Source organism: Dendrobates tinctorius, unplaced genomic scaffold, assembly GCF_039654945.1.
Source record: "Dendrobates tinctorius isolate UK_male_01 unplaced genomic scaffold, ASM3965494v1 ptg000054l, whole genome shotgun sequence".
Classification (NCBI taxonomy): domain Eukaryota; kingdom Metazoa; phylum Chordata; class Amphibia; order Anura; family Dendrobatidae; genus Dendrobates; species Dendrobates tinctorius.
The window spans coordinates 6,712,501-6,840,714 of NW_027361722.1; the positions used below are offsets into that span (position 1 = coordinate 6,712,501).

The window sequence follows — 128,214 nt, forward strand, 5'->3', positions numbered from 1 at the left end:
TTATTATTATTCTAAAAAGTAGATAAACAAATAAGTAAATAGTTTCAATATAATTGAAAGAAAATTGTACATGAGAGCATCATTTGGCATCTTTATGATTGAGTTTATATTCTTAAAATAATACCTATTGATAATTAGAAGTAGGTAATTTAGTACCTATGTATGATTACTATTCTGCTAAAACGACAAGTTTTTATAGTCTTTTTTTTCTCTTTCTTTTGTTGCTTCTTAGAGACGGATGATGAAGACAAGCTCGAAGAAGGAAAAGAAGAAGAAGATACTGAAGAGGACAGCATCTACCAGGAACTTGAGAGCTTGGAGGAAATGGACATCCCTGAAGAAGCTGCAGAAGATCCAGGACCATCTGAGAGCAAGAGGATAAAAGTTTCATTTGCAAGGGGCGTTAAAGAGATTTTAAACATGAAATTATCCATTGTGTTAGATCGATATAAGGTATCCGACAGAAATGCCACGAGAATTTTAATAGCTACTCTAGAAGCACTAAACCTTGACCCTCTTGAGTACAAAGTCTCGAAAACTTTATTACATTCTAGAAGGCAAATGTTCAGAGAACAATATACTAAAAAATTTTTAGATAAAGTAAACATTCCTGAAAAAGAGCCCGTGGTTGTCCATTGGGATGGTAAACTTTTACCGGGTATTTTAAAACATGAGCAATGTGAGCGAATAGCTATTGCTATTTCATATGGCGAAAAGGAACAGCCGCTGGGAGTTCCTGTAACAGCAAGCAGCTCTGGAGAAGAGCAAGCCGTAGCCGTATATGAATGCCTACAGGAATGGGGTCTTCCCAACACCGTCAAGGCGATGTGCTTCGACACTGCAGCATCGAACACGGGAAGACTCAAAGGAGCATGCGTCCTATTGGAGCAAATGTTAGGAAGAGAATTGCTACACCTAGCTTGCCGTCACCATATCTTGGAAATTGTGTTAAGAGGCGTATTCGACACAAATATGGGATCAACCACTGGACCTCATCGAGACATTTTCAAAAGATTCCTCACTGCATGGCCCAAGATAGACAAAGGAAAATACGACACAGGTATCAGTGACAATCTAATACAAAAGCAGCTAACTCCAGATTGCAAATGTTACTGCTGAATTCGAGACCAAATTAACTGAGAGCCACCCCAGAGATGACTACAAGGAACTGTTGCAGTTGGTTATCATATTTGTTGGATCACTAGACGGCAATGTTGTGGGTTTTAGAACTCCAGGAGCCATTCATCACACTAGGTGGATGGCAAAGGCTATTTACTGCTTAAAAATGTTCATTTTTCGTCGTCAATTTAAGATGTCTAAAGAAGAAGAAAGTTCTGTGCGTGCCATTTCTGTTTTCCTAGTTAAAATTTATTGTAAAGCTTGGTTCAATGCTCCAAAAGCTCATCTTGCGCCAAAGCAAGATTTAGGTATTTTGCATAGTCTGTTAGACTATAAAGAATGTGACAACGACATTGCAGAAATAGCCCTGACCAAATTTTCGAACCATTTGTGGTATTTGAATGCAGAGTTGGTGGGATTATCGTTTTTTGATCCCACCATTACAGACAATGAAAAGTAGTTAATGGCTAATAAATTGCTCAGTAGCACAGATGAACCATCAGAGCCCGCTAGGGTTGTAAATCCAAAAGTTAGGAAAGAAAAATTAAAATAGGTAGTTGATAGAGGATTGGTAAATTTACTTACCAAAGAAACATTTACATTCTTTGACCGATTTAATATAAAAACAGATTTCCTAAGACAAAATCCAAACACCTGGCCTCAAAATAATGACTTCCAAGAAGGATTGAAAATTGTCAAAACATTAAAAGTAGTTAATGATATGGCTGAGTGTGGTGTTAAATTAATAACCGACTTTAACGACCTTCTGACAAAAGATGAAGAACAAAAGCAATATGTCCTGCAAGTTGTAAGCAAATGCCGAACATTATATTCTGACGTTTCAAAAACTACTTTAACCCCTTCACCCCCAAGGGTGGTTTGCACGTTCATGACCGGGCCAATTTTTACAATTCTGACCACTGTACCTTTATGAGGTCATAACTCTGGAATGCTTTTATGGATCCCGGTGATTCTGACATTGTTTTCTCGTGACATATTGTACTTCATGTTAGTGGTAAAATTTCATTCAAATAACTTGCGTTTATTTGTGAAAAAAATGAAAATTTGGCAAAAATTTTGAAAATTTTGCAATTTTCCAACTTTGAATTTTTATGCCCTTAAATCACAGAGATACGGCACACAAAAAACTTGATAACTAACATTTCCCACATGTTTACATCAGCACAATTTTGGAACCAAAATTTTTTTTTGTTAGGAAGTTATAAGGGTTAAAAGTTGACCAGCGATTTCTCATTTTTACAACACCATTTTATTTTTAGGACCATATCACATTTGAAGCCACTTTGAGGGGTCTATATGATAGAAAATACCCAAAAGTGACACCATTCTAAAAATTGCACCCCTTAAGGTGCTCAAAACCACATTCAAGAAGTTTATTAACCCTTTAGGTGCGTCACAGGAATTTTTTTGAATATTTAAAAAAAAATGAACATCTAACTTTTTTCACAAAAAAAATACTTCAGGTTCAATTTTTTTTATTTTACCAAGGGTAACAGGAGAAATTGGACTGCAAAAGTTATTGTGCAATTTGTCCTGAGTACGCTGATACCTGATTTGTGGGGGGGAACGACTGTTTCGGCGCATGGCAGAGCTCAGAATGGAAGGAGCGCCGTTTGACTTTTTCAATGCAAAATTGGCTGGAATTCAGATCAGACGCCATGTCACGTTTGGAGAGTCCCTGATGTACCTAAACAGTGGAAACCCCCTACAAGTGACCCCATTTTGGAAACTAGACCCCCCAAGGAACTTATCTAGATATGTGGTGAGAACTTTGAACCCACAAGGGCTTTACAGAAGTTTATAACGTACAGCGGTACAGTTAAAAAATCATATTTTTTCCACAAAAATGATCTTTTCACCCCAATTTTTATTTTCCCAAGGGTAACAGGACCCTAAAAGTTATTGTGCAATTTGTCCTGAGTATGCTGATACCCCACATGTGGGGGTAAACCACTATTTGGGCGCATGGCAGAGCTCGGAAGGGAAGCAGCGCCATTTTACGGTTTTGGCTGGAATTGAGATCGGACATCATGTCGCGATTGGGAAAACCCCGATGTACCAAAACAGTGGAAACCCCCCACAAATGACACCATTTTGGAAACTAGACCCCCTAAGGAACTTATCTAGATGTGTGGTGAGAACTTTGAACCCCCAAGGGCTTCACAGAAGTTTATAACATAAAGCCGTACAATTAAAAAATCATATTTTTTCCACAAAAATGATCTTTTCACCCTCAATTCTTATTTTTCCAAGGGTAACAGCACCCTAAAAGTTATTGTGCAATTTGTCATGAGTACGCTGATACCCCACATGTGGGGGTAAACCACTATTTGGGCGCATGGCAGAGCTCGGAAGGGAAGCAGCGCCATTTGACGTTTTTGGCTGGAATTGAGATCGGACACCATGTCGCGATTGGAAAACCCCTGATGTACCTAAACAGTGGAAACCCCCCACAAATGACACTATTTTGTAAACTAGACCCCCCAAGGAACTTATCTAGATGTGTGGTGAGCACTTTGAACCCCCCAGTGCTTCACAGAAGTTTATAACGCCCGGGCGTGAAAATAAAAAATTCGTATTTTTTCCACAAACATGATCTTTTAGTCACCATTTTTTTTATTTTCCCAAGGGTAACAGGAGAAATTGTACCCCAAAAGTTGTTGTCCAATTTGTCCTGAGTATGCTGATACCCCATATGTGGGAGAAAACTACTGTATGGGCACACGTCGGGGATCGGAAGGGAAGTAGTAACGTTTTGGAATGCAGACATTGATGGAATGGTCTGCGGGTGTCATGTTGCCTTTGGAGAGCCCCTAATGTACCTAAACAGTGGAAACCCCCCACAAATGACCCCATTTTGGAAACGAGACCCCCTAAGGAACTTATCTAGATGTGTGGTGAGCACTTTGAACCCCCAAGTGCTTCACAGAAGTTTATAACGCTCGGACGTGAAAATAAAAAAATCATTTTTTTTCCACAAAAATGATATTTTTGCCTCCAATTTTTTATTTTCCTAAGGGTAACAGGAGAAATTGGACCCCAAAAGTTGTTTTGCAATTTGTCCTGAGTAGGCTGATACCCTACATGTGGGGGTAAAACACTGTTTGGGCGCATGGCAGAGCTTGGAAGGGAAGGAGCACCATATGACTTTTTCAACTCAGAATTGGCTGGAATTGAGATCAGACGCCATGTTGCATTTGGAGAGCCCCTGATGTGCCCAAACAGTGGAAATCCCCAATTCTAACTCCAACCCGAACCCCAACACACCCCTAACCCTAATCTCAGTCCTAACCCTAGCCCTAACCCAAGCCCTAACCCTAGCCCTAACCCTAACCCTAGCCCTAACCCTAGCCCTAACCCTAACCCTAATGGAACAATGGAAATAAATACATTTTTTTATTTTATTTTTTTTCCCTAACTAAGGGGGTGATAACGGGGGGTTTGATTTACTATTTATGGCGGTTTTTATATTTGGCAGCTGTCGCACGCTAAAAGATGCTTTTTATTGTAAAAATAGTTTTTGCATCACCACATTTTGAGAGCTATAATTTTTCCGTATTTTGACCCACCGAGGCATGTGAGGTCTTATTCTTTGCGGGACGAGTTGACGTTTTTATTGGTTCCATTTTCAGGCATGTGACATTTTTTGATCGCTTTTTATTCTGATTTTTGGGACGCAGAATGAACAAAAACCAGCGTTTCATGAATTTCTTTTGGGGGAGTGCGTTTACACCGTTTTGCGTGCGGTAAAATTGATAAAGCGCTTTTATTCTTCGGGTCAGTACGGTTACAGCGATACCTCATTTAGGTCGTTTTTTTATGTTTTTGTCGGTTTTATGCAATGAAAACTAATTTATATAAAAAATAATTATTTTTGCATCGCTTTATTCTGCGAGCTATAACTTTTTTATTTTTTCGCTGATGATGCTGTGTGGCGGCTTGTTTTTTGCGGGACAAGATGACGTTTTCAGCGGTACCATGGATATTTATATGCGTCTTTTTGATCGCGCGTTATTACACTTTTTGTTTGGCGGTATGATAATAAATCATTATTTTTTGCTTCGTATTTTTATTTTTTAAGGGATTCGCTAAAGGGGTTAACTAATGGGACAGTTTTATAGGGCGGGTCGTTACGGACGCGGCGATACCTAATATGTGTACTTTTATTGTTTTGGTTTTTTTATTTTCAAAAAATGAATTTATTGGTGGAATTTTTTTTTTTTTTACTAATTTATTTGGCGATTTTTTTAAAAATTATTTTTACACTTTTTTTTAATTTTTTTTACTTTATTACATAGTCCCAGGTGGGACATCACTGTCCTGTGACAGATCGCTGATCTGTCACATCACAGATCACTGTGACAGATCAACAATCTGTCACAGGCAGTGCACAAGGCTTCCTCATGCCTGCGCTTTGCAGGCACTGAGGAAGCCAGCTTCCTCCAGGCCCCCGAAGGCCCCCGTCGCCATCTTGGATTCGGGGGCCTGGAGGAAAGGAGCCCCCTGCAGCAGCGCTGCACATTGCGCTGCCGTGGGGGGCTCAGGGAAGCACGGAGGGAGCCCCCTCCCTGCCGATGCTTCCCTTTAACTCCCGGTATACCGCGATCATGTTTGATCGTGGTGTGCAAGGGGTTAACGTGTCGGGTGCGGTCCGTGACCGCCCCTGACACATTGTGCCGGGTGTCAGCTGTGATAATCAGCTGACACCCGGCCGCGATCAGCGGCGCTCACCACGTGGGCGCCGCTGATTGCGGTACACGTACTATCCCGTCCATGGGCATAGGGGCCCAGGTCCCATGGACGGGATATACCGTCGGATGTCAGGAAGGGGTTAACAAAAGCTCTAGAATAGATTAGATAACTATGTAAAATTATCAACTCATGTAGGTACTACATCTGTATCTTTTCTGTGTCTGTTTTGTATGTATTATATACCTCATTTTTTTATTTTAAAATAAAAAATGTCATTAGACTTATCAGTATTACTTGTTTTTTTGTTATATTTCTACTTTAAACTCAAAAATATACCAATAAAAAACAAAATTTATCACTTAATAACAAAATATACGAAGTATGCTCCATTGCTCCTAGTGGTACCAGGTCACGTTCTTGGGGCTAAAAGCTGTTGTAACTCAGTTTGACTTAAAATAACAACAATTATGTATCAAATATAAATTTTGAAGAACAACATTAGCTTTCTTTTGAGATATTAAGCGTGTTTTTATTATTTACCATTCTGGAGTTATGGCTCCATATGTCAGCTTTTTGGTCAAAAATTTGGATTTTTTCAAACTTTGAGCGACGAGCGGCACGGGTTAACGTCAATCTCAATATCTGGAAAGGGGAATCGTTTTGTGGGGTCCAGACGAACAAGATTCCGACATCGATTTTTTGCGGTCACCCTAATATACACACATTGCACACACACATGCATATACACACACTGCACACACACATGTATATACCCACACTGCACACACACATGTATATACCCACACTGCACACACACATGTATATACCCACACTGCACACACACATGTATATACCCACACTGCACACACACATGTATATACACACACTGCACACACACATGTATATACACACACTGCACACACACATGTATATACACACACTGCACACACACATGTATATACCCACACTGCACACACACATGTATATACCCACACTGCACACACACATGTATATACCCACACTGCACACACACATGTATATACACACACTGCACACACACATGTATATACACACACTGCACACACACATGTATATACCCACACTGCACACACACATGTATATACACACACTGCACACACACATGTATATACACACACTGCACACACACATGCATATACACACACTGCACACACACATGTATATACCCACACTGCACACACACATGTATATACACACACTGCACACACACATGTATATACCCACACTGCACACACACATGTATATACCCACACTGCACACACACATGTATATACACACACTGCACACACACATGTATATACACACACTGCACACACACATGTATATACCCACACTGCACACACACATGTATATACACACACTGCACACACACGTATATACACACACTGCACACACACATGTATATACACACACTGCACACACACATGTATATATACACACCACACACACATGTATATACCCACACTGCACACACACATGTATATACACACACTGCACACACACACGTATATACACACACTGCACACACACATGTATATACACACACTGCACACACACATGTATATACACACACTGCACACACATGTATATACCCACACTGCACACACACGTATATACACACACTGCACACACACGTATATACACACACTGCACACACACATGTATATACACACACTGCACACACACGTATATACACACACTGCACACACACGTATATACACACACTGCACACACACATGTATATACACACACTGCACACACATATATATACACACACTGCACACACACATGTATATACACATACTGCACACACACATGTATATACACACACTGCACACACACATGTATATACACACACATGTATATACACACACTGCACACACACATGTATATACACACACTGCACACACACATGTATATACACACACTGCACACATGTATATACACACACTGCACACACACATGTATATACCCACACTGCACACACATGTGTATATATACACACTGCACACACATGTATATATACACACTGCACACACACATGTGTATATACACACTGCACACACATGTATATATACACACTGCACACACACATGTATATACACACACTGCACACACACATGTATATATACACACTGCACACACATGTATATACACACACTGCACACACATGTATATATACACACTGCACACACACATGTATATACACACACTGCACACACACACATGTATATACACACACTGCACACACATGTATATATACACACTGCACACACACATGTATATACACACACTGCACACACATGTATATACACACACTGCACACACACATGTATATACCCACACTGCACACACACATGTGTATATATACACACTGCACACACACATGTGTATATACACACTGCACACACATGTATATACACACACTGCACACACACATGTATATACACACACTGCACACACACATGTATATACACACTGCACACACACATGTATATACCCACACTGCACACACACGTATATACACACACTGCACACACACATGTATATACACACACTGCACACACACATGTATATACACACACTGCACACACACATGTATATACCCACACTGCACACACACATGTATATACCCACACTGCACACACACATGTATATAAACACACTGCACACACACATGTATATACCCACACTGCACACACATGTATATACACACTGCACACACACACATGTATATACACACACTGCACACGCACATGTATATACCCACACTGCACACACACATGTATATACACACACTGCACACACACATGTATATACCCACACTGCACACACATGTATATACACACTGCACACACACACATGTATATACACACACTGCACACACACATGTATATACACACACTGCACACACACATGTATATACACACACTGCACACACACGTATATACACACACTGCACACACACATGTATATACACACACTGCACACACACATGTATATACACACACTGCACACACACATGTATATACCCACACTGCACACACACGTATATACACACACTGCACACACACGTATATACACACACTGCACACACACATGTATATACACACACTGCACACACACGTATATACACACACGTATATACACACACTGCACACACACATGTATATACACACACTGCACACACATGTATATACACACACTGCACACACACATGTATATACACATACTGCACACACACATGTATATACACACACTGCACACACACATGTATATACACACACATGTATATACACACACTGCACACACACATGTATATACACACACTGCACACACACATGTATATATACACACACTGCACACACATGTATATACACACACTGCACACACACATGTATATACCCACACTGCACACACACATGTGTATATATACACACTGCACACACACATGTGTATATACACACTGCACACACATGTATATATACACACTGCACACACACATGTATATACACACACTGCACACACATGTATATATACACACTGCACACACATGTATATACACACACTGCACACACATGTATATATACACACTGCACACACACATGTATATACACACACTGCACACACACATGTATATACACACACTGCACACACATGTATATATACACACTGCACACACACATGTATATACACACACTGCACACACATGTATATACACACACTGCACACACACATGTATATACCCACACTGCACACACACATGTGTATATATACACACTGCACACACACATGTATATACACACACTGCACACACACATGTATATACCCACACTGCACACACACATGTATATACCCACACTGCACACACACATGTATATACACACACTGCACACACACATGTATATACACACACTGCACACACACATGTATATACCCACACTGCACACACACATGTATATACCCACACTGCACACACACATGTATATACACACACTGCACACACACATGTATATACCCACACTGCACACACATGTATATACACACTGCACACACACACATGTATATACACACACTGCACATGCACATGTATATACCCACACTGCACACACACATGTATATACCCACACTGCACACACACATGTATATACACACACTGCACACACACATGTATATACACACACTGCACACACACACATGTATATATACACACTGCACACACACATGTATATATACACACTGCACACACACATGTATATACACACACTGCACACACACATGTATATACCCACACTGCACACACACATGTATATACCCACACTGCACACACACATGTATATACACACACTGCACACACACATGTATATATACACACTGCACACACACATGTATATATACACACTGCACATACACATGTATATACACACACTGCACACACATGTATATACCCACACTGCACACACACATGTATATACCCACACTGCACACACACATGTATATACACACACTGCACACACACATGTATATACCCACACTGCACACACATGTATATACACACACTGCACACACACACATGTATATACACACACTGCACACACACACATGTATATACCCACACTGCACACACACATGTATATGCAGATACTTCTCAGAAAATTAGACTATCATCAAAAAGTTCATTTATTTCAGTTCTTCAATACAAAAATAGGGCTTATTTTTGGAATAGGGTTTATATTTCAAACATACTTCAAAATTCCTGTAAAATCATGCCAGGGTATATTTTCGGGGCAGGTCCTGTTTTGGGGGAAACACGGTATTATAAATGACACATGGCAAGTGGGGGCTATGATATAGATTATGTCATGTCATTGGTTCTGCACCTGAAACCCTCATCTGTTACCTGCAATCCTCAAATCAGTCAACTCTACTGGGACTCTACTGGGACGTGACAAAATACAGCAAGCTTATCTTGCTCTAACAATTTACCGCAGGGGGGTATTTTGGATGCCCCAACACTGCTAACAACCTTCCAAGAACTGCGGGGATTTATGTATATCCCACTTTCTCAGTTCCACTTTGGAATTCGCAGCTCTCCAGCGCCCCCTTACCCTCAGGTCAGTCAGGGAACTGCACCTAGGATAATTAGTCGCCGAACAGGCTGCTAGTTGTGCACGGGCCACTAGACTACTGCAGTAAGGGAATTATCAATGCTGTGGTTGCAGCCCCTCATTCAACATGTAAGACCCGTCTGTACTGCCAGCTAGCCTAGCCAGCCGTGCACACCACGCTGCCACCAGCCACGCTTTACTTAATCAAATAGTTAATTAAAAGGGTCTGTGACAAACCCCAAATTAGTAGCGATTATCTAAAAAAGGCGCATAGTTCGTTTCTTAGAGCATGGAGGTAAACTAATAGATTTTTACCCTTTATTCCCAAAAGGGCAGTGTTTACATTGATAAAGAATTGTTACAAAATTGAGACATTTAATATGTACAAATACAAATATAACATAAAGGGATTAAAAGACAGAAAGCAACACTCACATGTGTTCAGTCGGTATCAGGCAGACCATGTGGGGGGAGAAGGCGGAGCCACACATTTCCACTCATCTGCATGTCTTGTCAGCACGGACTCTGTAGCTCCAACTCACTGGAATTTGGTAGGGAATACCTATAGCCTAGGGTCTGTGACCTCACGAAATGGGCGGTCTGGTGAGGTCCAACCCCCTTCTCTCTCAGTTATAACTAAACTTAAAAAGTTATGATAACCATATCTTAATGGGGGAAGCTCGTATGAACTCACCAAGGGTATCGTGTTTCCCAGTGTAACGAACCCAACAAGAAAACATCAAGAATGCACTAGATAGGACACTCCATTTGGGAGCATTCCATATCTCAATTTCTGGAAGTCCGAGAATCGTGAAACTTAGGGGTTTAGAAAGCTGGCTTTGTGCCCTTTGCAGAAATGTGAGTTTCATATCTCTGTCACAAGCGAAGTGCGCGCTAGGCTTCTTTTAATATTTCCTATACCTGTATTCAAGCTTCATGGTTTCAGAACAAAGCAATGCTTTCCCTTGCAAGGGGGTGAAGGCTGCGAGAGGAAATGGACGGTTTCAGGTTACCAGCAAGCACAGAGCTGATAAGGAGGGGGGTTGCAGCTACATGACAGGCTCGTCTCCTCAGTGTGTAGCAATGGGGAATTTCTAGAAGCTTCTAGAAACATCATACTTTACTTTAACATACAGATGTTATAGACATATTACATTACACCCCCGGTACGGTCATTGCCAACTCTACAATAACACAAAGAAGAAGAACCACTACTAACTGCCACCAATCGTTTACACAGGCTGACTGGGCATCCATTACAGGTAGCGTATGCCTTCAGGGGTGCGGTTTATAGAGTAAGAGGAACAGAGTTAATAAATTACATATTTAATCCAGAAAGATAGGCAGTGTTTATAAAAAATATACAAAGATGATACAAAATGGGATCAAAACAATACAGTGTGTCCATTAGACACAGATAGATAAGTGTGATCCATCACTGCACAGAACACATCTCCTCCAGCATCCAGTGGTGGTGGCTTTACACTACTGTATCCGACGCTTGGCATTGAGCTTGGTGATATACGGCTGCATGCAGCTGCTCGGTCATGAAGCTCCTGGTGGGGGGTAATGGGGCTGGATGGTATGAGGCTGGATGTTATACACTAAGGGGTAATGAGGCCAGAACTTATACACCGGGGGTGGGTATGAAGCTGGATGTTATACGCCGAGGCACTATGTATGTTATACACTGGGGGAAGAGCTAATGAGGGCAGATGTTATACATGGGGGCAATGAGGCTGGATGTTATACACCGGGGGAGGCTAGATGTTATATATGGGGAGGGTCAATGAGGCTGGATGTTATACCGCGGTGAGTAACGAGTCCAGTTATTATACACGGGGCAGGGCAATGAGGCCAGGTGTTATACTCGGGGTGGGGCAATGAGACTAGATATTATACCCTGGGGGGGCAATGAGGCCAGATGTTATACACTGGAGGGCAATGAGGCTGGATGTTTTATCCCGGTGGGTAACGAGGCCAGGTGTTATTCACTTTGGACAATGGGGCCGGATGAAAATCCTGAACTCAATGATTATCTCAATGATTGCATTGTGTGTCCCAGTACCTTTCTCCATACAGTGTATACACACAGATACAGCTAGCGCCATGTCAGTCACCTCCATGCCATCCAGCAGCAGGGTGACATGTATAGAAACAGGTTAAGTGGCAGGAGATGACGCGGACACTCATCGTCTTTCCATTTGGGCGGTTTCCATATGACTGATCTGCTAATAGAACTATTGTGGAACATTATTTTTTCCTTTGCAAGAGATTTTAATTATTGATCCTAATTTTTTAGTCCTGGCCCGTGGTTACACCAATGATCCTGGCACAGAGGAATAACCCGGTCTTCAATGCACAGTCTGTATAAAAGACTTTTTGTCCACCATGTGATAGTGGTCTCCTCTCTTGTCTGGGAGGGGCCTGTTGTGAGTTCATTTTCCCCTTCACCATTGAGGTCTGATGAACTCCCTCTTCTGGTGAAGAAAGGTAGTGAGGCTGATTACCAAGCACCTGAGCAGGATGATGATGACTGGGTGACTGGAATTGCTGACTGGATATAAGGCAGCCGACGCCCTTCTGCCTTGCTGGTGATTTCTCAGAGGGATTCTAGGAGACCAGTCTGATTCCTGCTCCTCAAAAGCTAAGTTTTCTGCTCTGCTTTTTGCATTTGTGTTTTGGTTTTGTTTTGCCTTGTTTTTTTGGATTTCTGCCATTTCCTGCTGGGGTGAGCTGAATTCCTTTTTGCTCTGTCTTCAGAAAATACCTGAGTACTGATATAGTCTTTTTGAAGCCTAGCGTCTTCAGGGCTTTTTTCCCTATCAGTCTATTGGCTCTTGTTTTGATAGGGTTTTGGCGGATTGCAGACAGCAGCTTTTCTATCCTGTCCTATTTAGTTAGCTTGGGCCCCATCATTTGCTCAGCCTATCTTTCTATCTGTGTGAGTGTTTTTTCATCTTGCTTCACCGTCATATGTTGGGGGCTGCTTATTGCTTTGGGGTCTGCTCTTGGGCAGTGTAGATTTCCCTTTCTGTCTTTAGGCTATTTAGTTCTCCGGCTGTGATCGAGGGGTCTAGGGCACCGTAGGAACCCCCCACGGCTACAGCTAGTTGTTGTTGATAGGTTCAGGGGTCTGCAATCTGATAGCTGCCAACTTCTCTGGTTTTCTGGACTTAGCTAGTATTTCTGTTTTTGCCTCCTACGGTGACTCATTCATAACAGAATCACCAGCCATACCGCAGATCCTAGGGTACTCAATAGCAGGAAAGAATTGTAAATAAAAAACTCTCTGAGGCCGTAGGGGGAATTTTTTTTCTCTCAATGGAGATAAAGCAATTGTCTGATCGTGTGGAGCAGCTCGCTGCGGAAGTGCGGGGAATTTCCGCCTACCTTGCTCATTCACATGCTGCTGAACCAAAGATCCCTACTCCTGATGTGTTTTTTGGTGATCGGTCTAAATTTTTGAATTTCAAAAATAATTGTAAATTATTTTTTGCCTTAAAGCCTAACTCGTCAGGGAGCTCCGCGCAGCGGGTTACAATTGTCATCTCTTTGCTGCGTGGCGATCCCCAGGATTGGGCGTTTTCTTTGAAACCAGATGATCCTATTCTGACTAATGTGAACGCATTTTTTCAAGCCTCGGGGTTGTTGTATGACGAACCTAATGCTATTGATCAGGCTGAAAAGACCCTGTTGGCATTGAGCCAGGGTCGAGATTCTGCAGAATTGTACTGTCAAAAATTCCGAAAGTGGGCGATCCTTACTACCTGGAATGATAATGCCTTGGCAGCTCTCTTTAGGAAGGGTTTGTCAGAAGCCGTAAAAGATACTATGGTGGGATTTCCTGTTCCCTCTGGTCTTGACGATTCTATGTCATTAGCCATTCAGGTTGATCGGCGTTTATGTGAACGCAGGGCTGCACGAGAGGTGTTGCCACCTGTTGAACAAGTGTCTGAACCTATGCAATGTGATAGAGTTTTGTCTAGGGAGCAACGTCAGGAGTTCAGAAGGCGTAATAAGCTGTGTTTTTTTTGAGGAGATGCCTCGCATATTATTTCTGTCTGTCCTAAACGAGAGAAACGTTTTGCACACACGTTTTCTGTGGGTGGTGTTCAACCTAAGTTTCTTCTGGCAATTACTCTGATCTGCTCCCTGTCCACATTTTCCACCAAGGCTTTTGTGGATTCAGGAGCAACCCTGAACCTAATGGACTTGGATTTTGCTAAACGTTGTGGATTTCCGTTGACACCTCTGCGGACGCCTATCCCTTTGAGGGGATTGATGCTACTCCTTTGGCGAAAAATAAACCTCAGTTTTGGACCCAGTTGGTAATGCGGGTCGCCCCAGACCATCAAGAAAATTGCAGATTTTTGGTGTTGCATAATTTGCATGATACCATTGTTCTGGGGTTTCCCTGGTTGCAAATCCATAATCCAGTTCTGGATTGGAAATCTGTGTCTGTGGTGAGTTGGGGTTGTCGGTGTGCCCTTAGTGAGGCTCCGGTTTTTTCCACCTCTCCTCAGTCGCATGATGTTCCTGACTATTTGGTGGACTTTTATGATGTATTTAGTGAGAATGAGTCTGCGCCTTTGCCTCCTCATAGGAGTTATGACTGCGCAATTGAACTGAGCCCGGGGTGTAAATTTCCCAAGGGTCGGCTCTTCAATTTATCTGTACCCGAGCACGAGGCTATGCGATCCTATATTAAGGAGGCATTGGAGAATGGTCATATTAGACCATCCTCTTCACCCTTAGGTGCCGGTTTTTTTTTCGTGGCCAAAAAGGATTGTTCATTAAGGCCTTGTATTGATTATCGTGCCCTCAACAAAATTACTATTAAATATCAGTATCCATTACCCCTGATTTTGGATCTATTCTCCAGAGTTCAAGGTGCTTGGTGGTTTACCAAGCTTGACCTCAGGGGGGCGTATAATCTTATCCGCATTAAGCATGGGGATGAATGGAAGATGGCGTTTAATACTCCGGAGGGACATTTTGAGTACCTGGTGATGCCTTTTGGGCTCACTAATGCCCCTTCTGTCTTCCAGTGCTTCATGAACGACATTTTCCGGGTCTTTGTGGATAAATTTTTGATTATCTATCTGGATGATATTTTGATCTTCTCCAAGGATTGGGATTCTCATGTGGAACATGTTCGGACTGTGTTCCGGATCTTGAGGGAGAATTCCCTGTATGTCAAGGGATCGAAATGCCTTTTTGGGGTACAGAGGATTTCATTTTTGGGATTTATTTTGTCTCAGTCAACTATTGAAATGGACCCAGCCAAGGTACAGGCCATTTATGATTGGGTTCAGCCCACTTCTTTGAAGGCCCTCCATAAGATTTTGGGTTTTGCTAATTTTTATTGGAAATTTATAGCAAAATTTTCTAGTATTGCTGAGCCATTGACTGATCTGACTAAGAAGGGTGCTGATGTGTTGAATTGGTCTCCGGAGGCTGTTTCTTCCTTTCAGGAGCTGAAGCGAAGATTCACTTCTGCCCCGGTTTTGCGGCAACCTGATGTCTCACTCCCGTTCCAGGTAGAGATGGACGCTTCTGAGATTGGTGCAGGAGCTGTTTTGTCCCAAAAGGATCCTGTAACATCTAAAATGAATCCCTGTGCTTTCTTTTCCCGAAAGTTCTCCCCATCTGAACGTAACTATGATGTGGGGAATCAGGAACTGTTGGCCATGAAATGGGCATTTGAGGAGTGGAGACATTGGTTGGAGGGAGCTAAACAACAAGTCGTGGTCCTCACTGACCACAAGAATTTGATTTACCTGGAGTCGGCCAAACGCTTGAACCCTAGACAGGCTAGGTGGGCCTTGTTTTTTTACACATTTTGATTTTGTGGTCTCTTTTCTTCCTGGCACTAAGAATGTCAAGGCTGACGCTCTCTCTAGAAGCTTCTTTACTGATTTTCCTGTAGTGACCAAACCTGCTACCATCCTAGGCGAAGCGGTAGTTCTTTCTGCCATCTCGCCCGATTTGAGACGTGCTCTGGAAGAGTTCCAGGAGGACAAACCTGAGCGTTGTCCCAGTGGAAAGTTGTATGTTCCTGACCAGTGGAAGAAGAGAGTGATGTCTGAAGTTCATTGCTCTCCATTGGCTGGACATCCAGGTATTTTTGGTACTAGAGATCTGGTGAGTCGGTCTTTTTGGTGGCCCGCCTTGTCTCGTGATGTCAGGAATTTTGTGCAGTCCTGTGGGACTTGCTCCCGGTCTAAACCTTGTTCTCGCTCTAGTGGGTTGTTGATGCCTTTGCCGGTCCCCAGGAGGCCATGGACCCATATTTCAATGGATTTCATCTCTGATATGCCTGTCTCTCAGAGAATGACTGTTATTTGGGTGATTTGTGATAGGTTCTCTAAGATGGTTCATCTTGTACCACTCCCTAAGTTGCCATCTTCCTCTGAGTTGGTGCCCCTGTTTTTGCAACAGGTGGTTCGCTTGCACGGGATTCCTGAGAACATTGTATCTGACAGAGGAGTTCAGTTTGTGTCTAGATTTTGGAGGACTTTCTGTTCCAAGCTGGGAATTCAAGTTGTCCTTCTCCTCTGCTTTTCACCCTCAGACCAATGGGCAGACGGAGAGAACAAACCAGACCTTGGAGTCGTATTTGAGATGTTTTATTTCCACTGATCAGGATGATTGGGTTTCATTTTTGCCCTTGGCCGAATTTGCTTTAAATAATAGAGCTAGTTCTGCCCCTTTGATGTCACCTTTTTTTTGTAACTTTGGGTTTCATCCTCGATTTTCTTCAGGGCAGGTGGAGCCTTCTGCCTGCCCAGGTGTTGACACTGTGGTGGAGAGAATGCACCAGATCTGGGACCAAGTGATGGATAAATTATCTCTCTCCCAGGAAAAGGCCCAGCGGTTTTCCAACCGACATAGGACCATTGGTCCCCAGTTTAAGGTTGGTGATATGGTTTGGTTATCATCAAAAAATATCGCTATGAAGGTGGCTTCTCCTAAGTTTAAGCCTAGATTTATTGGACCTTACAAGATTTTGGAGATTATTAATCCGGTCTCTTTTGGTTTGGCTCTTCCTGTCACATTTAAAATCCATAATGTGTTTCATAAGTCCTTGTTGAAGAGGTTTGTTGAACCAGTTGTTCCTGGGGTGGCACCTCCGGACCCTGTATTGGTTGAAGGTAACATGGAAAACGAGGTAGAGAAGATACTGGATTCCCGTCTGGCTAGATGGAGACTCCAGTATTTGGTTAAGTGGAAGGGTTATGATCAGGAGGATAATTCCTGGGTCTCTGCCTCTGATATTCATGGCAAAAGATTGGTGCGTGCCTTTCATCGGGCTCACCCTGATCGCCCTGGTGGCGTGGATGAGGGTTCGGTGACCCCTCCTCAAGGGGGAGGTACTGTTGTGAGTTAATTTTCCCCTTCACCATTGAGGTCTGATGAACTCCCTCTTCTGGTGAAGAAAGGTAGTGAGGCTGATTACCAAGCACCTGAGCAGGATGATGATGACTGGGTGACTGGAATTGCTGACTGGATATAAGGCAGCCGACGCCCTTCTGCCTTGCTCATGATTTCTCAGAGGGATTCTAGGAGACCAGTCTGATTCCTGCTCCTCAAAAGCTAAGTTTTCTGCTCTGCTTTTTGCATTTGTGTTTTGGTTTTGTTTTGCCTTGTTTTTCTGGATTTCTGCCATTCCCTGCTGGGGTGAGCTGAATTCCTTTTTGCTCTGTCTTCAGAAAATACCTGAGTACTGATATAGTCTTTTTGAAGCCTAGCGTCTTCAGGGCTTTTTTCCCTATCAGTCTGTTGGCTCTTGTTTTGATAGGGTTTTGGCGGATTGCAGACAGCAGCTTTTCTATCCTGTCCTATTTAGTTAGCTTGGGCCCCATCATTTGCTCAGCCTATCTATCTGTGTGAATGTTTTTTCATCTTGCTTCACCGTCATTATATGTTGGGGGCTGCCTATTGCTTTGGGGTCTGCTCTGGGGCAGTGTAGATTTCCCTTTCTGTCTTTAGGCTATTTAGTTCTCCGGCTGTGATCGAGGGGTCTAGGGCACCGTAGGAACCCCCCACGGCTACTGCTAGTTGTTGATAGGTTCAGGGGTCTGCAATCTGATAGCTGCCAACTTCTCTGGTTTTCTGGACTTAGCTAGTATTTCTGTTTTTGCCTCCTACAGTGACTCATTCATAACATGGGCCCCTGCCAGACCCCAGTACCAGGACCTGTGTACCTCTGCACCAAGGGGCGTACCATCAATAGTAGCAGACCACGCAGCTGCTTTGGGGCTCGGACAGGTGAGGGGGCCCAGATAGGTGAGGGGGCCCGCGATGGCCGCTGCGGTTTGGCAGCTGTGCTGTGCTGACACAGTACTTTCTCCTTTAATTAAATGTAAGCGCCGGCCGCTGTATACCCCCTTGAAGCTCCCCTTTCCTTGTTTCCTGGTCAGCAGTTGGCTGAAGTCTCTGGCTGGATTTGCATAAGAACGCCACGCCTCCTGGCAGCCAGAGAGCAGCACACGTGCATTGCAGGAAGCAGAAAGCAGAAAACATTCATGAGCCTCTCTCAAGACGGTGAGCCCGGATGGGGGTGGATTTTTTTGTTAAATGTGTCCCCTTACTGTGCTGGCAGTCTGGCACTTTACATTTACAATGGCTCTGGCTGCACTTTGAACCTTAGGGAGGGGAGCCCGGCTGCACGCACTGTGGAGGGTGGAGGGGGACCTGCATGCAGCAGGTGTGTGTGTATATATATATATACACCACTGAGCCACCAATGATTTATTCTGCCTTGTTAAATGTCTGTGATATATTGACAATCAATCAGCTACTTGTTGGCCAATAGCTGATAGCCCATTTTGGCATTTCTTATGCTCACAGGATGATCAGTATAGATTGTTTTGTGTGCATAGATTATTATTGTTCTCAGCAGCACATACTGGTTACAAAGAAGGATGTGTTACTGAGTGGGATTATTTTTAAGCCAGATTGAAAATCATTTTAGTGCAGTATATATTATTTCCTGGAGAGTATTTGGGCCCCTGTGCAGTATATATGAGCTCCTGGACAGTATTTGGGCCCCTGTGCAGTATATATGGGCTCCTGGACAGTATTTGGCCCCTGTGCAGTATTTATGAGCTCCTGGACAGTATTTGGGCCCCTGTGCAGTATATATGGGCTCCTGGACAGTATTTGGGCCCCTGTGCAGTATATATGGGCTCCTGGACAGTATTTGGGCCCCTGTGCAGTATATATGGGCTCCTGGACAGTATTTGGGCCCCTGTGCAGTATATATGGGCTCCTGGACAGTATTTGGGCCCCTGTGCAGTATATATGAGCTCCTGGACAGTATTTGGGCCCCTGTGCAGTATATATGGGCTCCTGGACAGTATTTGGGCCCCTGTGCAGTATATATGGGCTCCTGGACAGTATTTGGGCCCCTGTGCAGTATATATGAGCTCCTGGACAGTATTTGGGCCCCTGTGCAGTATATGGGCTCCTGGAGAGTATGTGGGCCCCTGTGCAGTATATATGGGCTCCTGGACAGTACTTGGGCCCCTGTGCAGTATATATGAGCTCCTGGACAGTATTTGGGCCCCTGTGCAGTATATATGGGCTCATGGACAGTATTTGGGCCCCTGTGCAGTATATATGAGCTCCTGGACAGTATTTGGGCCCCTGTGCAGTATATATGAGCTCCTGGACAGTATTTGGGCCCCTGTGCAGTATATATGAGCTCCTGGACAGTATTTGGGCCCCTGTGCAGTATATATGGGCTCCTGGACAGTATTTGGGCCCCTGTGCAGTATATATGGGCTCCTGGACAGTACTTGGGCCCCTGTGCAGTATATATGGGCTCCTGGACAGTATTTGGGCCCCTGTGCAGTATATATGAGCTCATTGACAGTATTTGGGCCCCTGTGCAGTATATATGAGCTCCTGGACAGTATTTGGGCACCTGTGCAGTATATATGGGCTCCTGGACAGTATTTGGGCCCCTGTGCAGTATATATGGGCTCCTGGACAGTATTTGGGCCCCTGTGCAGTATATATGAGCTCCTGGACAGTATTTGGATCCCTTTGCAGTATATATGAGTTCCTGGACAGTATTTGGGCCCCTGTGCAGTATATATGAGCTCCTGGACAGTATTTGGGCCCCTGTGCAGTATATATGAGCTCCTGGACAGTATTTGGATCCCTTTGCAGTATATATGAGCTCCTGGACAGTATTTGGACCCCTTTGCAGTATATATGAGTTCCTGGACAGTATTTGGGCCCCTGTGCAGTATATATGAGCTCCTGGACAGTATTTGGGCCCCTGTGCAGTATATATGAGCTCCTGGACAGTATTTGGATCCCTTTGCAGTATATATGAGTTCCTGGACAGTATTTGGGCCCCTGTGCAGTATATATGGGCTCCTGGACAGTATTTGGGCCCCTGTGCAGTATATATGAGCTCCTGGACAATATTTGGGCCCCTGTGCAGTATATATGAGCTCCTGGACAGTATTTGGGCCCCTGTGCAGTATATATGGGCTCCTGGACAGTATTTGGGCCCCTGTGCAAAATATATGGGCTCCTGGACAGTATTTGGGCCCCTGTGCAGTATATATGAGCTCCTGGACAGTATTTGGGCCCCTGTGCAGTATATATGAGTTCCTGGACAGTATTTGGGCCCCTGTGCAGTATATATGGGCTCCTGGACAGTATTTGGGCCCCTGTGCAGTATATATGAGCTCCTGGACAGTATTTGGGCCCCTGTTCAGTATATATGAGGTCCTGGACAGTATTTGGACCCCTGTGCAGTATATATGAGTTCCTGGACAGTATTTGGGCCGCTGTGCAGTATATATGAGCTCCTGGACAGTACTTGGGCCCCTGTGCAGTATATATGAGCTCCTGGACAGTATTTGGGCCGCTGTGCAGTATATATGAGCTCCTGGACAGTACTTGGGCCCCTGTGCAGTATATATGAGTTCCTGGACAGTATTTGGGCCCCTGTGCAGTATATATGAGTTCCTGGACAGTATTTGGGCCCCTGTGCAGTATATATGGGCTCCTAGACAGTACTTGGGCCCCTGTGCAGTATATTTGGGCTCCTGGACAGTACTTGGGCCCCTGCGCAGTATATATGGGCTCCTGGACAGTATTTGGGCCCCTGTGCAGTATATAGGAGTTGATGGACAGTATTTGGGCCCCTGTGCAGTATATATGGGCTCCTGGACAGTATTTGGGCCCCTGTGCAGTATATATGGACTCCTGGACAGTATTTGGGCCCCTGTGCAGTATATATGGGCTCCTGGACAGTATTTGGGCCCCTGTGCAGAATATATGGGCTCCTGGACAGTATTTGGGCCCCTGTGCAGTATATATGGGCTTCTGGACAGTACTTGGGCCCCTGTGCAGTATATAAGGTCTCCTGGACAGTATTTGGGCCCCTGTGCAGTATATATGAGCTCCTGGACAGTATTTGGGCCCCTGTGCAGTATATATGGGCTCCTGGACAGTATTTGGGCCCCTGTGCAGAATATATGGGCTCCTGGACAGTATTTGGGCCCCTGTGCAGTATATATGGGCTCCTGGACAGTACTTGGGCCCCTGTGCAGTATATATGAGCTCCTGGACAGTATTTGGGCCGCTGTGCAGTATATATGGGCTCCTGGACAGTATTTGGGCCCCTGTGCAGTATATAGGAGTTGATGGACAGTACTTGGGCCCCTGTGCAGTATATATGGGCTCCTGGACAGTATTTGGGCCCCTGTGCAGTATATATGAGCTCCTGGACAGTATTTGGGCCCCTGTGCAGTATATATGGGCTCCTGGACAGTATTTGGGCCCCTGTGCAGTATATATGGGCTCCTGGACAGTATTTGGGCCCCTGTGCAGTATATATGAGCTCCTGGACAGTATTTGGGCCCCTGTGCAGTATATATGGGCTCCTGGACAGTATTTGGGCCCCTGTGCAGTATATATGGGCTCCTGGACAGTATTTGGGCCCCTTTGCAGTATATATGGGCTCCTGGACAGTATTTGGGCCCCTGTGCAGTATATATGGGCTCCTGGACAGTATTTGGGCCCCTGTGCAGTATATATGGGCTCCTGGACAGTATTTGGGCCCCTGTGCAGTATATATGGGCTCCTGGACATTATTTGGGCCCCTGTGCAGTATATATGGGCTCCTGGACATTATTTGGGCCCCTGTGCAGTATATATGAGCTCCTGGACAGTATTTGGGCCCCTGTGCAGTATATATGGGCTCCTGGACAGTATTTGGGCCCCTTTGCAGTATATATGGGCTCCTGGACAGTATTTGGGCCCCTGTGCAGTATATATGAGCTCCTGGACAGTATTTGGGCCCCTGTGCAGTATATATGGGCTCCTGGACATTATTTGGGCCCCTGTGCAGTATATATGAGCTCCTTCTCTTTTGACTTTTACAAGGAATATATCAAATTGGATGTAAGTGTTTTACTTTTTCTTTTACTCAAATGAGAAAAAAATCAGAGACTAGCTATAAAATTAAGTGTTTGACCTAAAACATGCATGCCTGGAGTTAAGAGCACCTATTGATTTTTTCTTTTCTTTTTTTTTTTGGGGGGGGGCATTCAGACTTTTGCTATGGGGCCCCATGGTTTCTATGTACGCCCCTGCTCTGCACCCTCTGTAGCTATGACCGTATCATTAGGCATCATGCGGCACTGATAACGGGGGGGACCCAACACATCTGCAGACTTTGTTATATGATGAATTATACTCTAACCATTATTCACAGGCGTTCAGAGACAGAGGAGCCCGTCCGATGCGCTACATCCCGTTTTTACGGTGGGAGACAATCATGGCTCCTTTAAGGGGACTCCTTTCTGTAAGTTTGCTCGTTAGTGGTAAGCGCATTCCTGGCGAGCATCCGAGTTACCAGGCAGCCGCTCGCACTCCGGTTTCCATGGTGATTTTGTCATGATGTAAATTTCAGAGTACGCAGGAGAGGTGAGAACGAGACGGAGGGCGATAAAGCTTTATGTAGGGGGGGGGGAGTCCGGAACCAGGGGGGGGAGACTGTGCCGATCCGGCAGAAAAGGCTCGATGTGCGAACGAAGGCACGTCCCTGGTGATGAAAGGGTCAACGGTGACCTACGGTGATCAGGAGCGGATTAATAGATCACCTGCTGATGTAACAAGGTGGACGTCATACAGTCTGTTCCAGAGGAGTCTGGGGATTGTTTTACTCATAAATCCCCTAACATTGCAGTTACTATACGAGGGGCGGTCAATAAAATGGCAGATCATCCTTACCAGATGTCCAGTGTTTGTGATGTCCAATATGTCCAGACTCTCTCATCCAAATCATTTAACTTTACTCCCCAGAAATATCAATAAACTGCGGCTGCCTACCCCCTGGACACCAGGGATATGAAACCTACTGCTCGGCCTCTACATCACCGAGACACCAGGGACTGTAACAAAGTGTCCCATGTCCTCAGCATCTAGACACAGTCTACTCCCTCCCCTAACTACTAAGAAGATACCAGTGATGTGAAACCTGCTACCTCTCCTCCTTACCCTCTACAGAGCAGGGATTATAACCTCCTCTTCTATCTCCTTACCACCAGAACGCCAGGGACAACAACCTACGGCCGTAATATTTATACACATCTGACACGTGTTTCGCTAAGACTTCTTCAGGGGGTTTAATAGCGTGCCTTTTTTTTACTTTTATTGGTGCATTTAATAAAGGATATGTTTTTTTTGCCTGACATTCAGGTTTTTTGCTTTTTTTCTTTAATATATATGCCCTTAGACTCAACATGTGTCTGTCTTTTGCCTATAGGCTTATTGCCCTAATATATAAGTTACAGCCATCTTTTCGTCCCTATCACCAATGCCACTGAGATGCCAGAGACGATATCTCTCATATCTCTATCTCCAATTCCACGGAGACACCAGGGACAATAGGCAACTTGTCTAACTCCGAGCACTAGTATTGCTTTCTAGTGGTGCATCAGGGTGCCCCAATATATAGTCTACAGCAAACCTTCATTCCCTGCCACTAATTAATTAAACTCATCTCCCTGTCTCCTTTACCACTGACCCACCAGGGCCTATAGGATAATCCAGAATCACAATACAACACCGCAGAGCTCAGAGTTTCCTGTCTGGATTATAGGATCTCGGCTTATATCCTGTTCTGTTATGGGAAAACAGGGGCGACCAGTCACAGGGTCATAAACAGAAAAATCCAAAATCTCATGTATAGCCCAGGATGACACTGTAATCCCTGAATAGAGTAAGATTCTGCTACTTTAAGGCCAATTGTGCCCTAAAGTAAATGATCAGGGTCTGGCGAATAAGGGAGAAGAAAGATGAAGGCCAGACCTTATTATGAGCTCTCAGACTCCATCTCTCACCTCCCTGGTGAGTTCCCGCTGCTCAGTGTGAGAAGCTGAAAGAAGACTTTGCTGGAACAGGAAATCTCTTACTTGGGATTATCAGGGAAAATGCACCGATTAACCCTAATATCACACGCATTATGGAAGGTCTCTGGCTAACAATGGAGACATTTATCAACTGCGATGGTCAAAAAAGGAAAGGTCTCATTTTCCTTCTCAAAAATGTTTTTGTATTGCTGTTTTAAGTCAGGCAGCAAACGAGAACAACAAATGTTACACTTTAATGTATAAAATACATCCAGTCTATCATTTCAGAGGTTAGACACTGATGTTGGAGGAGAGGCCGGGCTCAAAGTCTCTTATAGTTCATCCAAAAAGCAGCAGATGGGGTTGAGATCAAGACTTTATGTGACCGGTCATTTTCTTCAAACTCCGCCATCCATGTCTATGAGGACCTTATTCTCTGGGAAGAGTGATGGAGAACAGAAAAGAACATTGCCCAAAATGTTCCCACAAAGCTGACTTGTCCACAATGTTTGAATATATCACCCTACGCATAAAATAACTACTAAAATACTGGCCCCTATGTACAAGAATATAACTACTATAATACTGCCCCCTATGTACAAGAATATAACTACTATAATACTGCTCCCTATGTACAAGAATATAACTTCTATAATACTTCCCCCTATGTACAAGAATATAACTTCTATAATACTGCCCCTATGTACAAGAATATAACTACTATAATACTGCCTCCTATGTACAAGAATATAACTACTATAATACTGCCCCTATGTAAAGAATATAACTTCTATAATACTGCCCCTATGTACAAGAATATAACTACTATAATACTGCTTCCTATGTACAAGAATATAACTACTATAATACTGCCCCTATGTACAAGAATATAACTTCTATAATACTGCCTCCTATGTACAAGAATATAACTACTATAATACTGGCCCCTATGTACAAGAATATAACTTCTATAATACTGCCCCTATGTACAAGAATATAACTACTATAATACTGCTCCTATGTACAAGAATATAACTACTATAATACTGCCCCTATGTACAAGAATATAACTACTATAATACTGCTCCTATGTACAAGAATATAACTACTATAATACTGCCCCTATGTACAAGAATATAACTACTATAATACTGCTCCTATGGACAAGAATATAACTACTATAATACTGCCCCTATGTACAAGAATATAACTACTATAATACTGCTCCTATGGACAAGAATATAACTACTATAATACTGCCCCTATGTACAAGAATATAACTACTATAATACTGCTCCTATGTACAAGAATATAACTACTATAATACTGCCCCTATGTACAAGAATATAACTTCTATAATACTGCCCCTATGTACAAGAATATAACTACTATAATACTGCCTCCTATGTACAAGAATATAACTACTATAATACTGCCCCTATGTACAAGAATATAACTTCTATAATACTGCCTCCTATGTACAAGAATATAACTACTATAATACTGGCCCCTATGTACAAGAATATAACTTCTATAATACTGCCCCTATGTCCAAGAATATAACTACGATAATACTGCTATGTACAAGAATATAACTACTATAATACTGCCCCTATGTACAAAAATATAACTACTATAATACTGCTCCTATGTACAAGAATATAACTACTATAATACTGCTCCTATGTACAAGAATATAACTACTATAATACTGCCCCTATGTACAAGAATATAACTACTATAATACTGCTCCTATGTACAAGAATATAACTACTATAATACTGCCCCTATGTACAAGAATATAACTACTATAATACTGCTCCTATGGACAAGAATATAACTACTATAATACTGCCCCTATGTACAAGAATATAACTACTATAATACCGCTCCTATGGACAAGAATATAACTACTTTAATACTGCCCCTATGTACAAGAATATAACTACTATAATACTGCTCATATGTACAAGAATATAAGTACTATAATACTGCTCCTATATGCAATAATATAACTACCATAATACTGCCCCTATGTACAAGAATAAAACTACTATAATACTGCCCCTATGTACAAGAATATAACTACTATAATACTGCCCCTATGTACAAGAATATGACTACTATAATACTGCTCCTATGTACAAGAATATAAGTACTATAATACTGCCCCCTATGTACAGTAATATGACTACTATAATACTGCTCCTATGTACAAGAATATAACTACTATAATACTGCTCCTATACACAAGAATATAACTACTATGATACTGTCCCCTATATACAAGAATATAACTACTATAATACTGCCCCTATGTACAAGAATATGACTACTATAATACTACCCCTATGTACAAGAATATAACTACTATAATACTGCCCCTATGTACAAAAATATAATTACTATAATACTGCTCCTATGTAAAAGAATATAACTACTATAACACTGCCCCCTTTGTACAAGAATATAACTACTATAATACTGCCCCATGTGCAAGAATATAACTACTATAATACTGCTCCTATATACAAGAATATAACTACTATAATACTGCTCCTATGTAAAAGAATATAACTACTATAACACTGCCCCCTTTGTACAAGAATATAACTACTATAATACTGCCCCATGTGCAAGAATATAACTACTATAATACTGCTCCTATATACAAGAATATAACTACTATAATACTGCTCCTATGTACAAGAATATAACTACTATAATACTGCTCCTATGTACAAGAATATAACTACTATAATACTGCCCCCTTTGTACAAGAATATAACTACTATAACACTGCCCCCTTTGTACAAGAATATAACTACTATAATACTGCTCCTATGTACGAGAATATAACTACTATAATACTACTCCTATGTACAAGAGTATAACTGCTATAATACTGCTCCTATGTACAAGAATATAACTACTATAATACTGGCCCCTATGTACAAGAATATAACTGCTATAATGCTACCTCAGTGTTCAAGAATATAACTACTATAATACTGCCCCCTATGTACAAGAATATAACTACTATAACACTGCCCCCTATAAAGAAGAATATAACTACTATAATACTGCCCCCTATATACAAGAATATAACTACTATAATACTGACCCTATGTACAAGAATATAACTACTATAATACTACCCCTATGTACAAGAATATAATTACTATAATGCTACCTCTGTTTACAAGAATATAACTACTATAATACTGCCCCCTTTGTACAAGAATATAACTACTATAATACTGCTCCTATGTACGAGAATATAACTGCTATAATACTGCTCCTATGTACAAGAATATAACTACTATAATACTGGCCCCTATGTACAAGAATATAACTACTATAATACTACCCCTATGTACAAGAATATAACTACTATAATGCTACCTCTGTGTACAAGGCTATAACTACTATAATACTGCCCCCTATATACAAGAATATATCTACTATAATACTGTCCCCTATATACTAGAATATATCTACTATAATACTGCCCCTATGTACAGAAATATAACTACTATAATGCTGCCCCTATGTACAAGAATATAACTACTATAATACTGTCCCTATATGCAAGAATATAACTACTATAATACTGCCCCTATGTACAAGAATATAACGACTATAATATTGCCCCATGTGCAAGAATATAACTACTATAATACTGCTCCTATGTACAGTAATATGACTACTATAATACTACTCCTATGTACAAGAATATAACTACTATAATACTGCTCCTATATATAAGAATATAATTACTATAATACTGCCCCTATGTACAAGAATATAACTACTATAATACTACCCCATGTACAAGAATATAATTACTATAATGCTACCTCTGTGTACCAGAATATAACTACTATAATACTGCTCCTATGTACAAGAATATAACTACGATAATACTGCTCCTATGTACAAGAATATAACTACTATATTACTGCCCCTATGTACAAGAATATAACTACTATAATACTGCCCCCTATATGCAAGAATATATCTACTATAATACTGCCCCTATGTGCAAGAATATCACTACTATAATACTGCCCCTATGTACAAGAATATAACTACGATAATACTGCTTATATGTACAAGAATATAACTACTATAATACTGCTCCTATATACAAGAATATAACTACTATAATACTGCCCCTATGTACAAGAATATAGCTACTATAATATTGCCCCTATGTACAAGAATATAACTACTATAATACTGCCCCTGTATACAAGAATATAACTACTATAATACTGCCCCTATGTACAAGATTATAACTACTATAATACTGCCCCTATGTACAAGAATATAACTACTACTAGATTATGGCCCGATGCTATCGCATCGGGAGGATGCGATAGCATCACACCTCTTGCCATGTTAACCCTCAAAACACTCACTCCTCTCACCTTTCACCATCTCCACTCAGTCTTTCACTCCACATACAGTACGACCCCTTCTCTCACTCCGTCTCTCATACTCACGCCGTCACCGCCGCGGCTCCACGATCCCCGACATCTTCTTCCACCGGCACCATCCTGGATCCAGACGTTGTCCACACCGGTGACATGTTCTTGCGGCGACGCCATCTTGAGTATCGTGGAGTTCCGCGATAGTCAAGATGGCGTCGCCGGAAGAACATGTCGCCGGCGTTGGCGACGTCGGGATCCAAAATGGCGTCGGCGAAATCTCGCCGACGCCATTTTGGATCCCGACGTCCTCCACGCCGGCGACATGTTCTTGCGGCGACGCCATCTTGACTATCGCGGGATTTCGCCGATCCAAAATGGCGTCGCCGCAAGAACATGTCGCCGGAGCGGAGGACGTCTGGATCCAGGATGGCACCGGCGGAAGAAGATGTCGGGGATCGTGGATCAGCGGCGATGACGGCGTGAGTATGAGAGACGGAGTGAGAGAAAGGGTCGTATGTGGCGTGAAAGAGTGAGGGGAGATGGTGAAAGGTGAGAGGAGTGTGTGTGTTGAGGGTAAACATGGAAAGAGGTGTGCGGAGACGTCACCGGTTACAACTGGACGGAAGTTGTTACAACCGGAAGTTGCTTAGGGCATTTATTATTATAGATAATACTGCCTCCTAGCTGTGAGGTTGTGTGTCAGTGGTTCTCCTCATGTCTGGAGCAAGCCCAGGGAGGGGCCACCTTGGGCGGGGAAGCTCCCCTGGCAAGGCCCAGGCTTCCCGGCCTACACTGGGACTAGCCTCCCAGGCTTCTAATGGGAATGTTAATCCCAAAGCCGCTGTGAGTCCAGTGAATGCAGCGAGTCAAAGCTGTAGCAGTTCGGTGAAGGAGGAGAAGGTTGTGACTAAAGTTTTGGGAGGAAAACCTGCTCCAGTTCCAGCAAAGAAGCAAGAAGGGAAAGTGTCAGTGAGTGATGGAATCCAGCAGAATGTGAAGTCTTGTAGCTCCCCAGTCAGTAAGCAGCTCCTGCCAGGTGCACAGGTGAGATCGGCCCCAGCTGTGCAGATCACCTCTCCTGCTTCCAGGCAGAGACGGACGTCTTTGGAAAGGCAGACAATGCAGGAGAACCTACAGCAGCATGGCAGTATGGCGCGGTCAGGACGCACACGGTCACAGTCAGGTGGCAGCGATAAACCTGCTGCGGAGCCTGCATCCAGCCAAGGGGCCACAAAACCATCCGTGGTGGACCCGCACATGACTGTCTTCAAAACCCCTGTACCCGTGGTCAAGACTAAACCTGTGGGGCCGGCGCGTGCACCCGAGCTGCAGCTAGCGGATGAGATACCGGGACTTGTCCGAAAACTGGGTGAGTTACAGCAGCAAAAAAAAGCGCTGCAAATGGAGGTAGACTTCATCTATAGCCTAAAGACCACTAATCCTGCCAGTAATGACGCGTATGACCTGAGACTGAACACACTGGGTGTACAGCTGGCGAGTGTTGTGCAGGACACTGAGTCTGTGCTGGAGAGCATGGGGCCCCTGGCAGAGACCTACAGGAACCGGGAGCGGTTCACCTCCTATAAGCAGGACTGTGCTGTAGAGGCCAGGACCCCTGATGTTCAGGGCAGGACCCCCCAGCAGCGGACACGGCCAGTGTTACAGGCTGCCCGCTTCTGCTTCCAGGAGGGTAAACAACTGCAGCAGCAGGCAGCTCAGTGTGAACAGGAGCACACACTTCAGACTCCAGCAGAGGCACCACAGGTCCCAGAATGCCCCACACAGGAGCAGGACAGTGTATGTGAGACTGTTTGTGCTGATGAGGCTGAGACTGAAGCACAGACTGTGGCTGGTGATGCTGTGCCCATGGGGTCGGGGGTTGGAGGGGTTTCACATTCTGTATTGGACGTCGCACTGTCTGATGATAATGATGCTGCTTATGATAATGTCCATGATATGTGTGATTATCCCCCTTTGCCATCCAGTCCACAAGGTGTGACAGCCCCCCCTGCTGCAGGCCCTCTCCCTGTCAGTCAGCCCAGTGTGACCCGGCAGGTGCCCCCCAGGAATGCCTGGAGCCGCGGCGCCTCATCCTTCACTTCCAGCGCCAGGTATACCGGCCAGACATTCAAACGCATTAATGTGGTGCGGTTTAAACACATAGGTGCCAAGGAGGATCTGCCACAACGCAGGTATGTGGTGAGAGAGCTGCTCTGCGGCCAGATGGGGTTTGTGGCAAATGAGATACTGGCAGTGTCTAATCTTCAGGACAGGCAGGGCTACGAGGTCAGCTTCAAGCTCATGTCTGACCTGGACAGATTCTGGGCCAATTACCCCAAGTTCAGAGATGCTGAGGGCTGGAATAAGTTTGTGTTGGTTCCTATCTCCAGGCCGGACACTGTCACAGTAAACATCACGTTCTGGAATGAGGCCGTTCCTCCACAGGACATCGAGGTGTGGCTCCGGAGACACTGTGACCTTGTCTCTGGGCTCACCAAGGTCAGAGATGAGGATGGTATCTGGACAATGGGTTGGAGGGTCTTGGTAAAATTGCGGCAATGTGATAACATCACTGCCCACTTACCCAACTCCTTCTTCATTGGGAGGGAGAAGGGAAGGTGTTATTATCCCGGGCAACCCAGAAAGTGCTTCAAATGTGGTGGGAAAGGTCATCTGGCTAACGCCTGTACTGTAGTGAAGTGCAGTCTGTGTGGGGCAATCGGCCATGTCGCTGCAGACTGCCGGGATGTCAGGTGCAACCTCTGTGGTAGGATGGGCCACCCCCACAGGGACTGTCCAGATGCCTGGCACAACATCTGCAGAGTCTTCCCTGATGAGTTAGTGATGGCAGGGGCAGAGGCTCTGGAGGATGAGGATGTGGTGGCAGGGACACATGAGGAGGAGTGTTTAATGTCAGGAGAGATGTTGACCAGCTCAGATGCCCACCAGGAGTCCACTCAGGCAGCACCAGAGAAGCAGGGTGCAGAGGGGAACATGGAGGTCGTCCATCAGGTCCAGCAGCCTCAGATACCCCCCCTTCAGCATCACTGTCTGTATCTGATGACTGGAACATTAATAATAATAAAAGGAAGAAAAAGAACATATCATCCCGTAAACCTGAGGCAGAATATGACACTGGTCAGACTGCTAGTAAGAAGGTTCAGAATTCTGCAGGAGTGATGGTCGTGTCCAACAAGTATGGAGTTTTATCTGACTCCAATGGTGACGATTATGAGGAAGAGTTGAGGAAAGTTGATGCTGAGTGTGAAAGGGACATAGAGGACCATCCCCCGCCAAAGCGGAAGCCCTTATCTGTGGACCCTCAGGTAGAGTCTGACATGGACACCAGTGGTGGACAGAACATCTCTGACTCATGATGATGGCTGTTACTCTGCTCCTTCTATATTGTGTTGTGATGGCGGAGTTCTCATTGACAGTGACCTCGAGCAATGTGAATAGCATTAAGCTGAGGAGGACTAGACACGTGGTGTATGAACATCTCAAATATCTGGACACAGATGTCATCTTCCTGCAGGAGACACGACTGACATCTCTGGGGCTTATGAGAGAGGCTGAGAGGGAATGGCGGTCTGGTCCTTCTTTCTGGTCACTGGCTGTGGAGCCTTACGCCGGGGTCGCTGTCCTGTTTAACACCAATGATGTGACTGTGCATAGGATGACGGAGGTGGTCATGGGAAGATGTCTGGTCCTGGAAGTCACTATCCATGGGAGGCGACTCCGGCTTATTAACATCTATGGGCCACAGACAGTGACTGACAGGATCCAGCTGTTTAATGACGTCAAGCCTTACCTCTTCACTTCTCTTCCAGTGGTGATGGCGGGGGACTTTAATGCCATAATGACATCAGGTGACAGCTCCTCAGGCAGGGCAGTGACCAGGGACGGTAAGGTCCTACATAACGTCATAATGCAGGCAGGACTGACTGACGTTTTCATACAGGGTGGGCGACAGCCAAAATTCACATATTCATGTTCCAACAGGAGCAGTAGGATAGATTTTGCTTTTGTCAGTCCTACTGAGGCTGTCGGCGCCCTGAGTGAGAAGGTCGTCCCTTACTCTGATCACCTTGCCTTGTGCTTCTCTTTGGGTTCCTCTAACCGTCCGGACATTGGTAGAGGGTTGTGGAAGCTCAATTCCAGTCTCCTGGATGATGCCTATGTTCAGAGCCGTGTTCACTCCCTTATCCAGCTTCATCTAGACAGGGTTGACTTCTATGACAACATGACAGACTGGTGGGAGGACGTCAAGGAGGATATCAGATACCTCTTAAAGAGACTGTCAGTTAATAAAAGGAGGAATAAGTACAGCCAGTACCTAAAGCTGCGCAAAGAATTGGAGTCACTGTATTCGGAGGGCGGGGATGACAAAGTGAAGATCGACCAGCTGAAATCTGAGATAAAGCAGTATCAGTATAGCAGGTATACCTCCCTGGTTCTTGAACGGGATTATGGGTCCTTAGGGGCCCCTGATCCCTTTGAAAATTGCAGGGAGAGGGTGGCCAAAAAAATGGTCACGGGCCTCATTGACTCCCAGGGTATATTGCAGGATTCACGGGAGGGTATCCTGGAGGTGGTGAGATCTTACTATGCTGACTTGTTTCAGAGGAAAGTTTTGGATAAAGATAAGATGGCTCTATTCTTGGAGGCAACTCCAGTGCCTGATACTAATGATCTGGACTTTTCTCCTTTGACAGCAGAATTAACGGTGGAGGAGGTTAAGGAGGCCATTGATAAGTTACATCTGAAGAAGGCACCAGGTCCAGATGGTATAACGGCAGAATTTTATAAGAAATTCAGAGACCTCCTGGCTCCAATTCTCGTGGATGTGTATAGAAATTGTCTAGAAAATCACCTGATGCCTCCATCCATGAGAGTGTCCTCGTTAATTCTGCTGTCTAAAGGTAAAGAGCCGAGCGACATCACGAACTGGAGGCCGATTGCCCTCTTGAATGTGGACAGGAAGATTCTAGCAAAGATCCTATTTTCTAGATTAGTCTGTTTGTCCCCGGCACTGTTGACAGGCTCTCAATTTGGCACAGTAAAAGGGCGGAACATCTCTGGAGCAGTCATCTCGATACGAGAGATGTTTGAGAGATGTAAAGCTCTGCGGTGTGGGAGATATGTTGTTAGTCTGGACCAGGCTAAAGCCTTTGACAGGGTTGATCATGACTATCTGTGGGCCACTTTGTCAAAGTACGGTATTCCGGGACAATTTGTGGATTGGCTGAAAACGTTGTACAGAGAGGCGGTGAGCGTTCCTCTGATTAATGGTTGGCAGGGTGACACTTTTGGAGTTGAGGCGGGGGTGAGACAGGGCTGCCCAATGAGTCCGCTCCTGTATGTTTTTGCCCTAGCCCCGTTTCTGAGGTCACTGCAGGAGTGCGATTTTCAGGGGGTGAATGTTGTTGCCTATGCGGATGATGTGACGCTGGTGATCTCCAATCCTCGTGAGGTGCAGATGTTATCTGCGTCCATCAGAAGCTACTCAGAGGCCTCCGGGTCTCTGGTTAACCTTGAAAAGAGCCAAGCTCTGTGGACATTAGATACTGAGCCCAGCTTTGATCTGCCACAGTTTTCCAAAGCCTCCACCCATATTAAGATCCTAGGGGTCAAATTTGGGAGGGATGATAATGCCATGCTAAATTGGGAGGAGAAATTGGAAACCGGAAATGCAAAGGTTCAGCGATGGAAGAACTGGAGGCTGACCTACAGAGAAAGAGTCACAATGTTGAAGACTTACCTGGTCCCCGTTTTCTTGTATGTCTCTGTCGCTTTCCCTTTGCCAGAATCTTTCTCAGCGAGGCTCTTCAGCCTGTTCTTCCAGCTCTTGTGGGGGAATAAGTTGAACCTAATAAAGAGGGGAATAACGTACCTACGGCGGAGAGAGGGTGGGCTGGATATGTTGAATCCAAGGGTTTTCTTTGACTCCTTGTTTCTAAAGGTGAATTTTGGGAACATGGACTCAAACAGTAGCTCCCTGTGGGTAAATAGTATCAGGTACTGGATATTGCCTTTTGCAGAATCTTGGGTGCGAGGCGGCAGTCTCAAGAGGAGGAGATGGACAGGTGACCACCTCCCCCAGTATCTGGACTATGGTCTGAAGTGTGTTAGGAGGTGGGGACTGAAGAAGTCTTACATTGAGAGCAGTATGAGAAGAGACCTGTATGCTCGTGTATGTAGGACTTTCTTCTACTCTCCACTGGCCCTGAGAGATTGTGTCACCACCACCCTGCACGAAAGCCTTAGTTTCCTAAACGGGAAACGGCTACCTCCTAAACTGTTTGATGTCACTTGGCTTTCACTGCATAGTCGGCTCATTGTCAGAGGGAACCTGAAACATCTGTGTGTCTCTGATCGGAATTGTCCCCTTGGTTGTCAGCAGGAGGAGACTGTGGAGCACTTTATATGTGATTGCTGGGGAGGGAGGAAGATCTGGGAGGAAGTGTCAGATAATCTAAAAATCCCCAGACTGCGGACTCTAAAGTATCCTGACATAATCTATGGTGTCCCCTCCACTGTTAGTAACATCAACAGAGAGACGATGTACATTATAATCAGTGTCATCAAATATTATCACTGGCACATGAGAACCCGGGTGTCACTGCACAATGAGCTGTTCGATCACACCGCTGCCGCCAATCAGGTTATGTCAGAACTCCGGTGGATAAAATCACTGGAAGTTGGAAGGAGTCCAAGAAACATAACGTTATGGAGAAACGTAAAATTCAGTTAGAAAAATATGATTTATTTTTTTTTTTCTCTAACTTTCTTTTTCCATCGCCAGGTGTGGACACTTTAATTTATTTATTAATATGATCTGATTATGTAGTGCTGTGTATATATTACCTAAGTGGTTTGCGTTTTGTAATACTGGATGATTTTTGTTTTATTATAATTGTATTTATGTTTGGTTTATAATAAAAATTGCCCCTATATACAAGAATATAACTACTATAATACTGCCCCTATGTACAAGAATATAACTACTATAATACTGCCCTATGTACAAGAATATAACTACTATAATACTGCTCCTATGTACAAGAATATAACTACTATAATACTGCTCCTATGTACAAGAATATAACTACTATAATACTGCCTCCTATGTACAAGAATATAACTACTATAATACTGCCCTATGTACAAGAATATAACTACTATAATACTGCCCCTATGTACAAGAATATAGCTACTATAATACTGCCCCTATATACACGAATATAACTACTATAATACTGCCTCCTATGTGCAAGAATATAACTACTATAATACTGCCCATATATACAAGAATATACCTACTATCATACTGCCCCTATGTACAAGAATATAACTACTATAATACTGCTCCTATGTACAAGAATATAACTACTATAATACTGCCCCTATGTACAAGAATATAACTACTATAATACTGCTCCTATGTACAAGAATATAACTACTATAATACTGCCTCCTATGTACAAGAATATAACTACTATAATACTGCCTCCTATGTACAAGAATATAACTACTATAATACTGCCCCCATATACAAGAATATACCTACTATCATACTGACCCTATGTACAAGAATATAACTACTATAATACTGCCCCTATATACAAGAATATAACTACTATAATACTGCCCCTATGTACAAGAATATAACTACTATAATACTGCTCCTATGTACAAGAATATAACTACTATAATACTGCCCCTATGTACAAGAATATAACTACTATAATACTGCTCCTATGTACAAGAATATAACTACTATAATACTGCCTCCTATGTACAAGAATATAACTACTATAATACTGCCTCCTATGTACAAGAATATAACTACTATAATACTGCCCCCATATACAAGAATATACCTACTATAATACTGCCCCTATGTACAAGAATATAACTACTATAATACTGCCCCTATATACAAGAATATAACTACTATAATACTGCCCCTATGTACAAGAATATGGCTACTATAATACTGCCCCTATGTACAAGAATATAACTACTATAATACTGCCTCCTATGTACAAGAATATAACTACTATAATACTGCTCTCTGTGTACAAGAATATAACTACTATAATACTTCTCCTATGTGCAAGAATATAACTACTATAATACTGCCCCTATATACAAGAATATAACTACTGTAATACTGCTCCTATATACAAGAATATAACTACTATAATACTGTCTCTATATACAAGAATATAACTACTATAATACTGCTCTCTATGTACAAGAATATAACTACTATAATACTGCCCCTATGTACAAGAATATAACTACTATAATACTGCTCTCTGTGTACAAGAATATAACTACTATAATACTTCTCCTATGTGCAAGAATATAACTACTATAATACTGCCCCTATGTACAAGAATATAACTACTATAATACTGCTCCTATATACAAGAATATAACTACTATAATACTGTCTCTATATACAAGAATATAACTACTATAATACTGCCCCTATGTACAAGAATATAACTACTATAATACTGCCCCTATATACAAGAATATAACTACTATAATACTGCTTCTATGTACAAGAATATAACTACTATAATACTGCTCCTATGTACAAGAATATAACTACTATAAGGCTGTGTGCACACGCTTCGGAAAAGGTGCGGATTCATCCGCGCGGATTTTGTACAATCCGCAGGTGAAACCGCAGGTCAAAAGACCTGCGGTTTTACCTGCGGATTGCTCTGCGGTTTTGCCCTGCGGTTTTTCATCTCTTCAATGGAGGAGATGGCAAACCGCAGGAGAATCCGCAGAAAGAATTGACATGTCAATTCTTTCTGCGGATTGAAAACCGCAGATAATCCGCGCGGAAAATTCCGCACCGTCTGCACTGCGGTTTTGGATTCCCATAGGGAATCATTGTACTGTACACCGCAGCAGAAACTGCTGCGGAACCGCAGCAAAATCCGCAGCGTGTGCACACAGCCTAATACTGTCCCTATATACAAGAATATAACTACTATAATACTGACTCTATATACAAGAATATAACTACTATAATACTGCTCTCTATGTACAAGAATATAACTACTGTAATACTGCCTCTATGTACAAGAATATAACTACTATAATACTGCTCTCTATGTACAAGAATATAACTACTATAATACTGCTCTCTATGTACAAGAATATAACTACTATAATACTGCTCTCTATGTACAAGAATATAACTACTATAATACTGCTCTCTATGTACAAGAATATAACTACTATAATACTGCCCCTATGTACAAGAATATAACTACTATAATACTGCTCCTATGTACAAGAATATAACTACTATAATACTGCCCCTATATACAAGAATATGACTACTATAATACTGCCCCTATGTACAAGAATATAACTACTATAATACTGCCTCTATGTACAAGAATATAACTACTATAATACTGCCTCTATGTACAAGAATATAACTACTATAATACTGCCCCTATGTACAAGAATATAACTACTATAATACTGCCCCTATGTACAAGAATATATCTACTATAATACTGCTCCTATATACAAGAATATAACTACTATAATACTGCCCCTATGTACAAGAATATAACTACTATAATACTGCCTCTATGTACAAGAATATAACTACTATAATACTGCCTCTATGTACAAGAATATAACTACTATAATACTGCCCCTATGTACAAGAATATAACTACTATAATACTGCCCCTATGTACAAGAATATATCTACTATAATACTGCTCCTATATACAAGAATATAACTACTATAATACTGCCTCTATGTACAAGAATATAACTACTATAATACTGCCTCTATGTACAAGAATATAACTACTATAATACTGCCTCTATGTACAAGAATATAACTACTATAATACTGCCTCTATGTACAAGAATATAACTACTATAATACTGCCTCTATGTACAAGAATATAACTACTATAATACTGCCTCTATGTACAAGAATATAACTACTATAATACTGCCCCTATGTACAAGAATATAACTACTATAATACTGCTCCTATGTACAAGAATATAACTACTATAATACTGCCCCTATGTACAAGAATATAACTACTATAATACTGGTCCTATGTACAAGTATATAACTACTATAATACTGCCCCTATGTACAAGAATATAACTACTATAATACTGCCTCTATGTACAAGAATATAACTACTATAATACTGCTCCTATGTACAAGAATATAACTACTATAATACTGCCCCTATGTACAAGAATATAACTACTATAATACTGCAGTTGTACCATGAGATCTGGAGATTGGCAGTAGAGTAATAGTGAGCTTTTGTGGCAGTTTTGTCTTTCTTCCTGGCCTGGATGTCTGTGGTATTAGCTGGGATGTCTATGCACACGCTTTTGGCAGCTATAAATGAGGTAGTAGTGATTCTTCTTATATAGATTTGCCAGTGTGGGTTACTCGGGGTGAGGCTGGCACTGCGCCCACGTCTAATGGAATGTGGGAATTAGGTCACCTGTAACTCAGCTGTTAGACATTCATGAGCCAAAATCGTACACAAAAGGGATTTTGCTGGAGCGTTTTCCTGGTTTTGTTTCATGGTGTGAATTCCTCCCTGAATACTTCTTGTACCCGCTCCAGACCATTGACCAGTATCTGTTTACTTGTCCCATCATTTTCATCCTTGTGCTGCAGACTTTACGTCAATCTTGTACCTCCTTGTCCCCCATGATGACAGTGACACTTTCTACCTCCGGCCACTTTGGTTGGACTTGCTAATGTGTTAAAGCATCAAGATCCGCAAGAGAATGAGGACCTCTTTTTATTTGTCGTAAAAACATTGTATCCTGATTCCTGACAGCAGAGCTGCAGTTAGATCTGTTTTTTTATACAAATTACCACTTCAATGCATGTAGCCATGTGTAAAAAGTCTAAAACAGTCTAAACTCCAGATATTGTAGTTTTATCACTGTGTCTTCAGGTCATGAATTCAGAATTTATCTGCTGTTACCATAAAAACCCCTTTCCTGTATCTGCTCCTTCTTCTTAAATTATACATTGTCACGACTCACGAGCAGCACTCCACTGCCCCAATTGTAAGGAAAATCACAGAATCGACCGGCGATTTACGGAGGCAGTGACAGTTGCTTTCGCTGCTATGCAACTAACAATGACAATACAAAGGTGACATCAACCCCACAAATATTAACCCCTTATGCCACCGTTATATGGCAAATTGGAAGAGCCAGGCAAAGAGCCAGAATAGGCGCATCTAATAGATGCGCCTTTTCTGGGTAGCTGCGGGCTGCTATTTTTAGGCTGGCTGGGGCAATATCCATGGCCCCTTACCAGCCTGAGAATACCAGCTCCCAGCTGTCTGCTTTAGCAAGGCTGGTTGTCAAAAATTGGGGGGACCCCACTGCGTTTCTTTTTAATTTATTTAAACAATTTTTTTTAAAAAACAGCTTGGGGACCTGTCTATTTTTGATAACCAGCCTTGTTGAAGCTGACAGCTGAGGGTTGCAGCTCCCAGCTGTGAGGATTGACTGGCTGGTTATCAAAAATACAGGGAAACCCATGGGTTTTTGTTTAAATTATTTATTTACAGCGCAGGAGCGGTGGATGAATACTCCCATCCACCGCTCCTGCTCTCACTGATATTAGCGGCTGCAGGTGTTGGATGATGGGATCAGTAGTCCCATCAGCTGACACCAGTGACCGGAGGTAAACTTTATACCTCTGATCACAGCTGAGTGGCGGGGATGATTTCACTGCCGATCAGAAGCGGTGTTTGCTGCGCTGTCATGCAAATGACAACACAGCAAACACTGGATGTTTGGGTCCCCAATTCAAGTGAATGGGGTCCGGGTTCGGGTCGGGGTACTGTTCTGGTACCCAAACCCGAACTTTTGTAACTGTTCGGCCAAACTCGCCGGACCCGAACATCCAGGACTCCGCCCATCTCTAGTCATGAGATATGCTCCAAATATTTTTTTTTAAATTCTGATATTGTATTTGCCATCAATCCAGGATTACAAAATTTGATAACTCTTACTCTAAAGAACCTTTTTATACACTCACTGGCCACTTTATTAGGTACACCTGTCCAACTGTGTGTTAAGACTTAATTTCTAATCAGCCAATCACATGGCGGCAACTCAGTGCATTTAGGCATGTAGACATGGTCAAGACAATCTCCTGCAGTTCAAACCGAGCATCAGTATGGGGAAGAAAGGTGATTTGAGTGCCTTTGAACGTGGCATGATTGTTGGTGCCAGAAGGGCTGGTCTGAGAATTTCAGAAACTGCTGATCTACTGGGATTTTCACGCACAACCATCTCTAGGGTTTACAGAGAATGGTCCGAAAAAGAAAAAAAATCCAGTGAGCGGCAGTTCTGTGGCCGGAAATGCCATGTTGATGCCAGAGGTCAGAGGAGAATGGGCAGACTGGTTCGAGCTGATAGAAAGGCAACAGTGACTCAAATTGCCACCCGTTACAACCAAGGTAGGCAGAAGAGCATCTCTGAACGCACAGTGCGTCGAACTTTGAGGCAGATGGGCTACAGCAGCAGAAGACCACACTGGGTACCACTCCTCTCAGCTAAGAACAGGAAACTGAGGCTACAATTTGCACAAGCTCATCGAAAATGGACAGTAGAAGATTGGAAAAACGTTGCCTGGTCTGATGAGTCTCGATTTCTGCTGCGACATTCGGATGGTAGGGTCAGAATTTGGCGTAAACAACATGAAAGCATGGATCCATCCTGCCTTGTATCAACGGTTCAGGCTGGTGGTGGTGGTGTCATGGTGTGGGGAATTTTTTCTGGGCACTCTTTGGGCCCCTTGGTACCAATTGAGCATCGTTGCAACGCCACAGCCTACCTGAGTATTGTTGCTGACCATGTCCATCCCTTTATGACCACAATGTACCCAACATCTGATGGCTACTTTCAGCAGGATAATGTGCCATGTCATAAATCTCGAATCATCTCAGATTGGTTTCTTGAACATGACAATGAGTTCACTGTACTCAAATGGCCTCCTCAGTCACCAGATCTCAATCCAATAGAGCATCTTTGGGATGTGGTGGAACGGGAGATTCGCATCAGGGATGTGCAGCCGACAAATCTGCGGCAACTGTGTGATGCCATCATGTCAATATGGTCCAAAATCTCTGAGGAATGCTTCCAGCACCTTGTTGAATCTCTGCCACGAAGAATTGAGGCAGTTCTGAAGGCAAAAGGGGGTCCAACCCCTTACTAGCATGGTGTACCTAATAAAGTGGCCAGTGAGTGTATATCTACATTTTTCTTATAAAGTATAGATCCTAAAGTCAATAGCCTTTTGATGACGGTGTAAAGTGTTTTTCATTTCTGATATTGAATCTGCCATCACTGCTTCTTGTTGCCTAGATTCCGCAGTCTGACTGCTCTTACATTAAAGATCCCTTTCTCCATTGCAACATTTATGAATTATATTTCTCAATTCCATTCCATTTGTTATACAATAAAGGTCTAAAACTTTTTAAGTTCTGTTACTCTTTTGCCATAACTGCTCCTTACAGTCATGATTTCACTGCTCTTACTGTAAAGAATCCTTTCCAATTATGGCTGTTTTCGTACCACTTGTAAATAATTTAGTGTTGGCTGAAAGACTCAGCCTTGGGGAGCGTGGTGAGTAAACTTACATAGATCAATGGAAATCGTCCTTCTCTCCACTACAATCTAGAAAAGATTTGGTTACAGAGAGTCGAGATGTAAAAAGAAATCATTGCTACAGCTGAAGATTAGTGTTAGCCACACCTCTGTGCTCGAAGGTAATGCAGGGTACTAGAAAAGAGTCCCCCATACTCCTCACTTGCACATAATGAATGGACAGTTTGGGCCCCAATGGGCCCCATGGTCATAGCTGAGGTGAATCATTGTTCCATGGACAGTCTTCGGATTAGGACCCTAAATACTTATGAAAGCATTTAGACATGCATTGGGGGTTTGGAGGGAGGAAAAAAGTGTTCTCCATCCACATAATCCGCTGACTTTCCCGCAGAGTCACCGGGAGAATTTGATATTACAAAACATTCATTTCAATCAATGGATTTCTATTGCGCTGATTGATTTTCCTGATTGCTCCGCGGTTCCCTGCGGCCAGTGGTGATCCACAATGGTCCCCGGTGGATACTGGTCAAGATGCTGCCACTCTGACGGCTCAATAAACCCCAACAAGAGCACAAAGTTTTCAATCCGAATAAACTGTGCAAAATCAAACTGGTGACATCGGCTACAATGAGGGCCAAAATAATATGGATTCATGGGGGCCGTTCACTTTCACATTCATGTGCTACGCACGTGCTCCTCATTTCTGTGCACGTTCCTTTTCTTCCCCTTCGGCTGCTCTGTGGTGTCCTGGACAAGATGTAATACTGGATAATCTGTATTATTTATTGTGCATTCCTTATATAGCGCCATTAATTCCCCAGATCCCCATTGGGGCTCACAATCTACATTATCTATCAGTCTTTGGAGTGTGGGAAGAAACTCACGCATAGATAGGTAATATAGAGATCTTTTTAATTATAGTTTTACACTTACACCTGTGACCGGGAGAAGGGGTCATCCTCTAATTCTAGAGGAAAGAAGGTTTAATCATAATCACAGAGGCAGATTATTTACTGTAAGAGCAGTGAGACTATGGATCCTTTACGGTAAGAGGAGTGAGACTAAGGATTCTTTACAGTAAGAGCAGTGAGACTATGGATTCCTTACGGTAAGAGGAGTGAGACTATGGATTCTTTACTGTACAAGCAGTGAGACTATGGATTCTTTACTATAAGAGCAGTGATACTATGGATTCTTTACAGTAAGAGCAGTGAGATGACGGATTCTTTACTGTAAAAGCAATGAGACTATGGATTCTTTACTGTAAGTGCAGTGAGACTATGGATTCTTTACTGTAAGAGCAGTGAGACTATGGATTCTTTACTGTAAAAGCAATGAGACTAGGGATTCTTTACAGTAAGAGCAGAGAGACTATGGATTCTTTAAGGTAAGAGCAGTGAGACTATGGATTCTTTACTGTAAGAGCAGTGAGACTATAGATTCTTTACTGTAAGTGCAGTGAGACTATGGATTCTTTACTGTAAGATCAGTGAGACTATGGATTCTTTACTGCAAAAGCAATGACACTATGGATTCTTTACAGTAAGAGCAGTGAGACTATGGATTCTTTACTGTAAGAGCAGTGAGAGTACGGATTCTTTACTGTAATCTCTTAATGCCCATGTCGTTCTCTGTCTAAGGGTCAAGGCAGGTTTTAGTTTGGCCCAGGATATATAAGTCGCAGACCCCGTGGGAAAACCCCTTGTTGCTCAACTTATAGAATATCCCTTTGCAAAGTGTAACTACATTCCTAGAGATTCAGTCTGATGATAGCTGATGTAGTAACTTACTCAAAACAAAGCTCAAAGATAACTTTCCACCCCCCCAGTCCCTAGTGAATGTTCGTCATGTCGGCCACACAGGCTGTAACGTATCATCCATCTCTCTGATATTTTGCAGCTGAGATGCAGCAAATAAAGGGGCAGGAGCAGAAGCTGCGACCTCTGTCCTCACATCTACAATTATTTGCAACCTAATCTAATCCCAATCTCAAAAGAGACCTGCACATGGTGAAGAAAGCGGCAGACAAATATCAGGGCAGCTAATTATATTCATTTATTTCCCAAACCAGTGAGAGAATATTATTAAATATCACCACAATTCTGACTAATTAGAAGCAGCCGGCGACAACAGGATCCTGCTTATTTCACAATTATTTGATGTCAAGTAAAACACTGATGACCCAAGAGGATAATTTCCATTCAATGACATTTAGCGATTGTGTTTATGATTGATGACGTGACGCCGCAGCCTCCAAGAGCTCTATATGGAAACTTCTAGATCACGACTCACAGTAGTAGTTACATTCTTGTACATAGGAGCAGTATTATAGTAGTTATATTCCTGTACATAGGGGCAGTATTATAGTAGTTATATTCTTGTACATAGGAGGCAGTATTATAGTAGTTATATTCTTGTACATAGGAGGCAGTATTATAGTAGTTATATTCTTGTACATAGGAGGCAGTATTATAGTAGTTATATTCTTGTACATAGGGGCAGTATTATAGTAGTTATATTCCTGTACATAGGGGCAGTATTATAGTAGTTATATTCCTGTACATAGGGGCAGTATTATAGTAGTTATATTCTTGTACATAGGAGGCAGTATTATAGTAGTTATATTCTTGTACATAGTGGCAGCATTATAGTAGTTATATTCTTGTACATAGGGGCAGTATTATAGTAGTTATATTCCTGTACATAGGGGCAGTATTATAGTAGTTATATTCTTGTACATAGGGGCAGTATTATAGTAGTTATATTCTTGTACATAGGGGTAGTATTATAGTAGTTATATTCTTGTACATAGGGGCAGCATTATAGTAGTTATATTCTTGTACATAGGAGCAGTATTATAGTAGTTATATTCCTGTACATAGGGGCAGTATTATAGTAGTTATATTCTTGTACATAGGGGCAGTATTATAGTAGTTATATTCTTGTAAATAGGGGCAATATTATAGTAGTTATATTCTTGTACATATGGGCAGTATTATAGTAGTTATATTCTTGTACATATGGGCAGCATTATAGTAGTTATATTCTTGTACATATGGGCAGTATTATAGTAGTTATATTCCTGTACATAGGGGCAGTATTATAGTAGTTATATTCCTGTACATAGGGGCAGTATTATAGTAGTTATATTCTTGTACATATGGGCAGCATTATAGTAGTTATATTCTTGTACATAGGGGCAGTATTATAGTAGTTATATTCCTGTACATAGGGGCAGTATTATAGTAGTTATATTCTTGTACATAGGGGCAGTATTATAGTAGTTATATTCTTGTACATAGGGGCAGTATTATAGTAGTTATATTCTTGTACATAGGGGCAGCATTATAGTAGTTATATTCTTGTACATAGGAGCAGTATTATAGTAGTTATATTCCTGTACATAGGGGCAGTATTATAGTAGTTATATTCTTGTACATAGGGGCAGTATTATAGTAGTTATATTCTTGTACATAGGGGCAGTATTATAGTAGTTATATTCTTGTAAATAGGGGCAATATTATAGTAGTTATATTCTTGTACATATGGGCAGTATTATAGTAGTTATATTCTTGTACATATGGGCAGCATTATAGTAGTTATATTCTTGTACATATGAGCAGTATTATAGTAGTTATATTCTTGTACATATGGGCAGTATTATAGTAGTTATATTCTTGTACATAGGGGGCAGTATTATAGTAGTTATATTCTTGTACATAGGCGCAATATTATAGTAGTTATATTCTTGTACATATGGGCAGCATTATAGTAGTTATATTCTTGTACATAGGGGCAGTATTATAGTAGTTATATTCTTGTATATAGGGGCAGTATTATAGTAGTTATATTCTTGTACATATGGGCAGCATTATAGTAGTTATATTCTTGTACATATGGGCAGTATTATAGTAGTTATATTCTTGTACATAGGGGCAGTATTATAGTAGTTATATTCTTGTACATAGGGGCAGTATTATAGTAGTTATATTCTTGTACATATGGGCAGCATTATAGTAGTTATATTCTTGTACATATGGGCAGTATTATAGTAGTTATATTCTTGTACATATGGGCAGCATTATAGTAGTTATATTCTTGTACATAGGGGCAGTATTATAGTAGTTATATTCTTGTACATATGGGCAGTATTATAGTAGTTATATTCTTGTACATATGGGCAGTATTATAGTAGTTATATTCTTGTACATAGGGGCAGTATTATAGTAGTTATATTCTTGTAAATAGGGGCAATATTATAGTAGTTATATTCTTGTACATATGGGCAGTATTATAGTAGTTATATTCTTGTACATATGGGCAGCATTATAGTAGTTATATTCTTGTACATATGGGCAGTATTATAGTAGTTATATTCTTGTACATAGGGGGCAGTATTATAGTAGTTATATTCTTGTACATAGGAGCAGTATTATAGTAGTTATATTCTTGTACATATGGGCAGCATTATAGTAGTTATATTCTTGTACATAGGGGCAGTATTATAGTAGTTATATTCTTGTATATAGGGGCAGTATTATAGTAGTTATATTCTTGTACATATGGGCAGCATTATAGTAGTTATATTCTTGTACATATGGGCAGTATTATAGTAGTTATATTCTTGTACATAGGGGCAGTATTATAGTAGTTATATTCTTGTACATAGGGGCAGTATTATAGTAGTTATATTCTTGTAAATAGGGGCAATATTATAGTAGTTATATTCTTGTACATATGGGCAGTATTATAGTAGTTATATTCTTGTACATATGGGCAGCATTATAGTAGTTATATTCTTGTACATAGGGGGCAGTATTATAGTAGTTATATTCTTGTACATAGGAGCAGTATTATAGTAGTTATATTCTTGTACATAGGGGCAGTATTATAGTAGTTATATTCTTGTACATAGGAGCAGTATTATAGTAGTTATATTCTTGTACATAGGGCAGTATTATAGTAGTTATATTCCTGTACATAGGAGCAGTATTATAGTAGTTATATTCTTGTACATAGGGGCAGTATTATAGTAGTTATATTCTTGTACATAGGGGCAGTATTATAGTAGTTATATTCTTGTAAATAGGGGCAATATTATAGTAGTTATATTCTTGTACATATGGGCAGTATTATAGTAGTTATATTCTTGTACATATGGGCAGCATTATAGTAGTTATATTCTTGTACATAGGGGGCAGTATTATAGTAGTTATATTCTTGTACATAGGGGGCAGTATTATAGTAGTTATATTCTTGTACATAGGAGCAGTATTATAGTAGTTATATTCTTGTACATAGGGGCAGTATTATAGTAGTTATATTCTTGTACATAGGGGCAGTATTATAGTAGTTATATTCTTGTACATAGGAGCAGTATTATAGTAGTTATATTCTTGTACATAGGGCAGTATTATAGTAGTTATATTCTTGTACATAGGGGCAGTATTATAGTAGTTATATTCTTGTACATAGGAGCAGTATTATAGTAGTTATATTCTTGTACATATGGGCAGTATTATAGTAGTTATATTCCTGTACATAGGAGCAGTATTATAGCAAAACGTTTTAGGCTTTTTCAGGTAAGTTTTGGCAAACTCCAGCCTGGCTTTTTTATGTCTCGGGGTAAGAAGTGGGGTCTTCCTGGGTCTCCTACCATACAGTCCCTTTTCATTCAGATGCCGACGGATAGTACGGGTTGACACTGTTGTACCCTCGGACTGCAGGGCAGCTTGAACTTGTTTGGATGTTAGTCGAGGTTCTTTATCCAACATCTGCACAATCTTGCGTTGAAATCTCTTGTCAATTTTTCTTTTCCGTCCACATCTAGGGAGGTTAGCCACAGTGCCATGGGCTTTACACTTCTTGATGACACTGCGCACGGTAGACACAGGAACATTCAGGTCTTTGGAGATGGAGTTGTAGCCTTGAGATTGCTCATGCTTCCTCACAATTTGGTTTCTCAAGTCCTCAGACAGTTCTTTGGTCTTCTTTCTTTTCTCCATGCTCAATATGGTACACACAAGGACACAGGACAGAGGTTGAGTCAACTTTAATCCATGTCACCTGGCTGCAAGTGTGATTTAGTTATTGCCAACACCTGTTAGGTGCCACAGGTAAGTTACAGGTGCTGTTAATTACACAAATTAGAGAAGCATCACATGATTTTTCGAACAGTGCCAATACTTTTGTCCACCCTCTTTTTTATGTTTGGTGTGGAATTATATCCAATTTGGCTTTAGGACAATTCTTTTTGTGTTTTTTCATTTAAGACAAATTAAATGAAGATAATAATAACAAAGACTTTGTGTTTGCAATCATTTTCAGGAAGAAACTGAGTATTTTCTGACAGAATTGCAGGGGTGTCAATACTTTTGGCCACAACTGTATATATTCTTGTACATAGGGGTCAGCAAAATAGTAGTTATATTCTTGTCCATAGGAGAGGATAGACGTGTGTTTGTGAGCTCCCAGCAGGGCGGAGGCATGGCTTCTGACCCAGGTGGAGGGGAGGGAAGCTGGGCTGATGATCCAGGGAAAGCCCCTAGCCTGATGCATGGACCTGATGGTAATGGAAAGCTGGACATGGTGGCTGGTGAGTCTTCTAAACCTGCTTGTTATGTTGCTGGATTGAGTGGTAAAGTTACAAGGCAAAGCATTTTTAAGTTGGAAATGCAAATCAGCAAATTACAAGATGAAATTAAGAATGAGACTGATCCAAAGATAAAACTGATGAAATGTGAGAGCCTGGATGTTTGCAGACGAGAGCTGGACATTCGGAAAGGAAACCTGGACAAAGATGTGAACTCTGTGCCCAGAAAGGAAACTTGGGCTATGGAGAAAAAGAGGAGAGCCAGAGCCCAGAAGGAGAATAGAAAACACTCCATTAGTAATAAGGACATTAAATCTGAAATTGTGCACAGTGTGGGGCAAGGACGTCTGGTAAGAAATGCAGCACTTATATCAGCCGCACAATGTGAGGGGTCTGGGGCAGTAGACAATGCTGTGAGCGCTGCAAAGGAAAGTGTGTCAGCAACCGAGGGGTTAACCGCAGTGGACTCTGTGTGCAGCAATGAAGGGAGCTCAGCTCCCATAAGTGATGAAGTAAGTGTCCCCTGTGCTGTCACTGTGTGCGAGACCCCGCTCAGTGCTGTGAGTGAGACTCCACTTGGTGCTGTGTGTGAGACCCCGCTCACTGGTGCTAGTGAATGTATGTCTCCAACAGATACAAACATTATAATGGACTCTGAACCCTCCATGTCAGTGAATGGAGACCACATTGTGCAACAATCAGTAGTGGATCTGGGCATTTTTTCAGCACAAACACGTGTCAGTGATCATGGGGCTGTTGAGAGTTCCAGCGCTGATCCTCCTGCGGCTGGGGAGAGCTCCAGCACTGCTCCACCTGCGGCTGGGGAGAGCTCCAGCACTGCTCCACCTGCGGCTGGGGAGAGCTCCAGCACTGCTCCACCTGCGGCTGGGGAGAGCTCCAGCACTGATCCTCCTGCGGCTGGGGAGAGCTCCAGCACTGATCCTCCTGCGGCTGGGGAGAGCTCCAGCACTGCTCCACCTGCGGCTGGGGAGAGCTCCAGCACTGCTCCACCTGCGGCTGGGGAGAGCTCCAGCACTGCTCCACCTGCGGCTGGGGAGAGCTCCAGCACTGCTCCACCTGCGGCTGGGGAGAGCTCCAGCACTGCTCCACCTGCGGCTGGGGAGAGCTCCAGCACTGCTCCTCCTGCGGCTGGGGAGAGCTCCAGCACTGCTCCACCTGCGGCTGGGGAGAGCTCCAGCACTGCTCCTCCTGCGGCTGGGGAGAGCTCCAGCACTGCTCCACCTGCGGCTGGGGAGAGCTCCAGCACTGCTCCACCTGCAGCTGGGGAGAGCTCCAGCACTGCTCCACCTGCGGCTGGGGAGAGCTCCAGCACTGCTCCACCTGCGGCTGGGGAGAGCTCCAGCACTGCTCCACCTGCGGCTGGGGAGAGCTCCAGCACTGCTCCTCCTGCGGCTGGGGAGAGCTCCAGCACTGCTCCACCTGCGGCTGGGGAGAGCTCCAGCACTGCTCCACCTGCGGCTGGGGAGAGCTCCAGCACTGCTCCACCTGCGGCTGGGGAGAGCTCCAGCACTGCTCCACCTGCGGCTGGGGAGAGCTCCAGCACTGCTCCACCTGCGGCTGGGGAGACAGTTTGATAATTGGGGCGTTCATAACCCAGATCCTTTCATTGCCTGTAAAAACAGGGTCCGTAAGAAGCTAATCACTGGTTTGTTGGATGAGAATGGGGTGGAGCAGTCAGTCGGAGAAAGTCCACAAGATCATTGCTGATTATTATAGAGATCTCTATAAAGGGGCTCATATTGATAAGGAAGCCATTAATGCCTATCTGAAGGGGGTGTCCCTACCAGCATTAGACCCCACACTGGCAGATAGTATGGCCGGTCCCATAATTGAGGAGGAGGTGAAGAAGAGCATTGACTCCTTAAAGGCCAACAAGAGCCCGGGGCTGGACGGCCTGACCAGCGAGTTTTATAGAGAGTTCAGGGACTTATTAGCTCCAGACCTGGTGCAGGTCTATAATGATTGCCTCTCTGCAGGGAAGCTTCTACCGTCCCAGTATAAATCTGTTCTGGTCCTTTTGGCAAAAAAAGGAAATCTAAAAGATATAAAGAACTGGCGTCCATTGTCTCTGCTGAACACGGATTATAAAATTCTGGCCAAGATCTTGTATTATCGGCTGAGTGAGGTGGTGGGTGAGCTCATCATTGCCAACCAGACGTGTGGTGTGAAGGGTCGGACGATAGAGGACTCGTTGTTGTTGGTGAGAGAAGCCGTGACGTACATGAAGCAGCACCATGTGGGGGCGTATATTGTGGGCTTAGACCAGAGTAAAGCCTTTGATAGAGTCCATCATGATTACCTGTATCAGGTGTTGTTACAGTATGGCCTCCCGATGCGGTTTGTGCAGTGGCTGCGATTTCTGTATGAGGAAGCTATAAGCCTGCCGCTGATTAATGGTCACTTGGTTGAGCCCTTTGCGATCATGTCAGGGGTGAGGCAGGGCTGTCCTCTCAGCCCATTGTTGTATGTTTTCAGTCTGGATCCTTTCCTCAGAAAACTGCAGGATCATAGAGATTTTACAGGGCTGAGGTGCCACCTCCAAAGTATGGTGGAGGAGGTAAAGTTCTGTGCCTATGCGGATGATGTGTCGGTTGTGGTGTCTTCTAGAGATGATTGTGCGACTCTACAGCAGGAGATCACGGCCTTCTCCCAAGTGTCTAACTCCTCTGTGAACATGGAGAAGAGCGAGGCGTTGTGGCTGGGGAGTGACCTTGGTGTCTTCTCTGTGCCCTTCAGAACAGTTCAGGGTCAGATAAAGATTTTGTTAGTTGTGTTTGGTGCTGTACATGATGGGAAGGTGAACTGGGAGGAGAAGCTGGTGGTGTGTGAGCGGAAGGTGCAGAGCTGGAGACACTGGAAGCTGACATATCTGGAGAAGATCCGCCTGCTGAAGACCTTCCTGCTCCCGCTGTTCCTCTATATCAGTGTGGTGTTCCTGGTGCCAGATATGTTGCTCCCCAGACTTACCAATGTCGTCTTTCACTTCTTGTGGGGCAACAGGGTGAATGTGGTCAGGAGAAACATTGTTTATCTCCCTCATAAGGATGGTGGTCTCGCCATGCCTTGTCCGGAGCTCTTCTTTAATCTTTTGTTTCTCATGAAGAATTTTTCGTTTTGTACGAATTCAGAGAAGGTGCCATGGTCGTGTTTGTTTAAGAGCCAGATCCAGCAGTTTGTGTCTGTGTGGTCGGTAGGGGACCCCATCAAGAGAATCTCCGGACGACTAAAGAATAATGTTTCTTGGTATCGTGTCCACATAATAAGTAAGGTCGTCAGATGGAGGATCTTGTATGATGACGTCAAGCAGCTTAGTAGGAAGGAGCTGTATAAGAATGTCCTGTCATCTCACTTCAGTGTCCAGGTACAACTGAGGGGCGCTCCGAGTCTGGATGTAAAATGGGCTGTAAAAAAACGTGGTAGATCCCAGAGTTCCCCCTCATATGAGAGACATAGCGTGGCTGGCACTCCATGGTAAGATGTACGTTAGAGATAATCTAAAGTGCAGGAATGTATCAGACAGATCCTGTCCCAGAGAAGAGTGCCCCCATATACTGGAGACGATGGACCATCTGCTGTTAGTGCCCCTTCAGTATGCAGGTATGGGAGTCTGTGTCCTTGTCCCTAAAGTTACCGCACCTGGTGGGACAGTCGTATGGTCAGCTGCTGTACGGAGACTTCCAGCCTGAGCTCATGATGTATGACAGAAGCTCTCTGTATATAGTAAATGTGGTGACCATCCACCATCTGTGGTGTGCGCGGTGCTGCCTGCTTATCAATAAGGAAGTCCTGTCCTGTGATACTGTCAGGTACAAGATCCTAGAAAGTCTCAAGGCCGTATATAAGAAGGATGTAAAGGGGAACCCAGGGAATGTGAACTGGAGGAACATCCATGTATCGGGATTTGTCAATGTTTGCTAATGCTATTGTTTAAATGATGGAACAGCACAATATTTATCTCCTTTACTATTTATTGCTTTGAGATTTTAATGGAACATTTTTGTAATATATGGTTGCCAGTTTTTAAATAAAAAGATCATTATAGTAGTTATATTCTTGTACATAGGAGCAGTATTATAGTAGTTATATTCTTATACATAGAGGCAGTATATTATAGCAGTTATATTCTTGTACATAGGGGGTCAAAATTATAGTAGTTATATTCTTGCACATAGGGGCAGTATTATAGTAGTTTTATTATTTTACATAGGAGCAGTATTATAGCAGTTATATTCTTGTACATAGGGGGTCAAAATTATAGTAGTTATATTCTTGTACATAGGAGCAGTATTATAGTAGTTATATTCCTGTATATAGGGGCAGTATTATAGTAGTTATATTCTTGTACATAGGAGCAGTATTATAGTAGTTATATTCTTGTACATAGGAGCAGTATTATAGCAGTTATATTCTTATACATAGGAGCAGTATTATAGTAGTTATATTCCTGTATATAGGGGCAGTATTATAGTAGTTATATTCCTGTACATAGGAGCAGTATTATAGTAGTTATATTCTTATACATAGGAGCAGTATTATAGTAGTTATATTCTTGTACATAGGGGCAGTATTATAATAGATATATTCTTGTACATAGGAGCAGTATTATAGTAGTTATATTCTTGTACATAGGGGCAGTATTATAGTAGTTATATTCTTGTACATAGGAGCAGTTATTATAGTAGTTATATTCTTATACATAGGAGCAGTATTATAGTAGTTATATTCCTGTATATAGGGGCAGTATTATAGTAGTTATATTCCTGTACATAGGAGCAGTATTATAGTAGTTATATTCTTATACATAGGAGCAGTATTATAGTAGTTATATTCTTGTACATAGGGGCAGTATTATAATAGATATATTCTTGTACATAGGGGCAGTATTATAGTAGTTATATTCTTGTACATAGGGGGCAGTATTATAGTAGTTATATTCTTGTACATAGGAGCAGTATTATAGTAGTTAGATTCTTGTCCATAGTGGCAGTATTATAGTAGTTATATTCTTGTATACAGGAGCAGTATTATAGTAGATATATTCTTCTGCATAGGGGACAGTATTATAGTAGTTATATTCTTCTACATAGAGGCAGTATTATAGTAGTTATATTCTTGCACATAGGAGCACTATTATAGTAGTTATATTCTCGTACATGGGGACAGTATTATAGTAGTTATATTCTTCTACATAGGGGACAGTATTATAGTAGATATATTCTTGTATATAGGGGCAGTATTATAGTGGTTATATTCTTGTACATAGGGGCAGTATTATAGTAGTTATATTCTTGTACATAGGGGCAGTATTATAGTAGTTATATTCTTGTACATAGGAGCAGTATTATAGTAGATATATTCTCGTACATGTGGACAGTATTATAGTAGTTATATTCTTATACATAGGAGCAGTATTATAGTAGTTATATTCTTGTACATAGGGGCAGTATTATAATAGATATATTCTTGTACATAGGAGCAGTATTATAGTAGTTATATTCTTGTACATAGGGGTCAGTATTATAGTAGTTATATTCTTGTACTTAGTAGCAGTATTTTAGTAGTTATATTCTTGTACATAGTGGCAGTATTATAGTAGTTATATTCTTGTACATAGGAGCAGTATTATAGTAGTTATATTCTTGTACATAGGAGCAGTATTATAGTAGATATATTCTCGTACATGTGGACAGTATTATAGTAGTTATATTCTTATACATAGGAGCAGTATTATAGTAGTTATATTCTTGTACATAGGGGCAGTATTATAATAGATATATTCTTGTACATAGGGGTCAGTATTATAGTAGTTATATTCTTGTACATAGGGGTCAGTATTATAGTAGTTATATTCTTGTATATAGGGGCAGTATTATAGTGGTTATATTCTTGTACATAGGGGCAGTATTATAGTAGTTATATTCTTGTACATAGGGGCAGTATTATAGTAGTTATATTCTTGTACATAGGAGCAGTATTATAGTAGATATATTCTCGTACATGTGGACAGTATTATAGTAGTTATATTCTTATACATAGGAGCAGTATTATAGTAGTTATATTCTTGTACATAGGGGCAGTATTATAATAGATATATTCTTGTACATAGGAGCAGTATTATAGTAGTTATATTCTTGTACATAGGGGTCAGTATTATAGTAGTTATATTCTTGTACTTAGTAGCAGTATTTTAGTAGTTATATTCTTGTACATAGTGGCAGTATTATAGTAGTTATATTCTTGTACATAGGAGCAGTATTAGGCTACTTTCACATGTCAGTTTTTCTGCATCAGGCACGATGCGGCGAAATGTATAAAAACCGGATCCGGCGCCTGTTGCCACCGGGTCTGTTTTTTTCCCATGGAGTTTCATTATCGCCGCATTGCACCGGATGCCTATGCGGCGTGTCCGGTTTTTGCCGGATCCGGTCAAAATTGCCGGACCGGCGTCTGGAAAAAACGTTGCATGCAACGTTTTTTCTAAACGCCGGACCGGTTTTTTGCACTGCGCATGCTCGGAAGACCTTCTCTGCCAGGAATATATCTGGCAGAAAGAAGGATCTGGTGTCTGCATTTGCGGCCGGACCCAGTAGTCCGGTTTTTCGCTGCATCGTGCCAGGACAAAAAAACTGACGTGAAAGTAGCCTTATAGTAGATATATTCTTGTACATAGGAGCAGTATTATAGTAGTTATATTCTTGTACATTCGGGCAGTATTATAGTAGTTATATTCTTGTGCATAGGGGCAGTATTATAGTAGTTGCATTCTTATACATAATGGTCAGTATTATAGTAAATAGTAATTATATGATTGTATAATAGAGCAGTATTATAGTAGTTATATTCTTGTACATAGGAGCAGTATTATAGTAGTTAGATTCTTGTCCATAGTGGCAGTATTATAGTAGTTATATTCTTGTATACAGGAGCAGTATTATAGTAGATATATTCTTCTGCATAGGGGACAGTATTATAGTAGTTATATTCTTCTACATAGAGGCAGTATTATAGTAGTTATATTCTTGCACATAGGAGCACTATTATAGTAGTTATATTCTCGTACATGGGGACAGTATTATAGTAGTTATATTCTTCTACATAGGGGACAGTATTATAGTAGTTATATTCTTGTACATAGGGGCAGTATTATAGTGGTTATATTCTTGTACATAGGGGCAGTATTATAGTAGTTATATTCTTGTACATAGGAGCAGTATTATAGTAGTTATATTCTTGTACATAGGGGCAGTATTATAGTAGTTATATTCTTGTACATAGGGGCAGTATTATAGTAGTTATATTCTTGTACATAGGGGCAGTATTATAGTAGTTATATTCTTGTATATAGGGGTAGTATTATAGTAGTTATATTCTTGTACATAGGGGCAGTATTATAGTAGTTATATTCTTGTACATAGGAACAGTATTATAGTAGTTATATTCTTGTATATAGGGGCAGTATTATAGTAGTTATATTCTTGTACATAGGGGCAGTATTATAGTAGTTATATTCTTGTACATAGGGGCAGTATTATAGTAGTTATATTCTTGTACATAGGAGCAGTATTATAGTAGATATATTCTCGTACATGTGGACAGTATTATAGTAGTTATATTCTTATACATAGGAGCAGTATTATAGTAGTTATATTCTTGTACATAGGGGCAGTATTATAATAGATATATTCTTGTACATAGGGGTCAGTATTATAGTAGTTATATTCTTGTACATAGTGGCAGTATTATAGTAGTTATATTCTTGTACATAGTGGCAGTATTGTAGTAGTTATATTCTTGTACATTGGAGCAGTATTGTAGTAGTTATATTCTTGTACATTGGAGCAGTATTATAGTAGTTATATTCTTGTACATAGTGGCAGTATTATAGTAGTTATATTCTTGTACATAGTGGCAGTATTATAATAGATATATTCTTGTACATAGGAGCAGTATTAGGCTACTTTCACATGTCAGTTTTTCTGCATCAGGCACGATGCGGCGAAATGTATAAAAACCGGATCCGGCGCCTGTTGCCACCGGGTCTGTTTTTTTCCCATGGAGTTTCATTATCGCCGCATTGCACCGGATGCCTATGCGGCGTGTCCGGTTTTTGCCGGATCCGGTCAAAATTGCCGGACCGGCGTCTGGAAAAAACGTTGCATGCAACGTTTTTTCTAAACGCCGGACCGGTTTTTTGCACTGCGCATGCTCGGAAGACCTTCTCTGCCAGGAATATATCTGGCAGAAAGAAGGATCTGGTGTCTGCATTTGCGGCCGGACCCAGTAGTCCGGTTTTTCGCTGCATCGTGCCAGGACAAAAAAACTGACGTGAAAGTAGCCTTATAGTAGATATATTCTTGTACATTCGGGCAGTATTATAGTAGTTATATTCTTGTGCATAGGGGCAGTATTATAGTAGTTGCATTCTTATACATAATGGTCAGTATTATAGTAAATAGTAATTATATGATTGTATAATAGAGCAGTATTATAGTAGTTATATTCTTGTACATAGGAGCAGTATTATAGTAGTTAGATTCTTGTCCATAGTGGCAGTATTATAGTAGTTATATTCTTGTATACAGGAGCAGTATTATAGTAGATATATTCTTCTGCATAGGGGACAGTATTATAGTAGTTATATTCTTCTACATAGAGGCAGTATTATAGTAGTTATATTCTTGCACATAGGAGCACTATTATAGTAGTTATATTCTCGTACATGGGGACAGTATTATAGTAGTTATATTCTTGTACATAGGGGCAGTATTATAGTGGTTATATTCTTGTACATAGGGGCAGTATTATAGTAGTTATATTCTTGTACATAGGGGCAGTATTATAGTAGTTATATTCTTGTACATAGGAGCAGTATTATAGTAGATATATTCTCGTACATGTGGACAGTATTATAGTAGTTATATTCTTGTACTTAGGGGCAGTACTATAGTAGTTATATTCTTGTACATAGGGGCAGTATTATAGTAGTTATATTCTTGTACATAGGGGCAGTATTATAGTAGTTATATTCTTGTACATAGGGGCAGTATTATAGTAGTTATATTCTTGTACATAGGGGCAGTATTATAGTAGTTATATTCTTGTACATAGGAGCAGTATTATAGTAGATATATTCTTGTACATAGGAGCAGTATTATAGTAGTTATATTCTTGTACATTCGGGCAGTATTATAGTAGTTATATTCTTGTGCATAGGGGCAGTATTATAGTAGTTGCATTCTTATACATAATGGTCAGTATTATAGTAAATAGTAATTATATGATTGTATAATAGAGCAGTATTATAGTAGTTATATTCTTGTACATAGGAGCAGTATTATAGTAGTTAGATTCTTGTGCATAGTGGCAGTATTATAGTAGTTATATTCTTGTATACAGGAGCAGTATTATAGTAGATATATTCTTCTGCATAGGGGACAGTATTATAGTAGTTATATTCTTCTACATAGAGGCAGTATTATAGTAGTTATATTCTTGCACATAGGAGCACTATTATAGTAGTTATATTCTCGTACATGGGGACAGTATTATAGTAGTTATATTCTTCTACATAGGGGACAGTATTATAGTAGTTATATTCTTGTACATAGGGGCAGTATTATAGTGGTTATATTCTTGTACATAGGGGCAGTATTATAGTAGTTATATTCTTGTACATAGGGGCAGTATTATAGTAGTTATATTCTTGTACATAGGAGCAGTATTATAGTAGATATATTCTCGTACATGTGGACAGTATTATAGTAGTTATATTCTTGTACATAGGGGCAGTACTATAGTAGTTATATTCTTGTACATAGGGGCAGTATTATAGTAGTTATATTCTTGTACATAGGGGCAGTATTATAGTAGTTATATTCTTGTACATGTGGACAGTATTATAGTAGTTATATTCTTGTACTTAGGGGCAGTACTAAGTACTGTCTTATGAGGAAAGGTTGCAGGATTTGGGAATGTTTAGTTTGCAAAAGAGAAGACTGAGAGGAGACTTAATAGCTGTCTACAAATATCTAAAGGGCTGTCACATTGTAGAAGGATCAACTTTATTCTCATTTGCACAAGGAAAGACTAGAAGCAATGGGATGAAACTGAATGGGAGGAGACACAGATTAGATATTAGAAAAAACTTTTTGACAGTTAGAGTGATCAATGAGTGGAACAGGCTGCCACGAGAAGTGGTGAGTTCTCCTTCAATGGAAGTCTTCAAACAGAGGCTGGACAGACATCTGACTGGGATGATTTAGCGAATCCTGCTTTGAGCAGGGGGTTGGACCAGATGGCCCAGGAGGTCCCTTTCAACTCTATGATTCTATGATTCTACTATAGTAGTTATATTCTTGTACATAGGAGCAGTATTATAGTAGTTATATTCTCGTACATGGGGACAGTATTATAGTAGTTATATTCTTCTACATAGGAGACAGTATTATAGTAGTTATATTCTTTTACATAGGGAGCATTATTGTAGTTATATTCTTGTACATAGGGGGCAGTATTATAGTAGTTATATTCTTGTGCATAGGAGCAGTATTATAGTAGTTATATTCCTGTATGTAGGAGCAGAATTATAGTAGATATATTCTTGCTTCAGAGGACCATTTTACCATCGTCGACTTTGTGCCCCTGAGAAGATGAGTCACGGGGGCAGTTATCATCGTAAATTGCCAATAATTTCCCACAATCCTGAGGAACGCCCTGACCTGCTTTTTGGAGACCAGCTGTGGCCATTGCTGGATTGCCTTCACTTTGTTTACTTGCATCTTTATCTCGCCTCTTCCAATGGTATAGTCAAAGTATTTTGCCTCCTCTTTCCCAAGGGCGCTCTTCTTTGGGTTTATGGTAATCCCCGCTTTCCTTAGGGCATCAAGTACCGCCTGGACCTTCGGCAGGTGTCTTCCCCACTCCAGGCTGAATATCATAATGTCGTCCAAATAAGCGGTGTCATACCTCTTGTGAGGGCCTAGAATCCTGTCCATAGCCCTCTGGAAGGTGGCTGGGGCACCTTGTAGTCCGAATGGCATCTGGGTATATTGAAAGCAACCTTCAGGTGTAGAGAAGGCAGTCTTCTCCTTGGCATTTGGAGACAGGAGAATTTGCCAGTACCCCTTTGTTAGGTACAGGGTGGTGATGTGCCTGGCTGACCCTAGCCTCTCAATAAGCTCATCGACCTGGGGCATCCGATATGCGTCATACTTGAACACCTCATTGAGTTTCCTGTAATCATTACAGAAGCGCCACTCTCCAATTGGCTTCGGCACCAGGACAGTAGGGCTTGACCAGCACTCTTTGACTCCTTAATGACAACCAGGCTCAACATTCTCTTCACCTCCTGGGAGATTACCTCACGCGAGCTTCAAGAATCCAATATGGCCTTTGGTTCACCCTCGCATGTGGTTCAGTCAGGATCTCGTGCTCCACCACCTGCGTACATCCTGGTAATGCCGAAAACAGGTCTCAATTCTGCTGAAGCAGCTCACGGCACTGTTGTTTCTGGGCCGGCGACAGTGTCTCTGCCACTGTGACATCCTTGACCTTGGCTTCAGGAGGGGCCCCTAGGCACGGTGCTTGTACCGGATCCCTGTCTCACCACAGTTTCAGCAGGTTGACGTGGTACACTTGGCATGGCTTCCTTTTCCCTTGTTGGTGGACCTTATAGCTGACATCACTCAACTTTGCAACCACCTCGTATGGCCCTTTTCACTTGGCCAAGAATTTGCTTTCCACGGTGGGGATCAACACGAGCACCCAGGGCTGCCACTAGGAATTTCAGGGCCACATACTGGCAAAATGTTCGGGACCCCCTTGAGACTCCGCCCAGGCTCCACCAGCCCCGCCTCCACCCCTAAAACTGTCCACAGTCCCACCGCTCTCTCTTGGAAAAACTCCACTTCTCACCAATCACACATTAACAGTTCCCATCACCAAATCACACATATAGCAGGCAGCTTTTTCTTTGGACAAAAGATTTATTTAAACCGCCACCATAACAGGGTAGACACTTTTGGCCGGGCTCTACTCTACTGTAACCTATTAAATATTTGTTAAAATATGCAATACAATTTAGGCATATTTTTATTTATTTTTCAATTTTTAAAATGACCAATAATATCACATACAAGGAACAAATACCGCTACACCATGTCCAGATCACATATTACCACCACATAGTGACCTATAATACCACATACAAGGAACAAATACCGCCACACCATGACCAGACCACATATTAATACCATAGTGACTGAATAATATCACATACAAGGAACAAATACCACCGCACCATGCCCAGACCACATACTACCACCTCATGGTGACTGAATACTACAAAACATAAAACTATCACCATACGTGGCATTATACACAGGAGATATGTATTTAGTATGCTGTGTCTGTGTACAGGTAATATAGTGATCAATGACATTATACACAGGAGCTCTGTATATAATGTACAGGTAACAGAGTGATCACTGGTGACATTATACACAGGACCTCTGTATATAGTATACAATGTATAGTGTCAGTGTATAGGTAACGCACTAACTCACCAGTGACGTCTCTAGGTGAAGTCCTTCATCCTTGCTTTTCATTCATCCAGCACAGATCGCCATCACGTCTTCCAACCAGGACTCGTCTCTGCAGGAAATAACACAGGTATCTAGAGCTCCGCTTGCAGAACACATTACTTATTTTTTCCCAACTTCTACATTACATCACATGAAGAAAAAAAGGTGACATAGTGTAACAGGACCACCCCCCCATTTAAAACAGTATCCTCAAAAAATTAAATACATCACTGCAGTAATAATATCCCTTAATTAGCCCCTATGGTAATAATAATAACCTCCATCCTGACCCCCGTGTGTCTCATTCCTGGCATTAGCCATATGTTCTCCCATCCCGCCCTCATGAGTATCCATTCTTCCCCATATGATCTCCATCGTATCCATCCTTCCCCATGATCCTGTGTGATCTGTCTCCAACCCTGCCCCCATCTGTCTCCAATCATGCCCCGTATCTCCATTCTGCCCAGTGTCTCCAATCATGCCCCATGTCCAGCATTCTGCCCCCCGGCGTCCAGCATTCTGCCCCCCGGCGTCCAGCATTCTGCCCCCCGGCGTCCAGCATTCTGCCCCCCGGCGTCCAGCATTCTGCCCCCCGGCGTCCAGCATTCTGCCCCCCGGCGTCCAGCATTCTGCCCCCCGGCGTCCAGCATTCTGCCCCCCGGCGTCCAGCATTCTGCCCCCCGGCGTCCAGCATTCTGCCCCCCGGCGTCCAGCATTCTGCCCCCCGGCGTCCAGCATTCTGCCCCCCGGCGTCCAGCATTCTGCCCCCCGGCGTCCAGCATTCTGCCCCCCGGCGTCCAGCATTCTGTCCCCAGTCTCCAGCATTCTGTCCCCAGTCTCCAGCATTCTGTCCCCAGTCTCCAGCATTCTGTCCCCAGTCTCCAGCATTCTGTCCCCAGTCTCCAGTATTCTGCCCCATGTTCAGCATTCTGCCCCATGTCTAGCATTCTGCCCCAGGTAGTAAAAAAAAAACAAAGAAAAAAACTAGTTCTCCTTACCTGGCTGCACTCCAGTGGTGGACGAGGCTCCGTCCCTCCACGCTGCTGAAGCAGAAGCACGCTCTAGCCGGCGACTGACAGTGACATCAGACGCCGGCGATATGCGCACTGCGGCTGATGTCAGCTGCCAGCCTCCGATTGGCTGGCGGCTGTTAACTATTGATGTGCGGGCTGACGGGCCCGCATGTCAATAGCCGTTTAGCTGCCGCAGCGCCGCGCTAAGGGCCCGGTTTACCTGCCAGTAGGGGCCCGGTGAGCAGAGGAGACCAGGCCCGATGCGGGCCCCCCCTGCCCACCAGGCCCCATACGCCAGCACCCAGTCCCCAAGACTAAACTGTCTCAGCCTCGCGGCCCGGTTGTAGACCCTCGCCAGGACTCCTTATGCTTGAAGGAGACTCTCCTTCACAATTGGCATCACCCTTGCGATTCAGGCTTGCATTTGGACCACATGCTCAATGACGCTCTGGTGGGATGTAACTTCTGCATCCCAAGTCTCCTTTGCAACATCTAGAGGTCCCCAGTGGTGCTGTCCGTATAACAGTATGAACGGTGAGAACCCCATAGATGCTTGGGGAAGTATCCTGATGGACAAGAGTAGGTATGGCAGGAGGCCATGCCAATCTCGTCCATCCTTCTCCACAACCTTCTTCAGCATGGACTTCAGGGTCTTACTGAACCTCTCCACCAGGCCATCTGTCTGCAGATAGTATACCGACATCCTCAGGTGGGTAAACTGGACGGCCTTGCACAACTCCCTCATTACCTTGGACATAAACGGTGTCCCCTCGTCCATCAAGATCTCTTTCGGCAGGCCCATCCGGGATAAAATATGAACTAGCTCTCGTGCTATACTCCAGGCGGAGGAGTTTCTCAGGGGTAGCATTTCCGGGTACCGCGTAGCATAGTCCATTACCACGAGGATGTATTGATGACCCCTGGTGGACTTAACTAATGGCCCTACCAGGTCCATGACAATCTGGTTAAACGGGACTTTGATTATGGGTAACGGAACTAGGGGACTGTGGAAGTAGGATAAGGGGCAGTTGGCTGACAGGTAGGGCAGAAGCGGCAGAAATTAACAATTTCCCTGTGACACCCAGGCCAGGAGAACCTCTGAAGGACTCATTCTTGGGTCTTATCTACACCTAGGTGCCCCCCCCAAGACATGAGCATGGGCCAGATCTAGCACCCTACATCTATAGGGTCCTGGAACTAGCAGCTGCTCTATTACTTCCCCTCTCTGTTTAGTAGCCCGATATAGCAACTCCCCATTGACCGCAAAGGGACCCTGGTGTCAGCCTCTGGCTCTTGGGCAACCCCATTTATCACAGTCGTGTTTTCAAGTCCATTTTTCAAAGTCAAGTCCTGCATTTGTGCTGCCCCAAAATTTCCGCCAGAAACCACCAGATCAGGAATTTCAGTCTCACTGGTAACCATATCGTCCTTGTCACCGGCCAAGATCCACAAGGTGAACTCATCCATCTCCGACTGTGGTGGGGTTTCAACACGGTTGTGCTGGCTACTGTCTGCATCCTTTGATATCTCCACCTTTTCCCACAAGTCAAAGAAAAGGCTGAAGTCCCTCCCAATTATCACGGGGTGCAGCTACCCTTCGACCACCCTGACCTCATGGGACTTCCTACCATGGCTTGTTTTAACCGACACTCTAGCGACAGGATAGTCCTTGGCATCCCCATGGATGCAGTGGATGCAGCGTACACCCACGTTTCCCCAAGATTAACTGATGGGGTAGTGTGGCCATTACCAGGGTCACCAAACTCCCTGAGTCTTAGAGTCCTGTCACCAGCAACCCATTTTTTACTCTTCGCCACGACAGCACCCACTGGAGGTATCGGATCCGCCCATTTGGAACAGGAAACCCTACAGGAAAGATAAAAGGGGCGGTCCGCCTTTCCTCCTCAGTTTTGGTTTCCTGTTCCAAATGGAGCAGGATCCTGCAGGATCTTACCTGGGCCATGCATCCGCCTGTGCGGTCTCCTCGGGAACGGCAGGGGCTGCGGTCTGGAAGCAGCGTCGGGGGAGATTCCGTTTGACGGCTCCCCCCTCGTCTGGTGGCATAACGGTGATGACCGGGTCCGGGGAGGGCCGCCCGGTCTTACCAGGGAGCGGGCCGGTCTGGCATCCGGAGGCAGAACACCCCCCCCCCCCCCATCGTTGGGGATACAGCGTGGGAGGTGAAGCCATGAGCGCGTGAACCGCGCGTGTGAGTAGCGGTGGCGCAGGAGCCGGCCGGCGCCCGACGCTCCTATACCCCGGAAGTAATGGTTGAACTTCCGGGGTAGGATGGCAATGACGCGGCGCATGCGCCCTGACACAGGGCGACTTCCGGGGGCACGACAGGAGTGAAGCTAAAACAGCGCTGCAGTGCTGCAACGATGGAACCATGTCGTCCCCCACGGAGTCGCAGGCCCCAGCAGGGGATTCAGCTGGGGGCAATTCCACCAGGGACCGCAGCGCCAGGACAGAGACTGCCCGCAGGAGCGAGGCAGCAGAAACCAGATCCAGACCGTCTCAGCCATCCGACCCGGTATTAAGCTTCACTGGGTGAGTGTGCAAAGTATATACTCTACCTATTAAGCTAACCTCCTCCCCCCCTCTTTACCTTTGACCTCCCACTTCAGTCAAAGAAAAAAGAAAAAACTAAACATAAAGAATACGCATTATGTTCAGAGCCTCTCCCTGACTCCTACCCCAAAAAACTCTGCAAACAATGCAGATAAAGATATCCGAGCCATAATTAGGGAGGAGAGACAAGCCATCAACCGCGCCAGCACTCCCTCAGAGTCCAGTCATAAGAAACAGGTCATTGTTAGTTCAGAGTCAGAGGAAGAACAGGAGTTAAATTCAGGCTCCGCATTCACGTCCTCATCGTCATCCTCGGAGATGGAAGGACGCGCATGTTTTCCACTGGACAGCGTAGATAACCTAGTAAAAGCGGTTAGAAATACTATGGGGTGTGAAGAGGAAAGGGGATCCCAAACCACGCAGGACATTATGTTTGCGGGATTGGCAGAAAAAAAGAGGAGATCATTTCCGGTGATACCGGCAATTAAGGACCTCATCAAAAGAGAGTTGGAAAAACACGACCAGAGGGGTTTTCTCCCATCAGCCTCAAAACGGAAGTATCCGTTCACTGATGAAGACCTATTGAAATGGACTAAAATACCAAAGGTGGATGCCGTCATAGCCTCCACTTCCAAACAGACCTCGATCCCGGTCGAGGACGCAGGATTGTTAGCAGACCCATTAGACCGAAAGGCAGAATCTTCGCTGAAAAGGTCCTGGGAGTCCACCACCGGGGTATTCAAACCCGCAATAGCCAGCACATGTACTGCTAGATCAATGCTGGTATGGCTAGATCAATTAGATCAGCAGATCGAGCAAAGAGTGTCAAGGGAGAAACTGCGTGCAGCCATCCCGTTGATAAGAGGGGCAGCTGCCTTTATGGCAGACGCTTCAGCGGACACCCTAAGACTGGCAGCGAGGTCGGCAGCCCTGGTGAATAACGCCAGACGCGCGCTGTGGATAAAAAGCTGGAAAAGGGACGCACAATCAAAATCCAAAATTAGTGCAACCCCATGCGAGGGTGAGTTCCTCTTCGGGAAAGCCTTAGACGAAATTCTCGCCAAGGCAAAAGAGAGGAAAAAGGCCTTCAGTGATTCTCCCATTCCATTTTATAGGAAAACCTTTAAGAGACGGCCATTCGGGAGAAGAAGACAGTCGGACAGAACGAATAGATGGGCCACGAAAGACGAAAAGCAGAAGGGTACCATCTTCAGAGGGCCAACATATAGGAGAGATAAAAATTAAGAGTTTAGACCCACCAGTTGGGGGTAGATTAAAATTTTTTGTTACCAAATGGGAACAAATTACGTTAAGCCCATGGATTTTGAACATAATCAAGGAAGGAATAAAGATTGAATTCCTTCAGATCCCTTATGAGTTCTTTGTTATAACTCGCCTTAATTCCTCAGTTCAGCAAAAGGCTCTCGAAGACGAGATTCGAGTCCTACTAGCTAAAAAAGTTTTAGTTGACGTCCCTGAGGAACAAGAGGGTAGAGGCTTTTACTCTCCCCTGTTTTTGGTTTCTAAACCAGACGGTACGTTTAGAACCATTATTAATTTAAAGAAGCTTAATTCATTTATAAAAAATTATAACTTCAAAATGGAATCAATTAGATCCACTATAAGGCTTCTGTTCCCAAATTGCGTAATGGCAGGGATTGATTTAAAAGTTGCTTATTATCATCTCCCTATTCACAATAGATTCCAGAAATACCTAAGAGTCGCAGTGGAAGTCGAGGGCAGGATTCGTCATTTCCAATACGCGGCCAGGCCCTTCGGGCTTTCCACGGCACCAAGAATATTTACCAAGGTGATGGCAGAAGTGATGGCCTACCTTCGCCAAAAGGACACACTGATCGTGCCGTATTTAGACGACTTCCTAATAATTGGGAATTCAGTCAAACAATGTACCGAACGCGTGACTGACGCAATCTCCTCTTTTCAGAGCCTTGGCTGGATCATCAATATCCAAAAGTCCAGACTCGATCCACAATCTCTCCAGACATTTCTAGGATTTCAACTAGATTCCTTTACCCAGAGATGTCTACTACCTCAGGTAAAAATCACCCTCACGAAACAAAAAATATGAGCAGCTATAGATAGACCACGTGTGTCCTTGAGAGGAGCAATGTCACTATTAGGATCACTAAATTCTTGCACCCCGGCAGTCCGGTGGGCCCAGTACCATGTCCGTACACTACAACACCAGATCCTCCAAGAGGATAAGCGACATAGTGGTCATTTACAGAGCAAAATAACCCTGTCACAAGAAGTCTTGACTTCTCTAGAGTGGTGGTTAGATGATGACCATTTATGTTCAGGAGTTCCATGGGTTATAGTTCCATCCTGTATCGTAACCACCGATGCCAGTCCCCAGGGCTGGGGAGCCCACATGGAGAATGGGTTTCATCAGGGAAGGTGGAATAGAGAGGAATGCGAGTACTCATCCAATTTAAAAGAACTGACTGCAGTGTTCTATGCTCTATACAACTTCCTTCCGCCGCTCCAACAGAAGCATGTCAGGATCCTATCGGACAACACCACCACAGTGGCCTATATAAACAGACAAGGAGGGACTCGATCAGAGACTCTGATGTCTTCAGCGGCAAGAATTTTAAACTTAGCAGAAAACTATTTTTTGTCCCTCTCGGCCCTTCATATCAGAGGCGAGAGCAATCAAAAGGCAGACTTCCTAAGCCGACACACTCTACGGCAAGGAGAGTGGTGCCTCAATCAGAAGGTCTTCAGGGACATAGTAGCCCTATGGGGACAACCCGAGGTGGACCTTTTCGCCACAAAGGAGAACAGGCAGATAAAAACATTTGCCTCCCTATCTCCATCAGATCACCCAGACATACTAGACGCCCTTCTAGCTCCATGGAATTTCAACCTGGCGTATGCGTTCCCTCCATTGATCCTCCTACCTCAAGTAATTCGGAAGATCAGAGACGACAAAGCAAGGATAATCTTAATAGCACCGTTCTGGCCAAAAAGACCATGGTTTTCGTGGCTGCAAATTATGTCAATAACAGATCCTTGGGTCCTTCCTTCGACTCCCAACCTACTCTCCCAAGGCCCCTTTTTCCACCCTCAAGTGCTCAGCTTGCACTTGACGGCGTGGAATTTGAGAGGCAGTTATTGAGGACAAGAGGATTCTCTGAGTCTTTAATTACTACACTACTACAAAGTAGAAAACAGTCCACAACCCAAATTTACACTAGAATATGGAAAAAATTTCTTCAATTCCATACAGTACCTCATACAGCAGAAGTTCCGATAATCCCAATCTTGGAATTTCTGCAGAAAGGGAAAGACTTAGGCTTAGCAGTAAATATGCTAAGAGTACAAATATCGGCATTAGGAGCACTATATGGCCATAATATAGCAGGCAACAAGTGGATAACTCGATTCATTACAGCATGTGAACGAATAGCTCCAATCCACATACCCTCCGTCCCTACATGGGATCTAAATCTGGTCTTAGACGCCCTAACGGTAGACCCCTTTGAGCCGATCGACACAATACCCTTCAAATACTTAGCACTTAAAATGGCCCTCTTAGTATCACTGACCTCAGCTAGAAGAGTGGGTGATATCCAGGCCTTGTCAATAGATCCACCTTTTTTTCAAGAATACCAAGACAGATTGGTATTAAAACCAGACCCTGCCTACCTGCCAAAAGTGGCAACAAAATACCATAGATCTCAGGAGATACTCCTCCCAACCTTCTATAAAAATCCCTCTACTCCGGAAGAGCAGAAGTTCCATACTCTGGACGTCAAAAGAACTGTCCTAAAATATATTGAGAGGTCCAACAGTTGGAGGCAGAGTAGGGCCCTATTTGTTTCATTTCAGGGCTGTAAGAAGGGGTATGGAGTCACGAAGAGCACCATTTCCCGGTGGATCAGAGAGGCCATTCGTTTAGCCTACTCCGCAAAAAACGAAGATCCTCCAGGGAACATCAGGGCGCATTCCACCAGGGCAATGGCAACTTCTTGGGCGGAAAAGGGAGATGTTCCGATTGAAACTATATGTAAGGCGGCAGTTTGGTCATCCCCTTCTACCTTCTATAACCACTATAGACTTGATCTTTCATCAACCTCTGACTTAAGCTTTGGCAGGACTGTCCTTGGCACGGTGGTCCCACCCAGGTGATGGTCTCTGGAATCTCTCCAGTGGGTGCTGTCGTGGCGAAGAGTAAAAAGCCGGATTACTTACCGGTAATACTCTTTTAATGAGTCCACGACAGCACCCGCTCACTTCCCTCCCTAAAGATATCAATAGTTAAAGTATATCAACCAAATAATGGATAAGAAAGATGTTAAAATAAGAGAACATTGCCTAATCCTTGGCGGTCCTTCTGGTACTCTGAAACGTAAAACTGAGGAGGAAAGGCGGACCGCCCCTTTTATCTTTCCTGTAGGGTTTCCTGTTCCAAATGGGCGGATCCGATACCTCCAGTGGGTGCTGTCGTGGACTCATTTAAAGAGCATTACCGGTAAGTAATCCGGATTATTGACACCAGACGTTCCTGTGGCCCCTCACCGGGCTGAGAGTCCACACTGCAGGTGGGGTAGGCATAGTAGGAACAGTGCCTCCCTAGGCTACAGTCCATCTCTGCGGAGGACAAGGGGTAACGGGTGGCTATATGTCCAGGACAGCGACATCTCCAGAAAAGCAAGTATTTATCCATGGTCTTTGACAACCCCTCAGTGACCTCATGGGATCTAGGTCTCCCCCAGTGATGGCTTTACTACCCCTCTTTTGGGGCTCAGGTTTTCGCTGGGTACCCCAGTATTAGGATGCACCGCCCCCTGGCTTTCTTAGGGATCTCTCGACCACCTGGAATCGTTCCACTAGGCCCACCAGTTCGTCTGCATTTTGGGGATCTCTCTGGACAACTTTTGGACAAAAACTGAAATGCTTAGCACATAATCTGGCCAATTCATGTATACCCAGTAGCCAATGACAAGACTGTCTCAGAACTGCTGGGTCCTACGCTTCTAGTGTGAATACCACTCTAAGACTGAAGTCTGAATTTCTGGGTAGATGTGAATACCTCTCTTCAAAGCCTGAATTTATGGGTAGTTGGGACCCTGTTGCAATTGAAAACCACCACATGCTGGAGGGTGGAGAGGTAATATACAAATGACAAAAGACTGACTGGCTCTTCCAAGCTAGTGTGAACAGGTGCAAACTAAGAACAGCCATCTCCATATAGAATAATAGTCTTACAGAGGTATTCACACTAGACACGTGGGACCCAGTAGTTCTGAGACCGCGTTATCGTTGGCTCGTGGGCATGCATAAATTGGCCAAATTATATGCTAAGCGTCTCAGTTTTTTCTCAGTATCCAGAAGCAGTATTGCTATTCATATTTCATATATTTCATACTGACATGCTTTAGCACTACAGAGTGCAACTTTTTTTGTATATTTTCTGTACCTTTGGCTGAATATAGAAGTATACCATACTATAAGAAGTATACCTGCCTCACCCAGCCATTGTTACACTGCATCACAGTTTGTTTTGTTCTATTTTCTATGCACAATGTTTTGGGGCCTACCCAAATAAAATAAGAGGGTGTTTTGTAGAGTACACCCACACAGGCTGTTTTTCAGTGTACACCCACACAGACTGTTTTGTAGAGTACACCGACAGAGGCTTTTTTTCAGAGTACTCTCAAAGAGACGGGTGCAGAGTACACACAGGTTTTTCTGGCACATTATTTCCACAGACATGGATATAGAGTAGAAAAATTTGTTTTTACGCACCTTACTCCTATAGACATGGGTGAAGAGCATAACTATTTTTTAGGCCCACAACTCTTACAAGCACAGCGGTAGAGTGTAATTATTTTTAGGCACATTACTCGCACATACACAGCTGCAGAGTACCCAAAAAGGATTTTTGACACAGTACACACATAGACTTTTTGGCACCAGAGGCTTTTCGGCACAGTACACACAGAGGCTTTTTGGAACAGTACACCCAGAGAAAGGGATGCAGAGGCTTAAAAACACAGTTATTTTTTAGGCACAGCTGTAATTCATGTTATGTCTATCTACAGATACAGTGGTAGAGTAGAATTTTTTTCTTTAGACACACTACTCACAAAAAGACAGCTGCAGAGAAGAGTAACTTTGTAGAAACACTACTCGTATAGACACAGCAATAGAATAAAATAATTTTTTTGGCCCACAAATGGGAAAGAGACAGCTGCAGAGTAGAATTTTTTTTTACACACGCTACTCACAAAAAAACACTGCAGAGTTCAATTATTTTTTACACACAATGCTCGTATAGACACATTGGTACAGTAAAATTATTTATTTGCTGTAGAAATGGCAACGAAGATGGCTGTTGCAAATTATTTAATTGCCACACTACTAGAAAACACACAGTGGTCCTAAATCATTATTTCTTTGGTCTACTAATGGCAGTGAGACAGATGATGCCATTTTTTTTATTTATCAGACTACAAGAAATCACACTGCAGCTTAAAGGACACTACTGCCACAGGCAGGGGATGCAGAATACACACAGTGGCTTAAAGGACAGTACTCCCACAGGCGGGGATGCAGAGTACACACAGCGGCTTAAAGCACAGAGCTCCCACAGGAGGAGGGTGCAGAGTACACACAGAGGCTTAACGGACAGTACTCTCACAGGCAGGGGATACAGAGTACATACAGAAGCTTATACGACAGTACTCCCACAGGAGGGGGGTGTAGAGTACACACAGCAGCTTATAGGACCAAGGTCGGACTGAGACACCGGAATACCGGAGCATCCTCCGGTGGGCAATGCCCTCTGCTCCTGCCTCCTTCATTAGTCCCTGCTCTGCATGCCAATAGTGTGCACCGAGTGGTGCACACTTTACATATCTCGCCTGGGCACAACTCTTAGACTAGGTTCAAACTCCCCTCATCCACCTGAGAGCACTGTGCCAGCCTTTTCCACATCATCCTATAAATCCCAGCAATGACGTCGCTGGGCTGCTCTGTGCGCACAGCACCTGTGATGAGGTCACAGGAGGGGAGGAGTCAGGAGTGACATGATCAGGGGCCTCAGTGTATGCAGGACTTTGCTGTGCTGGTTGTCATGGTGCTGGATGAGGAGTAGTTTATGTGTGGGGTCAGGAGGGGTTTACAGGGTGGATGTAGCAGAGCTGTGTGTATGTGGTGTACGGAGCAGAGCCATGTGTGTACGAGGTGTGCAGAGCGGAGCCGCGTGTGTATGGGGTGTGCGGAGCCGTGTGTGTACAAGGTGTACGGAGCAGAGCCATGTGTGTACGAGGTGTACAGAGCGGAGCCGTGTGTGTCCGAGGTGTATGGAGCGGAGCCGCGTGTGTACGAGGTGTATGGAACAGAGCCGCATGTGTACGGAGCGGAGCCGCATGTGTACGAGGTGTACGGAGCAGAGCCACGTGTGTACGGAGCAGAGCCACGTGTGTACGGAGCAGAGCCACGTGTGTACGGAGCAGAGCCACGTGTGTACGGAGCAGAGCCACGTGTGTACGGAGCAGAGCCACGTGTGTACGGAGCAGAGCCACGTGTGTACGGAGCAGAGCCACGTGTGTACGGAGCAGAGCCACGTGTGTACGGAGCAGAGCCACGTGTGTACGGAGCAGAGCCGCGTGTGTACGAGGTGTATGGAGCAGAGCTGCGTGTGTACAAGGTGTACGGAGTGGAGCCACATGTGTATGGGGTGTGCGGAGCGGAGCTGCGTGTGTACAAGGTGTACGGAACGGAGCCGTGTGTGCACTTGGTGTATTGAGCGGAGCTGTGTGTGTATGAGGTGTACGGAGCAGAGCCGTGTGTGAACTTGGTGTACGGAGTGGAGCTGTGTGTGTATGAGGTGTACGGAGTGGAGCCGCATGTGTACAAGGTGTACAGAGCGGAGCCGTGTGTGTATGAGGTGTACAGAGCTGAGCCATGTGTGTGAGGTGTACGGAGCGGAGCCATGTGTCTACGAGGTGTACGGAGCGCAGCCGTGTGTATGAGGTGTACAGAGCGGAGCCGTGTGTGTATGAGGTGTACGGAGCGGAGCCATGTGTGGGCGATGTGTACGGTGCGGAGCCATGTGTGTACGAGGTGTACGGAACAGAGCCCTGTGTATGAAGTGTACGGAGCCGTGTGTGTACGGGGTGTACGGAGCGGGACCGCGTGTGTATGGGGTGTACAAAACGGAGCTCTGTTATACAAAGTGTACGGAGCTGAGCTGTGTGTGTACGGAGCGGAGCAGAGCCATGTGTGTACGAGGTTTATGGAGTGGAGCCATGTGTGTACTGAGTGGAGCCGTGTGCGAGGTGTATGGAGTGGAGCCATGTGTGTACGAGGCATACAAAGTGGAACTGTGTGTGTATGAGGTGTGCGGAGACGTGCGTGTACAAGGTGTATGGTGGGGAGCATTCATACCTCCCACCCATCCCGGATCCAGCGGGACAGTCCAGATTTTGAGAGTCTGCCCCACTGTCCCAACCAGGAGCTTACTTTCACCGCAGACATAGGAGTACACGGCGGAGCCCCGAGGAGCACTTTAAAACTCGCACGTGACGTTCCATCGGAAGTGACGTGCTGGAAGCTGACCGGAAATTAGTTAATTTCGGGAGGAGATGGTGACAGAACCATGGAGGCACTTCAGGGAATGCTTCAGATCCATCTGACAGCGCGGACAGGGGGATCACCTTGAAATCGGGGATGCCGGCCATGTGAGCGGATCATGATATTTTCTGCATCGGGAGGCTCAGGTGTGCATTACAATGGGAGCCGGGCTGGGCTGCTATAGTATCTTTATAGAATCTATCTTTCTCTCTCTGTTTGTTTCTTTCTCTCTCTTTTCTTTCTTTCCCTCTCTAATCTTTCTTTCTTTCTCTCTGTTTTTCTTTCTCTGTTCTTGCTCTCTATTTCTTTCTCTCTCTCTGTTCTTTCTTTCCCTCTCTAATCTTTCTTTCTCTCTCTGTTCTTTCTTTCCCTCTCTAATCTTTAATTCTTCCACTTTCTGTTCTTTCTTTCTCTCTAATCTTTCTTTTTCTTTCTCTTTCTCTATCTCTGTTCTTTCTTTCTCTCTGATCTTTCTTTCTCTCTGTTCTTTCGTTCTCTCTCTCTGTTCTTTCTTTCCCCTTCTTTTTCTTTCTTTCTCTTTCTTTCTCTCTGTTCTCTTTCTTTCTTTCTCTGTTCTTTCATTCTATCTCTCTGTTCTTTCTTTCCTTCTTTTCCTCTTTCTTTCTTTCTGTTCTTTCTTTCCTCTTTCTCTCTGTTCTTTCTTTCTTTCCCCTCTTTCTTTCTCTCTCTGTTCTTCCTTTCTCTCTTTGTTCTTTCTTTCTCTCTCTAATCTTTCTTTTTTTTCTCTTTCTGCTCTCTCTGTTCTTTCTTTCCCCTCTTTCTTTCTCTCTATGTTCTTTGTTTGTTTCTCTCTCTCTTCTTTCTTTCTCCTCTTTCTTTCTCTTCTCTGTTCTTTCTTTCTATGTTTCTTTCTCTCTCTCTCTCTCTCTGTTCTTTCTTTCCCCTCTTTCTTTTTCTCTTTCTGTTCTTTCATTCTCTCTCTTTGTTCCTTCTTTCTTTCTCTCTCTGTTTCGCTCTCTGTTCTTTCTCTCTCTCTATTCTTTCTCTCTCTGTTTTCTTTTTTCTCTCTCTCTGTACTTTTTCTTTTTCTCAGTACCAGTCAGTGTGACCACACTACCAGCCACTGTGCCCATAATGCCAGCCACTATGCCCTCAGTACCACTGTGATCAGCAGTGCTAAATGGGTGTGGTTGGGGCGTGGACATGGGTGTGACTAGTTGTGAAATGGGTGTGTTCAGGGTGTGACCTAAACTTTGCGCAAAGTGCGCAGCAGCCTTTGTCCATCTGTCCCTTCTTCAAAACTTGGAAGGTATGATGGTGGGCCCCAAGAATGATTTTTCTCTGGTGGGCCCAAGGTACTCCAGTCCGACACTATATAGGATAGTACTCCCACAGGTGGGGGTGCAGAGTACACACAGCAGCTTATAGCACAATACTCCCACAGGAGGAGGGTGCAGAGTACACACAGCAGCTTAAAGGACAGTACTCCCACAGGAGGGGGTGCAGAGTACGTACAGCAGCTTAAAGTACTGTACTCCCAAAAGCGAGGGGTGCAGAGTACACACAGCAGCTTATAGCACAATACTCCCACAGGAGGAGGGTGCAGGGTACACACAGCTGATTAAAGGACAGTACTCCCACAAGAGGAGGGTGCAGAGTTCACACAGCAGATTAAAGTACAGCACTCCTGCAGGCAGGGGATAGAGTACATACAGAAGCTTAAAGGACAGTACTCCCACAGGTGGGGGAAGCAGCCTTTCAACAAGCCTGGCAAACCCGAACAGGAAACGGACATATAGTAAAAAATCTGTGTTTGAGGTTCAGTAACAAACACTTGTTCTGTACAGACCCCGAACTTTCCAGGTCGGGCTGGCTCATCCTTAGTTATAATATGATGCGATTATGAATGTTTTAGTACGATTTATTATCCCTGGGTGATGCTTCATCTGTGTGTACTCATTTGGGCTCCTGGAATCTTTCTCGTGGCCCCGGAGCTTCGCTCACTCTACAGACATTACAGTAAATGTGCTGGAGGTCAGTAGAATGTATTTATCTCCATCACTCGTCTCACAAATTGTAACACAAACTATACATTAATTCTTCTATGCTCCATTAGACTCTCACATGGCTTTTAGCTTTCAGTATAAGAACGTAATGTAAATGGACATGACTAAAAGCTGGAGCTTTCTATGTAAAGAAATCCCACATTCTATCCGTAATGGCTTGACATTTCCAGAAGTTTCAGTTCGGGGATAGTGTTCCAATGAAACTTTAGGTATTAATAACCAGAAAATACCTTCCAACAATGCTTATCAATTCTGACGATATTAAATAGCGGGCCCTCTGAGATATTGTTCTATCTATCTATCTATTATCTATCTAGCTATCATCTATCTATCTGTTATATATCTATCTATTATCTATCATCTATCTAGCTATATATGTGTCTATCCAGTATCAGACTGGGGTGCCGAGGGCCCGCCACCAGTTACCAACTCCAGGGCCCCACTTTTTCGCTACATGCAAATGTGATATTATCCTCAATGACAAATTTAATATGGGTGGATTGTTAAATGAATAAGATTCCACCTCTATACATAGTGATTCAAGTATATTGTGCCAATTACTGCTCATATAAGAGGGTGGTGCCCCACTCCTGCACAGGGGCCCCCTGGAGGATTCTCCTGTTCTATCTATCTATTATCCATCTATATATCTATTATCTCTCTATCATCTATCTATTTATCATCTATTATCTATCTACTGTATCGATCTATCTATTTATCTATCATCTATCATTTATCTATCTATTACCTATCTATATATCTATCATCTATCTATCATCTATCTATCTATCTATCTATTTCTCTATCTCTCATGGAGCTTTTCCTGTAGGATCACATCGGCAGGATTGTGTGGAGATGAATGTCAAACAGGATAGAAGTGAATCCAGTGAGATTATTACCAGATTGGAAGCAGACGTGACTGCGGAGCGTCTCCGGATATTCCGTCTAGCACATAATTTACCTTCTATCAAATATCAATTTGTTCCAATGTAAATATCTGCCTCTTTATTCCATTACCATTACCCACAGACCACGGACGCTGGGAGAGATTTCCATATTTTACCTCCCTTTCCCAGAGCTGTGCAAGTACTGACGGCTGTGAACCACCAACCACAGAGGTATCATTGCAAAAAAAGAACTCTGTAACATTTCCAGAAGAAATACATGTATTAGCCATCTCCTCAGGCCGCTAGAGATGTTTATTAGAGGCAAAGCAGACAAGGATGGTACTCTCTGCAAATTTGTGGACTTTTTTCTTTCTCCTGTTTTTTTTTTTGTAGATAGATATAGATTCTCCTCCCATGTTTGCGGAGTATGCAGGCTCTTTCTATAGCCGCTCCCTCTCCCTTCTCATACAGAATAAGAATGCTGCAGCTGCATCCCCCTCCTCCTCCACTTTATTTCCTGCATTATCCTAGATGAGACCTGGGCAAACTGCAGTCTGTGTCCCTCATTCAGCCCTTTTACTGCTCTTTCCAACCTGTGATCCAAGAAAGCCAAAGGGCTGGAAGCAGTGATGTACCAGTTGTGTGTTGGGGTTGCTCCTACACCCCCTCACCCAATGTCTCAATTTTAACAATGGCTGTTAGCTTCCCTGTTCCACCATTCAGCATGGGCCCAAGTGTCTGAGATAATAGCACTAGATCTTAGAGCCCAGACCGCAGGAGCACAGAAGTGCACTGGGGCGAGATAAGTATTAGTTGGGTTTTTTTTCATTCTCAGTCAGTACTTGAGGGAGAGTGAGGATTGCTGGTGGTCATACTTTTTAGGGAGTTGTGGGGTCATCATACTCTGGGAAAAGCTGTGGTGGATTATTCTGTTAGGGAGGCTGTTGAGGATCACAATATTGGTACAGTTGTGAGAGATCATACTGTTTGAAGCTTTTGGGAGCAACAAAACTGTGAGGGGAGCTGTGGGGTGCATCATACCGTGGGGGTATAATGCTCTGTGGGGGACTTTGGGGACTTCATAATTTGTTTGACGGGGTTGTGTGGACATCATACAGTGTGAGTGTCAGTGGGGGCAACATTTTATGTGTCGGAGGTAATGTTTGCATTATTCTTTTTTTTTTTTTTTTTTTTTTTTTTCTTTTTTTTTAAATTCTTTATTTTCAAGTTTAAACCACACCGTAAGACAGAACACCGTTTTACAAATACAGATGGTTAATTATTGCTTAGACGTCGGTCCAAGGTGTTAAAAAAAATAAAAAGAAGGGGGAAAATGAAGGGGGGGGGAGGGAAAAGTGGGTGGGAAAAAGGAAGAAGAAGAAGGGAAAAGAGGGATACATAATAGCAAACAATAACATCAACACAAAGCAGTCGTCGGCATCGACACTAGCAATAAATGAGTTTATTATGAAAATAGAGTAGGTGAACAGTTCTATAAGTGACCTTGGAACCAGCTACCCCAAAATAAAGGCCATCAGGTCTAAGTAAGACTCATGTATTATCCGATCTCTCACCTCGAGAATTATCCCCCAGATATCTAGTCCACGGGGCCCAGGTCAACACATAAGATTTGTGATTGAAGATCTCCCAGCTAGACAGCTCCTCCAGACGAGAAATCTGATTTATCTTACCATGCCACTCCTCCAATATGGGGGGAGCGACATCTTTCCAATGTACAGCTATCAGTTGTTTTGCAGCACTTAGCATCAATGGGAGTAGGCCATGTTTTTTTGGTAAGAAATCCTTTGATGGGCACGAAAGAAGAACCTCCGTAGCCCTGAGATTGGTCTTTATTAATTGCAATTTCTTGAGAACTAGCTCGACACCATCCCAAAAATGTCTCAATTTGGGACAATCCCAGAATATGTGTGTATGATGTCCTCCAGAGTTGAGGCATCTCCAACAAGCATCATTATCAGCAAGACCCCTCTGAAAGAGCTTCGCGGGAGTCCAATGCCACCTGGTCAATATTTTATAAGAATTTTCTTGCAATAGAACACACCTGGAGAATCCCCGTGCACTAGATAGCATTCTAGATACTTGTTTCTCTGTGAACGTAGTATTAAGTTCCATTTCCCAGGAATAAATAAATGAGGGCTTAAAATGTACTCCCGCAGAGATCAGATGTGAGTAAATACGAGACAAGATTTTTAGCCGTGGAAGCGGGAGTTTGATCATGATATCTAACCAGGACCAGTTCGATTTGGTCGGGAATTTCTTCCTAAATTGCAGAAGCGTACGTCGAATGTGCTGGCACTGAAGAAAATTAGTTGGTTGAATCATTGCATTTAATGGCCAAACTCCTCCCTGTAATATTTTATTACCGTAAAAGCTATTCAATGTATCTCTAGGGAGGGTAAACCACAGATTATAGGGATCCTGAAAATCAGAATCCAATAAAAACGGTATTGAGCTAATCGGCGTTAATGTCGAAGGAAAAGTGTCCTCCGGTAATTCCCCCAACATCGATCTTTTGATACGTAATGTAGTAGAAGTTATCTCGTCCAGTCTAAGAGTAACCGGTGGTTTAGCCCTAGTCCAGAGATAAGGCAAACCCCCTTGGGCCCAGTAAAGCCAGGTCGACACAAGCTCCCTCCCCACCCTCAGTGCAAGACACCACCTTTAACCATCTGCCAAGGTGGATAGCTTTATAATATAATAGGGGGTCTGGAACTCCCAATCCACCAGAGGCGACTGGGTAAGTAAGAAGCCTATAAGGCAACCTAGCCGGTTTAGATTTCCAGATAAATGTTCCTATTAGTGACTTTAATGACCCGAAAAAGGTCAGGGGTATCTGAATCGGTACCATATTCATGGCATACAAAATGATAGGCATGATATATGCCTTAAACACATTGATGCGACCCAACCAAGATAAAGTGGGTAGGTTATATTTATGCATCAGATTGGTAACTTTCTTCAATAAGGGCATGAAATTACTTTGAAATAAGTTAGTGGGGTCCCTAGTTATGAATATTCCTAAATATTTAATAGAGCCATTAGCCCAAGAGAAGGGAGTCTGCGTACGAAGAATGGAAAGTTGGGAATGAGGGAGAGTGATATTTAACGCTTCCGATTTGGCTAGGTTAATTTTAAAATTGGAAAGGGAGCCAAACTGTTGAAAAATTCGGAGGATGATCGGGAATGCCTGAGATGGGTTGGATATGAGGAAAAGCAAATCATCTGCGAAAGCTAGCGTTTTAAATGTCCCTGGGCCCACCGACAACCCCTCTATGCGTTGTTCTTGTCTGATGCTTTGTATCAAAGTTTCTATAACTAAAATGAACAAAGATGGGGACAGAGGGCATCCCTGCCTAGTCCCATTGTGAATCTCCAAACTTTTTGATAGGGTGCCATTTATCCTGACCCTGGCCGTCGGTTGGGAGTAGAGAGAGAGGACTGCTGTTATATATTGAGGAGGGAAGCCGAATTTAATCAACACCTGCTCCATGAATCTCCAGCACACTCTGTCAAAAGCCTTCTCGGCATCCGTTGACAAGAGTACCAAGGGGACCTGCCGGGTTTTGGCAAACATTATAGACTGTATGACCCTAGTGGAGTTATCTTTCCCTTCCCTACCCCTCACAAAGCCCGCCTGATCCACATGAATCAATTCGGGTAAAAAGTTGCTTATTCTACCCGCTAGTATTTTAGCCCACAGTTTTATGTCCGCATTAAGTAATGAGATTGGTCTATAGCTGGTGCACAAGTTGGGGTCCTTACCTTCCTTCGGGAGAACCGTAATATATGCCTCCAGGGATTGCTTAGGGGGAAGCTGGCCTTTCAAATAGGAATTAAACAAGGTCACCAATTGAGGTAAGAATGATTTTATAAACTTTTTATAATATATAATGGGGAGACCATCCGGGCCTGGGGCCTTTCCATTTGGAATGGTGGAAAGAGTATCCAAAATTTCTTTAGGGGTAACCGGAGCAGTTAACAAAGTTTGGCCTTCCGGGGTTATTTTAGGTAAAACTAGTGGAGTCAGGAACACTCTAATTTTTTCTATAGCTTTTATTGGATCTTGCATACTATCTGGTATGCTTAGATTATATAAGCTGTCATAAAAGGATCTAAACTCCTCAGCAATGTCAGCGGTCTCGAAAATTGAGGAGCCATCCAGAGCTTTGAGTTGCCTAATAAACGTCCTTTCCTGCTGCTTTTTAAACAATGAAGACATAAGTTTACTGCTTTTGTTGCCATGGAGATAGAACCTCTGTTTACATCTCATATAGGTTTTGGCCGATTGGATATTTAAACGATTTTTTAGCGAATTTCTTAGGTCCGTCAGTTCAGTTAGTATCTTAATTACTTGAGATCTCTTATGCAATCTTTCCAAGGAATTAATTTGGTGTAAAATAGACACAACCTGTTTTGTCCTTTCTTTTTTGAGATGGGAACTCAAAGCTATAAATTCTCCCCTCATTACTGCTTTGTGATTCCCACACCACAGGTATGGGTGGGCCAGAGTGCAAATTTGTCTGAAAAAAGAATTCAAGAGTGTCAGTCAGTCTCGTAATGTGGGAATCTGAATCTAATAATGTCTCACTAAGCGACCATGACCTGGCTGGTCGCGGAAGGGTTTCTATGCCTATGTCGAGAAAAATAGGAGCATGGTCCGATAGTGAGATAGCGTCTATGGTCGCATTTTTGACTAATGAGAGGTTGGTTGTTTGTATCAATATATAGTCAATTCTATGATAGCTACCACACGGATGGGAATAAAAAGTGTAGTCTCTGCCCGAAGGAGAGAGTGTCCTCCAGGGGTCTATCAAGTGTAATTCTTGGAAAGAAAGGGGTAGTTTTCTCAGTGCCTTTTGAGAAAGGGTCGACTTGCCCGTGGAAGTATCCAAAGATGGATTAAGTGGTACATTAAAATCTCCCCCCATCAGCAATAAACCCTCAGTAAATAGTTTTAAGGTATTCATTGTCCTGCACAGCCATCCAATCTGATTCTTGTTTGGGGCATATAAGTTACATAGGGTAACTTTGGTATTGGCAATAAGGCCCTTCAGTATAATATACCTTCCTTCAGAATCCGAAAGGCAATCATGCAAGACAAAAGGAACATTTTTTTTTAATAGCAATACTCACTCCTCTAGATGCCGACCCACCTGTACTATGATACCAGGTCGGGTAATGAGATCTGGACATGTCTGGTACTCTCCCCACTTTAAAATGTGTCTCCTGTAGAAAGATCACACTAGCCTTTTTTGCATGCAGAAGGTTCAATACCTGATTTCTCTTGCACGGGGAGCGAAGCCCCTTTACATTATACGAAGCCACTACTATAGTGGCAAAATTTTCCTTGTCGCCCATAGTAAATTAGATGTAGCAAAAGAAAAATAAATGATAAAGTGTCCCATGCCGACAGACCATAAAAAATACAAAATGCAAGGTAAAATAACAGTAACCAATAGATAACAATAACCAGCTACCTGCCTGCGGCAGGAGCAGGGGGTCCAACATGCCCCCCATGACAGAGCAGGGAATCACATCCCCAACACACGAGTGGCACATGTTAGCTTATACGGCAGTTAAATGAAAGCATCAACACCTAGGCAGGTGCCGATCAAGGCAAACTAAAGCGATCCAAGACATTGCAAAGTTAAACCAAAACTACTGGGTCCAAATGCAACAAAATACGACTAGACCGAATGAAACAAAATTCAGGGGGGCATCTCTTTTCTTGCCCCAGATTTCCCTCGCTTAGGGGGCATGCGTCTGTTCACTGAGGCCCAATCCCCCTGACCTCCTGTATAAGCGTTGATAGGAGGAGGTGTGCGAAGATCCATATCCAAAGGTAACCATGAAGGAGTATCAATAGAAGCAATGTCAAGTGTCCCATATTTTGCTTAAATCTTCGGGACTTCTCACTGTTACTTGTTTGCCATCCCCATTTACCGATATTCCAAACGGAAACAGCCATTTATAGAGAATTTTACGCAAGCGTAGTATTTCCAATAAGGGTCTCAGGATTCTTCTCTTTGCAAGGGTCGACGGCGCAATGTCCTGGTAGAGTTGGATAGCAGATCCTTCGTAGGCGAGATTTTTAACATCCCTTGAAGCAGACAAAATAACATTGGTGTCCACATAACTCAACAAGCCACAGACAGACAGCCACAGGGCTGTCACATTGTAGAAGGATCAACTTTATTCTCATTTGCACAAGGAAAGACTAGAAGCAATGGGATGAAACTGAATGGGAGGAGACACAGATTAGATATTAGAAAAAACTTTTTGACAGTTAGAGTGATCAATGAGTGGAACAGGCTGCCACGAGAAGTGGTGAGTTCTCCTTCAATGGAAGTCTTCAAACAGAGGCTGGACAGACATCTAACTGGGATGATTTAGCGAATCCTGCTTTGAGCAGGGGGTTGGACCAGATGGCCCAGGAGGTCCCTTCCAACTCTACGATTCTATGATTCTAGATCACATCCCTCGGGGGTTCAGAGGGCTTAGGCTTGGGTCTGAGCGATCTATGGACCCTCTCAATTACAATTTGGTCGCATTTTTCTTGCGGGATTAGGAGAGCAAAGATATCTTTTGTGGATTTTTCCAGTATTTCTGCAGAGACACTTTCAGGCAATCCTTTAATCCTTATATTTTTTCTGCGACTTCTATTCTCTTGATCTTCCAAGGCCAGAAGAGAGTCATTAAGCTGTGCTCCGTGGTAGTCCAAATGGTCCCTCATGGCATTAGAGTGGCTAATGAGAGAGGACTGAGATGATTCAAGGGACTCCACTCTGTTACCAATATGTGACAGATCTGCTCTCATACCAGATATCTCTGTAACCAAAGGTTTTAATGCTTGGGTCATAAGTTTTTTAAATACTGATCTAGAGAACTTCCCAGAGTCTGAGTGGGTAATGTCGCTGCCTGAGACATCTTCACTTGAGTCCGAGTCCTCGACCTGTTCCTCTACCTCAGCATTTGTATGAGGCTTTTTTGGTGTGGGCCTAGCCGACCCAGGTTTATTTTTCAAAATTTCTCCATTTCGCTTTGCCTGCCTTGATGTACCCTAGTATCCAGCGGTTTTGCACGCTCTTTATTAGATTTGACCATAATGTTGAATTAAAGCGTGCATTTAAATCACTCCTCGTGCATTCAGGGAAAGTCTATTAATGCATGTTCATAGGTGAAGATACCCTCCTGCGTCTTAAAAGGTGGAGCGCTGGCATTAGTAAATAAGGCCCTGATATGGTGCCCTATATATAGAGTTTCTCACTGCTGTGGTATGGGATCAGGCCGGTCTTAGCGTCTCTGGAAAGGGGGAGCAGTACCCCCAAACCCCCAGTCACTATATACAGCAGGAGCGCCCGTCCCAGTCACCAGGAGCACCCAGCACTGCAGCCACCCTCTGATCACCAGCCAGGCTCCTGCGACCAGCTCACCTCCCTCTCCTCCGGTAAGCAGACCTTCTCCTTCCTTTCTGTAACGGTCAGCGGTCTCCCCTCCAGCATAGGTCGTGGCCCTCCACCCCCTCCAATGGCTCTCCGCAGTCTTCTGGCCCACGCAGCTCAGGAAGAAGCAGGAAGACACAGCAAAGATGGAGCCTGTCCACCTCCGGCGCCAAGGCCCGTTCCCCGCGACCGCTCTCCTCTCAGAGAGCCGCGGTTCCCTCCACGCAGTCCTCCACCACTCTCTCCTGGTCCAGCTCTCTCCGGGGGGCACACAGACACCCCCGATGGGGTCAGAATAGGGCTCACTTCGTGGCTGCCAGCGGGAGCAACAGCACAACACGTCCTCCCCACAAGCGATCCAGCATGTTTGCATTATTCTGTGTGGTTGCATTATATTGTATGGGGAGCTGTGAGGTCATTATACTGTGTGAGGGAATTATACTCTGTGTAGGGAGCTGTGGGGGCATCATACTGTGTAGGAACTGGGAGCTGTGGGGGGCATCATGCTATGTATGTAGCTGTGGGGGCAGCATACTGTGTAGGGAACTGTGGGGGCATCATACTGTGTAGGGAACTGTGGGGGCATCATACTGTGTAGGAACTGGGAGCTGTGGGGGCATCATACTGTATAGGGTGCTGTGAGGGCATCATACTGTGTAGGGAACTGTGGGGGCATCATACTGTGTAGGAACTGGGAGCTGTGGGGGGCATCATGCTATGTATGTAGCTGTGAGGGCATCATACTGTGTAGGGAGCTGTGGGGGCATCATACTGTGTAGGAACTGGGAGCTGTGGGGGGCATCATGCTATGTATGTAGCTGTGAGGGCAGCATACTGTGTAGGGAACTGTGGGGGCATCATACTGTGTAGGGAACTGTGGGGGCATCATACTGTGTAGGAACTGGGAGCTGTGGGGGCATCATACTGTATAGGGTGCTGTGAGGGCATCATACTGTGTAGGGAACTGTGGGGGCATCATACTGTGAAGGAACTGGGAGCTGTGGGGGGCATCATGCTATGTATGTAGCTGTGAGGGCATCATACTGTGTAGGGAACTGTGGGGGCATCATACTGTGTAGGGAACTGTGGTGGCATCATACTGTGTAGGAACTGGGAGCTGTGGGGGGCATCATGCTATGTATGTAGCTGTGAGGGCATCATACTGTGTAGGGAACTGTGGGGGCATCATACTGTGTAGGGAACTGTGGTGGCATCATACTGTGTAGGAACTGGGAGCTGTGGGGGCATCATACTGTATAGGGTGCTGTGAGGGCATCATACTGTGTAGGGAACTGTGGGGGCATCATACTGTGTAGGAACTTGGAGCTGTGGGGTATAATACTCTGTATGTAGCTGTGAGGGCAGCATACTGTGTAGGGAACTGTGGGGGCATCATACTGTGTAGGAACTTGGAGCTGTGGGGTATAATACTCTGTATGTAGCTGTGAGGGCAGCATACTGTGTAGGGAACTGTGGGGGCATCATACTGTGTAGGAACTGGGAGCTGTGGGGGCATCATACTGTATAGGGTGCTGTGAGGGCATCATACTGTGTAGGGAACTGTGGGGGCATCATACTGTGTAGGAACCTGGAGCTGTGGGGTATAATACTCTGTATGTAGCTGTGAGGGCAGCATACTGTGTAGGGAACTGTGGGGGCATCATACTGTGTAGGAACTGGGAGCTGTGGGGGCATCATACTGTGTAGGGTGCTGTGAGGGCATCATACTGTATAGGGTGCTGTGAGGGCATCATACTGTGTAGGGAACTGTGGGGGCATCATACTGTGTAGGAACTGGGAGCTGTGGGGGCATCATACTGTATAGGGTGCTGTGAGGGCATCATACTGTGTAGGGAACTGTGGGGGCATCATACTGTGTAGGAACTGGGAGCTGTGGGGTATAATACTCTATGTAGCTGTGAGGGCAGCATACTGTGTAGGGAACTGTGGGGACATCCTAAAGTGTAGGGACTGGGAGCTGTGGGGGTATAATACTATTTGGGGAGCTGTGAGAGGACTGAATGAATCAGTATAATGTATAAACCTTATAAAAAGGAGTAAATTATATGGTTTTGATTTGGTTCTACTGATGAGAATACAGGATACAAGTATCCCAAACGTAACATTTATTAGCAGTAGCTGCTGCTCAGCACACTCCATTCTGCTCAATATTAAGCAATAAAGTTAATATTTATAGAATAATATTACGGTAATAATATTGAGCAGAATTAATTTCAGCCTATTGGTTTGTCCTCCACAACAGTCAAGGGGGTCTATCTTGTGTCCATGCGGGAACATTACCCACCCTGCCCTAGATGTATTTTTGGTTCCTGAGGAGGTTTCTGTACATTTACTGTCTGACTGCAATCAATTTGCTGGACGATCAGAATCCTGGACGGTCAAGAGTGTTCTTATTCTATGAGTTCCAGAATCGGTTCATTGCCTCATTATTACACATATGTCCACTTTATAGCAGGCTCCAAGGGACCAATGGGATTATAAATAACTCTAATTAACCCCTTCAGCTCGATTTGGTTGATGATGGTGCCATTTGTCTATCTTGCTATTGTATACTTGTAGGCAGAAAGTTGAGTGCTGTTGAATATACTTATTTTTTTATACTTATTTATTCAGGACTTCTTATAAGATGCGATACTCCAATGAAAATGTCACAATACTTCTTATAAAAAAATGTAGTGGATTATTGAATTATCCATAAAATAAAATTATTGCAGAAAAACATAAAATGGATGAAGTTATAGTATATGTATAAGTAGCTATAAGGAGATTGTCCATAACTCATTAGATTAGTTGCTAGTCCGTCAGTGTCCGTCCGGGATTCAATACTCTGTAGTCGCACGTCTCAGCTGCCTACCCAGGAAATCGTAAACTTCCGGAGCACATTCCTCTCTATATATTTAGGCTCAAAATGACATATGGACAGGCACACACGTCAAGCATTTATCCATCTTTTCCTGGCTTCTGAAAGGTAATTTGCGTCTGTCTGTATCAATATATTGACCGGAGATGTTGAACGTGTGTCAGGCCTTTATCTGGTTCCGATACCAAGAGGAGCACACCTCTGCTGTTGCATGTAGACTCTTCTAATGAATGAATAGAGTGAAGAGTGGAGCACCCCGTGGGTGTCACATGGTTTATATATGTCTAATATAGCAGAGCGGAGCCCCCCGTGTGTGTCACATGGTTTATATATGTCTCACATAGCAGTGCGGAGCCCCCCCGTGTGTGTCACGTGGTTTATATATGTCTCACATAGCAGTGCGGAGCCCCCCGTGGGTGTCACGTGGTTTATATATGTCTCACATAGCAGAGCGGAGCCCCCCGTGGGTGTCACGTGGTTTATATATGTCTCACATAGCAGAGCAGAGCCCCCCGTGGGTGTAATGTGGTTTATCTATGTCTCACATAGCAGAGCGGAGCCCCCCGTGTCTGTCACGTGGTTTATATATGTCTCACAAAGCAGAGCGGAGCCCCCCGTGGTTGTCACGTGGTTTATATATGTCTCACATAGCAGAGCGGAGCCCCCCGTGGGTGTCACGTGGTTTATATATGTCTCACATAGCAGAGCAGAGCCCCCCGTGGGTGTAATGTGGTTTATCTATGTCTCACATAGCAGAGCGGAGCCCCCCGTGTCTGTCACGTGGTTTATATATGTCTCACAAAGCAGAGCGGAGCCCCCCGTGTCTGTCACGTGGTTTATATATGTCTCACAAAGCAGAGCGGAGCCCCCCGTGGGCATCAAGTGGTTTATATATGTCTCACATAGAGCGGAGCCCCCCGTGGTTGTCACGTGGTTTATATATGTCTCACATAGCAGAGTGGAGCCCCCCGTGTGTGTCACATGGTTTATATATGTCTCACATAGCAGAGCGGAGCCCCGCGTGTGTGTCACGTGGTTTATATATGTCTCACATAGCAGAGCGGAGCCCCCCGTTTGTGTCATGTGGTTTATATATGTCTCATATAGCAGAGCGGAGCACCCCGTGGGTGTAATGTGGTTTATCTATGTCTCACATAGCAGAGTGGAGCCCCCCGTGGGCATCACGTGGTTTATATATGTCTCACATAGCAGAGTGGAGCCCCCCGTGGGTGTCACATGGTTTATATATGTCTCACATAGCAGAGTGGAGCCCCCTGTGTGTGTCACATGGTTTATATATGTCTCACATAGCAGAGTGGAGCCCCCTGTGTGTGTCACATGGTTTATATATGTCTCACATAGCAGAGTGGAGCCCCCCGTGTGTGTCACATGGTTTATATATGTCTCACAGAGCAGAGTGGAGCACCTCGTGTGCAGTGGCGGATTAAGTGGACTATGGGCCCGGGGCTGTTCATAAAACCTGGGCCCCTGTACCCCCCTTGCGCTGGTGGCGGCGCTGCACTTGTCCTGGAGCACATGATGGGTAAACACTTTAGCACGGGATAACGGGGTTGTTCCTCAAATAAATTTCTTGCGTTTCTAAAATATTTTTGACTTTCACTCCATTTTTTTGTGTTAACATATAAGTTACACTTCGGCTGTGTGCACACGCTACGGATTAGGTGCGGATTCATCCACGCGGATTTTGTAAAATCCGCAGGTGAAACCGCAGGTCAAAATACCTGCGGTTTTACCTGCGGATGTCAAAAACCACTGCGGAACCGCAGCAAAATCCGCAGTGTGTGTACACAGCCTTACACAGGCTGCCTGCCTGCGGCTGCCTGGCTGCTGTGTGTGTGAGTGTGACTTAAGTTGTGAGTGACACTGAGTGGAAGGAAGCTGCCCGCAGGGAGAGCTCAGCAGCTGACTGAGCATGGAGGCAGCCGCATAATGCATTGGAGCCGGGAGCAGCCAGGGAGGCTGGGGAGAGGCAGACCTGGCAGAGCATGGAGGCAGCCGCATAATTTATGCGGCTGCCTCCATGCTCTGCCTCTCCCCAGCCTCCCTGGCTGCTCCCTCCAATGCATTATGCGGCTGCCTGCCTCCATGCTCTGCCTCTCCCCAGCCTCCCTGGCTGCTCCCTCCAATGCATTATGCGGCATAATGCATTGGAGGGAGCAGCCAGGGAGGCTGGGGAGAGGCAGAGCATGGAGGCAGCCGCATAAATTGCATAATGCATTGGATTGGAGGGAGCAGCCAGGGAGGCTGGGGAGAGGCAGAGCATGGAGGCAGGCAGCCGCATAATGCATTGGAGGGAGCAGCCAGGGAGGCTGGGGAGAGGCAGAGCATCCTCCTCCCAAATGGTGACGGTGAGTGACCCACCTGCGCTAGGCGCTAGCCTCTGCCAAAATCTCCTGGGCTGAGCCTGATATACTCTCTCTTCTCTCCTCACTGTGCCTCGGCCGGCCGCCTCCACGCTTCTCTCCCGAGTCCCGGCCACAGCAAAGAGAGAAGAGGAATTTCTGCTCCTGCCGTGCTGCGCCGCCCCCACACACGTGCCGCCTGGGACTGCCCGCCCCCCTTCCAAGTTCCTACGCCACTGGGCGGCGGCGTGCGGCTCACACAGATGCCAACCGACCGGATTGACCCCTGCCCTGGGCCCCCAAAAAACCTTGGGCCCGGGGCGACCGCCCCATCAGCCCCTATTAAGATCCGCTATTGCCCGTGTGTGTCACATGGTTTATATATGTCTCACATAGCAGAGTGGAGCACCTCGTGGGTGTCACGTGGTTTATATATGTCTCACATAGCAGAGCGGAGCCCCCCATGGGTGTCACGTGGTTTATATACAGTGGGGAAAAAAAGTATTTAGTCAGTCAGCAATAGTGCAAGTTCCACCACTTAAAAAGATGAGAGGCGTCTGTAATTTACATCATAGGTAGACCTCAACTATGGGAGACAAACTGAGAAAAAAAAATCCAGAAAATCACATTGTCTGTTTTTTTTTCATTTTATTTGCATATTATGGTGGAAAATAAGTATTTGGTCAGAAACAAAATTTCATCTCAATACTTTGTGATATATCCTTTGTTGGCAATGACAGAGGTCAAACGTTTTCTGTAAGTCTTCACAAGGTTGCCACACACTGTTGTTGGTATGTTGGCCCATTCCTCCATGCAGATCTCCTCTAGAGCAGTGATGTTTTTGGCTTTTCGCTTGGCAACACGGACTTTCAACTCCCTCCAAAGGTTTTCTATAGGGTTGAGATCTGGAGACTGGCTAGGCCACTCCAGGACCTTGAAATGCTTCTTACGAAGCCACTCCTTCGTTGCCCTGGCGGTGTGCTTTGGATCATTGTCATGTTGAAAGACCCAGCCACGTTTCATCTTCAATGCCCTTGCTGATGGAAGGAGGTTTGCACTCAAAATCTCACGATACATGGCCCCATTCATTCTTTCATGTACCCGGATCAGTCGTCCTGGCCCCTTTGCAGAGAAACAGCCCCAAAGCATGATGTTTCCACCACCATGCTTTACAGTAGGTATGGTGTTTGATGGATGCAACTCAGTATTCTTTTTCCTCCAAACACGACAAGTTGTGTTTCTACCAAACAGTTCCAGTTTGGTTTCATCAGACCATAGCATATTCTCCCAAAACTCCTCTGGATCATCCAAATGCTCTCTAGCAAACTTCAGACGGGCCCGGACATGTACAGGCTTAAGCAGTGGGACACGTCTGGCACTGCAGGATCTGAGTCCATGGTGGCGTAGTGTGTTACTTATGGTAGGCCTTGTTACATTGGTCCCAGCTCTCTGCAGTTCATTCACTAGGTCCCCCCGCGTGGTTCTGGGATTTTTGCTCACCGTTCTTGTGATCATTCTGACCCCACGGGGTGGGATTTTGCGTGGAGCACCAGATCGAGGGAGATTATCAGTGGTCTTGTATGTCTTCCATTTTCTAATTATTGCTCCCACAGTTGATTTCTTCACTCCAAGCTGGTTGGCTATTGCAGATTCAGTCTTCCCAGCCTGGTGCAGGGCTACAATTTTGTTTCTGGTGTCCTTTGACAGCTCTTTGGTCTTCACCATAGTGGAGTTTGGAGTCAGACTGTTTGAGGGTGTGCACAGGTGTCTTTTTATACTGATAACAAGTTTAAACAGGTGCCATTACTACAGGTAATGAGTGGAGGAAAGAGGAGACTCATAAAGAAGAAGTTACAGGTCTGTAACTTATTTTCCACCATAATATGCAAATAAAATGAAAAAAAAACAGACAATGTGATTTTCTGGATTTTTTTTTCTCAGTTTGTCTCCCATAGTTGAGGTCTACCTATGATGTAAATTACAGACGCCTCTCATCTTTTTAAGTGGTGGAACTTGCACTATTGCTGACTGACTAAATACTTTTTTGCCCCACTGTATGTCTCACATAGCAGAGTGGAGCCCCCCGTGGGCATCACGTGGTTTATATATGTCTCACATAGCATCTATTTATGCAGATCTATGTCAGGCACTAAGGGGAGCGTCTCATCATTTAAAGGTCCTCTGGGGCATCTCTGTGGCAGACTTACTGCATGGATCTGGGACTGTGGTAATGGAAGGAGGCAATCTCATTTAAGACATTCTGTGGCAACTGGTCCCATGTATAAGGGCATCGTAAGCTGGCACCCTGGACGTCATCTGCAGAGGGCACTCTGAAACCCCCTCTTAGAGGTCTTTCAGGTTTTGGCACTGCTTTGAGGTCCTTTGGTTGGTTCTCTGGGTGGCACACTGCATGCAACACAAGGGGGCTTCCATGAGTTTTGCTGGCAGTGGTGGGACTACCTCTATTATGTAAGGGGAAAGCCTGCCAGTGAAATAGTCCAACACAAGCAGCCAGATCCTTTTATTTTTTTTATGACCTGCTGAGAAAATTGTCCAAAAACAGCTTAAAATGAAAAAGTAGCTTAAAAAGGGACAGTAACTGAGAGAAGCATCGGTGCAATGTGGGGGCGCAGGGAACCGACATCCATGTTTAGGGGAGGTGGAAGCTGTAGAGTAGCGAGTAATATGCAATGTGCCTCCGATCGGGGTGCAGCCCCCGCTCATTACAGATCTGTGCAGCTGCCACTGTACATATGAATATAGATGAGGTTTAATCCTTTCCAGTGCATTTGTATTCTTGCGTTCCGTGCTCGCTGTGACTGATTTATCTCCATCCATTAGGAAAAATGTCAAATCCCTTTTTAAAATATGTCCCGCTGAAGTCAGGCTGCGAGGAATGATTGCACCTCCTTCTGCTCGGCTCTTCTCGTCACCTTCCTATCTCCGAAAGTCTTTAATTCTGAACCCTCGAAGATTGGAGATATGATGTCAGCCACAGCAAACTACAAAACTACACCGGTGGGGCGTCATACCCAGCAAGACTGAAGCTGGTGACTGGGAGGATGGCTGGATGTGGAACCTAAGGGTATGTGTATACAATAGTTTTTGGAGCAAGAACTAACTGGAAACTTTATATCCTCCTCAAAAAATTGGAGTTTCCACTCCAAAAACTCAGGAAAAAAAACTGTGAACACACCCTTATTTTTCTTGCAAATTTTGGTGCAGACCCACTCTAAAAAGAACTTTTTCTAATGCTTCCCAAACATTGAGCTTTAACCTGAAGCAGGTCAACTAGAAAACTCAACTTTTCTGACAGCCTCAAGAACACTCCTTGTGTAGAGTAGAAACTGACGATTTTTTGTAGACACTTGCATTTTTGAGGACCATTTGGCGAGTTTCTGCTCCATCAAGACATGCTGACTAAGCGGAAACTTCAAGTTTTTAATGGATTTTGAGTTTTGAAGGGAAAATGTCATTTTCTCCGGGATCCAGCACCATTCCAGTCTTATTCTGAATGGCATCGCCGCTCTTCAGACTCTCCGTCACTCTTCGCTCTATGTGAGAGCCGGAAGTCTCTTTTACAGTGTTAGTTTATGGAGTCTCGTTCTGAGCCTCGTTCTGACGCTCCATAGACTAATATTTCAAAAGCCACTTTCGGTTCACACAAAGAGCAGGGTGATCCCGAAAGTCTGTAGAGCAGTGACGTCACTGAGAAACTGAGCAGAATGGCGCTGTATCTCGGAGCAGGCGGTGGTAAGTGAGTAAATTAACTCACGGACACTAAATTACATTCATGGGTTCACAGGTTTAGGGGAAAAGGGTCATTCTTTAAAGGCTTTGTGCACATTGAGTTTTTTCAGAAGTTTTTTTAATGGATTCTCTCCAAAATCCCTTCTGAAAACTCTTGGATAACTCTTCCAATTCATTTTTTTCTTTTAAACTGTTTTTACTTGCAAAACTCAATAGTTTTTAAAAGACTCAAAGATAATTGATGATTAGGGATGAGCGAGCACTAAAATGTTCGGATGCTCGTTACTCAAACCAAGAAATTCCTAATGCTCGTTTCAAGTAACCGGTATAATGGGAATCAATGGGAAATTCGCACTTTTTTCCAGCAGACCCTACAAAGAGGTCTGGGGAGCAGTGAAAATATTCAAATGGATGGGAAAAGTGATGATTGGATGGAGAACAGCATAGGGAAGACCCATGGAAGCATCTCTGACCCCCAAATCGCTGCTGAGAACAAAGGGGGTTACGTAGACCAAAATTGAATTTTTATTAAAACATTGGAAAATTCAGTGTAATTTATGAAGGAAGCAAGAACTGCTAAAAATAAGGGACTCATATACACCCTGTATTAGATATAAGGAGGCCTCATACAGATTCTGTTCAAATTATCATGTAGTGATACTCCTAGACTCATAAAGGCTAGGCACTAAATGAAAAACCATCCAAAAATAACAAACAGGGTCATCCATACATTCTTCAAGGCACCAACTGTAGTGACTGATTCAAAATTAAGAAAGTGTAGTTGTGGTACTTCAACGCTCATAAAGGCTTTGCACATAGTGCAAAACCAGAAAAAAATTATGAGAAGGGTCATACATACACAACTGGCATGCTTCATTAAAATATTTTGAAAATGTAGTTGAAAGTGCAAAGCCAGGAAAGAATGATAAGGAGGGTAATACAGTCAAATTAAATATTAAAAACACTATATCTACTGCTGTCATCTGGTGGTGTGGAAAACTCGGGGCTAATCGAGGCTTTGTTTATTTTTTATCAGAGGGAGACTGTCAGTCTGTTTTGACCCCCTAGAGGCACTAAAACCTAACACCTCCAATGCATATAGGTACAATTCATGCCAGGTGTCCAGCTTTGAGAACCAATAGCTAAAGTTGCAGAGGAATTAGGGAATACGCTGGTTTTGTTGGCCAGGTTTTGTTTGACCATCTTTAAAAGCTTTTCCCTCCTTGTCAAAAATTCCCGGTCATAAGGGTCTGAACACTGGGAGGGAGTCAAGAAATTGGCCCCGGCCTCTGACAGTGTACCACTGCCTCTGTTGTATCTGTTGTGTGTCTCCCTCGCCATTCCTCCTTGGCTGGGCAAGGAAGCTTGCCCCCTACCGCTAGCGTTGTCTGATCGGAATTTTTTCAACATATTTTCCACAATGGCCTTCAGGTATAGCACCGTTTTAGTAGATCTCTCCACCTCAAGAAGGGGAGATGCAAAGTTCCCCTTGTAGCATAGGTCTAACAGGGTGAACAACTAGTACTCTTTTTTGGTCAAGATGTATGTAACGTGAGGGTCATGGAAAAGGCAGCAGTACATAAAGTCAGCTATATGTGCCAAGCTGCCTACAGCCAACACTTCCCTGTCTCCACTATGATGATTACTCTCCATCTACTTCATCTCCTCCTTCTCATTCCCATCCTCAGACCTTCCTCCTCCTCAGCCCACCCATGTAGGAGAGAAGGTATGAAGCTTGTGTGGGAACTAGCCTCTGTTGAGCTAGCCACCAGCTCCTGTTCCTCCTCCTCTTCCTCAGCCTTCCCCTCCTCATAGTTACCCAATGTGTGCTGAGCAGATGAGATGAGGCTGGGTACAATCTTTCTGTCTCATGTCTTCGTCCATCTCCACCTGGTCCGCATTCAAAGCTTCAGCTTTAATTGTGAGTAGTGACGGTTTATGAAGGCACAGAAGCGGGATCATTGCACTGACTATGGCGCCATGAAACATTGGGTCTGCTTTCCAGAAGTTACCCGGAGATAGAGGAGTTTCAAAAACCATTCCTCCCCTGTTATCGGAGACCAAGAAATTTGAAGGACAAGCTTGTTAGAGGAGATATTGGCTCTAACATAAAGATACCGAGACAAATGTTTCTCTAGACACAAAAACAGGGTACATTTCCGTGTCTATCTTGCTTACAATGTAATAACATACAGAAGGGAGGTCAGATTTTTCACCCGCAAACTGGAAGAGTTATTCCTATAAAAGGATATTATACTTGTGAATCTACATATGTTGTGTATTTAATGAAGTGCCCATGTGGCTTAGCTTATGTGGGGGAAACCCACACAGATGGTAAAAGACAGAATTTCACAACATAAATCCAATATAAGATGTACGAAATCTCATCTCCCTCTTCCACATCATTTTCTCGAAAAGGGACATAATATCTCTCAGTTGAAATTTCAAGTGTTGGAGCAAATTGAATCGGACAGAAGAGGGCGTGACAGGACAAAAAGACTTAAAAAAAGAGGCTTATTGGATTTTCACATTGCAGACCTTGGAGCCTAAAGGACTCAATAGAGATTATGATACACAGAGTTTTCTGTGATTTAAGCTGTCATTGATTAATGTTTATTAACATTATGTAATTGTAAATCATTTTAAAATGACCTGTTTTGACGGTGATTTCTCTTTTTTACAATAGAATCGTTAGACTTGGTTCTCCACTCACTGGGCACAACTGTTTCACCTGGTATAGTATATTTTCACCGCCATCTCTATATTTTCACAGGACATATTTTTCCCTATTTTTCCCTTTATGCCAAGTTTTAAACCAAAGTGATATGTTTAACCTTCCTCTAGTGTTAGCTTTCTCTTACTCTTTCTTATGTTAACGGGTCGGTTTTGACCCATGTCTTAAATCACCCCTAGGATACCCTTAAAACAGTTATTTATGATCCAATTTGTTTCTTACCTCTTAGTTTCCTTGTTAGGGTTTCTCATCCATGGAAGGATTGATTTTAATATTTTTGTTGTGGCCCCCTGGGCCTTACATTTGAGAGCATACCCTTCATTTTCAATATAAAAATATTGTCAAATGAACCTCAAGAGAATAATATAAACTTAAAAAAGTTTGTTATATTACCTGACTATTACTGAAGGGTTTTAGAACACATTTCTTAAATGTAAAAAAAAATACATATATATATTTTATATTATTAACTCTAGTAACATCTATGGTGTTACGGGTCAATTTTGACCCATATCTAACTACTTTATGAAAAAGGCAAAAAAACAGATTTTTTTTTTTTATAGAACTTTAATACAAATAAAAGATGAAAATTATATTAACATTAATAGCAATAATAAAAAGTAGCTTTACTAGGTCAAACAAACAACAATCAAGCAAATCAAATCAAAACAGAAATCAAGTACTAGTTTTTAGATGCATTAGTATTTAGATGCATGTGTTGCAAAAAGTGACACTTTTTGTGTGTTCTTTGCAGAGGTATTTTTTGCAGGCGAAGCACGATGTGTTTGTCTTTCTGTCCTTATTGCTAGGGCAGACCTGACACCTCTTTCTTTTAGAATCAGGTGGTCTCACTGGGGTTGTGGCTGTTGTGGTTGATGTTGAGGCAGGCCTGGTTGAGGAGGATGCTGGTGATGATGCTCTTTGTGTTGCTGTGGGTGTGGACGAAGCACTTGTTGAGCTCTGGAGTTGTCGGACCAAGGCTGCAGTGGCTGGGTCTCGGGGCACTCGTTCCCTTTGGTCAATGTGCGCCTTAACAAGAGATCTTCCTAGTTCCTCAAGAAACATTCTCCGCTTGTTTTTTTTCTTTGAATTCCATCCTTGGTGAATGTGGGTCCACAACACAAATGAATTGCATGCTGACACATCAAGGATGTTGTAAAATACAACTATTGGCCATCTCCTAGTCATTCGCTGGCAAGTGTAGGTGGCAGTCAGCTTGTCCAGGTTGTCCACTCCTCCTTTGTTTTTGTTATAGTCCAGAATGATTCTGGGCTTTTTGTCACTTCTGATGACACAGCTGCATCTTTGTGAAGTGTGGACATCAGTACCACATTCCGTCGTTTTTTGGGGCAGTATGAAACAGCAGTGGTGGTGTCTGTAAAAACAAACTTTGAGGAAAGTGGAGCCCTGTCCTTCATCTGCAACAATTCAGCGGGCAGCTCAGGTTTGGTTTTTTTCACTGTGCCCACCATGGTGATTTTCTTCCTGAGAAGTTCTTGTCCAAGGTCATAGCTGGTAAAAAAATTGTCACAAGTAATGTTGTGACCCTGCAGTCCAGTAGTCATATCGAGGACTACACGTTTTCCTTGTTTTTTTTCAGGGATGCCGCTTGCAGACTTGCCTGTGTAAATCTGTAGATTCCATGCATAGCTAGTTTTTGCATCACAGGCTGCCCAGGTTTTTATGCCGTATTTGCCTGGCTTACTTGGCATGTATTGCCGGAAGGGGCATTTTCCGCGGAAAGGGAGAAAACGTTCGTCTACTGTCACCTCTGGCCCTGGGTTGAACATCAGTGGAAGGAGCTGCACCCATTTCTCCCAAACATCCGTGATGGGAGCAAGTTTATCAGATTTTGTTCTAGTGTCTCTGTTGTCAAATCTGAGGACTCTTGATATCATTTGAAACTTTTGAAATGACATTGTTGCCCTGAAAATATTCCTGCCTGTCGATGCATCCCAGAGACTATCAGTGGCCTCATTGCAGGATTTGTACACTCCAGCAAGGAGAAGACCACCAATGTAGGCATCCAGGACATCATCATGAAGGTCATTCCACATGTTGCCGTGGACTTTTTTCCTTCAAGGTTTGTCATAGCAATAATGACTTTTTTTATTGACAATGGCATAAACAGATCAAAACATGTCTTGATGTCACTTACTCTTGTCACAGCAAACCTTGTGATCCCAGGGGTCATTTTTATGACATTTGCAGCATCTGCCCTGCCATGTACATCTGGAGGTACTGAGCTCCAACTGATCTTGCCACTTTTGGATTTGAATCTTTCAGCGGGAGTAGCTTCAGCACCAGTGACCTCCTCATCAGACTGATCAGAACTGTCTGTGTCTTCCGGTTGATACTCCACATCATCTTCCTCCTCAGAAACCTGTTCATCTCTATCAGTTTGCTGCTGTGTGTCCTTTGATTCATTATCATCTAAGATATAATCCAGAATTTGGCTTACATCAAATCTTCTCCTCATTGTTGCATGTGTAAACTGGAGATATATACTCTGCAAAGTACCAACTCTAAGCTGATTTGGCCATACATGCCTGGACATGTCCCTAACTCAAGTTGTTGGAGGTAGAGCTGGCTGTGGGCTGTTGGTTTATATTGTGTTTATGAGTTCAGTTTTGGGACTTATTATTGCTTTTTGACTCTTAAATTAGACCTGGGTCGAAATTGACCCCAACAACACAAATGTTATAATTTTAATAAGAGCATTTTACAATTTAGTAAAATAGTTTTATTTTATTGTATTTTGTTTGAAAATAAGTTCCTGAAAAAGTTAAAAAGTCTTGATGCAATAAACAAATGTATGTAGAATTTGTATGCATTTAAAACCTAAAACGGGTCGGTCACGACCCTAACACTAGAGGAAGGATATACTTCTCATTTATCACACACCCTATAGTTCTTATATCAATTCCCCATTATCTTATAGTTCATAAGCTATAACGGCAGCTTATTCATGAGTTGCAAAGGTCACATATGGTTTGAAATAAAAAATATTTTTTTCATTGTTAAAGCCCCTTCTCAATATCCCTTCCATTCAACATTGTGCAGTTACTATGAGACTTATACCATTATATAGACTAACACACACAGGGTTAAATATAATCACTATAACATAGCGCGAGATGTAGAGAATACATGTCCACTATACAGTGGTGTTTAATCACACCTCTTGCCCCATCCTGACAACGGCTTACAAGTACAAACAGCGCAGGCGCGCTCCTCTATGTGTTCATGCGACTGCAGTGCGCAGACTCAGCGACATAGACAGACTTTCCCCGCCGGGTGAACACGTGACCGCTATGCCAGCAGTGTGCAGACTCGGTGACGTAGCTAGGGGAGTTTCCCCGCCGGGTCATATAAACCCGGATATACTTAGCTGTCTGGCGTCCTCCATTTCAGCGGATACACTGCAAGTTTCCTGGCGTCCTCCACTTCAGCGGTCACTCCGCAATTTATTTGGGCCAGAGGGAGCAGGTAATATACTGATTTTCTCCCACACCATTTGGTGATTCATATTGAAAAATATTAAACAATCCTGTTTATTTCTTTATTCCAGCGCCACAAAATAAGTGACTTAGGTCGCTATACCAAGCGCATTACTGCCCCTTTACATTGAGTCAATAATAGCAAGTACCTGTATTTTGGTATAAGTGTGATCCTGCACTCTCCCATTCACACCACTATCAATGAGCACAAGACAATATTGTCTGCATATGTTATTATTCTAAGGGACCTGCAATTTATGTCTGTTTCTTTGCTCTCTTATAGGAAAGATATAATTCACGCACCAGGCATTATTAGCACTCTTCACTTTTTGGTTGGCACCTAGATATCGGAAGTCCACAATATCCTTGTATCATGATTTCACTTCTCATGATTGTTTTATAGGAATTTAAAGGCGGATATTTCCTTAATATTGACCTATATATCTTGTCTCATGGATCACTGGCACTTGAAATCCATCCTCAAGATACTATTTGACAAGTTTTATAATGCTTGACATAGTTTAACTTTTTTTGAAGTATATATCTCTCTTATGCATTGTAAGATTTGATATTTTCTCTATATCGTGATACTCAATAATATAGATTCATTTCTATTTTTGTATACATGTTCGTTCCTTCAGAGAAGTTCTGATGAAGATCCATTATCGGATCGAAAACGTTTAACACGCATAATCTGGATGCAAATAAAACAAAAGATTTACTCCATTTTCCATCTGAGTGCCAAGTTCTTTTATTCTATGGCGCCATAACTGCTCACCATCTTTGTGAAGTCCTCAAAGTTTTGGAGAACTGCACAAATGTCAAACATCCATGCCCACTCTTCAGTTGTTATGTGTGGAGGCTGACCAGAATACCGACGGACGTTTTGGAGCTCTTATTCCACAACTGACTGGCCTCTGGTACTCACAAAGCCTTGCCAGCATGTGCAGTTTGGAGTTCCAGCACATGGTTATGTCACACACCAGTCGGTGAGCTGGCAGTTGTATGTGCTGCTGTAGCACTGCCAGAGCAGTGGCAGCTGTAGCCAACTTGCGCAAATTGGTGCTCATGTGACATACTTTGATCAGAAACTCTGGCAAATTTGGGTAGGTTTTCAGAAACCGTTGAACCACCAAGTTTAGCATCTGGACCAAGTATGATGCATGTGTGAGCTTGATTCACGACATAAGAGACTTAAATAATAAATAATGGTCCCAAATGATGGTACTGAGGATAAAATTATGACTTTATTAGTGATTCAATTAAACACAAGTAAAAGAAAAAAGGTGCTAGATCCAATAAAGAGGGACTTCTTTGCCATAGGAAATCACAGAACATTAGGCCATATATTAAGTAATGAAAAGCACTAAACAAAAATGGCACTATGAGATGATTCAAGATTGTTCAATCAATAGAATGCTAATGCAGAAATAAAACATGCCAAGATGGTAGTAATAGGTAGGCAAATGCACAATCCTAAATAAGACTTCCTATGTATACCTGTAAAGGCTGCATTCATTTGTAACAAGAAGCTGCAACTATTGTGTTGTAATTAGACAAAAACCTGCCATGCAAACAACATCTTAATAATAGGCTTCCTAACAGTGCCATATTCAAGGAATGAATTAATATATAAAAAAAGAGTGTTACCTATAGATGGTCTTGTGAAAATCCCCTGGCGTCCCTCTGCCCTGACGCGCATTTTGCTTTGCTTCTTCGGGAGGCGTCTTTTAGTGCAGTGAGATTTCCGCACTAAGGCATGTTAATCGGGCATGTGCCGTTTCATGCATGTAGTAGTCAAATTATTGCAATTATTGCTACTACTGAGATTTTTTTTTGCAAATTTGTCAGATAACATGAGTTGGCTCACTGTTTTAGGTCTCAAAAAAGGCCCAAGCTAGGCAACCCTTCCCGCCCTTGCGAACTGCACACTCGTGACCAATGCTGGCCACAGCCAGAGTTGGGGCTGAGGATGCAGTGCTTGTTGTGGTTGCATTACTTCGTGTCTGAGTGGGAAGCCGAAACGTAACCTCCTCCACCTCCTCTGCTGAGCTACTCGGCTGCTTACCTCTGGGTTCGCATCAAGTGGGATCTACAACTCCATCTTCATCCTCTCTGTTCTCACAGTCCTCACCCTGAGAGTCACTCTTCCTCTTCCTGCCCTGACACCACAGTACAATCCGCGAGCGCCTCTGATATCTGAGTCTCATCAGGATCACCTCCACCCCGTTGGTTAATGGTGATGAGGATCTAAATTCTGCTCAGATCCTACTTCGTCCGACCCTGAATCCAACATGAAAAAATTTGGGGCATTGGTGCAGATGCTTCCTTTCTGTGGATTCTGTGAATCTTTGAAACAGACCTCAGATGCTTATGGAATAGAATGTGTGAACAGCTCTGCAGAATGGCCCATCTGAGGTTCCCCGCTGTCAGTTGGGCATTTGGAAATTTGTGACGTGAGGGGAAACAAGGATGATTGGGGTGCCACCTCTGAGGTTTGTACTATGTGTGATGTTAAGGTGCAGGAAGAGGAGAGGCCACTTGATGCAGCGCTTGCCATCCACTGGCGCACATGAGCTTTCTGAGCCTTATCTACAAGGTGTACGCTGTGCGGCTGCCAAAGAAAATGAGTGAAGTAGCCTGTCAAGTAACAGAAGTTGTCAGTGGTCTCTGGATAGGACAAGACAGTGTTAGCTCAGTTAAGCATTCCATTAACACAAAGACCTAACCCACGTACACGTCGAACTCCACTCCTATTCCCTCTTCTACCATGACCTTGCTTTTTCCCACTCCTGTTGGATGTACCCTTCCCCTCTTGTACTCTGCTGTTTCACAACCTTAGGCCCACAGCTGTCAGTCACCTGCCACTAAATGAACAATCACTCTTTATTTTCTTAGATAGTATGCCTGAACAACACTGTTATACCTAACAATTTTTTAGTGGAAATCTGGCCTTCTGATTTCTCACTGAAACACAGTTTTATCACAAAGGATTTGGAGTAGCTAACAGGGCCTCCAGAGACTTCCACACAGCGTTTACACAATCTAGTTCCATGCTGGAAGATGGATTTCACACAGGACAGGATCCTATCTAGCTGACAACTTCACTTTCTGCAGATAGCTTCAGCAGTAGCAGGAGCGGCTTTTCTGCACTGTGACACTGAGAAAATGGTGCAAGCAAAACAAGATGTCTGCTTTTTATATGGCCACGGACATGTGACTTCGGCAGCCAATCACAGAAGACTTTGTGTAATGATGTTGTGGATGGTTTCTGCACCCTGATTGGATGAAATCAACACACAAAAAGTTAAGGCAAAAAAAAAATGGAGCCACTTCGCTAACCTCTCCACACCCCCTGCCCTCATCCTCATCAAACACATTCTCGACTCCCCACGCCAATGACGCTCATCATACAGCACCACTATCCAAGCCAAAGTAATAACAAGAGCATTAGTGGAATTGTGATGATTTATCAAAATGTGACCGAATTTTGCCGACTTTGAGTAAAAATGCTCAGGAAACCGAACACGAATCTGAATGTGTTATGTTAGTGTCGAATTTGAGATTGGCGAACATTTTCCGAACAAGTTCGCTCATCTCTACTCAGGATCAGTACAAGATCAGTAATATAATGTATGTACACAGTGACTGCACCAGCAGAATAGTGAGTGCAGCTCTGGAGTATAATACAGGATGTAACTCAGGATCAGTAATGTATGTACACAGTGACTGCACCAGCAGAACAGTGAGTGCAGCTCTGGGGTATAATACAGGATGTAACTCAGGATCAGTAATGTAATGTCTGTCCACAGTGACTACACCAGCAGAACAGTGAGTGCAGCTCTGGGGTATAATACAGGATGTAACTCAGGATCAGTAATGTAATGTATGTACACAGTGACTGCACCAGCAGAACAGTGAGAGCAGCTCTGGGGTATAATACAGGATGTAACTCAGGATCAGTAATGTATGTACACAGTGACTGCACCAGCAGAATAGTGAGTGCAGCTCTGGAGTATAATACAGGATGTAACTCAGGATCAGTAATGTAATGTACTGTATGTACACAGTGACTGCACCAGCAGAACAGTGAGAGCAGCTCTGGAGTATAATACAGGATGTAACTCAGGATCAGTAATGTAATGTACTGTATGTACACAGTGACTGCACCAGCAGAACAGTGAGTGCAGCTCTGGAGTATAATACAGGATGTAACTCAGGATCAGTAATGTAATGTATGTACACAGTGACTGCACCAGCAGAACAGTGAGTGCAGCTCTGGGGTATAATACAGGATGTAACTCAGGATCAGTAATGTAATGTATGTACACAGTGACTACACCAGCAGAACAGTGAGAGCAGCTCTGGGGTATAATACAGGAGGTAACTCAGAATCAGTAATGTAATGTAATATACGTACACAGTGACTGCACCAGCAGAACAGTGAGAGCAGCTCTGGGGTATAATACAGGAGGTAACTCAGAATCAGTAATGTAATGTATGTACACAGTGATTGCACCAGCAGAATAGTGAGTGCAGCTCTGGGGTATAATACAGGATGTAACTCAGAATCAGTAATGTAATATACGTACACAGTGACTGCACCAGCAGAACAGTGAGAGCAGCTCTGGGGTATAATACAGGAGGTAACTCAGAATCAGTAATGTAATGTATGTACACAGTGACTGCACCAGCAGAATAGTGAGTGCAGCTCTGGGGTATAATACAGGATGTAACTCAGAATCAGTAATGTAATGTATGTACACAGTGACTACACCAGCAGAATAGTGAGTGCAGCTCTGGAGTATAATACAGGATGTAACTCAGGGTCAGTAATGTAATGTACGTACACAGTGACTGCACCAGCAGAACAGTGACTGCAGCTCTGGAGTATAATACAGGATGTAACTCAGGATCAGTAATGTACTGTATGTACGCAGTGACTACACCAGCAGAATAGTGAGAGCAGCTCTGGGGTATAATACAGGATGTAACTCAGGATCAGTAATGTAATGTCTGTACACAGTGACTGCACCAGCAGAATAGTGAGTGCAGCTCTGGAGTATAATACGGGATGTAACTCAGGATCAGTAATGTAATGTATGTACACAGTGACTACACCAGCAGAATAGTGAGTGCTGCTCTGGGGTATAATACAGGATGTAGCTCAGGATCAGTAATGTAATGTATGTACACAGTGACTACACCAGCAGAATAGTGAGTGCAGCTCTGGAGTATAATACAGGATGTAACTCAGGATCAGTAATGTAATGTATGTACACAGTGACTGCACCAGGAGAATAGTGAGTGCAGCTCTGGAGTATAATACAGAATGTAACTCAGGATCAGTAATGTAATATATGTACACAGTGACTGCACCAGCAGAATAGGGAGTGCAGCTCTTGAGTATAATACAGGAGGTAGCTCAGGATCAGTAATTTATGTACACAGTGACTGCACCAGCAGAATAGTGAGTGCATCTCTGGAGTATAATACAGGATGTAACTCGGGATCAGTAATGTAATGTCTGTACACAGTGACTGCACCAGCAGAATAGTGAGTGCAGCTCTGGAGTATAATACAGGATGTACCTCAGGATCAGTAATGTAATGTCTGTACACAGTGACTGCACCAGCAGAATAGTGAGTGCAGCTCTGGAGTATAATACAGGATGTAACTCAGGGTCAGTAATGTAATGTATGTACACAGTCACTGCACCAGCAGAATAGTGAGTGCAGCTCTGGAGTATAATACAGGATGTAACTCAGGATCAGTAATGTATGTACACAGTGACTGCACCAGCAGAATAGTGAGTGCAGCTCTGGGGTATAATACAGGATGTACCTCAGGATCAGTAATGTAATGTATGTACACAGTGACTGCACCAGCAGAATAGTGAGTACAGCTCTGGGGTATAATACAGGATGTAACTCAGGATTAGTAATGTATGTACACAGTGACTGCACCAGCAGAATAGTGAGTGCAGCTCTGGAGTATAATGCAGGTTGTAACTCAGAATCAGTAATGTACGTACACAGTGACTGCACCAGCACAACAGTGAGTGCAGCTCTGGAGTATAATACAGGATGTAACTCAGGATCAGTAATGTAATGTCTGTACACAGTGACTGCACCAGAAGAATAGTGAGTGCAGCTCTGCAGTATAATACAGGATGTAACTCAGGATCAGTAATGTAATGTATGTACACAGTGACTGCACCAGCAGAATAGTGAGTGCAGCTCTGGAGTATAATACAGGATGTAACTCAGGATCAGTAATGTATGTACTGTAAGGTAGTGCTATCATTCAAGGTTGGGGACACTCGCTTGGCAGCCAAATAATCACGTCCGGCACAGGTTTTCCATAAAACAATAACAATCCATGCGGTTTATTCAGGCATCATAAACCCACAGCAGCAACATAAAGTTCATATAATCAGCACACGGTTCATGACAGAGCTCCCCTCCGTTATCCATGTGGTCACACAGGTTACGCAATGTCCAGTACTCAGGCTCTTCAGCCTCACAGATATCTCACCCCGTCAGGGTTACCTCATGGCTGCTTCAGCTCACTGCAGACGTTCATTCCCTCTTCCTGGGAACTGTCAGACGCTTGCAGCCATTACTCACAGCCTTCACGTGCTGTCAGGCAGGAAGCCCCATCTCCCAGCGGGACCTTCCACAATGGACCAACCAGGTCCCAGCATTCACTCATGTGACCTACCCTGGCCACCTTATATGGTCCATAGCCACACCCTCTGGGTCACATGGCTATGAACTCATCACAGGTCCTTCCCTCATTCACACACAGTCTTTACTATAGGTGTTTTTAGACACACCCCTAGGTGGATTTGTAGGTAGCTTTCCATAACACATTGGCACGAAAGATCAGCTCTGCTGATCAGCACATAATCAAGCCTTCATCCCAGGGCCACCCACCTTGAGATACATTACGATCATTCAGCATCTTACTCCTATCAGGACACTGGAAATGCTTATACACCTGTCCTGGGACACCCACACAGCGCCCCCTAGTGGACACTGGTCACTACACCACAGTACACAGTGACTGCACCAGCAGAATAGTGAGTGCAGCTATGGAGTATAATACAGGACGTAACTCAGGATCAGTAATGTAATGTATGTACACAGTGACTGCACCAGCAGAATAGTGAGTGCAGCTCTGGGGTATAATACAGGATGTAACTTAGGATCAGTAATGTAATGTATGTACACAATGACTGCACCAGCAGAATAGTGAGTGCAGCTCTGGAGTATAATACAGGATGTAACTCAGGATCAGTAATGTAATGTATGTACACATTGACTGCGCCAGCAGAATAGTGAGTGCAGCTCTGGGATATAATACAGGATGTAACTCAGGATCCGTAATGTAATGTATGTACACAGTGACTGCACCAGCAGAATAGTGAGTGCAGCTCTGCGGGATAATACTGGATGTAACTCAGGATCAGTACAGGATCAGTAATGTAATGTATGTACACAGTGACTGCACCAGCAGAATAGTGAGCGCAGCTCTGGAGTATAATACAGGAGGTAACTCAGGATCAGTAATGTAATGTATGTACACCGTGACTGCACCAGCAGAATAGTGAGTGCAGCTCTGCGGGATAATACTGGATGTAACTCAGGATCAGTACAGGATCAGTAATGTAATGCATTGTGTAGTGACCAGCAGATTCTCAGGATGCAGTGACGAGACACGAGACAGGGATAGAACTTGTATAATCAACTTTTATAAATTGGAGCCACTAGGGCTATGCTGAACAGGCAGACGGGGGGTAAGCACAAATCTGTCCTCGCAGGGACTCAATAAAATAAACAATACTTTCTTAAGGAAACTGGGAGTACCGCGGCTAGTCCGAGTGTAGAAAGCCGGAATGTGGCCAAACTATAGTACTTATGGCTATAGTCCACTTATCCTTCCTTGCGTCACTCGGGATCGCAGATGCGGCCACTTAGAGATCGTTGGTGCGGCTGTCTTGACGCCTCGATATCCCGGGGAGATTTGGGCTCGACATGCCCTTGAAGAAACGAAGGTGGTGGGGCGCAACAGGCCCTGAAGAAACGATGCCGGTGGGGCGCAACAGGCCCTGAAGAAACGATGCCGGTGGGGCGCAACAGGCCCTGAAGAAACTATGCCGGTGGAGCGCTGTTCTCTGGATAAGAGTCCCTCCACAGCCGGGAAATGGGCCTCTAATGTCGCCTAGGACGAGGCGGTGTCCCCTGAGGCCGGTGATGACAGGGTCACCGCGGTGGGAGAAGGCTGGGGGGCAGTGTCCAGGCCTCTGTGGCCACTTTACGTGTCATCACAGCCGCGACCTGAGGTAAGGATCTGTCTCACCAAGGCGGGGGGCGGCGGGCGTAGCTTTCTGCGAACGGGGGCGGGAAGCGGCCTCCGGTAAAAGTCTCTCACGTCTCCCTTGTCGGTGAGTGCGCAGTATCCTCCTCACAGGCTCCTGTTAGTGTCCCTCCAAGTCACCCGGCTTCCTGCCTCCTGTCACACACTCTCCCAATTGCCACTTCAGCGCGCCCCCTGCTCCTTTTATCCTTGCCCCGCCGCCTGTTTCCCTGACAACTTCAGTCAAGTCTCTCCCTTTACTGTCCTCCCAGTATTGTTCCCTCAGGAACCCTGATGGCGGTCCCCTGGGTACCTGCCCGGTCACTGTCTGGGAGTCCTCCTCCCCACACATGTACTTTATGTATGTGAATTGGTTACTAGGATGCAGACAATGAGTCAATCAAATCTTGTAGATATCTATATACAGTATATAGTTACTGTATAGGCAGGTAAACACAATGTTAGGAGTAATAACAATAAGAGTACAGTACTTACCAGACTAAGTGCCATATCTTATTCAATGCTCTCTTTACATACACTGCCCTTATTATTCAACAGTTAAATGAATATTGATGTATTTCGGTTTTAACTCAACACTAGTCCTGTCACTGTCATATTCCCTGCAAGCTCCTTTTTTTGTTACACTGGCACTAACGGGGGTCACCGGTACTTCCCGCTAGGCTGCAAGTCCCCAATATGCGAGTCACTTGTTACCCCATGTTGTCGCTGTATTGGCTGTCTTCGTTCCCTGAAGCGTGGCCACAGCCCACAACCTGTACCATACGTGTACGCTGGAAGTAACGGCCCAGTTCATTCTGGTCTCGTCTTGTCTTTTCCTCCACAGACCAGCATCCGACCTTTGGTGCTTGACCTGCGGCGCTTGGGTGTCAGGTCTTGGCTTGTGACGTGTGGACTTCAGTGCTTGACCAACGGCATCTCGTCTGCTCCAGTATCAAGCCATTCTTTGTCTGTTCCACTTCTGGAGTGGGCACGTGTCCTCTGCTTCTCACATGCTAGTGCTGACTAATTTCCCGCCTCACCATACCGACCTTTTATATTTGACAACTGCGCTACAATTATCACCTGACCTGGTGTCAACTTCAAGTTCTTCCCTCCAGTAACGCTTTCCCCATCATTTAGTTCCTTCCTGCTCAGTTCAATCAGCAGATGGCAACATTTGGTAGTGAGTGCTGTGGAGCGTTGTTTTATCGCATCTTCTATCCTCCTCCTTACATGTACACTCTGAATTACCTCCATTATTTATATAGTAAAATCTGCATACGTTGTGGCGATAAATGAGGAATGCTTCTTTTGTAATCTACAGAATTCTCCAACACATTTAGGTTTCTTGTACTGATGTAACAGAGTGGCGACTCCTTGCTGGCACCATGCTGGCAGGGCATCCATCTCAGCTTCTGCTATGATACAATGAGAACAGTGATAATTTTTCTTCCTCCACTTGCCTTGAATTACAGCAGTGACTTTGTAGATTTCATCTTCTTTACGATCTGTCAGGTCACATTACCTTTAGTCCTTCACTGTGCAAAAATGTGTCAGACTTGATGTTGTAAGACCAGTGACGGCCATGTTCAGAAAGTGCTGTGAACATGCCTGGGAGGACAGAATGTGCTTGAGACAGTAACACAAAAATAACTTTATATAAATAGCATTTATCAATGAAATCATTCAAAGGATGAATCTGAGCTGCAGCTAGTAAATTCTATCTCCTCTGCAGCAGATACAAAATATAGAAATTACAATGTAGCATATTTAGTATACTTGTGTTTTTCTTAATTGATAAATGACATAATTCCAGCTTCCTGCAGTCACCACTAGAGGGAGCCAATTGCAGTGTGGATCTTTACTAAACACTGCACTGAAAGGGATCTTTGTCAGTCTGGATGAAGTGAGCTCCCCCTAGTGGCAGCTGCAAACACTGTAGCAGCTTTAACCAATATCCGACATCGGGCGTAATAATACGCCGATATCGGACACCCTCCCTTTGATGTGGGCTCCAGCACTGAGCCCACATCTTTTCTGGCTCATATCAAGAATTTTGAACAGCTGACATGTGCCTCTAACAGCCGCGGGTGGAATCGCGATCCACCTGCGGCTGTTAACTGGTTAAATGCCATTGTCAAACTCTGACAGAGGCATTTAACATGCCCTTCCGGCAAGCACGCTGGAAATCCCACCCATCGGCACGCATGTCACATGAGTGCGGGTTTCCAATAGGTTGACATAACAACCAGAGGTCTCCAGCAGACCACTATGGTTGTCACTGCAGTATTGCTATGAGCGACGCCCAGTGGTCGGCACTCATAGCAAGTGAGTAATTCTGCTACATACAGGCTATCTGATCATGGCCTGTATGTAGCAGAGTGGATCGAGTTGTGGCAGCTTCTAGTTTCCCATGGAGGCTATTGAAGCATGCCAAAAGTTAAAAAAAAAGTTTTTAAAAATATTTTAAAAAATACAAAAAATGTAAAAGTTTAAATCACCCCCTTTTCCTGATTTAAAATAAAACAATAAAGAAAAATCAAACATTCACATATTAGGTATCACCGCGTTCATAAACGCCCGGTCTATCAATAAAAAAAGGATTAACCTGATTGCTGAACGGCGAGGGAGAAAAAAAGTCAGAATTACGTTTTTTGCTCGACGCAACATTGCATTAAAATACAATAACTGGCGATCAAAAGATCGTATCTGCACCAAAATGGTATCATTAAAAACATCAGTTTAGCACACAAAAAATTAGCCCTGACCCAACCCGAGATCACAAAAAATGGAGACGCTACGGGTATTGGAAAACGGCACAAATTTTTTTGTTTTTTTACAAAGTTTGGAATTTGTTTTCACCACTTAGATAAAAATAAACCTAGACATGTTTGGTGTCTATGAACTCGTAACGACCTGGAGAATCATAATGGCAGGTCAGTTTTATCATTTAGTGAACATAATAAAAAATCCAAACAAAAAACAACTGTGGGATTGCCCTTTTTTTTTGCAATTTCACTGCACTTGGAATTTCTTTTCCCTGTTTTCCAGTACACGACATGCTAAAACCAATGGTATCGTTCACAAGTACAACTTGTCCCGCAAAAAAGTAAGCCCTCAAATGGCCATTTTGACCAAAAAATAAAAAAGTTATGCTTCTGGGAAAAAGGGGAGCAAAAAACGAAAACGCAGAAATGAAAATACCTCTGGTCATGAACAGGTTAATAAAGACGTCAGGCAGGGGTAGTGGTTCTATGCCAGTGTGAGCCCCGTGGCACTTACATCACCGGCTTTTATTACAAGTATCACACTAGTGCTTAGAATATTTTTTGGGGTGATTATTACTTCAGGATGCAACGTGCATACCAACAAATAGATAATTTACCCCTCAACAATCCCAAATTCGTACAAGAATTAGGGACGCCTTCCCGCTGTCCCAGGAGGTTGGTAGCATGTCCCAGTTTAATCTGATTCTGCTTCCAGGTATTATGTGCCCCTTGCCCTGTGCCAGGCTCGGCACAGAAGGTGTGGTGACATCACTATAAGATGCAGCGGGCATCACACAGCATAGACCGCCATGGGTCTGCTCCGCTCATCATGGAAATGGTGGAAGGATTTGTAAGTTTTTTTTTCTCATTTTGGGTAGGGTGGCACTGTGAGAGCATCATTCATTACGTATGAGGGGCACTGTGGGAGCATGATACTGTTTGGGGGGAACTGCTGGCCCTCATGATATACAATTTTGGCCATCATGCTGTATGGGGGGGAAATGCTGGGCATCATGCTATATTGGGGACATTGTTGGACATCATACTTCATGAGGGCACCATGGACATATTACAATTTATAAGGGGCACTGTGGGCGCACGATACTGGTTGGGGGTCACATTTGGGCATGTGAAGGGTTAAAACTAAAATCAGAGCTGAAGTTTCATTTTCTCCATTCTCTGAGGCTATGTGCACACGTTGCGGATTCCGCTGCGTTTTTTTCCGCGCGGAAATGCAGGTAAAACCGCAGGTAAAGTGACCTGCGGTTTTCCTGCGGTTTGGTCTGCGGTTTTGCCCTGCGGTTTCACACCTCTACTATGGTAGAGGTATGAAACCGCTGCGGAAACCGCACAAACAATTGACATGCTGCGGTTTGTAAACCGCAGCAAAACCGCGCGGAAAAAAACGCACCGTCAGCACAGCGTTTTTGAAACCCCATAGGGTTTCATTGTACTGTACTTGGTCAGCGGAACTGCACCGTGTGCACACAGCCTGAAGGTTTCGTTTCTCCATTTTTGCTGCTGTAAGATAATTTTTTGTAATTAGGATGAAAGAGTTCAGGCTGTCATGAAACCAGACTGTTCCCATCAGGTGCAAAATAAGGAATCGGAGCGGGGATGTAGAACTCTGAAGAATATGCCATTATACTACTTTCTATGCTATTTGGATACGGACATATATGCAGTTTCCGGTTTTCTTGCAATATTATTGGCTTATAAAGTGAAATGATGCTATTGGTAGTTGAGAACTTTGCATACTTAAGCAAAATTTTATAAAAAAAGTGATTAAAATAAAGGGGACTAGTGATCTGTCTCGATCCTCCCGTACAGAGATCCCCGTCTCCGTGTGGTCATTCCCAGTTGCTAGCAACGCCCTATGAACTAATTTGGAAATCACTGGATCAACCGTGAAGGGTCAATTTAGCCCTCCCTCAATAGCTCCCTCAACAGTTTGGTGCCCAACGTGGGGCTCCCGAATAGGATTATGCATTGAAAGTAATAAAAAGTTTTCAGAAGAATTTAACCCGTTCTGCAGCAGCAAGGAAACAGAAAAATAAATCAACAGCAGCAGCTGTGACAGCTCCTGCTCTAACAGCAGCCCCCGCCATCACGCCCAGCACGGCTGTGAGCATACAGCAAACTCTGGCCCCCCCTCAGACTTCAGCTCCCTACTCTACTAATCCTATGACTAGGAACTTTACTCCCCAGCCCCTCCCTGCCAATTCTCGTCTGCAATGTTGGCGCTGTGGCCGACTCGGTCACTTTCAGAGAGAATGTCACACTCCCGCTGATAGATGCTGCCCTTAAGTTCCCTCTTCTAATCGTAATCTAAATACTCCCAATTAACATACTTTTACAAACCCTATCCCTGTGGGACCCTTCCCCGAGGTTACTGCTCAGTTCGTAATCTCTCCCACATGTCCAGTAAATTTACTTGGGGTAGATTTATTATCACAGTTCCGCTCCAGAATACAATTCCAAGATGATGGTCAGATGGTTCTTACCTTACATAACCCTTATGCAGATGAAGATTGTGAGGAAATCTGTATTTTACATGCCCTTCCCACAGTTATGATGGCCCTGATAGGCTCAGATCCACCCCCAATAATGCCTGAGGATCAACGACTCACCCCATATCTTTCAGAGATACTATCTAAACTTTGATCAAAAGGGCCAAATGATATAGGGAAAATGCCTGTAGAACCAGTAAAAGTGTTTCTCAAACCTGGTGCCTAATCCACATACTCTTTTGTCCCAAATAACCCAGGATGCTGCTTGGTTTACAGTCATCGACTTTACCAATGCTTTCTTTAGCATTCCGTTACACCCAGATTGCTAGTTTCTATTTGCATTCACTTATCAGGGACGACAGTTAACATGGACAGTTATGCCACAAGGGGCCCAAAACAGTCCCAACCAGTTTACAGAGAAAAAAAAATAAAAAAAATATGAGCAGGTGTCTTTTGCCATTGCTGCCACTGTTAGCCTCCTCAAGTATCTGGCAGCACTGAACTGTCGGATTTTGGCCTCAAGACTTCAGTTCTGCCTCGGTCAAGTGATATTCTTGGGTCACTGTCTCCTTCAGGGTGCCAGACACCTCGCAGAAGAAAGAAAAATAGCTGTCAGCTCCCTTCCATTCCCAAAAGATGAAACTGAACTCCAGCGTTTTCTTGGACTATGCACTTATTTTTGTCAGTGGATACTGGATGCATCCAGCATAATGCAACCCCTTTACAATGCCTTGAAAGATGTATAATGAACTATAAGGAAAGATGGCAGTCATGAGGATTACCTCTAATATGACTGTTCCCAATTTCTGATTGAAGAAACAGCTACTCCATCAAATGCCAGTGAGAATTTACTCCCAAATCCTGATCTGGTGTTATACACGGATGGTTCAAGATATGCTGACGAGTTTGGTAGATTCCAACACGGGATATGCTGTTACCACAGAGGACACTGTAGTGCACGCAGCTGCGCTCCCGCCCTCACAGTCAGCACAAGAAGCAGAACTCCAGGCTCTGTCTACTGCATGTACTTTGGCCAAGAACAGACGGGCTAATATATACACGGACTCACGGTATGCATTTGGTATTGCTCACGATTTTGGGGCTCTATGGGCCAATCGAGGGTTTATTACTACTGCCGGAACCCCAGTGAAAAATGCTGAAGCTGTTAAAGCCCTCATGGACTCGATCAAATTACCTATTCAGGTGGCTATTATCAAAGTTAAGGCGCACGGTCCTAGGATCAGTCCACAGACTGTTGGCAACGCATTTGCGGATATGCAAGCAAAAGCCGCCGCTCTCTTACCCGTTGAACCAACTATACCAACTATGGTGACCACAAGCTCTCAGCGTAAACAGTTACAAGAAGCATTGACCCTACAAGAACCTGATGATCTACAACAGAGTGAAGTTTTCTGTCGGACCCCGCGAGACCGCTTAATGACGATGCAGAGACCTACATATCGAGCAAAGAATAAGGCCCTTGCACTGGTGCAAAAATTCTACTGGGCCCCGGTTCTCCAGTTGGCCGGAAGCTTTCCCTGTTACCAACATGACTGCAAAGACCACAGCGAAGAAACTGGTGATGGAAGTCATATGCAGATATGGGGTTCCAGAAGTTGTTGAAAGTGATCAAGGTCCGGCCTTTTCTTCTAATGTGTACCAAAAAGTTCTGACAATGCTTGGCTCCACTGTAGCCCTCCATACTCCGTACCACCCACAATCCAGTGGGGAAGTTGAGAGGCTGAACGGCACACTGAAGGGACAATTGACCAAAATGATGCAGGAGACTACGGCTCCATGGCCAGAGCTCCTACCCATTGTGCTATACCACATCCGTACTACCTCTATTGCAAAATATGGCCTGTCCCCATATGAGATATTGTTTGGTACTAGGCCCCAGTTGCAAATTTCCAGCCCCTGCAGTTATCAGAAGAAACTGACCGTGCTGTTCAATATGTTATTCAGCTTAGTAAAAATCTTGCTAACACCTATGCTCTAGTTTCTTCTTTTCTTCCAGATTCAGCAGAAACCGACACCTGTCATAACCTGAAGCCTGCTGATTTTGTAGTTGTGAAAAGGCATGTCAGGAAGCACGGACTAGAACCCTTGTATGTCGGTCCCTATCAAGTTCTCCTCATCACCCAACAAGCCAATAGCAAATAAAGGGGACATAATGTTTTGGTTTTTCGCATTTTCCATATTATTATTGGTAGAAGTTAAAAGTTAAAGTTAGAAGATATTCAATGACTCCGAGATCAATACGATAAAGACAATGATCGTACTAAGGACAGTTGGTGGTCAGACACCTTCTCCTTTCTCAATCCAGCCAATTGGTTTAAGGGAATTGGGGGCTGGATAGCTGGGATCTTACAAAGCTTGTTACACATTGCTGCCTGTATCCTTGTTGTATATGTGATACTAAAACTTGTTCTTTGGTGTATTTCTGTATGTATTAGGAAATTCTGCACTAAGACAACTAATGATGATACCAAAGGCGTCGTTGCCCCTGCTCTTCTCTGCACCGATTTCAAATGGCTACTTGATGAAGATATTGAAGCCAAGCACATGGCTACCTAAAAAAGATCTCCACCACCGTCATCAAAAATTGTTATTCGTGAATTGCAGTATACAGGGGGGACAGGTGCGCCGCGACCACCATGACTGGCAACACGGCATCAGTCATGTGAAGACCACTACCCCTCAAGCTGTTAGCTTGGGATAGCACCTCTGATGCTGCATATGTGTTAAAAAAAATTATCTAGGGGGATTGTGAAGGGTTAAAACTAAAATCAGAGCCGAAGTTTCATTTTCTCCATTCTCTGAAGGTTTCGTTTCTCCATTTTTGTTGCTGTAAGATACATTTTTGTAATTAGGATGAAAGAGTTCAGGCTGTCATGAAACCAGACTGTTCCCATCAGGTGCAAGGTAAGGGAACCGGGGGTGTAGAACGTTGAAGAAAATGCCATTACACTACTTTCTATGCTATTTGGATACGGACATATATGCAGTTTCCGGTTTTCTTGCAAAATTATTGGCTTATAAAGTGAAATTATGCTATTGGTAGTTGAGAACTTTGCATAATTAAGCAAAATATTATAAAAGAAGTGACTAAAATAAAGGGGACTAGTGATCTGTCTCAATCCTCCCGTACAGAGATCCCTATCTCTGTGTGGTCATTCCCAGTTGCTAGCAATGCCCTATGAACTAACTTGGAAATCACTGGATCAACTGTGAAGGATTAATTTAGCCCTCCCTCAATAGCTCCCTCAACAGGCATCACACTGTGTGTGGGGCATTGCTATGTATCAACTGTATGGTGGCACTGGTGGGCATCATGCTACATGGAGGACTGTCAGGACTCTAATGTCAGGACCCTGTCAGCGTTGGCAAACTGCCACGCTGAGCAGGGTGACTTACCCACACTATGGGAGAGCGCGGGGTCCAATACAGTACTGACCGTTCAAGCAGACCGGACCTGCGGCACTGAAAACAGTAAGGAGTCCCAGGACCTAGATCATGTGACTGCAGGGGGCGGGGCTTAGCATCCTACTGCTGTAGATTATATAATGTACCTACTGCAGGGAAACTGTAGAAGAGGAGAGGAAAACGCAGGTCAGACAAGCGAGGGTTCGTACACGGAGAGGGCTGTGCGGTACCAGAGGGAAGAGCAAAGAATAGTCAAGTCACAGGCAGAGGGTCATACACAGAGAGGTAGCGCAGTAGAAGAGGGACAGGCAGAACTCGTAACAGGGACAGAACCGGATCAAAACCAAACAAGCAAGCAAGATATCAGGCACAAGGCACACGTACGCACAAGGTCAACTAACTCAGCTGAGGGCAGGAGTATAACTGACACTGGACCTAGATCAAGTGAGCATTAAATAGCCGCCCTCTGACAGAGAGAGGCAGAAACAATTAACCCCTGTCTGACCGGGACGGGCCAAAGACAAAGCCCATCCTGGATCATGACAGTACCCTCCTCTCAATGGGGGGCCACTGGACCCCTGGGTCTCTCGGGATACTTGGCGTGAAAGGCCCGGACCAACCCATCCGCATGAACCGATCGAGCAGGAACCCACGACCGGTCTTCAGGACTGTAGCCTTTCCAATGTACAAGATATTGAAGGGCACGACGGACCAACCTAGAGTCAACAATTCGTTCGACCTCGTACTCAGGCTGCCCGTCTACCAAAACCGGTGGTGGGGAAGACTATGATCCCTCCCCACAGAACCTCACAGGTTTCAAAAGGGCCCTATGGAAAACATTGGGGATCCTTAGAGATGGCGGGAGACGCAACCGAAAAGCCACCAGGTTAACCGCTTCAGTAATTTCATAGGGACCAATAAACTTAGGTCCAAGCTTTGCAGAGGGGACCTTGATCCTTATATTCTTGGTAGATAACCATACCTTATCCCCAATCTGGAACACCGGCCCCGCGGACCGATTTTTGTCTGCAAAAAAATTATATTTACCCATGGCCTTCGTAATGTTGCTCTTGACCTCCCGCCATACCTCCCCGAACCGCTGGATAGTCTCATCCGCCCTAGGACACCCAGAGTCCAAACGGGAAAACTCTCCGAAATGAGGATGAAACCCATAGTTGCAGAAAAAGGGAGATGTACCTGTAGACTGGTTAATGCGGTTGTTAAACGCAAACTCGGCCAAAGGTAATGCAGTACACCAATCATCCTGTCGGGCTGAGGTCAAGCAACGCAGAATTTGCTCCAGAGACCGATTGGTCCGCTCGGTCTGCCCATTAGTTTCTGGATGGTAAGCGGATGAAAAGGACAGACCAATACCCAACCTCTTACAAAATACCCTCCAAAATCTGGAAACAAATTGTACTCCTCACCACATTCAAGGGTACCCCATGAAACTGCACCACATGCTCAACAAACACTCTGGACAACGTTTCCGCATTAGGTAGAGCTGCCAAAGGTACAAAATGTGCCTGCTTCCTAAACCTGTCCACCACAACCCAAACGACGGTATTACCCTTGGAGGGGGGAAGGTTGGTGATGAAATCCATGGACAAATGAGTCCATGGTCTCTCAGGAATTGGCAGTGGTACCAATTCCCCGGCCGGCCAGTTATGGGGGGTTTTCGCACGGGCACAAACATCACACGCAGACACATATTCCCCAACACCAGAGGCTAAAGAAGACCACCAGAATATTCTAGCAATGGCCTTCCGGGTAGCTGAGATCCCTGGATGTCCACCCAGAACTGAGTAATGGAACTCCCGGAGGACCTTGAGACGAAACTGAGCTGGTATGAAAAGTTTATCCACCGGCTTAGCCAGATGTGCAAGAGACTGGGCTTCCCGAATCTCATGTTACAACATACTAGAAATACCTGCCACCACCACCCCGGTCTGAAGAATGGAGGATGGAGGTTCAGGGGGGAAGCCGGATCTAGACTGCGTGACAAGGCATCAGCTCTGACATTTTTGGATCCTGGCCGAAAAGTGATAGAGAAGTGGAATCGGGAAAAAAAAGTGTCCTTCTAGCCTGTCTAAGAGTCAACCTTTTAGCTGACTCAATGTAAGCTAGGTTCTTGTAGTCTGTAATTACGGTTATAGGATGGACAACCCCCTCCAAAAGATGCCTCCATTCTTCAAAGGCCAACTTCACGGCCAGAAGTTCTCGATTCCCAAAATCATAGTTTCTCTCCACAGGGGAGAATTTCTTCGAGAAAAAGGCGCAAGGTCTCAAATTAGTCAAAGTGGCAGGTCCCTGGGACAATACCGCCCCCACCCCCACCTCTGAGGCATCCACCTCAACAATAAATGGTTCAAACGGGTCCGGTTGAATAAGAACCGGAGCAGACATGAAACATTTTTTTAAAAACTGAAACGCCGCCATCACTGCGGCTGACCAATTCTTGATATCGGCCCCCTTTTGAGTCATGTCTGTGAGGGGTTTAACCACCTGTGAGAACCCCCTTATAAAATTGCGATAATAATTGGCAAATCCTAGGAAACGCTGCAGAGCTTTTAAATCACAAGGTTGGACGCAATCGACTATGGCCTGCACCTTATTAGGATCCATGCGATACCCCTCAGCAGACACAATGAACCACAGAAAAGACAGTTCCTGTACAAAAAAATAAACATTTCTCTAGTTTAGCAAAGAGACAGTTCTCCCAAAGCCTTTGGAGGACTGCTCGAATATGACCAATGTGAGCCTGTTTATCAGGAGAGTAGATCAGTATGTCATCCAAATACACCACCATAAAACGTCCAATAAAATCAGAGAACACGTGATTTATGAAATTTTGGAAGAACGCTGGAGCATTGGTCAGACCGAAAGGCATGACCAAATTTTCAAACAACCCTTCAGTAGTGAGAAAAGCAGTTTTCCACTCATCTCCTTCCCGAACTCGGATAAGGTTATACGCTCCCTGTAGATCTAATTTCGAAAACCACTTAGCTCCGGACAATTGGTTGTACAAATCAGGAATAAGTGGGAGGGGATATGAATTTCTCACAGTTATCTTATTTAACTCTCAAAAATCGAGGCATGGGTGTAAACCACCGTCTTTTTTCTATACAAAAAGAACCCCGCCACCACGGGAGAGACAGAAGGACGAATGTGTCCCTTACGGAGACTCTCGGAAATGTATTCCTTCATAGCAGCCCGTTCGGGACCCGAAAGGTTATACAAGCGGGCCTTGGGCAATTTAGCACCTGGAACCAGGTCAGTGGCACAATCAAATGGGCAGTGTGGTGGTAAAACCTCAGCCTCTTTTTCGGAGAAAACGTCTGTATAGTCTTTTAGGTTCTTTGGAATACCTTCCAGACCCACGGACGACACAGACACAGTAGCAAGACATTTTTCAGAAAAATAGGGACCCCTTTTAACAATGTCCCGAGATTCCCAATTAATCACTGGATTATGTAATTGTAACCAGGGGAACCCCAACACCAGTCCCATAGGCAGGTTGTCCATAACAAAGCATGAAATATGTTCCTGGTGCAAGTAACTCACTTTAAGGAGAAACTCCTCTGTAAGAAATATGACATCATTCTTAGCCAGTGGTGTTTTGTCAATGGCAACAACGTGGATAGGACTCTCCAGCCTAACTGTCCCTAACTTACACCTTGGCACCAAGTCAGAGTCAAAGTTCAACGACGATCCGCAATCCACGAAAGCAGAAGTGGGTGTGGAGACACTCCCACAACAAAGTTCCACATGCAACAACATTTTTGAAAATGGAGGAAAAGGTACCTGAGAGCCTGGGTGACCTCCACAACAATCACCTGGGCTCAGTTGCTTGCTGGTCAGTGGACAGGAGGGGCAATCCTTTTTCCAATGTCCGGAATCACCACAGTGAAAACAGCATTTTCCCAAGCGCCGTTGTCTCTTTTCTTTCTCCTTGACGTCGAAGGTTCCCATCTCCATGGTTTCCAATGTAGGACTAGCTCCCCTTCCTTGGGAAAATAACGGGGTTTCAATCTGCATCACTCCCCTGGCCCGTAGCCTGCGATCCATTTGGACGGCTTGTGTCATAGCGTCCTCCAGGGAATCAGGCGGAGGGTGGAGAGCCTAGGCATCCTTCAGACGTTCAGATGGGCCTCTACAGAACAAACCCCGGAGGGCGGCATCATTCCAGCAGACCTCAGCAGCCCAGCGTCTGAACTCTGAGCAAAACCACTCGGCTGAGTGCTTCCCCTGGCACACACTCATCACCATGTCCTCAGCCATATGCATCCGATCAGGCTCATCATAAATATGCCCCAGGGCCTCAAAAAATGCATCCACAGTCATACGCTCAGGGGCAGTGGTCGGAAGGGAGAAAGCTCAAGCCTGGGGAGCTCCCCTTAACAGAGACATAATGACCCCCACTCTCTGACTTTCATCCCCAGAAGAGTGTGGTCTCAAAAAAAAAAAAAGCTTACAGCCCTCCTTGATCACTTTGAATTCCCTTTTATCTCCAGAAAAGGTATCTGGTAACTCAACCGGAGACTCAGGGGAAATTAATGTAACATCCTGAGCCCCCGATGATAAAACCCCCTGCACAGTCTCAGTGATCAACTGCTGAGACTGAGCCAGGGCGAGTTGTTCCCCCAGGAGTCTCTAAGACATCTGAATCAGGTGCTTTACCTGCTCAGAAAGAGCGTGCATAGGATCCATCACACACACAGGAGAAAGAGAGCAGAGAAAAAAAAATGGTAATGGTCAGTTATAATGTCAGGACTCTAATGTCAGGACCCTGTCAGCGTTGGCAAACTGCCACACCGAGCAGGGTGACTTACCCACACTATGGGAGAGCGCAGGGTCCAATACAGTAGTGACGGTTCAAGCAGACAGGACCTACGGCACTGAAAATAGTAAGGAGTCCCAGGACCTAGATCATGTGACTGCAGGGAGCAGGGCTTAGCATCCTACTGCTGCAGATGATATAATGTACCTACTGCAGGGAAACTGTAGAAGAGGAGAGAAAAACACAAGTCAGAAAAGCGAGGGTTCGTACACGGAGAGGGCTGTGCGGTACCAGAGGGACGAGCAAAGAATAGTCAAGTCACAGGCAGAGGGTCATACACAGAGATGTTGCATTTCGGCGCTCACGGCGCACCGTCAAAAGTGCGCAGCACGCTACTTTCACACTGGCAGCGCATGATCTGCGCACCCTATGCTAAAGATAGGGTGCGCCGATCGCATACGTGCAAATGCGATAGGCGGTGATCCCGGATGGGGCGGGCAGGGAGCCGGATCGGGGCGGGGCTTACCGACGCAGTGCGCAGCGTTGTTTCAACGCTAATGTGAAACCAGCCTTACGGTTATGGCTTGTTCGCTATCACTGTTAGGAGAAGCCAGGTGATGCAAATTTCCCAGCTTTATGAAAACCCAGCCTCCTTAACCTTGTGCCAAAAAACAGAACCCGTGGGTTCTTCTAAGCAACTGCCCATCACTCTAAAAATTAAAATGGTGGAGACCCACAAAGTAGGAGAAGGCTATAAAAAGATGGGAAAGCGTTTTCAAGTTGCCTTTATCTCAGTTCGAAATGTATTAAGAAATGGCCATTACCAGGAACAGTGGAGGTCAAGATAAGGCTAGAAAACCAAGCAAAATTTCAATGAGAGATTGTTATAGGATTTGTAGGATAGGGGAAAGTTTAACCAATAGGGATGGGGGTGACCCGCTTCTTGCCGCAGACAGACACGAGACTGAGAAAGGGTTGTATTCAACAGGTCCGTTTTTATTTGCCGCTTCTCTGACGACCACTGTAATTCACCACAGAACTTTCACACTTCTTTTGTTCACAGACCCGTGTACCTTCACTTCTTATTTTTATCGTCGTGGCGTCCTTTGTGGCTCTTCTCACTGTGGATGTCCTAGGCCCATCCACTACAGCGCTTCACCATTCCAAGTACGCCGTGCGCTTGGTACCCCCAGACCATCCACGTCTGCGGCTACTGTCCTCTGGGCCACACCCCATGACCGCCTCAACTGTCAGTCCTCTCTGGAGCCTTTCTACCGTCTCACTTTCTACAGCAGAACCTCCTTACTAGTGAGCTCCCCTGGCTGACTGGACTTTCCAGAACCTTCCCTCAGCCTCTTATACTCCCAGTCCTGGTAGCTCCGCCCACTATCACCTGACAGTTTCTTTGACCAATGGCAGTTACACAGTCCCACTCCTACACTCCCCACTGCCCTCTAATGGTCAAACTACTACACGGTACCCTTTCTCTTTATCTCAGCAATTTTGTACCTACACTGCGCCACCCCTATGCCTCTTACTACAGGCAGATCTGTCCATCAGTTCAACCTCCCTACAGATTGCTAGAGAGGCAAATCAGAAAACCTGCTTGACTGCAAAAGACCTTCAGAAAGATTTAGCAGACTCTGGAGTTGTGGTGCATGTGGTATTGTTCAGAGACACCTTCGCAAATATGGCCTTCATGGAAGAATCATCAGAAGAAAACCTCTCCTGTGTCTTCACCATAAATTTCAGAAGTATGCAAAATAACATCTAAACAAGCCTGATGTGTTTTGGAAACAAGTGCTGTGGGCCGATGAGGTTAAAATAGAACTTTTGGTCCACAATAATCAAAGGTACAGGAGCTTCTCACAAAATTAGAATATCATCAAAAAGTTAATTTATTTCAGTTCTTCAATACAAAAAGTGAAACTCCTATATTCTATAGAGTCATTACACACAGAGTGATCTATTTCAAGTGTTTATTTCTGTTAATGTTGATGATTATGGCTTACAGCCATATCTCAGTAAATTAGAATAATTAACAATAAACACCTGTAAAGGCTCCTAAGCATTTGTAAATGTCCCTTAGTCTGTTTCAGTAGCTCCACAATCATGGGGAAGACTGCTGACCTGACAGATGTCCAGAAGGCAATCACTGACACACTCCACAAGGAGGGGAAACCACAAAAGGTCATTGATAAAGAAGACAGCTGTTCACAGAGTGCTGGATCCAAGCAGATTAATGGAAAGTGGAGTGGAAGGAAAAAGTGTGGTGGAAAAAGGTGCACAAGCAAGCGGGATAACCACAGCCTGGAAAGGATTGTTAAGAAAAGGCCATTCGGTAATGTGGGGGAGATTCACAAGGAGTGGACTGCTGCTGGAGTCATTGCTTCACACCACACACAGACATATCCAGGACATGGGCTACAAGTGTCACATTCCTTGTGTCAGCCACTCATGACCAATAGACAACCCCAGAAGCGTCTTACCTGGGCCAAGGAGAAGAAGAGCCGGACTATTGTCAGTGGTCCAAGCTGTTGCTTTCAGATGAAAGTAAATTTGGCATTTCATTTGGAAATCGCGGTCCCAGAGTTTGGAGGAAGAGTGGAGAGGCCACAATCCAAGCTGCTGGAGGTCTAGTGTGAAGCCTCCACAGTCAGTGATGGTTTGGGGAGCCATGTCATCTGCTGGTGTAGGTCCACTGGGTTTTATCAAGATCAAAGTCAGCGCAGCCATCTACCAGGACATTTTAGAGCACTTCATGCTTCCCTCTGCCGACAAGCTTTATGGAGATGGAAATGTCATTCTCCAGCAGGACTTGGCCCCTGTCCACACTGCCAAAAGTACCAATACCTGGTGTACACACAACAGTATCACTATGCTTGATTGGCAGCAAACTCTCCTGACCTTAACCCCATAGAGAATCTATGGAGTATTGTCAAGAGGAAGATGAGAGACACCAAACCCAACAATGCAGATGAGCTGAAGGCTGCTATCAAAGCAACCTGGGCTTCCATAACCCCTCAGCAGTGCCACAGGCTGATCGCCTCCATGCCACACCGCATTGATGCAGTAATTGATACAGAAGGAGCCCCGACCAAGTATTGAGTGCATTTACTGAACAGACATTTCAGTAGGACAAGATTTCAGTTTTGCAATCATTTTTCCAGCTGGTGTTATAAAGTATTCTAATTTCCTGAGATAATGACTTGGGTTTTCATTGGCTGTAAGCCATAATCATCAACATTACCAGAAATAAACACGTGGAATAGATCACTCTGTGTGTAATGACTCTATAGAATAGAGGAGAGTCACTGTTTGTACTGAAGAACTGAAATAATTATCTTTTTGATAATATTCTAATTTTGTGAGAAGCACCTGTAGATGTGGAGAAAAAAAGGCACAGTAATTAAGGTAAAAAACATCTTGCTAAACGTTAAGCAGGGAGGTTGATCAGGCTTTGGGGTTGTGTTGCAGTCAATGGCACCGGGAACATTTCACAGGTAGAGGGAAGAATGGATTCAATCAAATTTCAACAAATTCTTGATACAAACATAACCCCATCTGTAAAGAAGCTGAAGGTGAAAAGAGGAAGAGGAAGAGGATGGCTTCTACACATGGAGAATAATCCAAAACACACGTCACAATCCACAATAGACGACCTCAAAAGGCTCAAGCTGAAGGTTTTACAATGGCCCTCACAGTCCCCTGATCTGGTCATCATTGAAAATCTGTGGCTAGTCCTCAAAATAGCAGAGGATGGAAGACGACCCGGGAATCTCACAGAACTGGAGGAATTCTCCAATAAAGAACAGATGAAAATCCTTCAAACAAGAAGTGAAAGACTCTTGTCTGGCTACAAAAAGCATTTACAAGCTGTGATACTTTGAAAAGGGAGTGCTACTAGGTACTAATCATGCAGGGTGCCCAAACGTTTGCATTGGCCCATTTTCCTTTTGTAATTTTTAAAATGTAAAAGATGAAAATATATATATATATATTTGCCTAAAATATAAATGAAATTTGTCACCTGTAACTTTAGGCCTTTTAGAGATCATTTCATCTTCAACTTGCTTAACTGTTCACAATAACAGTAATTTTCACAAGGGGTGCCCAAACTTTTACATGCCACATGTATGAGGGGCACTGTGCTGGCATGATGCTGTTTTGGGGTCACTGTTGGGGACTACTATGTGTGGGTAACTGTTGGATATTATATGGGGGCACTGTTGGGCATCATGTTATTCTAGGGGGCAGTGTGGAGACATGATGATGTCTGATGAGCACTGTGGGGGCATGGCTGTGTCTGGTGGTCACTTTTGGGCATCGCTCTGTGCGGAGAGGCTTCCTAGCTCACATTGTGTGTATCGATGTGAATGCAAATATCTATGGGCTTCACTAGTGACACTACGCGCGGATGCACAAGGAGCGATGTCAGGCACAGAGCTTAGGGAACAAGCAGTTTGTCATGGCCGCCACGCGTTTCACACTTTCCTATCATGATTTGTGATTCATGCAGATTAGAGTCAAATTCTCTAGGTTTCCCCCCCAAGAAAAGGGGCCCCTAAATTGATGTAAAGGACTGGTGTTCTCGTGTGATAGGACGAGGTACTGCACCAGCCTTTACCCCCTCTGCCCCTGAGACCCCAGTGACCCGCTCTCTGTGCGGGGGTTTCAGTGAGAGGTCAGATCTAGTACGACACGTCGGAAAGCGGCCAGTTACAATGTAGCAATACTGTCCCATTACAGATTATTAGATGGTTATTATTTTCCAATTATTTTTCATCTTTGATAATTTTCCATTTTCCGCTGATATTTGGCCACATCCGTGTTGTGCTCTGTACGACGTGTCAGCTGCGACATCGATCGGCCAGATTTACATTCCTTTAACAGTCCGATAAGTAACATCTGATTTAGGATTCAATCAATGACCTCCTTCCATCGCTCCGGCACTATCGCAGCTTTCTCCGTCGTCAGCACGAAGACGCGAAGCTGCAAAGCTAATGCTATGATTCTATCAGACTACACAGAGCCAGCACCCTCCCCTCCTGAAATACTCTGCGCAGCTCAAAGACCACTGTGACCTCCCCATCCCACTTGTGTCCATCCCTTCCTCACATGCACGACGCTGAGCATCCATCACCTGCAGCGCTGTCCTTACAAATACCATTACACAAATGGATTGGCTCCTAAAGATCAGCACACTCCTGTCCTGAAATCCTCTGTGCTGCTGCAGACTTTTTTCCTTTCATTACATTTCAGTCTGTTCCTTTGTGCCCTTTTACAACAGGACAATGATTCAAATCTCACGTCTGCTGCATTTGTAAAGAGGAAAGTGACTCAGTGGCCAAGTGTCTCCTGATCTGACAACAGGACACCTATGGGGGATTCTGACGAGACAAGTTGTCATCACTCTCCATCCGAGATGAATGTTACAATATGTCACCAACTTGTTCGTTTCAGGCCTAGAAAACCCGGTGCCGTCCTTGCAAACCATGGAGGTCATACAAAATACTACATGTAGGAGATTTTGATGTGGGGTGTACTTATTTTTGCACCAACTAATTTGAGTAAAACTAAAGATTTTGCAATGAAAAAAAAAAAAATTAATCTAACTGTCATGCTATGGGTAAGAAAAAAATGCTGGAAATTGTTCTTGCGCTCAGTGAGATACTGATTAAACTCTTATTTTTAACGGGGGGTGTACTCATTTATGCTGAGCACTGTATACATTGTGCTGATTTATATTAATGCTTAAATTTAATTAGTTGAATGTGAATGAATAAAAATAATCAGTCGTGTAATTTCCCCTCCCCCCGTTAAGCGTCTCCTATGGGGGGAGGGGATGGAACGTTATATGTTTCTGCATCCAAATAATACAATCCCTGAAATGATGAAGTGTTTGCAATT

The 128,214-nt window shown here is 43.9% G+C and overlaps 1 long non-coding RNA gene across 2 annotated transcripts; it reads left to right on the top strand.

Moving 5' to 3' along the window:
- The first annotated feature begins 19,378 nt into the window (after positions 1-19,378).
- Positions 19,379-101,190, top strand: LOC141091563 (uncharacterized). 2 transcript variants are annotated; one of them, XR_012232541.1, is made up of 4 exons: positions 19,379-19,529; positions 93,317-93,560; positions 96,912-96,959; positions 100,743-101,190. It is a non-coding gene; the product is annotated as an uncharacterized lncRNA (long non-coding RNA). The 2 variants fall into 2 exon arrangements; XR_012232540.1 differs by lacking the exon at positions 19,379-19,529 and adding an exon at positions 49,907-50,064.
- Positions 101,191-128,214: the final 27,024 nt, after the last annotated feature.